The sequence below is a fragment of the Chlorocebus sabaeus genome, chromosome 6 (assembly GCF_047675955.1).
Source record: "Chlorocebus sabaeus isolate Y175 chromosome 6, mChlSab1.0.hap1, whole genome shotgun sequence".
Taxonomy (NCBI): domain Eukaryota; kingdom Metazoa; phylum Chordata; class Mammalia; order Primates; family Cercopithecidae; genus Chlorocebus; species Chlorocebus sabaeus.
The window spans coordinates 745935-872195 of NC_132909.1; the positions used below are offsets into that span (position 1 = coordinate 745935).

A 126261-nucleotide genomic window follows, 5' to 3' on the forward strand; every position below is an offset into this window, starting at 1 on the left:
TTAAGTAATTTTTGTCATTTCCATCTTAGGTTGTTGCTTTTTTGTTTTTTGAGACAAAGTCTCGCTCTGTCACCCAGGCTGGAGTGCAGTGGCATGATCTTGGCTCACTGCAAGCTCTGCCTCCTGGGTTCATGCCATTCTCCTGCCTCAGCCTCCCGACTAGCTGAGACTACAGGCTAATTTTTTTGTATTTTTAGTAGAGATGGGGTTTCACAGTGTTAGCCGGGATGGTCTCGATCTCCTGACCTCGTGATCTGGCCACCTCGGCCTCCCAAAGTGCTGGGATTACGGGTGTGAGCCACCGTGCCCGGCCGGGTTGTCGCTTTTAATGTGCTTTGGTTTTAATTTTATGTAGAAAAGTAAAATGGTTTTTTCTCTTTAAATTTAATCCTTGCTTTTAATGACTTGTGCACCCCAATTTATTAAGAAAATAAACCATTTAAAAAATAATCTTGAGTTGGGCATAGTAGTTTATTTCTGTAATCCCAGCACATTGGGAGGCAGAGGCAGGCTGTTGACTTGAGCCCAGGAGATTGAGACCACTATGGGCAACATGGGAAAATCCTGTGTCCACAAAAAATGTAAAAATTAGCCGGGCAGGGTGCCTGCCTGTAGTCCCAGCTACCCAGGAGGCTGAGGTGGCAGGATTACTTGAACCCTGGGGGTGTCTGAGGCTGCAGTGAGCCATGATCATGCCACTGCATTCCAGCCTGGGCAGAAGAGCAAGATTCTGTCTCCAAAAATAAAATAAAAAGTATATGTGTGTGTATAGACATATATATACACACACACGTATATATAATGCCTTTGTATGTGCAGACTTGATTTAATTTTCAATTTTCATGTGCAGCATAAATTGAGCAGTTTTTCTATCTCAATTTTTAATCTATTTTAACATTATATTATCTATTTTCTCTGGAAATTGATAAGCAACATACACCCCTCAGACATGGAATTTCAAATAGGAAAAGATGTATGAATCTTTTGTACAAAAAAATTCCGACATATATTTAAGTCACATTCAAGCAGGAAGATTAACTTCATAAGAGAATTAGCAAAAGTTGTATTAATTCAAGACAAGAGCCTGCAGAGCCTAAAATTGCTTAGTACTGTTTTTGCCTATATAAACTGTAGTTTATGGATAAAATAAAGGATTTTTTTTTTTTTTTTTTTTTTTTTTTTGAGGCATCACTCTGTTGCCCAGGCTACAGTGCGATGGCACCATCTCGGCAGACTGCAACCTCCATTTTCCAGGAAGGCTCTTTTTTTTTTTTTTTTTTTTTTTTTTTTGAGACAGAGTTTTGCTCTGTCGCCCAGGCTGGAGTGCAGTGGCCGGATCTCAGCTCACTGCAAGCTCCGCCTCCCGGGTTCATGCCATCCTCCTGCCTCTCCCGAGTAGCTGGGACTACAGGTGCCCACCACCTCGCCCGGCTAGTTTTTTGTATTTTTTAGTAGAGACTGGGTTTCACTGCGTTAGCCAGGATGGTCTCGATCTCCTGACCTCGTGATCCGCCCGTCTCGGCCTCCCAAAGTGCTGGGATGACAGGCTTGAGCCACTGCGCCCGGCCGGAAGGCTCTTTAATTCCCCCTGATTATAAAGGTTTTGTGCAAACATGATTTGGTGTAATAAAAAAATACACAAGAGACAGACACATACTCGTCAGTGTGTACGGTCATAATTTGAACAAGCCCTTTTAAACTTCTAGATATCATTGAAACTCCTATGTTGATTAAAAATGATCAAAGATCTTTCCAGTGAGAAGGATGAAAAATACTAGTGAGAATGAAGTATCACTATTTCATATACGTGCCTATATGTGCTTACATATGCTTACATACAGCACATGCTGTAATACAAGGTGACATTTAGGGGTTGAGACTGTTAACATCTGATTATACCTTGCTATTTATAACTTACAATCTTTTACTCACATTTCTCAAGTGCTATGCCTTTAGGTGCCTATACATCATGCTATCATAGAATTTCTAGGGATAAGCCGGGGGTGGTGGCAGACGCTTGTAATCGCAGCACTTTAGAAGGCCGAGGAGGGTGGATCATGAGGTCAGGAGTTTGATACCAGCCTGGCTAACATACTGAAAGCTCATCTCTACTAAAAATACAAAAATTAGCTGGGCGTGGTGGCGGGAACCAATAGGCCCAGCTACTCAGGAGGCTGAGGGAAGAGAATCACTTGAACCTGGGAGGCAGAGGTTGCAGTGAGCGGAGACCACGCCATTGCACTTCAGCCTGGGTGACAGACTGTAGCTCAAAAAAAAGAAAAAAGTGTAAAGGTAAACTGAGGCTGGAGCCGAACCGGGAACGAAGACACAAGGCAAAGGGCAGTGAGAATAGCCTTTTATTAGGGCTTGCGGGCGAGGTTCCTCAGTCCAAAGGCGTGGGCCGAGGAAGTTGCGCTGAGGGAGGAGGGTAGGGGCTTTTTATAGCCTGAGAGGTAGGGAAGCTGGTTGTGCAAACAGGGCCTGGGGGGTCTTGAAACTACTAGGGCAGGAGTTGAGTAAGGGTCATGAGGAAGGGGTCTTTGGAAACTGTTAACCAAAACTGCTGTTTACGAACTTGTGGAATGCAGGTGAGCTGCGGGTCACGGGGGAGTGTGGTTGCCCAGCCGGAACTCTGACGCGTGTAAGTCTGCGGGTGTGTACAAGGGTGAAGGGAGTCTTTAACAAAAGGCCTGCTATGCCGGGTAACACCGCCATGTTGGGTCTAGATTCCTGCCTAACATTCCGACCTCTTTCTAATAAGAAAGTGGGGCTACAGGCCGGGCGCGGTGGCTCACGCCTGTAATCCCAGCACTTTGGGAGGCCGAGGTGGGCGGATCAGGAGGTCAGGAGATCGAGACCATCCTGGCTAACACGGTGAAACCCCGTCTCTACTAAAAATACAAAAAATTAGCCAGGCGTGGTGGCGGGCGCCTGTAGTCCCAGCTACTCGATAGGTTGAGCCAGGAGAATGGCGTGAACCCGGGAGGCGGAGCTTGCAGTGAGCAGAGATCGCGCCACTGCACTCCAACCTGGGCGACTGAGTGAGACTCTGTCCCAAAAAAAAAAAAAGAAAGTGGGGCTACGTGTTCATCTGGCTGCTTCCTGCTGGTATGGGTCGTCATGGGGTTCTTCGGAGGTCGGAACTCGGGTATGGGGTGGAGCAGCATCTGATTTAAAGTGACCTGGGAGACTAATTTCATGCGGTCCTGGATGAAGCGGAGGACACAGGGAGCTATGAGTAGCAAGAAGCCAATGATTAGTAAGGGGCTTAGAAAGGGTAGGACTTAACCGGCCACAGACGACTGCCGCTAAGTGAGGGCCTTGATCCGAGGTTTTTCTGGTGGAGTCTTTCCTGAATCTTTTCTAGAGTGAGGAGATTGGTTTCTACTAGTCCTGACTCATTGATGTAGTGTTCGGCCAGGAAGGGGAAAGGAGGGGGTTAGGTTAGAGGAGTTAAAAGGGCTGGGTAAGGGTACCGCAACCAGTGGGGGCTTATTCTATCTGCTGCGAGGCGTTTTGTAGTGGGCGTGAGGAGTATGCCTAGGTAGGTGACAGAAGGGCTGCAAAGTTGAGCCTTAGCCGGGGTAACCTGATAACGTTGGTGGCCTAGAAAATTTAAAAGTGTAGCAATATCTGCAAGGGAGCACTGCTAGGAAGGACTACATAGTAATAAGTCATCGACATACAGCAATAGTGTGCTGTGGGTCAGGGGACAGGGAAAAACATCCTGTGCCAGTGCCTGTCCGAAAAAATGGGGGCTATCATGGAACCTTTGAGGCAAAACAGTCCAAGTCAGCTGGGAAGAAATATGAGTGTCTGGATCTTCCTATGTAAAAGCAAACAAAGTGACAGTCGGATGTAAGGGAATGGTGAAGAAGGCATCTTTTAGGTCAAGGACAATAAAGTGAGTGGTATCGGGGGGAATGTGTGAGAGAAGTGTATATGGGTTAGGAACAACTGGAAAGGTGGGGACTGCTGCCTCACTGACGACGCGTAGGTCCTGCACGAGGCAATAGGCCCTAGAGCTTTTCTGTATAGGTGGGATAGGAGTATTACGTGGTGAGTTGGTGGGAACTAGAATGTGCTGCCAGAGCAGGCGTGTAATGATAGGTTTTAATCCCTGTCGATGTTCAAGGGAGATAGGGAACTGGGGTCTAGAGGGAAACTTGGAAGGGTCTTTTAGCCGGATGCAGACGGAGTATGGTGCTGGGCGAGGATTGGGGTGGAGGTGTCCCACACCTTAGGGTTAATGGGGACTGGAAACAGGAGTGGGGGGTCAGCCTGGTGGGGCTGGTGGTGAGAGGAGGGGCAAGAGGAACGTGAGGTGTGGGAAGGGGTTGGGTCGGAAGTGAACTGAGGCCCCTAGCTTGGAGAGGAGATCTCATCCTAACAAGGGGACTGGGCACGAAGTAATGATAAGAAATGAGTGCGGGAAGAGGGAGCCATCCAGTCGGCAAGACAGAGGAGGAGTCTGGCGGTAGGTGGAGGGAGTGCCATCAATTCCCATGACCATGACAGTGGAGGGGTGGCTGGGGCCACTGAAGGAAGGCAAAACAGAGTAGGTAGCCTCCATGTCCATAAGGAAACATATGGACTTACCCGTTACCTGGAGCATAACCCTGGGCTCGGGGACAGTGAGAGGGGTCCCCGAGTCTGGGCTTCTTCAATCTTCATCAGTGTCGAGGAGCTGGAAGGCGCCTCCAGTACCTGGAGGAGGGTCGTCACATGGGGACGTAGCTACCGTCCTCAGGTTGGGGCAGTCCAACTTCCAGTGGCCCATCTGCCGACAGTTCGGATAGGGGCGAGTTGGCTCCTTTGGGTTAGGGTATTGCCTGGCCCAGTGGCCGTCGTTGCCGCACTTGAAGCAGGCACCAGGTGGCGCTCGGGTAGTACCTGTTTTCTGGGAGCTCCTGGAGCCGGCCGACCTCAGGGCTGCTACCAAGGCCTGGGTTTGGAGTTGTACCTTCTGTTTTAGCCTGGCCTGTTGTTGGGCCTCAGCTGCTTCCTCTCTGGAGTTGTAGACCTTGAAGGCCAGTTTGACTAAATCCTGGATGGGAGTTTGAGGGCCTTCCTCCGCCGTCTTAAATTTTTTTTGGATATCAGGGGCTGACTGAGAAATGAAATATGAGGCCAAGATGGTTCTTCCTGCGGGGGAGGCAGTCTAACAAAAGTCGTTATTTCATTATTTTTAAATATCTTAATGAAATGGGAAAGATAAAATTCATTTTAAAAAACAAGCCTAGAGGTGTGAGGCTAGGCAGGGTGCCTCACACCTGTAGACCAAGCACTTTTGGAGGCCGAGGCAAGTGGATTGCCTGAGCCTGGGAGTTTGAGATCAGACTGGGCAACAAGGTAAAAAAAAAAAAATTTACAGAAAATACAAAAATTAGCCAGGGGTGGTGCACGCCTGTATTTCCAGCTACTCTGGAGGCTGAGGAAGAGTGCTTGAACCCAGAAAGCAGAGGCTGCAATGAGCTGAGATTGTGCCACTGCACTCCAGCCTGGGAGACAGAGTGAGACCTTGTCTCAAAACAAAACAAAAAAGCATGTAAAACATAAATAGTTGACTCAAAATGCTATAACCACTTATTAAAATGAACAATTTCAAATACTAACTATACTCTCCCTCTTCGTAAGATAGAAGAACAGAAATTCTCGGACACTGATGGTAGATATACAAACGAGCAATAATTTTATTCTTAGATAATAGTTTGGGGTTGCTTAAAAAATTGTACATTAGGCCAAGCGTGGTAGCTCACACCCAAGAAGCCGAGGCAGGCATATCACTTGAGGTCAGGAGTTTGTAACCAGCCTGGCCAGCATGGTGAAACCAGTCTCTAATAAAAATACAAAAAATTATCCAGGCATGGTGGTGCACACCTGTAATTCCAGCTACTCAGGAGGCTGAGGCAGGAAAATCACTTGAACTTGGGAGGCAGAGGTTGCAGTGAGCCAAAATCATGCCACTGCACTCCAGCCTGGGTGACACAGCGAGTCTGTCTCACAAAAGAGTTGTACTTTAATCTATCATGTGACTCAGGCACTACACACCACTGTATTAACATAGTGAAGGATACCTATATAAACAAGTGCATTCAAATGTAGCAGCTGCATTTATAACAGACAAAAACAAGAAGCAACTGAAATACACTTCAACAGATAAATGATATACAGTAAGTTTTCATAGCATGTGATTCTTTTTTCTTTCTGTAGAGAAGGTCTGGCTATGTTGCCCGGGCTGATCTCTTAACTCCTGGCCTCGAGTGAACCACCTCATTCTCCCAAAGCATCAGGTTTACAAGCATGAGCCACCATGCCTGGTTCAGCATGTCATATTCCAAGCGATACAAAAAGAATGAAGGTCGGGTGCAGAGGCTCATGCCTGTAATCTTAGCACTTTGGGAGGCCAAGGTGGGTGGATCACTTGAGGTCAGGAGTTCAAGACCAGCCTCGCCAACATGGTAAAACCCCGTCTCCACTAAAAATACAAAAATTAGCCAGGCGTGGTGGTGTGTACCCGTAATCCCAGCTCCTCGGGAGGCTAAAGTAGGAGAATCTCATGAACCCAGGAGGCCCAAGTTGCAGCGAGCCAAAATTGTGCCACCACACTCCAGCCTGGGTGACAGAACGAGAGGGTCTCAACGCGAAGTCTCTTAAGACCAAGGAGAGCATTGAAGTTTTCCACATTGACAGCATTCATAAGGCCTTTCTCCAGTATGAACTCTCCTGTGTTTAATGAGACTGGACGTTTCAGTGAAGGATTTCCCACATTCACTGCACTCACAAGGCCTTTCTCCTGTGTGAACTCTGATGATGAAGGAGGGTAGAGCTTCGCTGAAATTTTTTTCCACATTTGGTGCATTCATAAGGCCTTTCTCCAGTGTGAATTCTCCTGTGTTTAATGAGACTGGAACATTCAGCAAAGGATTTTCCACATTCACTGCACTTATAAGGCTTTTGTCCAGAATGAACTCTTTTATGAACATGAAGCGCAGAGCTGGAAAGAAATGATTTCCCACATTCACTGCATTCATATGGCCTTTCTCCAGTGTGAATCCTCTGATGTATAGTCACACTGTGCTTATTGCCAAATAATTTCCCACATACCTCACACTCATATGGCCTTTCTCCAGTGTGAACTCTCTCATGAACAAGAAGATGATACTTCCTGTTAAATAATTTCCCACATTCCCTACAATTGTAAGGTCTTTCCCCAGTGTGAAGTCTCTGGTGTTCAGTGAGGTGGGATCTGTACCTAAATAATTTTCCACACTCCTTGCACTCATAAGGTCTTTCTCCAGTATGACCTCGCTGATGTTGAACGAGGTTGCCCTTTTGACCAAAAGATTTCCCACATTCTCCACATTTGTAAGGTCTTTCTCCAGTGTGAACACGCTGATGGTTAATAAAGCAGAACTTCTGACGAAAAGATTTCCCACATTCCCCACAGTGATAAGCTGTCTCTCCAGTGTGACCTCGCTGATGTTGAATGAATTTACCCTTTTGACCAAAAGACTTCCCACATTCTCCACACTCATAAGGTCCTTTTCCAGTGTGAACATGCTGATGGTTAAGGCTGCCCTTCTGACTAAAAGATTTCTCACACTCCCCACAGGGAAAAGCTGTCTTTCCAGTGTGAACTCGCTGATGCTCAATGAGGCTGCTCTTTTGAGTGTAAGATTTCCCACACTCTCCACACTCATAAGGTCCTTTTCCAGTGTGATCTCGCTGATGATTACTGAAGCTGACATATCTGCTAAAGGATTTTCCACAATCACTGCACACATAACATCCATCTCTAGTGAAAACTTTCTGGTGTGGAATAACTGAGTGTTTGGTGCTGAAGGCTTTTGTGCATTTTCCACACCCGGAATTAGTTTTTCCCTTCTGAAAGGGTGGGCCATGCTTAGTTTCACTGTCTGTGTTCTCTACAGGGTAAGCGGCTTCTTGTTGGCATAATCCTGAACTGGGCAGAACGTTCTCCCCAAACTCACGGAAGACAAATGGCTCCTGTGACACCCTGAGCTTACGTTTCTTTACAAACGATGCTGCTCTGATACTCTTTCTGCAGAATTTCTCTCCAATATGCTGCTTCTGGTGCTGATTCAGGTTTGCAGTGTCATCCAAGTTTTTTCCACATGCCCCACTCCTGTTCAGCTTCTGCTTCTGATGAGTTGCCTGGTGTTCAACAAAGTGCAAATCATCCCCCGAGATGATGCCACACATTTCACAGGGGTGAGCCTTTTTAGGAGAAACAACTGCCCTAGGAGTCGTGTTCTGAGACTCTCTTTGTACAGAAATGCTCTGCTTGGACGGTGCCTCCTTATCTTTTGATCCACACCAACAATCTGAAAGCAAGAAAATGCTGGTCAAGTGCAAAGTACCTCTGACGGGAAGGCACAGCCCACCCACAAGTAAGTCTCACAAATTGAGGAATTATTCTATAGAAATATTTGCAGGAACACAATGTTGGCTTCAAGCTGAAGATGGGGCTGCTGGTCGGGTGCGGTGGCTCACGCCTGTAATCCCAGCACTTTGGGAGGCTGAGGCGGGTGGATCACCTGAGGTCAGGAGTTCGAGACCAGCCTGGCTAATATAGTGAAACCCTGTCTCTACTAAAAATACAAAAAATGAGTCAGGCGTGGTGGCTCCTGCCTGTAATCCCAGCTACTCGGGAGGGTGAGGCAGAAGAATTGCTGAAACCCAGGAGGCAGAGGTTGCAGTGAGCGGAGATCGCGCCATTGCACTCCAGCTTGGGCAACAACAGTGAAACTGTCTCAAAAAAAAAAAAAAAATATATATATATATATATATATGTATGTACACACATATATACACACATATAGATTGTATACACATGTATACATACACACATACACATGTATAGGGATACACATATATACATATATATACACACACATATATACATTGTATACACGTATACATACACACATACACATGTATAGGTATATACATATATACACACACATATACATTGTATACATATGTATACATACACACATATATACACATGTATATGTATACATATATACATATATACACACAGATTGTATACACATGTATACATACATACACATGTATAGGTATACACATACATATATACACACATATACATTGTATACACATACACATGTATAGGTATACACATATATACACACATATACATTGTATACACATGTATACATGCACACATACACATGTATAGGTATACACATATATACATATATACACACACATATACATTGTATACATATGTATACATACACACATATATACACATGTATACATACATACACATGTATAGGTATACACATACATATATACACACATACATTGTATACACATGTATACATACACATATATACACATGTATATGTATACATATATACATATATACACACACATATAGATTGTATACACATGTATACATACACACACATGTATAGGTATGCACATATATACATATATACACACATATACATTGTATACACATATATACATATATACACACACATAGATTGTATGCACATGTATACATACACACATACACATGTATAGGTATACACATATATACATATATACACATATATACATTGTATACACATGTATACATACACATGTATAGGTATACACATATATACATATATACACACACATACATTGTATACACATGTATACATACATACACATGTATAGGTATACACATATATACATATATACACACACATACATTGTATACACATATACACACACACATTGTATACATATGTATACATACACATATATACACATGTATCGGTATACACATATATACACACATATAGATTGTATACACATGTATACATACACACATACACATGTATAGGTATACACATACATATATACACACATATAGATTGTATACACATATATACATATATACACACATATACATTGTATACATATGTATACATACACATATACACGTATACATACACACATACACATGTATAGGTATACACATTACATATATACACATACACATGTATACATACACAGACATGTATAGGTATACACATATATACATATATACACACATATAGATTGTATACACATGTATACATACACACATACACATGTATAGGTATACACATATATACATATATACACACATATAGATTGTATACACATGTATACATACACACATACACATGTATAGGTATACACATATATACATATATACACACACGTATACATTGTATATACATATATACACACACATATACATTGTATACACATGTATACATACACACATATATACACATGTATACATACACACATACACATGTATAGGTATACACATATATACATATATACACACACGTATACATATACACACACATAGATTGTATACACATGTATACATACACACATACACATGTATAGGTATACACATATATACATATATATACACACACATATACATTGTATATACATATATACACACACATATACATTGTATACACATGTATACATACACATGTATAGGTATACACATATATACACACACATACATTGTATACACATGTATACATACATACACATGTATAGGTATACACATATATACATATATACACACACATATACATTGTATACACATATACACACACACATTGTATACATATGTATACATACACATATATACACGTATCGGTATACACATATATACACACATATAGATTGTATACACATGTATACATACACACATACACATGTATAGGTATACACATACATATATACACACATATAGATTGTATACACATATATACATATATACACACACATATACATTGTATACATATGTATACATACACATATACACGTATACATACACACATACACATGTATAGGTATACACATTACATATATACACATACACATGTATACATACACAGACATGTATAGGTATACACATATATACATATATACACACATATAGATTGTATACACATGTATACATACACACATACACATGTATAGGTATACACATATATACATATATACACACATATAGATTGTATACACATGTATACATACACACATACACATGTATAGGTATACACATATACATATATACACACACGTATACATATACACACACATAGATTGTATACACATGTATACATACACACATACACATGTATAGGTATACACATATATACATATATATACACACACATATACATTGTATATACATATATACACACACATATACATTGTATACACATGTATACATACACACATATATACACATGTATACATACACACATACACATGTATAGGTATACACATATACACATATATACACACATATACATTGTATACATATATACACACACATACATTGTATACACATATATACATATATACACACATATACATTGTATACATATACACACATATATACACATGTATACATACACACATACACATGTATAGGTATACACATATATACATATATACACACACATTGTATACACATATATACATATATACACACACAGATACATTGTATACATATGTATACATACACACACATATACACATGTATACATACACACACATGTATAGGTATACACATATATACATATATACACACACATACATTGTATACACATGTATACATATACACACACATAGATTGTATACACATGTATACATACACACATACACATGTATAGGTATACACATATATACATATATACACACACATATACATTGTATACACATATATACACACATATACATTGTATACACATGTATACACACATACACATGTATACACATATATACATATATACACACATATACATTGTATACACATGTATACACACACATACACATGTATAGGTATACACACATACATATATACACACATATATATACATTGTATACACATGTATACATACACACATACACATGTATAGGTATACACATATATACATATATATACACACATATACATTGTATACACATATATACATATATACACACATAGATTGTATACACGTATACACACACAGATACACATGTATAGGTATACACATATATACATATACACACACACATACACATTGTATACACATATATACACACACATATACATTGTATACACATATATACATACACACATACACATGTATAGGTATACACATATATACATATATACACACACATATATATGTAGAAGCATATGTCAAGTCCAAGAAAACATGAGTATAACACCGCAGGGGGTGGACATAGATGGTTTAACAATGGGCATATACTTCCTAATATGTAATCGATACACCAATATCAGAGGCAACCACAGATGAAAGCACAAGAAAAATAGATGCAAAGTGGAGTCCAGAGATGTGAATATTAGTGCTGGGGTGGATATCACAGTAGAAGTGGAAAAGTACAGAACTAACAAGTGTGAAACTCTCAACAATAGGGAGAAAAAGACAAATAGTGTGTGCCTACTCATACTGCCACAAAAATACTTGGCAAATATAAATGGTTTCTGGTACGATTTGGATAAATCCCTGAAGTCATGCCCTCCCCCAGCATGGCACTCCTGAGGGATAGGCTCCGTTTGAGCCTATCATGATGAGCCTGAATTGAACCACATTTTATCAAACACCAAGGACTCTCCATCTCACCCCCAGTTCATGGGACCAGATGATATAAGCATGAAGGGAGAGACAGCAGAGATGAACAGCCAACACTAGCTCAGCACAATTAAGCACCTGACAGCCCACAGAAGAGTAAACTAAGTATTACAAGAGAATTCCTAAGCAGGGTCTTGCAAGAACAGTCTATGGTCTATGTAGGTAGTGATAATGTCAATGAAGGCAATTCTCGGCACAGGGAGGTAGGAAGAATTGTCAGATAGAGGAAAGAAATGTTAATAGAACCTGGGCACACAAGAGCTACCGATTTGGACAGTCACCTGACAGCCAGAGAGCAAGCAAAGTGGATACATGAGGGTGGCTATAAGACTCCTGACTCAGACTCCTTCCCTGGGAGCCTGGAGCACAGGATGTGTTGGAGCTGCTTAAGGAGAGGAAAAGGCAATACACATACCTTACTCCTTACCAACCACACAACTCACACAGAGAAGTGTAGAAGGAACCCATGTCCAGGCTCCTTAAGTGAGAAAGACAGTCTTGTCAATGAAAAGGGGAACGGCAACACTAGCTCAGCTCACAGGGTGAGCGTGAGCAACTTACCCAGGGAGGATATAAGTGCCAGGTTCTCTAGCATCACATCACGGTACAAGCACCTCTGAACCTCACTAAGAAGACTCCATTCCTCCTGGGAAAAGTTCACAGCCACATCTTCAAAGGTCACAGTGTCCTGCTATGATAGTGACAGATGAAACCACAAACAGCCCCTCTGCTGCGGTAACACAACCCACCTCTCCCACACAGCCACCCTTGCCCATCCTCCTCCCCAAGGTCCCCAACATAGAGCTGAAACTATGTCCACTGGTGCCTTTCTCTTCATGGGCCCACTGGTCAATTATCAACAAGAAGTAGGTGGACAAATAGGTATCCATGCTGAGGTCCGGACATAAAAAGGTCCACCCCCTTCTATGCCGGGTGCAGTGGCTCACACCTGTAATCCCAGCACTGTGGGAGGCAGAGGCCAGCAGATCATGAGGTCAGGAGATTGAGACCATCCTGGCTAACACGGTGAAACCCCGTCTCTACTAAAAATACAAAAAATTAGCCGGGCGTGGTGGCGGGCGCCTGTAGTCCCAGCTACTCGGGATACTGAGGCAGGAGAATGGCGTGAAAAGCAGAGATTGCGTTACTGTACTCCAGCCTGGATGACAGAGCGAGACTCCGTTTCAAAGAAAAAGAAAAAAAGGTCCACCTCCTTCTGAATAGCGATATCCAAGCTGACGTAAAGCCCAGGACGGCTGCCTGATTCCATTAGACAAACTTGCTCTCTAAATATACATCATTCTTTATACTGCACAGACACATGCCCATGGCCACCCCCACCTGAATTTCCCACACCTTCAGCCCCTCTCTGGCATCCCCACAAGTAAAAGTTTGTTTTTGGAGGTTGTTTTTGAGACACAGTCTAGCTCTGTCACCTAGGCTAGAGTGCAGGGGCACAATCGTGGCTCACTGCAGCCTCTGCCTCCCAGGTTCAAGTGATTCTTGTACCTCACCCTCCCAGGTAGCTGGGATTACAGCCGTGGAACACTATACCTGGCTTTATTTTTAATTTTTTTGAGACGGAGTCTTACTCTGTCACCCACCTGGAGTGCAGTGGTGTGATCTCAGCTCACTGCAAGCTCTGCCTCACGGGTTCATGCCATTCTCCTGCCTCAGCCTCCCAAGTAGCTGGGACTACAGGTGCCTGCTACCACGTCCGGCTAATTTTTTGTATTTTTAGTAGAGATGGGGTTTCACCGTGTTAGCCAGGATGGTCTTAATCTCCTGACCTCGTGATCTACCCGCCTTGGCCTCCCAAAGTGCTGGGATTACAGGTGTAAGCCACCGCGCCCGGCTTGTATTTTTTTTTTTAGTAGAGACAGGGTTTCACCATGTTGGTCAGGCTGGTCTTGAACTCCTGGTCTCAAGTGATCCACCCACCTTGGCCTCCAACAGGGGTGAGCCACCGCACCCAGTCCCCACAAATAAAATTATTTCACAAAATGAAGAGGGTGTAATGGCCCATGATTCCCTTCGGAATATGCAATGGTTTGTTTCTGTAACTCTGCTTATCAGGATTGAGTTGAAACCCACTACAAAGTGTAACAACCTGGAACCCTGCTTCATCGCCTTGATAAAAAGCATTGTTAGGCTAGGAAACATTATCCAAGAGAGCAGAGTGGGAATGAGATTTGTACTCACACCTTTTAAGGTTGTCCCACTATCACAAGGTGTCAAAGTGACACATCATATTGGGCCTTCAATTCTGGCCTTATACCAAAATGTGGATAAGCATCCAGATTATGCTTGACAAATACAAACAGGATCCAATATCAACACAATTTCCATGGTTTCCAAGAGTAGTGGTAATCCCAAATCATCCTGTGAATGTCTCCCTGAGTGACTCCATAGCCACACAGAACCACATGTGGCTTCAGATATGAAGGCCCTATATCCAAGGCCCTATCCCACTTCTGTGCTGCACCAGCTGAGACCTCAGCTGTAGCAACCCTCCTCTGTCCACCTAATGCCATTTAAAGCCCAGCCCCTGGATTTGTGAACCAAACCAAATCTACTATCACAGATGAGCATATTTTTCACTGCACACATGCACCAGGCTGAATGAAACTCCCCAGGCACTTCCAAAGTCCTCTCAAAACGTTTGTGAGTCCAGACAGTGATAAATAGTTGCAACTTTGGCACCGACTCAGTCTTAAGTGTCATGTTCCCTGAATTACTCCTATGCTTCTGCATACATCTATCTCTTGTCTGTTCTCTCCTTGGATGTCTATGTCCCCTTCCAAATTCTACCGTCTGATACGTCCTGCCATGATGGTCACTCACACCCTCTCAGGTGTTTAGGAAGCCCAACATCCCTCGGGGACGTAAGTAAGAGATCCACTCCTCAGCCTGTAATCACACCTTCCTGGCCCCTGAAAAGATTTACCACCATAATCGGAAGCATGTCCTCATAAGTGGGACCCATAACTAACTTACCGTATAGTTCACCCATTAGCTTTCATATATCGGATGTCTCCAGTATCAACACCCTCCCAGACACCCCATCCTGTATGTCTAGTTATCCATTTGATGCCACCACTTATTGGCCTCAAATTCTTCATATGGTCAAACAACTCTCTTGATATCCACGGTCAATATTATGTCAATACCAACATCATCTGAGCTGAAGCAGCGTCCATGGTTACAGCTGCTAAGATCAAAAACCCTGGGCTCATGCCCAATTCCTCTTTCATGCCCTTATCATCCACATTAGAAAACCTATCTGTCTGCCAGGTACGGTGGCTCAGGCCTGTAATCCCAGCACTTTGGGAGGCCAAGGAGGGTGAATCACCTGAGGTCAGGAGTTTGAGACTAGACTGGCCAACATGGTGAAACCCGACTCTACTAAAAATACAAAAATTAGCCATGTAATTACATGCCTGTAATCCCCGCTACTCGGGAGGGTGAGGGAGGAGAACCACTTGAACCGGGGGGGCGGAGGTTGCAGTGGGCCACGATTGTGCCGCTAGACTCCAGGCTGGACAACATAGTGAACCTCCATCTCAAGGAAAAAAAAAAAGAAAACCTAGCTGCCTCAGCTGAGCGCATTGGTTCGTGTCTATAATCCCAGCACTTTGGGAGGCCGAGGCGGGAGGATCACCTGAGGTCAGGAGTTCGAAACCAGCCTGGCCAACAATGGTACAACCTCGTCTCTACTAAAAATATAAAAATTAGCTGAGTGTGGTGGCGGGTGCCTGTAATGCTAGCTACCTTACGGACTGAGGCAGGAGAACTGCTTGAACCTGGGAGGCGGAGGCTCCACTGAGCCGAGATGGTGCCATTGCACTCCAGCCTGGGCAACAAAACCAAAATTCCGCATTAAAAAAAAATAACAAAAGAAAAGAAAACCTAGCTGTCTCTACAAAAAGTGAATCCTGAATCCAGACCCATGTGATTTGCCACATATCTGATCCATTAACCCTCACCTGGATTATGGCAGGAGCCTTATCTCTGACCTTTCTTCCTCTTCCCTCAACTCACAGTCTGTGCAACAAGGTCCTATCAGATGAAGCCTATAGCCAGATAGAACTGGGGTAATATCACCTCCTGACTTTGATCCATTTTATCTCTAAGCATTTCACAACCTGGAAGCAACTCCTGGCTTAACCTTCCAAGAGTGCATACACTGGTTGACAGAAATGAGAATACCTCCATATAACCTGCCATGGCCTTAGTATCCTGGGTTTAGAGATTCTCCAGGGTCCTTGGATCAAAGGACTGAAAAAATGGCACTTCAGAGTCCCAGGACACCACAAGCTACAGTACCTATGGATGGGGTCAGGACCAATGAGGGAATGGAACACCCTCCACTTCCCTGTGTGGGTTCCCTAAGTGCTTCTGCAGCCAGGAGTGCCTGAGGGGAGAGGCAGACATTACAAACATGTCACAGGATTTGATAAGCTCAGGCCTCCCTGAACCCTTTCTTCTCCCTAGAGCCAGGTAACCCTAAGGTTGGTTGTCTGACCTGCTTGTTGCAATGCAAACTGTCATCTCTACCACCTATGAGATCTACAAAATGGATTCAACCTCCCAAGGCCCCAAAGTCCTCACCCTCTCGCTCTACAATGTTCTTCCCTTGATTGGCCTTTGGGAAACTTCTTAAAAGCCTGGATTTGGATCATGTCCCTCCTTTCTTCAAAACTTTCCATGGCTTCTAGCGTCCTCATGATGAATGCACAGCCCTTGGCCTCCTTGCTCTACCAGGAAGAGCTCCACCTCACACTTTGTTCCTGACAGACGCCTGTAGACCCCAGGTTCCATCCTCCCCGCTCCATCCATCTCCGGGCCATTGCCTGCACCCCTCCCTGTGCCTGTCACTCTCCCCACTGCATCCCACTGGTGTCAGAAAGAGGTGAAACAGACTTTGCAAAATTGTAACTGAGGAAATTATGACAGTGAAAGAAATCAGACCAAATCGACTCCATCTTGCTTGCAACCTTTCAGCTGTCCTTGTTCATTCCTGGGCACAGGCTGAATTAACTTAGGAAAAGAATTCAGTTCATTGTTTCACTCTGAAACGAAACTGATAATAGCCCTTTCCTGAAAAGACCCCCTTCTTGCCTGGAGACCAGCCTGCCTTACAGGACTAACAAATTAGCTACAAGCTTAGAAATTACGGTTTAGGGGTCATGCAGCTTCTGGCTCCAAGAGTCTGAACTTCCCCAAGTTGCTCCTGAAGATAACATCACTATTGTAGAACCTAATGTGGGAAAGAGAGTTTCTGGGGTGCCAGTTGAGTTGGTCTCCCCTGTGTGAGACACCCATGGGAAGCCATGGGTGGCCTCTGAGGAGAAAAGTCTCATTTTTTTTAAGGAGATGTGTCTTTATGCCCCGAAAGCATAACTGCTCGGCGGCATTCCACAGGTTGCTCAGGGAGATAACACTCCCTTGAAGCAGTGGAGTATAATCAAACATCTTGGCTCCTCTGAAACCTGCTGCCACCTGTTTCAGTCCCGATAAGTTAAAGATCTTAAGTAGTTTAGACACACGCCTTTGCTCAAGGAAATTCACAGAAACAGCCACTGGTATACATCTTATCAAATGACTCACGAGTTCTCCTTCACTGATTAATCCTTTTCCTCATTCCCTCCTCCGCCTCCAATCTGCCATAAGAACAAAGAGCCTGTAAACCAATAAATTGGGCGGAGCCCAAGAGCTCGGGGACGCCAGGAAGCCTCCAGGAAGCCTCCGATGCTCCGGTCCCCTGGACCCACCTTTTAAACACTTATTCTGTCTCTTTCTAACTCCTTTGTCTCCGCCGGACTCGGGGTACCCGCTGGGTGGTGTGGGGCTGGTTTCCCCAACATCTAAGATCAGTGCTTGGGGAATTTTGCAGATCTTGCACTGGATGGATCAGCTGACAACACACAGACCGGTAATCTGGGTCAATCAGTTCTCCCATCCCACCCAGAACAGAAAACAACATGAAAAAGTCACTTCAACCCCCTATGAATCCATCTCCAATCTGACCCATCAGCACTCCCCACTTCCTAAGCCACTACCGCCAAATTAATTTTGAAAACTCTGATCCCGGAATGCTCGGAAGACTGACTTGAATAATAAAACTCCTGTCACTCGAACAGCCAGAGGCTCTGCGTGAATTACTATTTCTCCATTGCAATTCTCCTGTCTTCATAAACCGGCTCTGTCTAGGCAGCTGGCAAGGTGAACCCACTAGACGGTAACAGAGACCCCTCCCGCGAGCGCCTCAGTGTCCCTATGCCGGGTACTGGCTACAGACCCGTGAGCAGGAGCCGCTCCCTCCCTGGTTTAGGACCTGGGTGACGATGAGGTGACCTGAGGGCACAGAAGGCGCCACAATTACCTGAGCCAGGCGCCTCGGCGCAGTCGCTGCCATCGGACTACTTGGGGAAGGACGGCCCGGGAGCAGTGGGTGACGACACGGGGCTGTAGAGCCGACTCTGTGCACCGAGGACGATTCCTCTCCACCTTCCAAGTTCAGTCACCGCGGTCCCTCCCAGCATTCAGGAGCCATAAACTGGGCAATCCCCCCCAATACCGATCAACATGGCCGCTATTAGAGGACCCCGGAAGTCTTGGCCTTTCCTTACGTGCACACGTGGAAATGCCTCCTTTCCGAGTCCTCATTGGCTCTGACACGCTGTCGTTTAACGCAGAGCTTTCTGGGTAATGTAGTTCCTCAAGTTCCAAGGCGCTAAAGAGGGTGCTACGCCGAGGCGGGTCTGCAGGAAAAGCCTCTGTCAGGTCAGGGGCTCTCCTTAAAAAGCGCGCCCTTCTGACTGGGCGCGGTGGCTCACGCCTGTAATCCCAGCACTTTGGGAGGCAGAGGCGGGCGGATCACGAGGTCAGGAGATCGAGACTATCCTCTCTAACACGGTGAAACACCTTCTCTACTAAAAATACAAAAAAAAGTTAGCCGGGCGTGCTGGCGGCCGCCTATAGTCCCAGCTACTCGGAAGGCTGAGGCAGGCAGGAGGAGAATTGGCGTGAAGCCGGGAGGTGGAGCTTACAGTGAGCTGAGATCGCGCCACTGCACTCCAGCCTGGGCGACAGAGGGAGACTCTGTCTCAAAAAGAAAAAAAAAAGAAAAAGAAAAAAAAGACCGCCTTTCTAGGGCAGAGGGCAGGTCTCACCTAGCCTTAGAAACTGTGTTGAGATTCGTGGAGACTAGTGTTTGTAACTAATCACTCAAGAATTTGGAAAAATACTATTTCAGATTTTGGGGAGCTCAAAGCTAAATAATAGGGAGCTCTAGTTAAAAATACTATTTAGGATTCTCCCAAAGGCTAAAAATCCAAATTACCACACTGTTTGATACAGTCGTTCAGTCGCAAAATACCTGCACTGGAAGCAGAGGCTGATAAAAGTTATTGTCTTATAACGTTTCTGAAGGCCCTCAGAAGCATTAGAGTCCCTAACGCAAATCACGGAAGTAAGAGATGTGCTCCCCTAAAGCAGGAGTGCAAAGTTGACTCTGTGATTCCTACAAAAAACAACTCTCCTGCTCATAGAATCTGTGAAAGGAAAATCTTGTGGCCTCAAAATTACTAAACTAAAGGGAAAAGTCAATCTGGGAACTGCTCAGGGCAAACTTGCCTCCCATTCTATTCAAAGTCATCCCTCTCCTCACTGAGACAGATGCATATTCTCATTGCTTCCTTTGGAAAGGCTTATCTGAAACTAAAAAGAATGCAACAATTGGCCGGAGGCAGTGGCTCACGCCTGTAATCCCAGCACTTTGGGAGGCCGAGGCAGGCGGATCACTAGCTCAGGAGATCAAGACCATCCTGGCTAACATGGTGAAACCCCGTCTCTACCAAAAACACAAAAAATCAGCCGGGCGTTATGGCAGACGCCTGTAGTCCCAGCTACTCGGCAGGAGAATGGAGTGAACCCGGGAGGGGGAGGTTGCAGGGAGTCCAGATCCCACCACTGCACTCCAACCTGGGCGACAGATCGAGACTCCGTCTCAAAAAAAAAAAAAAGAATGCAACTATTTGTCTCTCACCTACCTGTGACCTGTAAGTCCGCTCCCTGTTTGGAGTTGAGTCCGCCTTTCTAGTCAGAACCAATGTACTTCTTACATATATTCACTGATGTCTCATGTCTCCCTAAATTGTATAAAACCGGCCAGGCGCAGTGGCTCAGGCGGGTAATCTCAGCACTTTGGGAGGCGGAGGTGGGCGGATCACGAGGTCAGGAGATCAAGACCATCCTGGCTAACACGGTGAAACCCCGTCTCTAGTAAAAATACAAAAAAAAAAAAAAAAAAAAAAAAAAAGTAGCCATCGTGGTGGCGGGCGCCTGTAGTCCCAGCTACTTGGGAGGCTGAGGCAGGAGAATGGCGTGAGCCTTGGAGGTGGAGCTTTCAGTGAGCAGAAATGGCGCCACTGCACTCCATTGCAGGCGACAAAGGGAGAATGGATTCATTTACGACTGTAATTAAGTGACTATTTGAAATGTTAATTGCTCATGTGGGCATTTATTTTCTACTGGGCATACAGCTTGGGGAGGTTTGAATTCCAACTACCTAAATTTGATTGTCTATGTACTTATTACCATAAACGTTATTACCTTTTTTTTGTGTGATGTAGTCTTGCTTTGTCGCCCAGGCTAGAGAGCAATAGTGTGATCTCGGCTTACTGCAACTTTTGCCTTCCAGGTTCAAGCTATTCTCCTGCCTCAGATTCCTGAGTAACTGGGGCTACAGGTGCCCACCACCACGTTGAGATAATTTTATTGTATCTTTAGAAGAGAGGTGGTTTCACCATGTTGGCCCAGCTGGTCTTAAACCCCTGACTTTGTGATCTGCCTGCCTCAGCCTTATAGATGTTTTTTCATCCTGAAAGTTTATTTCCTTGTGAATCAGGATTGCCCCAAATTGCAGTATAATTTAAATAAAGTATTGTCTGCTCACAAGTAAGATGTAGAATAGATATCCTCATTTGTCGGGTCCAGGATGCAGAAGGGAGCTTTGTGGTGACAGCTGATTGTGGCTATCCTAACAGAAACACACAGCTATATAAGGCCCAAAGTTGCCACGGACTTTGCTGAACTTAACAAAGGGGGATGAATGCAGGAATAAAAAAAAAAGACAAAAGTGTGTATTTGGAAAAAGGGGTCGGGGGCTCCTTGCTTCTAGTGAACAAGGGCCCTGAGCTTTTAGCACCCTTCATATTTATTGAGTAAAAGAGATAGAGAGAAGGGGGGTGGGTGTTGGTCAGCAGCTACTCTCACTTTATGATGCCTTATTTTTCCTCCCTCTGGTTGATGAAATGCCGGGGTGGAAGGGATAGCCAATTGGACCAAGTACAAGTGCTACTCCAGTTATTCAGCAGAGTGTCCAGTAAAGATCCACCACAATACCACCACACATCTGCTCGGGGATGAACAAGGGCTGACTGATTGATGAGCTCTTGAAAATTCTTTTTTTTTTTTTCTTTTTTGAGACCGAGTCTGGCTCTGTCGCCCAGGCTGGAGTGCAGTGGCCGGATCTCAGCTCACTGCAAGCTCCGCCTCCTGGGTTTACGTCATTCTCCTGCCTCAGCCTCCCGAGTAGCTGGGACTACAGGCGCCGCCACCTCGCCGGGCTAGCTTTTTTGTATTTTTTAGTAGAGACAGGGTTTCACCTTGTTAGCCAGGATGGTCTTGATCTCCTGACCTTGTGATCTGCCCGTCTCGGCCTCCCAAAGTGCTGGGATTACAGGCTTGAGCTACCGCGCCCGGCCTTGAAAATTCTTAAGTTCACTGCATCCCTTCAGGTCTCCAAGGAACGCTAAGTTTCCTCCCTGTGGTGAGAGACACGAAGTGAACTTAGCATTGGGTGATGGAAGCTGGATGGCCCTCCGGGGCTGACCCGTAGGGTGCCAGACTTTGGGGTATAACAGAGAGAACTTGGCATGACTTATTACTCCAGGCTGTAGAATCCTGGAAAAAAGCTACCGTGCAGCCAACACCTGGTGGACTGGAGGACCACCTTAGTGGAAAGGGGACAATCTGGGCCTCTGGCCTACCATATGCACAAGCATAACAATTGCTTTTGTTTAACATGTGGATGGAATATTTGATCCATTCCAAACAGGCATTTGCATCTTGGTATCCTGTCTTAATTGCCAAAGTTTGCTTCAAGTTTTTAACTTTTATGATCCTCTAGTAAAATGAATGTATGATTTTAGGAAATTACAAAAACCAGTTGGGGCAGTCCATCCTTGCTCTTTAGTGGTCCACTACAGCATAAAAGCTCTATACTGGGGGGCAAGACTCCGGGTTGGCACTAGGGTCTTTACTGAAATCTACCTGGATTAAATGGTCCTAGTTTACTAATGCCCAGTCTGAGGAGAGTCAGGAGGGAGAGAAGTACTTTTCTGAAGTAGAGAGCTGTCTTTGACTTGGCAAGTCCCCAAAGGTAAAAGAAGACAAGCATTAAATGCAATAGTTTGAGGTGAAATTGACTTGGTTATGTTAATAACTAGATGGTCCGCAATAGAGCAAGGAAAGAAGAAAGAGTAATAGAATAGATGAAAGCATTAAATTTTTCTTAGCTTTAGTTTGGTAAAGTTTTCCCCCCTGGGACTGTGGCCCACAAGTCCGGAGGGGGTGGCGCTTTGACTTGGGTATGATGAGCCCATTCCTTTTCCACTCTACAAACAGCAATCTTGGTGGTTAACAGCACAAGGTAGGGTCCTTCCTAGTCTGGCTCGAGTTTTTCTTCTTTCCACCTATTGATGTGAAACCTTTCCACATTTTCCACCTTCTTCCCACCTTTGATCTTCAGGCTGGCGCTGGTTTACTGGAAATTCTAGGGGATGGTACCTGCGCTAAAAGACTTTTAGTTTTGAGGGAAAGTAAAGTGGGAGATAAACCAAGTATATAACTTCTAAGAAATTGACCTTTTGTTTTAAATGTGGGGATGGACATCAGCAGTGGACTTTATAGTTTTTGGTGCCTTTCTACTGAAGAATTTCCTTAAGACCTGTTTTTATTAGTTTTTAGACTAAAGAAGTCAAACACTATTTTATATCTGACAATGCTTCCTGTATTATTTATTTATTTATTGAGACGGAGTTTAACTCTTGTTGCCCAGGCTGGAGTGCAATGGCGCGATCTTGGCTCACTGCAACCTCCGCCTCCCGGGTTCAAGCGATTATCCTGCCTCAGCCTCCCGAGTAGCTGGGATTACAGGCACCTGCCACCTCGCTCAGCTCATTTTTTGTATTTTTAGTAGAGATGGGGTTTCACCGTGTTAGCCAGGATGGTTTCGATCTTCTGACCTCGTGATCCGCCCTCCTTGGCCTCCCAGAGTGCTGGGATTACAGGGGTGAGCCACCATGTCTGGCCATTTATATATATTTTAATCTTTTCATGTAGGTAAAAATTTACGTTCTTATGCGTCCTTATTATCCTTTTACCAAAGGTATATTTTACTTTCCTTATACACTTTGCACATAAACTTTTTTTTTTTTTTTTTTTTTTTTTTTTTGAGACAGAGTCTTGCTCTGTCGCCCAGGCTGGGGTGCAGTGGCCGGATCTCAGCTCACTGCAACCTCCGCCTCCCGGGTTTACGCCATTCTCCTGCCTCAGCCTCCCGAGTAGCTGGGACTACAGGCGCCCGCCACCTCGCCCGGCTAGTTTTTTGTATTTTTTAGTAGAGATGGGGTTTCACCGTGTTAGCCAGGATGGTCTCGATCTCCTGACCTCGTGATCCACCCATCTCGGCCTCCCAAAGTGCTGGGATTACAGGCTTGAGCCACCGCGCCCGGCCTCAACTTTTTTTTTTAAATAGCTTTACATTCAGGAGGCCTAGTTACTTTTAAATTATACAACATTTCTTGCATAATTTTTTAAATAACTTTTTTCTTTCACAACGTTCGCTGACAATTCTTCGACATGCCTCAACTTTTTGACTTATTAGAAACATTTCTTTCCGTAAACAACCAGTTAATTTATTTCAGGACAAGAATTTACCATATAACATTCTTTTTACATAAATTCTGCCCTTCCTTCCCCCCCCGTTTTTTTTTTTTTTTTGAAGATGAGAACCATTGTTTTGTAAAGTGAACTTCCTTTATGTCTGTGGACTAGACTGTCTAAGGCCAGAAAATTAGAAGTTACTATAATACATGTTACACTCTTAACTTTTAGCAAACTTTACTTTCATTGAAAACCTTGTAAGTTTGGGATTTCAATTATCCTTTGCTATTAATAAGACCTTGTTTAGTCCAAATTAACTTAGAATTGGTATAGATGACTTTTTTTTTCCCCCTTCAATTACCCGGGAAGAACCATAGACCATCCTGTCCTGAAGGGAATTCCTCCTAAGTCTGGTCAGACCTTTGTATGGTAATTAAGATTTATATCCATTGTTAGGAAACCTGCTGGGTTAAGGGAATTTTCAGGGTTAATGTTAAATCATCCTTTTTTGTTTTGTTTTGTTTTGTTTTTTTGGTTTTTTTTTTTTGAGGCAGAGTCTCTCTCTGTCGCCCAGGCTGGAGTGCAGTGACCGGATCTCAGCTCACTGTAAGCTCCGCCTCCCGGGTTCACGCCATTCTCCTGCCTCAGCCTCCCGAGTAGCTGGGACTACAGGCGCCCGCCACCTCGCCCGGCTAATTTTTTGTATTTTTTAGTAGAGACGGGGTTTCACCGTGTTAGCCAGGATGGTCTCGATCTCCTGCCCTCGTGATCCGCCCGTCTCGGCCTCCCAAAGTGCTGGGATTACAGGCTTGAGTTTTTTTTTTTTTTTTTTTTAGGATACTTCTGAACTAGTGAGGTGTGCTCACAATGAGGTTTCCTCTAAAAGTTAATTTTTTACTTTCTTTTGTTAGCAAAGCAGTTGCCACTACAGATTGAATGCATCTGGGCCATCAGAGGGCTACTGGGTTAGGGATTTTTGATAGGAAGGCCTCAGTGCTTTCGGGATATGCCCTTGTTTACACTGACAACAAAGTGGTATTGGAGCATTATAAGGTTATGGAGAATACTTTTAATTATCAATTATAGGTTTTTAATTTACCTTGGCTTTTAAAGGAATAGGGTACACTTTTTTTTTCTTAACTACTTGTATATCTCTCTTTTCTCTCTTTCTCTCTTTGACTTTCTGTCTCTCTCTTTGACTTTCCTTTTGCCTCTGTTTCTTCCTCTCTCTCTCTGCCTCTCTCTTTCTCTCTCTCTCTCCTTGACTCCCTCTTTGTCTCTCTGTCTCTTCCTCTCTCTCTTTTCCTCTCTGTCTCTTTCCTTTCTCTCTCTCTGCTGATCTTTCCTTGCCTCTGCCAGCTGCTTATGCTGCTGTTCTCTCAACCACTGTGGGCAGGGCGGGGTGTTCTAAAACCAGCTGTAACCAAGTGTCTATGTACATGAAGTGGTCTGGGTGCCGACTTACAGGTTACCTTGTGCCATGCTGAGAGGTGAAGCCAGCTGGGCTTCTGGGTCAGGTGAGGACTTGGAGAACTTTTCTGTCTAGCTACAGGTTTGTAAACACACCAATCAGCACTCTGTAAAAACGGACTGATCAACACTCTGTAAAATGGACCAATCAGAGCTCTGTAAAATGGACCAATCAGCAGGATGTGGGTGGGGCCAAATAAGGGAATAAAAGCTGGCCACCCTAGCCAGCAGTGGCAACCCATTTGGGTCCTCTTCCACGCTGTGGAAACTGTTATTTTGCTCTTCACAATAAATCTTGCTGCTGCTCACTCTTTGGGTCCGCACTGCCTTTATGAGCTGTAACACTCACTGCAAAGGTCTACAGCTTCACTCCTGAAGCCAGCAAGACCACAAACCCAACAGAAGGAAGAAACTCCAGACACATCTGAACATACGAAGGAACAAACTCCGGGCACACTATCTTTAAGAACTTTAACACTCACCATGAGGGTCCATGGCTTCATTCTTGAAGTCAGCGAGACCAAGAACCCACCGGAAGGAACCAATTCTGGACACATTACCTTTGAAACAAGGGACCTGTCCAGGCTTCCTTCTGCTGGCCAACCCACCTCTAATGCTGGTCAGTCTATTTCACACAAAGTTCTAAGTTTTCCCTGGTCTTATAGTAACACTGTAATCTCCCTTAAATCCTTTCTTGACATTTTTCAACATAGTACCTACTGCGGTGGGTTTACTTTGTGCCTGACCCATGCTTCTTTGAGACAAAACACCACGCTCACACCACAGGCATACCATGAAACAAAGAACAAGTAAAAAGGGCATATACACTCTTTTTTGGTTTACACCAAACCAGAATCAAAACCAAAATCAGATTATCCAGAAATCCAAGCCAGGTCAAAACCAAAACCCAAGTATCAAGCAATCCAAGTCAAGTCAAAAACAAAAACCAAAGTGCCAGTACAGGCATGCCGTGGGTGATCAGGCCATCCTTCCACTCAAATGGAGTGGGCAAGTTCCAAAGACTAGTCTTACCAAGTTTCAGATGTTCAGACTCCAAGTGCCAGTTCCTTCCCAGTGTTCAGCCACTGCATTGATCCTCCATGGGGGCCTGCCACGTGCTGCTCTGGCAAGGTGTTCCACCGGGACAACTGCCTACCTGGGAGTGCCCTCAGGCTCCACGTCCCTCAAGCTTGGCAGAGTCCCCTGTAGGGATGCTCCACAGGGCAGGACTCAGCTTCCTAAGGGGCTGCCTCAACCACCCGTTAATCACCTTGCTTCCTGGTCAAGGAACCAAGAAATGTAGCAGGACAAGCCACAGACAAAACCCCTCAGACACTGAGTTAAAGAGGGAAGGGTTTTATTCAGCCGGGAGCTATGGCAAGACTCACGTCTCCAACAACCAAGCTCCCCAAGTGAGCAATCCCTGTCCCTTTTAAGGGCTTACAACTCTAAAGGGGTCCGCGTAAGAGGGTTGCGATCGATTGAGCAAGCAGGGGGTATGTGACTGGGGACTGCACACACTGGTAATCAGAACTGAACAGAACAGGACAGGGATTTTCACAACACTTTTCCATACAGTGTCTGGAATCTATAGATAACATAACCGGTTCATTCAGGGGTTGATCTTTAACCAGGCCCAGGGTGTGGCGCCAGGCTGTCTGCCTGTGGATTTCATTTCTGCCTTTGAGTTTTTACTTCTTTCTTTGGAGGGAAAAATTGGGCATAAAACAGTATGGGGGTGGTCTTCTCCCTTAACAGCACAAATGCTTAATTAACTTTTCTTTTGAGACAGGGTCTGTCGCCCAGGCTGGAGTGCAGAGGTGCACGTATAGCTCAGTGCAGCCTGGACCACCTCGGCTCAACCATTCCTGCCACCTCAGCCTCCCAAAATTTGGGATTATAAGCGCGCGCCACTGTCCGGGGTCAGGACTCCTCCCTGAGAGCCCAAGAGGTGGAGCTGGGCTTTCCCTTAGGAAGAGCCACAGGGGATCGCTCTCTTTACCATGTTGGAACCTGGGAAACTACAGTACCCAGAAAGCTCTGCGTCAAATGACAGCACCGCAGAGCCAGTGAGAGCTCAGATTGAAGGCGCTTCTGTATGCGCACGGTAAGGTAGAGGCGGGACTCCCGGCACCCTTTAGTAGCGGCCATTTGGATTGGCTTTAGGTGTGTTTGTGGAATGAGAGGCCTGGGATCGCTGTGGAGGGACAGTTGTGGTGAATGGATCCAGAAGGTCGAAAGTCGTTCTTCTCTCTGCACAGACGTAACTCTGCAGCTCTTTAACGGCGCCCGCGGCTCTTAACCCAGCTTACCCCACGTGGTCCCATGGCGGCCTCCGCTCTGAGGTTCCCGGTTCAGGTAATTGTGACGCCTTCCGTGCTCTCCGGTCACCTCGTAGTCACATAAATCCTAAAGCAGCGAGGGAGCGGCACCTGCTCACGGCTCTGCAACCCGGACCTGGCGTCGGGACACTGAGACGCTCTCGGAAGGGATCCCTTTTTCAGATACCGGTGGGATGCGGTGGGGAGAACGACAGGTACAAGGGGGGGCGAGGGCAATGGCCTGGAGATGGACGGATCCAGGAGGATGGAACTTGGGGTCCACAGGCGCCTGTAGGGAACAACCTGTGAGGCGGAACTCCTCCTGGAAAACAAAGAGGCTGGGGGCTGTGTAATCATTGCGAGGACACTAGAAATATGGAGAATTTCCAAGAAAGAAGGGACTGGATCAAAGTCCGGGCTTTTAAAGTTCCCCAAGGCCAAATAAAGAACAGAGAGAGGATGACGTTGGGGCCCTTTGAGATTGAATCCTTGTAGATACATTTTGTGCTGAGACACGCAGGTCAGACAACAGTCCAAGGTCACCTGGCTCCATGCACACAAAAGCGTTCAGGGAGGCCTGAGCTTACCAGATCCTATCAGGGACACAGTCCTGTAAAGTCAGCCTCTCCCCTCAGGCCCTTATGGCTCTAGAAGCATTTAAGGAACGCATACAAGAAAGTGGAGGGTGTGGCCGGGTGCGGTGGCCCACTCCTGTAATCCCAGCACTTTGGGTAGCCTAGGCGGGCGGATCACCTGAGGTCGGGAGTTAGAGAATAGCCTGACCAACCATGGAGAAACTCCGTCTCTACTAAAAATACAAAATTAGCTAGGCGTGGTGGCGCATGCCTGTAATCCCAGCTACTTGGGAAGCTGAGGCAGGAGACTTGCTTGAACCCGGGAGGCGTAGGTTTCCAAGATCGCGCCATTGCACTCCAACCTGGGCAACCAGAGCGAAACTCCGGCTCAAAAAAAACAAAAGAAAGAAAGAAAGTGGAGGGTGTTCTACTCCCTCACTGGTCCTGACTTCTATCCACATGTTCTCTAGCTTGTGGTGGCCTGGGTCTCTTTTAAATTTACTTTAATATTGACCGGGCGCGGTGGCTCACGCCCGTAATCCCAGCACTTTGGGAGGCCAAGGAGGGCGGATCACGAGGTCAGGAGATCGAGACTATCCTGGCTAACACGGTAAAACCCCGTCTCTACTAAAAATACAAAAAATTAGCCAGGAGTGGTGGCGGGCGCCTGTAGTCCCAGCTACTGGGGAGGCTGAGGCAGGAGAATGGCGTGAACCCGGGAGGCGGAGCTTGCAGTGAGCCGAGATCATGCCACTGCACTCCAGCCTGGGCGGCAGTGGGAGACTCTGTCTCAAAAAATAAATAAGTAAATAAATTAATTTTTAAAACTTTTTTTGAGACAGGTTCTCACCCTGTCGCCCAGGCTCGGGTGCAGTGGCGCGATCTCTGCCCACTGCAGCTTCAACTTCCCTGGTTCAGCCTCCTGAGTAGCTGGGGCTGCAGACATGCAGTACCATGCCCGGCTAAATTTTTATTTTTATATTTTATTTATTTTTATTTTTAAGTAGAGGTGGTGTTTCTCTGTGTTGTCCAGGCTGGCCTCAAACTTATGGGATCAAGCGATCCACCCACCTTGGCCACCCAAAGTGCTGAGCTTACAGGCATGAGCCAGCACACCTGGCCCTGGGACTCTTTTTTTTTTTTTTTTTTTTTTTGAGACGGAGTCTCGGGGTCTGTCGCCCAGGCTGGAGTGCAGTGGCCGGATCTCAGCTCACTGCAAGCTCCGCCTCCCGGGTTTACGCCATTCTCCTGCCTCAGCCTCCGGAGTAGCTGGGACTACAGGCGCCCACCACATCGCCCGGCTAGTTTTTTTGTATTTTTAGTAGAGACGGGGTTTCACCGTGTTAGCCAGGATGGTCTCGATCTCCTGACCTCGTGATCCGCCCGTCTCGGCCTCCCAAAGTGCTGGGATTACAGGCTTGAGCCACTGCGCCCGGCCGGCCCTGGGACTCTTAAATGGTGTTTTTTCAGACATTTGATCTGGGAACCTTGGAGAAACCCGAAGGCCAAGGTCCTAACTCCATGACACGTTGTACGGAGGTATTCCCATTCCAGTGAACCTGTGTAAATACACTTAGAAGGTTAACCCTGTATTTTGTGCCAGGAAGCAAAATCCTTAGAGGTAAGACTGATAAGAGCGGGGAGCTGATGTTACTGAAGTTCTGTTTGGCTCCACACTGGAGAACAGAATGTGGAGTTGAGGGAGGAGGAAGATCAATGTTGAGGCTGATTCCATAATCCAGGTGAGGGTTAATGAACAATTCATGGCTAAGAAGATGTGGCTGGATTCACTATTCACATTTTGCAAAGGGGAAGCTAGATTTTAATATGATGGTAATGTGTGAAAGAGAGGTTTCAGGTATGATCCCATAGTTTTTGGTCTTAGCAGCTGTACTGATAGAGGCTGTATCAGCTAAGATGAGCAAATTGACAGTAGGCATAACATTCACTGGGGTTATAAGGAGGGTTGTTAAGAATCTGAGATGATTCAGAGACCAGTAAGTAGAGGCAACAAGTCAGTAATGTCCACATAGGGTGGGATATCTGGAAACGAACTGATATTGGGGCCATGCAATATATAGAAATGAACGTGTAGACTAAGGTGAGTTAGCCAAGGGTCACGTTTAGGAGGGCACACTTCAGATTAACATGGTAAATCTTTTAGCGGGCCAGGAAGCAGTGATTAGAGACTGAGGACTGGATTCCTTGCTTGGATCTCTAGCTGCCATTATTGTCATTCATAAACACAGAACAGGGAGATAAGTGACAATGAAGGTAAGATGTATCTGACAGCATACTTTGTCAGGGGACATGGACTTCCATGGAGATAATAGACATGACATGCATTCAGAAGTATAGGAGTAATTGAGGGAAGGTGACACTTAGACTGCAGTTGGTGCTTATTTCCCATTATATGCACTTGCCAAGATTGTGACACAACTATGTTGGTGCCTGGGGAGTTTCATTCACCATGGAGTATATGGTGAGGAGGAAATATGCTCATCTGTGACAGTCACTAGGCCTGGTATGGACGACCAATGGGGCTTGGCTTTAAATGGTGTTAGGTGAAAACAGGAAGGTCATAATTGCTGAGGGGTCAGCAAGTGTGGCACAGAAGTGCAAGCGCCACCGATATCTGAAGTCATGCATAGTTCTGTGTCGCTATGGAGCCGTGCAAGGAGGCCTTCATAGAATCATTTGAGACTACCACTTCTTTTAGGATCCAATAGAAATGGAATTCTGTGGTGATACTGGATCCTGTTTGAGTTGGCCAAGCATAGTCTGGATGGTGTCAGCCATGATGTCATGTGAGCCCAAAAATGAAGGCCCAGTGTGATTTGCCACTTGGATATCTGGCAATATTGGTATGTCCTCAAATGACCTGAGTGCAAATTTCCTTCCCACTCTACTCTACTGTCTTTTTTTTTGTTTTTGTTTTTTTTGAGACGGAGTCTTGCTGTGCCACCCAGGCTGGAGTGCCGTGGCACAATCTCGGTTCACTGCAACCTCCGCCTCCCAGGTTCAAGCAGTTCTCCTGGTTCAGCTTCCCAAGTAGCTGGAATTACAGGCACCCGCCACCAAGCCTAGCTAATTTTTTTGTATTTTTAGTAGAGATGGGATTTTGCCATGTTGGTCAGGCTGGTCTCGAACTCCTGACCTCATGATCGGCCTGCCTCGGCCTCCCAAAGTGGTGGGATTACAGATGTAAGCCACCACGCCCAGTCCTCTATTATTTTAAGTAATGTATCATAGCCTAAGAAATCTTTCCATCAGCGGGACCAGGTAGAGTTCCTGATTATTATACTTTGTAGTGTTTTTCAATTCCATTTCTATAACCAGAGTTATATTAAGAAGCCAGTGGCATCCTCCTGAGAGAATTAGGCTATTACACCCTTTTCATCTTAGAAAGCTTGCATTATACAATTCCTGGTTACTCTCTCTTATCCACAGTGAAACCCCTCTGTGGTGAGTGGTGTCCCTCTTACCAGTTTGTGAATATATTTTATTTTTAAACTGCTGTTAATGGCATCTGTCAAGTATCAGTTGTCATTTATTTTGCCCCTTTACAATATAACTCTAGCGGGAGATTTCCACCCACACTAGTAGAAGAAAAAGGAGGGCATTAATACTTCAAGTTGTTTAAGGGCTAGAGAGAGGCCAGTGGTGTGTGGCAGTCAGCTGGGGATGGACATGGATATGTACTTGGGAAGTCTAAAGAATGTGCTTTCAGAGAGGGTATCTCTGCTGTGCTGAAAGTGCCACATTGGGCTGTCCATGACCTCGGCCCTACTAGGGGAAGTGCCTGTCAGGAGCCGGTGGACTCTTACGTCACAGCCACCGCACAGATACCTATCTGTTCAACTAATTATTGTTGGTGGCTGTACCCCATGACCAGTGGGCCTAGTTTCTCCTATGTTTGAGGACCTTGAGGAGGACGTGCGAGAGTAGATGTGTGGGAGAGAAGGATTGTGGTACCTCAGCATAGGGGCCGTTTGTAGTTTCATCTGTCAACGTCATAACAGGGCACAGTGACTTTTGAAGACGTGGCTGTGAACTTTACCCAGGAGGAATGGAATCTCCTTAGTGAGGCTCAGAGATGCCTGTACCGTGATGTGATGCTGGAGAACCTGGCACTTATATCCTCCCTGGGTAAGTTGCCCACACTCACCCCTGTGACCTGAGCTAGTCTCTGTCTTTCCCCCTCTTTTTCTATTGGCAAAACTTTCTCATGTCAGGAGCATGGACACAGCTCCCTGCTTCAGTTCTGTGGGTAGGTTCTTGGTTGGTAGGACTGAGGTGTCCATACTCCCCTGCTCCTTTCTTGGAGCAGCCCCAACACCTGCTAGTGAGCTCCCAGGGAGCTGTAGGCTCCCAGGGAAGAATTCAGAGTCAGAAGTCTTACAGGCATCTTAATGCAGGCTACCTTGTTTGTCCTGTGGAGGTTTATGATTTCATCCAGATTTCAGGTTCGGGAACTAATTCATTTCTCTACCTGCTATTTCTTCATGCCTCCCTGTGCCAGGAATTGTCTTCATTGACATTGTCACTGCCTACATAGACTATAGAGTGTTCTTGAAATACCCTCCTTAGAAATTCTCTTCGTAGGTCTGGTGCGGTGGCTCATGCCTATAATTTCCGCACTCAGGGAAGCCAAGACAGGTGGATTACTTGAGGCCAGGAGTTTGAGAACAGCCTGGCCAATATGGTGAAACCCTGTCTCTATTGAAAATATAAAAATTAGCCAGGCATGGTGGCGCACGCTTGTAATCCTGGCTATTTGGGAGGCTAAGGTGGGAGGATTGCTTGAACCCGGGAGGCAGAGGTTGCAGTGAGCCGAGATTGTGCCACTGTGCTCCAGCCTGAGCAACAGAGCAAGACTCTGTCTCAAAAAACAGAAATTTTGTAATATTTAGCTTCCTGTCTGCTGTCATGTGCTGAGTTGTTCTAAGCCAGTGTTGGCTGTTTCTGTGTTCTGTCTTTCCCTTTGTTCTTACATCATGTATTTCTCTTGTACTTGGTTATCTTGGTGGTGGGATCATTTTCTGTGGTCAGAAGATGCAAATGAATCCCACCTCAGCATTATGGGTTGTGAGTCCCTGCAGAATAGCATCCTAGAACAGTGGGGCATGATGTCAGAGTTTTATTCAAATCATGCCAGAAACCTGTTCTATTTCAGTAGTATTTTTGGGTCCAGACAAGTAGGCACACATGATTTCTGTATCGTCTTTTCTCCTTCATTCTTGTTTTTGGTTTTGTTAGCTTTTTGAGACAGGATCTTGTTCTGTTGCCCAGGCTGGAGTGAAGTAGCTTGATCTCGGCTCACTGCAACCTCTGCCCCCCGGGCTGAAGCAATTCTCCTGCCTCAGCCTCCTGAGAAGCTGGGAATACAGGTGCATGCCACTATGCCCAGCTAATTATTATTTTTTTTGAGACAGAGTCTCACTTTGTTGCCCAGGGTGGAGTGCAGTGGTGTGATCTTGGCTCACTGCAACCTCCGCCTCCTGGGTTCAAGCAATTCTTCTGCCTCAGCCTCCCGGGTAGCTGGGATTGCAGGCACGTGCCACCATGCCTGGCTAATTTTTGTATTTTTAATAGATACGGAGTTTCACCATATTGGCCAGGCTGGTCTCAAACTCCTGACCTCAGGATCCGCCCGCCTCGGCCTCCCACAGTGCTGGGATTACAGGCATGATCCATTGCGCCTGGCCTTCTCCATTTCTTTTTTTTTTTTTTTTTGAGACAGAGTTTCACTCTTGTGGTCCAGACTGGAGTGCAATGGTGCCATCTCGGCTCACTGCAACCTCTGTCTCCCAGGCTCAAGCGATTCTCCTGACCTCAGCCTCCTGAGTACCTGGGATTACAGTCATGTGCCACCATGCCCGGGTAATATTTTGTATTTTTAGTAGAGACAGGGTTTCTACATGTTGGTCAGGCTGGTCTTGAACTCCTGACCTCAGGTGATCTGCCCACCTTGGCCTCCCAAAGTGCTGGGATTACAGGTGTGACCCACGGTGCCTGGCCCTTTTCTTCCCTCTTCCCTCTCCTCTCCTCTCTTTTCTTTTTTGAGACAGGTTCTCACACTGTCACTTGCTGTTACCTGGAGTGCAGTGGTGTGAATATAGCTCACTGCAGCCTCAACCTCCTGGGCTCAAGTGATCCTCCAGCCTCAGTCTCCTGAGTAGGTGGGACTACAGGTGCACGCCATCACGCCTGGCTATGTTTGCAGAGAGGAGGTTTTGCTGTGTTGCCCGGGGTGGTCTCAATCTCCTGAACTTGAGCAATCCCTTTGCCTTAGCCTCCCAAAGTGCTGGGATTACAGGCATGAGTCACCACGCTTGACCATTTTAAAAATAATTTCTGTAGCGATGGGGTCTCACCATATTTCCCAGGCTGGTCTTGGATTTCTAGGCTCAGGTGATCTTCCTACGTTGGGATTACAGCTGTGAGCCACTGCTCCTGGTCTCTTCCCCATTGTTAAGAGCATCAGAATTGTCAGTTGTACTCCTTGTCAGTTGTACCCTTTTTTTTTTTTTAATGCTTTGTACATGAGCTTGTAGTCTGATATTTAGTCCCCCAAATAATCTTCACGTCTCTGGACCCCACATCTTAATTTTACTCACATCTTCATCTGCAGTGGTTTCCAGTATTAGCATACAGGTTTTGTGTTAGCAAATGGTACACTTTGTTAAACTGTCCTCGAGCAGTAGCTGCTGTGTTGTGTTCCTGTTTTCCTTGGCCTGGACAAATCCCTCTCTATAGCACTCACATGTCATGAGGACATAAAGTTCTGCAGATGAGTGGTTTGCAGATGCAGGAATTGTAGACCCTGCCTTTACTCCCTGTGTTACATACATGGTTGTGTCCTTTACGTCATGAGGCCTCCTACATTCTGTGACCTTTAGAGTCCAGTAATAATAAATAGCACCATCTTCCACCTGAAGCCAACGTTCTGTTCCTCCAAGTATTTCCTTGGAGTAATTCCTCAGTTTGTCAGATACACTTGTGGGTGGTCTGTGCCTTCCCACCAGAGTTAACATGCACTTCACCAGCATTTTCTTGCTTTCAGGTTGTTGGTGTGGAGTGGAAGATGAGGAGGCACCTTCTAAGCAGAGTATATATATACAAAGAGAGACTCAGGTCAGGATTCCTATGGCAGGTGTGTCTCCCAAGAAGGTCCACCCCTGTGAGATGTGCGACCCTATCTTAGGAGACATTCTGCACGTGGGAGATCATCAGGGAACACATCACAAGCAGAAACTGCACAGCTGTGAGGCCTGGGGGAATAAATTGTGTGACAGTGGAAACTTTCATCAACACCACAATGAGTACATTGGAGAGAAACCCTACAGAGGCAGTGTTAAGGAAACGTTTGTGAAGAGGTGTAAGTTCCATGTGTCAGGGGAGTCATCTGTCTTCAGTCAGAGTGGGAAAGACTTTTTGCCCAGGTCAGGATTACTCCAGAAAGAGGCCATTCACATTGGGGAGAAGTCAAACAGAAAAACCGAGTGTGTGTCTCCCTTTCATGGGGGAAAAACTCATTACAGCCGTGGAGGATGCATGAAACATTTTAGCACCAAACATATACTCAGTCAGCACCAGAGACTGCTCTCTAGAGAAGAATGTTATGTGTGGTGTGAATATGGGAAATCCTTTAGTAAATACAATAGCTTCAGTAATCATCAAGGAGTTCATGCTAGAGAAAAACCTTATACATGTGAGATATGTGGGAAATTATTTAACAGTAAGTCCCACCTCCTTGTTCACCAGAGAATTCACACTGGAGAGAAGCCATATGAATGTGACGTTTGTCGGAAATTTTTTAGGCACAAGTACCACCTCATTGCACACCAGAGAGTTCACACTGGAGAAAGGCCATATGAATGCAGTGATTGTGGGAAGGCATTTACCCACAGCTCTACATTCCGTGTTCATAAGAGAGTTCACACTGGTCAGAAGCCTTATGAGTGCAGTGAATGTGGGAAATCTTTTGCTGAAAGCTCCAGTCTCACTAAACACAGGAGAGTTCACACTGGAGAAAAGCCTTACGGGTGTAGTGAATGTGAAAAAAAATTTAGACAAATCTCTTCACTTCGTCATCATCAGAGAGTTCACAAAAGAAAGGCCTTATGAGTGCAGTGAGTCCAGTCTCAGTAAATACAGGAGAGTACACACCTGAGTAAGATCTTGTGATTGCAGCAAATGTGGAAAATGTTTACCCGAAGGTCTGCTCTCCTTGGACATTGGAGAGTTCACACTAGAGAAGAGTCCTTGTAAGTAAAATAAATTCGGGCAGTTTTGTAGCCACATCTCTGTATTCCTTCAGGATTATATTTAACACTGAATGAAGGCCTTACTAGTGTGACAAATATAGGATATTTATCCAGAAGTCTGGCTTCATAACTCACAGGAGAGCTGTCGTGGGAAGATTGCTTGAACCTGGTAGGCAGAGGTTGCAGTGAGCCGAGATCGCAACACTGTAGTTCAGCCTGGGTGACAGAGACCCTGTCTCTGTCAAAATAAAGATATAAATGATGTCCAATAAAGTATGCATATTTGAGCTGTAGGATAAGTCTTGAATGTCTTGAATTTTCTTTTCTTTTTTTTTTGGAGAGTCTCCCTCTGTCGCCCAGGCTGGAGTACAGTGGTGTGATTGCAGCTCATTGGAAGCTCCGCCTCCTGGGTTCACGCCATTCTGCGTCAGCCTCCCAAGTAGGTGGGACTACAGGCACCTGCCACCATGCCCGGCTAATTTTTCTGTATTTTTAGTAGAGACGGGGTTTCACCCTGTTAGCCAGGATGTTTTCGATCTCCTGACCTTGCGATCTGCCCGCCTCGGTCTCCCAAAGTTCTGCAATTACAGGCGTGAGCCACTGCTCCTGGCTTGAATTTTCTTATAATCCCATGAAATCATCATCAGAGTCACAATAATGAATTTAATCTGTCACCTTTGTATTTACATGAAAGCTTTATAAAGTTTTTCTCTCTGCTCTCCAGACAACCATTGATTTACTCTGCTTTATAATAGAGTACTTTCCATTTCCTGGAATTTTCTGACTGATGTAATAAAGTGTTTCCTCTTATAATTCCTGGGTGCTGTCCTGCATCATGCTTATTTTGATATCAATGTACACATACGAGTTCATTTGTTTTATATTGCTGAGAAGTATAGTCTGCCATGAAATGTCATTGTATATTCATTCATTCATCCATCCATTTATGGATATTTGAGTTGCTGCTTGCTTTTTTTTTTTTTTTTTTTTTTTTAAGACTCTGTCAAACAGGTTGGAGTGCAGTGGCATGATTTTGGCTGATTGCAACCTCCACCTCCCAGGTTCAAGCGATTTTTCCACCTCAACCTCCCACGTAGCTAGGATGACATGCGTGAGCCACCATGCCTGGCTGTTGTTTTTGTATTTTTGGAAGGGATGGGGTTTCGCTGTGTTAGCAGGTTCGTCTCAAACTCCTGGCCTCAAGTGATCTGCCTGCCTTGGCCTCCCAAAGTGTTGGGATTACAGGCCTGAGCTGTGAGCCACCACACCTGTAATTGATTCTGAGGCTGGGGGCGGTGGCTCACACCTGTAATCCCAGCATTTTGGGAGGCCAAGGTGGGCGGATCACTTGAGGTCAGGAGTTTGAGACCAGGCGGGCCAACATGGTGAAACCCCATCTCTACTAAAAATACAAAAATTAGCCAGGCGTGATGGCACATGCCTGTAATCCCAGCTACTCACTCATGAAGCTGAAGCAGGAGAATTACTTGAACCCAGGCAGCAGAGGTTGCAGTGAGCTGAGATCACACTATTGCACTCCAGTCTGGGCGACAGACTCTGTCTCAAAAAAAAAAAATAAATAAAAACATTTATTCTGAGATAATCCTAGTTCCCAGTGTGAAACTATTCCTGCAGTCACTGGAAAATAATAACTACTTGCTAGTAAGTAGATGACATTTTGGAGCTCAGATGCCATGTTTATGCTATCATTCAGATGGCCTTTTTTACCTGTGCAGTAATTGTGAAAGTTGTAGCCGCTGATGTGTACCCCAGTGGCATTGGTTAAGTTGCCCTTCCTTTGAGACAGATGTCAGTGTGATAAAAGAAATTGAGGGCAGGGTGCGGTGGCTCAGGCCTGTAATCCCAGCACTTTGGGAGGCTGAGGCAGGTGGATCACGAGGTCAGGAGATGGAGACCATCCTGGCTAACAAGGTGAAACCCCGTCTCTACGAAAAATACAAAAAATTAACCAGGGTAGTGGGGGGAGCCTGAGGCAGGAGAATGGCATGAATCCGGGAGGCGGAGCTTGCAGTGAGCCCAGATCCTGCCACTGCACTCAAACCTGGAGGACTCAGTGAAACTCAGTCAAAAAAAGAGAAAAGTTCTAAGTTGCTAGCCAATCGGGACAAATACAGAATGTGAGGTCCCGTTCCAGCCAATGGAAACCGACACAGCGGTAGGGTGGACGCCTCAGGTTATAAATGACCCTGTCTCCTTAGTTCCGCGTACTCTAGTGGCAAAACCCCGGCGAGCGTACCCTTTCTGCAGGAAGTAAAAATGGCCTTACTGAATAAATTTATGTTCAAGTGCTATTTCTTTACCGCACCGGAGAACAAGCATTTCAAGCAATTTGGTGGCAATCCGTACAGGGACACATTCTCCTCCGGGGCGGTCTCCAGTCCTCTCTCATGGGGTAGCGCGCTCCCCTGCCTCATTGCAAGGTCGTCAAGGGTAAGAAATTGAGACCCACCCGGTGTGACGAATAAATCCGTACTCTCAGCAATGGGGAAAAAAACAAAACAAACAAAAAAAACTGGCCAGCAACCTAGCTTAAAGATCCTCACATAATGCAGCGACAACTGTGCACAGACCACGGAAGGAGAAGCTGCAGGAGCTGGTAAAGTATTTCCTTGGTGGGTGGTCGGGGACTAAGGAAAAAGCCGGGATGGTAAAGCATTCCTTGGTTAGGACATACCAAGGAGAGAAAAACCGCAGGGGTGGTAAAATATTCCTTAGGATGTCTTAGGAGGTCAGAAAGAGGTGAGAAATCCCCAGTCGGGGGTTGAACCTCACACAAACCTCCGGTAGTAAGAAAAATACTCAGAACTCCCCTTTCCTTTTCAGGGGAAGAAACAATAGCTCCGCTCCTGCCGGTCCCTCCCCTAGGGGAGGGGAAAGCAGAGGAGAAAACAGCAGCATAGGTGGCTGGCAGAGACACAGGAAAGACCAGCAGAAAAGAAAAAGAAACTAGGAGAGGAAGTCAGAAAGAAAACAAAAACAGCAAGCGCAGAGCCAAACAGCTAGGCAGGCACGCCAAAGATTAAGTCCCTCTCCCCGAAAAGAGGTTGGGGACCGGCTCCGGGTGGAGGGCATAGGAGGTGAAAAGACATAATTCTTGGAATTTGCGGCCGGCATATCTGTCAAGCCGCTAGGCCAATGACTGTCCGGCGCCCAGACTGCAGTCGCGCAAATCCCATTCAATCCAAGAAACTTAAGTGTAAAAAGAAAAGGGGGTGGGGGAGTAAAAAGGGGAATCTGGGGAAAAAAAAAAAAAAAAACAGGAAAAATAGCGCGGGGGCGGGGCCTGTGCGGTGGCCTAGCCCTACTTGCCGCAGGAGCTGGAGAACTCAGGAGAAAGGGAAACGGGATGAGAGAGAGCGGAAAATAGAGTGCAAATGAGAGAAAGAAATAGAAGGAAAGAGTGAGAGAAACTGAAGAGACAGAAATCAAAAAAAGACAAAGAAGGTGAAACTAGGAAAAAAAATAGTGTAAAAGGAAAGCAGAAAGTTAAGACATGTTGAAGATTGTGAAAGTTGTAAGAAAAGCTATAAAACGGAATTTATGCAATAAATATTGTATAATTTAAAAGTAGTTAGGCCTCCTGGATGTAAAATTATTATTAAACAGTTTATGTACAAGGTATGTTAAGAAAAATAAAATCGAGGCCGGGCGCGGTGGCTCAAGCCTGTAATCCCAGCACTTTGGGAGGCCGAGACGGGCGGATCACGAGGTCAGAAGATCGAGACCATCCTGGCTAACACGGTGAAACCCCGTCTCTACTAAAACTACAAAAAAAAAAAAACTAGCCGGGCGAGGTGGCGGGCGCCTGTAGTCCCAGCTACTTGGGAGGCTGAGGCAGGAGAATGGCGGGAACCCGGGAGGCGGAGCTTGCAGTGAGCTGAGATCCGGCCACTGCACTCCAGCCTGGGCGACAGAGTGAGACTCCGTCTCAAAAAAAAAAAAAAAAAAAAAAAAAAAAAAAAAAAAAAAAAAGAAAAATAAAATCTACTTTTAATAAGATTACAAGGAGGCATAAGAATATGGATGTTTACCTACATTAAAGGTTAAAAAATTTTTTTTGTTTTAAAGGTGTAAGCAAGTTTTAAAATGTTAATTGTAAAGGAAATTCTGTGTGTAAACATACTGGCTAAAGGTAAAAGGGTATCATCCAGTTTTTCTGCGAACTGGACGTTAAAATTAAAGCATGATAGATTTTTCTTAAAGCACTAACCTGCTCTTTAACAAAAATTATAAAAAGAGTCTGTAAAAGTCTTATCTTATAGTCAGACATTAAAATTAGACAGTGTCTATAAGATTTTATTAAAATTAAGTTTAACATTAATAGCACATTAATATAAAGATAAAATTTAACTTACCTGATATAAAATCATACAAAAAAACATTGTCAAATATACAATGGTATTTAGCTTTCTTAAGGCCCTAAGGTGGCCAGATAAGTCACAAGGCCCCTCATCCCCAAGGCCACAGTGAGCAAGGGCGGTGAAGGCCACAAGAAGGCCAAGACATTAAGGGGCAGGGCCGCAGCATCCCCTGGCCGGCGCTGAACAACAGTGGAGCAGAAGGCGTCACCATGTGGCCTAAAGCCCCAGAATATGCAGCAAAAATTATATACTTAATTTATCTTCCACTTTCCTTTCCCTCGGAACTAAAAGTCTTTTAGCACAGGTACCACCCCTAGAATTTCCAGTACACCAGCACCAGCCTGAAAACCACATCCTCATCAAAAGACAGAAAAAGCTCAAGCCAGCCTGGGAAGAACCCTATTTTACACCGTTAACCGCTGAGACTGCTGTCCGCACAGCTGAGAGAAAAAAAATGGACCCACCATACTCAAGTCAAGAAAACATCTTCCTCTGAGAATTATGGGTTACTGTACTAGGATCAAGCCCTACTAAGTTAAAGAAAGGTTAATTTTCATACACCTTTTGTATTGCTTCCTTTACTTATTCTGTTACTAGCTCCTTTTTTATTAATGTAACTAAGTCTGACTCACCTCAGACTATTGCTTTTAATGCTTGGTCTGTCATACCTTGTAGAAATGTAAAAGATCAACAACAGCTAGCCTTTTCACACAAATATTTATGCCGCAGCACTCTAATTGACACAGTTATCCCTAGCACTCACTGTTGTAACGACCTGCAGCCAGGACCGATGTTCTGCTCCTACCACCTGGAAACCTTGTAGTAAATAGGACTACATCCCATAAACTACCCAAGAGCAAAGTTAGACTTCCACGAAAAGGTTTTTGCAGATCTAAAACCCCTCATCTATTTCACTAAAAGGACTACCCCTTCTGTCAGCCTTGTCAATATAACCCTGTCCTTCTCTTTTATCACCACCTCAACTAACTCTAGACCTGCCCTTAGTCGCTTCTATGGTATAAAAATTAACATAAATAGGCTGGGCGCGGTGGCTCACACCTGTAATCCCAGCACTTTGGGAGGCTGAGGCAGGTGGATCACCTAAGGTCAGGAGTTCGAGACCAGCCTGGCCAAGATGGTGAAACCCCATCTCTACTAAAAATACAAAAATTAGCCAGGCGTGGTGGTGGGCGCCTGTAATCCCAACTACTCTGGAGGCTGAGACAGGAGAATCACTTGAACCTGGGAGGTGGAGGTTGCAGTGAGCAAAGATCACACCATCGCACTCCAGCCTGGGTAACAAGAGTGAAACTCTATCTCAAAAAGAAAAATAAAAAAACAGAAAAAAGAAAAGAAAATTTCACTCACAGAAGTTACAGGAAGATATGTATCAGCGAGTGTGAGTGGTCATAACATGGTTAATTTGAATAAGTCATTTTATGACTTCTAGATGACACCCCATACACCTGTATTGATTCAGAATCACTGGACATCTTTCCAGCGAGAAGGGAATAAAATACTAGTAACTGTGAAAATAAAATATACCTACAAAACATGTTGTCATTAAGTAACATTTAGGGATTGAGATGTTTTACGTCCCTGATTATCTTGCTGTTGGTAATTACGATCTTTTTATTCATGTAACTTTTTTTCCATTCACTAAATGGAAGTTTTAACTCTTGCATTCAACACGTTAATGAAATAGTCCTGCAGCTCACATTTGTAAATCATGTTCCCAAAAGGATAAAAATGCATATCCAAAAATGTTAGGAGGACACTAAACATCTCAAAAACTGGGTAAAAGTCTTCTTGTTCTTCACTTTATGTGAGTAAAGGTCCCTTTTTTTTTTTTTTTTTTTTTTGAGATAGTCTCACTCTGTCGCCCAGGCTAGAGTGCAGTGGTGCGATCTTGGCTCACAGCAAGCTCCGCCTCCTGGGTTCAGGCCATTCTCCTGCCTCAGCCTCCTGAGTAGCTGGCACTACAGGTGCCCGCCACCACGCCCAGCTAATTTTTTTTTTGGATTTTTAGTAGAGATGGGGTTTCACTATGTTAGCCAGGATGGTCTCGATCTCCTGATCTTGTGATCCACCCGTCTTGGCCTCCCAAAGTGCTTGGATTACAGGCGTGAGCCACCGCACCTGGCCGAGTAAAGCTTATAATGAATGTTGTGAGAATGTTTTGGTAATCAACGAGAATACTTTAAAGAGAGTATGAGAGACAATATGAAGAAGAAATCCTAGGCAGCCCTAAGGGAATGACACAAGGTGGTACCACGCCTCTGAGTCCCTCCGACTGTGTTCTATCTCTTCATCTGTGTGGTGTTCCAATCCCACAAAGCAGCATCATTTTTCTATTTAACACTTCTTTTTTTTTTTTAAATAATTTAATGTGGTATAAGTGTGATTTGGTTACATGCACAGATTGTGTAGAAGCTAAATCAGGACTTTAGGGTATCCATCACTCAAATAGTATCCATTGTACCCATTAAATAATTTTTCATCATCCACCCTCTATCACGTCTAAATTGTCTAAGATATTACAATTTCTTCTAAGATTCTGACACTTATCTGGGAATAGTAATTGCTTATTAAATCAATATTTGCCATGGTGGTTGCAATGTTGACATTCCTGCAGGTGTGGAACAAGACTATCTGATTCTTGATAAATTATCTTGTATTCCATGATCCAACTTCCTTGCTAGGAAGTGATTATCATTTCACCTGTAGGTGCAGCGATAGCATCTGCATGAAGACTGGAGATTATCTCTGAAACACAGCTGAGGACTGAGATAATTACAAAGTAATTAATGTGGATTCAGAGAGTTATCCATTGACAATGACAAAAGTAGCTAGTAAAGTTTCTGTGATGGCCAAGAACACATTAAGTCTCAATGGATAGTAAGTAGAGAACAGTAAGCTCTAAGTTCTGAGATAATAAGTGAAACTCACGGCTATCATGAAAACTTGGTTAACATGAAATTCTTATTTCAACAAAGGGCATATCCTTTCCATTTATGAGAACTCTGAGGAATAACAAACTTGGAGAGAAAGAAATAGTATGGCAGGAGTAGAAAGATGTGGAATAGAAGGGAAGCCATAGCATATTTGTCGAAAAAAATAAACTTTTCCTCTGTTGTCTGTCACACAACAATAATCAATATGGAATAATTCTGTGACCAGATATGCGGGGTGTTTTCCACACACACCAAGCAATCCTCCAGTGGACACAAGCTGGGGGTCCTCCAGTTCAACTCAGTCATTATCTACCTGCAGATAGCATCACATTCCCCAGTTTGAGGACTCAGTCACCAAGACTGATGCTCCCATTTCTGATGCCAATCAAAGCCCCAGAGCCTCTGCTTTTGACTGATGAACTATAAACCAGGAATCCCATGGAGCCCCCCACGACCAGATTTGATTAATTTGATAGAGCGGCACATAAAACTCAGGGAAAATAATTTACTGGTTAATTATAAATAGTACAAAAGATGCAGATAGAGATGCATAGGGTAAAGTATGAGAAAAGCGCTTGGAGCTTCCATGCCCTCTTGCAAAGACTGAAGGTGTCTTAAGCAACAGGGCCTTTTTTATAACACAAATCAGGGCAATAAGCGGCAAGCTGTCTGAGATTCATGACTGGCAGGCTGGAAAATTCCATCTTAAGAATTCTGTGAGATCCAAAAGATACCTGAAAAAGGCAGTCCATCTTTTCAGGTTATCAGAAGAGTCCTCTGTGCCAAAAATGAGTCAGTTTCATGGCCTAACTCATCGGAGAGAAAGAAATGAGAATAGAATGAGTACTGAGGATACTAAAAAATCTCTCTGTTGAATGAAACAAAATCAAAGTTACTTCTGGATCATGATGAGTTAGGCGAATGATGTACTGTGGGCACCTGCCAAGTGGTAAAGGTGAAATGCTTTTTAGAAGAGAACTGTCAGTCACAGAAGTCTAGCAAGAGACCTGGGCAGGTTGAAAAATACTATGTGGTTCCCACACACCTGGAATGTATGCAGCTATTTGATGTATGGCACATTCAATTTAGGCAGATGGCATCCTCATAAGGGGTCTCCTCCAGTGTTAAACTGAAGAAGAAATAATATTGCCTCCACATCTGTGGTATTTTCCTCATGAAAATATTCTGGTAACCAATGAGAGAGGGTGAAGGCTTTCTCACATTCATTGCACTCAAAAGGCACTTCTTCAGTGGTAGCACTCTTTTATGTAAAGAAGCTAGCATTCCAGCTAAAGAATATTCCCCATTTGCCACACTCATAACACCTTGATCCAGTGTGAACTCTCTCGCCTTGAAGGAGCAAAAAGCCTGGGCAAGAGAATTTCCAAAATTTGCTTCACTTATAAGGCCTCATTCCAGTATGAACTCTCTGATGGCGACGGAACGAAGAACTGTGGCGAAATGATTTTCCACAATCAATGCATTCATATGGCCTTTCTCCAGTGTGAACTCTCAAGTGTTTAATAAGGCTGGAGTTTTCAGCAAAGGATTTCTTACATTCACTGCACTCATAAGGCCTTTCTCCAGTGTGAACTCTCAGATGTATAATAAGGCTAGATCTTCGGCTAAAGGATTTCCCACACTGCCCACACTCATGCCTTTCTCCAGTATGAACTCGCTGATGGTGAATGAGGTTGGACCTTAAGCTAAAGGATTTTCCACATTCACTACATTCATAAGGCCTTTCTCTAGTGTGAACTCTCTGATGCTGCAAGAGTGAAGAGCTTCGGTGAAATGATTTTCCACACTCACCACATTCATAAGGCCTTTCTCCTGTGTGAACTCTCAAGTGTTTAATAAGACTGGAGTTTTCAGCAAAGGATCTCCCACATTCACTGCACTCATAAGGCCTCTCTCCAGTGTGAATCCTCCTGTGTTTAATGAGACTAGATGTATAAGCAAAGGACTTCCCACATTCATTGCATTCATAACGCTTTGCTCCAGAGTGAACTTTCCTGTGGTTAATGGGACTGGACTTTTCAGCAAAGGCTTTCCCACATTCAATACATTCATAAGGTCTTTCTCTAGTGTGAAGTGTCTGATGCTGCAAGAGTGAAGAGCTTTGGTGAAATGATTTTCCACACTCACTGCATTCATAGGTCTTTTGCCCAGTATGAAATCTCTCACGAATATGGAGTGTAGGGTTTTGGTGAAATAAATTCCCATATTTGCTGCACTCATAAGGTCTTTCTCCAGTGCGAACATTCCTGTGTTTGTGATCTCTTCTGGGTTCAGTGAGGCAGGACTTGTTCTTTAATAATTTCCTATATTCCCCACACTCATAAGGCCTTTCTCCATTATGACCTCCCTGGTCTTTGTATATATGTATACAAGTGCTCTGCTTAGAAGATGCTGCCTCATCTTCCCCTCCATGCCAACAACCTAAAAGCAAAGAAACGCTGGTGAGGTACATGCTGACTTTGTTGAGTATGCAGCCTACCTACAAGAGTATCTGACAAACAAAAAAACTAGTCTATGGAGTTATCTGCACGCATAGGGAGTTGGGTTCAGGTTGAGGTTGGAGCTGCTTAGCATTATCACAGATATAGGAGGCCTCATGTTGTCAAGGGCATGACTAAATGAGGCAACAGACAGAATAACAGCAGGGTCTATAACTCCTTCATTTGCAAACAACTTGCCTGTGGGACCTTATTTGCTGATGACATGTGAGTACTATATAAAGAATATGTCCAGGCCCCCACAATATGACTAGAGCACGACATCCTTTGGTCAGGGACTGTTAAGAATGGGTATATACATGGCCAAAACCTGTGGCTCATGCCTCTAATCCCAGCACTTTGGGAGGCCGAGGCAGGTGGATCACAAGGTCAGGAGTTTGAGACCAGCCTGGTCAACATGGCAAAACCCCTTCTCTACTAAAAACAAAAAAGTCAGCCAGGCATGGTGGCATGTGCCTGTAATCCCAGCTACTCAGGAGGCTGAGGCAGGAGAATCACTTGAACCTGGGAGGCAGAGGTTGCAGTGAGCCTAGTCCAGCGTGGGCAACAGAGCAAGAATCTGTCTCAGGAAAAAAAAAAAAAAAAAAAAAAAAAAGGGTATATACTTCATACAGGCAGGGCGTGGTGGCTCACACCTGTAATCCCAGCACTTTGGGAGGCCGAGGGGGGTGGATTACCTGAGGTCAGGAGTTCAAGACCAGTCTTGCCAACATGGTAAAACCCTATCTTTACTAAAAATACCCAAAAAATTAGCCGGATGTGGTGGTGGGCCCCTGTAATCCTAGCTACTCGGGAGGTTGAGGAAGGAGAATTGTTTGAACCTGGGAGGTGGAGGTTGTAGTGAGCTGAGATCGCATTATTGCACTCCAGCCTGGGAAACAAGAGTGAAACTCCATCTCAAAAGAAAAAAGAGAATGGGTATATACTTCATAATACAAAATACATGAGTCAATATTGAAGACCACTGCAGACAGAGCAGTGAGAAAAACAGGTGAGATGTGGAGTCCAGATATATGAAAATTAGTCCTGGGTTGAATGTAACAGCAGAAGCGACAAGGTGTAGGACTAATAAATTGGCACTCTCAATAATGGGGAAGGAAAGACATAAAGCGGGGCTACTTCTATTGGCACGGAAATACTGTCAAATAGAAGAGGTATATGGCATAATTTGAATACAGCCCTGATGTCATGACCTCACTCACATGCTATTCTTCAGAAGAAAGCTGCCCCAAGTCCTTGCTAAGGCTGGACTCATTTACATCTTAGGGACAACCACGGGCTCTTCATTTCACCACCAAGATGAGCAACTACATGGAAACTCGATAATGTTAAGTACTAAGAGAAACATAGGACAGATGAACAGCCAATACTGGCTCAGAACAACTCTGCATTTGATATTCCACAGGAAAGGAAACTAAATATTATAAAAAGAATTCCTTCCTATAAATTTTTAGAGATAAGGACCTGCTGTGTTGGCCAGGCTGGCCTCAAACTCCTGGGATCTGAGTAGCCTCTGAAGAGCTGGGATGACAGGCATTATTGTGCCTGATGAAATACTACAAAAAGAATTTTGAAGTAGGGTATTGCAAGAACAGGCTGTGATTCATGTACATAATGACCATGTCAGTGCCGGCAATTTGTGGCATGAACAAATGTGAGCTAGAGGAAGGAAATGGAGCTTGAGACAAACAAAAGCCTTGGATCCGCACAGTCACCCAGACAGGCAGAGGACAACCAAGGTGGGATACATTAGGGTGACTTTAAGACTCCTGACCCTGACTCCTTCCCTGGAAGCCTGCAACAAAGCAGGTTGGAGCTGCTCAAGGAAAGGAGAGTAAGTACACCTCAGTCCAACCAACAACAGAACCTCTCCAGAGAACTGGAGAATGAAGCTGTGTCCATGGTCCTGATGTGAGAAAGAGATAAGGCATAAAGGAGAGTGGCAGAGACTAACTCAGGTCACAGATGAATATGAGTACCTTACCCAGGGAGGATATAAGTGTCAAGGTCTCCAGCATCACGTCATGGTACAGGCATCTCTGAGCCTCATTAAGAAGACTCCATTCCTCCAGGGAAAAGTTTACAGCCACATCTTCAAAGGTCACACTGCTCTGTCATGATGGGGATAGATGAAACCACAAATGGCCCCTATGCTGAAGACCCACAATCCACTTCCCCAACATATCTACCCTTGCCCATCCTCCTTCTCCCAGGATCCCCAACTCAGAAGAGAAACTTTGCCCACTAGTGCCACTATGTCCTCATGGGACCATTAATCATGACACAGCCATCAGCAACAAGACGCAGATAAGCAAACAGGTATCTCTGCTGTGGTCCTGAAATAAAGGGTTTCATCCTCTCCTTTCTAGCAATTCCCCTGGTATAGCAAAGGTCACGTGAATCCCAATTCAGTGCCTGAGGCCTTTCAAACATAATCTTTATGTACATACACATCCTTCACATCTTTGGACACCACAGACACATGCCAATTGCCACCACTACCTAACTGCCCACACCATAGGCCTCTCTCTGGTCTTGCTAGAAGTTAAAGTATTTTAATCGCCCTTTCTTCTACTGGTAAGAGTAGGAGTCTCATCCTAGGGTTATGGTGATGGCCAAACACACAACACCTGACGCTGAACACAAGTCATCAAGAAAGTTCATTAATCAAATATGCTCACAGCTTGAAAGAAGAGGACACCACTCACCACAGACAGCCACATGGGGGTTGAACTATGCATAAGAGAGAGCGGCCAGGTGCGGTGGCGCACACCTGTAATCCCAGCACTTTGGGAGGCCAAGGCGGGTGGATCACCTGAGGTCAGGAGTTCGAGAGCAGCCTGAATAACAAGGTGAAACCCCGTCTCTACTAAAATACAAAAATTAGCCGGATGTGGTGGCATGCACCTGTAGTCCCAGCTACTCAGGAGGCTGAGACACGAGAATCTCTCAAACCCGGGAGATGGAGGTTGCAGTAAGCCCAGATGGCGCCACTGCACTCCAGCCTGGGCAATGGAGTGAGACTCTGTCTCAAAAAAAAAAAAAAAAGAGAGAGCGCAACCAGGGACTGTGGTATGTAAGCTTTGCTCAATCAAGAGGGTGTGATAGTCCCTGATTCCCTTAAAAGAATGCAACTGGCTTGTTTTTATTTTTAATTTTTGAGACAGGGTCTTGCTCTGTCACTCCTGCTGGAGCATAGTGGCACAATCACAGCTCACTGCAGCCTGAACTCACTGGGTTCCAGCAATCCTCCCACCTCAGCCTCCTAAGTAGCTGGGACCACAGGTGTGTGACACCACACCCAGCTGCAACTGGCTTGTTTGAATCTCTGCAGGTAGAAATGAAACTGAAACCTGCTACAAATAAATAATAACCAGGAACTCTGCCTAGTCCTCTTGATTAAAAGGGTAGTTAGGCTAGGACACACTATCCAAAAGAGCAGAGTGGGGAAGGGGATTTGCACTCAGACCATTTGAGGTATTACCAGACATGAAGGTAGCACATGATACTGGCCTCAACTTTAGGGCTTATACCACAATGTGGCTGACATCATCCACAGTAGTCTTGGTGAATTAAAAAGGAATCCAAAATCACCACAGAATTCTAATGTTTCTCAATAGCAGTGGTAGCCCCAAATCATTCTTTGAACCCCTCCATGCATAAATCCACAGACAAAAAGAACCACTAGCATTTTCAGATATTTATGGTGCTATTCCACTTCTGTGCTGCATTTGCTATCCTCAGAAACTATGACTTTTTATTTATTATTTTTTTGAGACGGAGTTTCACTCTTGTTGCCCAGGCTGGAGAGCTATGGCGTGATCTCGGCTCACCGCAACCTCCACCTCCCAGGTTTAAGTGATTCTCCTGCCTCAGCCTCCCGAGTAGCTGGGATTAGAGGCATGTGCCACCACGCCTGGCTAATTTTATACTTTTTAGTAGAGACGGGGTTTCTCCATGTTGGTCAGGCTGGTCTCGAACTCCCGGCCTCAAGTGATCCACCTGCCTCAGCCTCCCAAAGTGCTGGGATTACAGGTGTGAGCCACCATGCCCGGCTGACTTTTTTTTGAGACAGCATTTCACTTTTGTCACCCAGGCTGGCATGCAATGACACAATCTCGGTTCACTGCAACCTCTGCCTCCCAGGTTCAAGTGATTCTCCTGTCTCAACCCCCGAATAGCTGGGATTACAGGTGCCTGCCACCATGTCAGCTACTTTTTGTCTATTTTTAGTAGAGATGGGGTTTCACCACGTTGGCGATGCTGATCTCGAACCCCCAACCTCACATTATCTGCCCACCTTGGCCTCCCAAAGTGCTGGGATTACAGGTGTGCGCCACTATGCCCGGCACCTATGACTTTCTTCTGTCCACATAACCCCATTCAAAGCCCAGAACCATTGGTCATCAATCTCGGGCATAGTGACTCTCACAAGGTGACCATATTTGCCCCCATATCTGGTACCAGGCTGAATGAAACACCCCAGGCCATACCAAAGTCATCTCAAAATCTTGGTGAGGCCACAAGGTAGCCAATAAACACAAGCTCCGGCCTGAGTGTCATCTTCCCTCAGCTACTCCTATGCGTCAGCAAGCATCTCAAGTCTATTCATTCCTTGGAAGCATTATGTCATTTGCCAAACTAGGCTCAGATATATCCTCCCTTTCCGGTCTGGCCAAGATAGTGAAACCCCGTCTCTACTAAAAATACAAAAATTAGCCGGATGTGGTGGCAGGCGCCTATAATCCCAGCTACTTGGGAGGCTGAGGCAGGAGAATCATTTGAACCCGGGAGGCAGAGGTTGCAGTGAGCCGAGATCGCACCACTGCACTCTAGTCTGGGCGACAAAGCAAAACTCTGTCTCAAAAAAAAAAAAAAGAAGAAGAAACAGATATACCCTCCCTTCATGGCCATTTACCTCCCTCACCTGTGTTTCTGAAATCCAATACCATCACCAGGTACACAAGCAGGAAACCCAATCCCCACTTCCTGTCCAACAGTGTCATCAACATAATCTGAAGGTTGTGCCTTCCAAGTGTGAGCCATGACTCAATCATCTCGGTCCACACAGTAGTCACCATATATTAGATACCTCCAATATCAACCCTTCCCCAGATATTTGCATCTATGTGTCCAGCTGCCCATTTGATAGCTCCATTAAGTAGTATCTAATACATTTTAGAATCTTAACATGGCTGTGATATTGTGAAATATATATTTGGTCATCTCCTTTTCTGGCATGCAACTCCTAAAATTCACGAAATTCTCAAATTTAAGTGAGTTTCAATTGTAATGAGTTGAATGATGGTTGGTAACCCCTAGATAACTTCAGGATGGAGACTGGTCAGGGAAAAGACTATGTTGGGATTCGAGGTCTGGAAAGTTCAGCCCCCACCGCAATCTCCAGAAAAGGGAGAGGGGGCCAAGGGTTAAGCTGATCAGCATTGGCCAATGATTTAATTAATCGTGCCTATGTAACAAAGCCTCGATAAAACCCCATAAAGACAGGGTTTGGGGAGCTTCCAAATAGCTAAATACCTGGAAGTTCCTGGATGGTGGTGTGCCTGAAGATCATAAAAGCTCTGGGTCCCTTCCCCTTATGCATCTCTTCATCTGTAAACTTTTTTATAAATATTCTTTAAAATAAATTGGCAAATTAAAGTGTCTCCTGAGGTTTTGTGACTGGCTCTAGCAATTTAATGGAAGTCGAGGAAGGGGTCATGGGAACCTGATTTATAGCAAGTCAGTCAGAAGACAGGTAAAAAAAAAAAAAAAAAGCAAAACATCCTGGGGCTTGTGATTGGCATCGAAAGGGGTTGGCGGACAGTCCCATGGGACTGAGACTTCACCTGTGGGATCTGATGTCCACTGGAGAACTACTTGGTGTATGAGGAAAACCATCCACACATATTTAGTCACAGAAGTACTCTGTGTTGATTGTTGTGGGGGAGAGCAAAGCAAAAGCAATTTGTGTTTTTTTCCACTCAGAATGGCCACAACAAACCTCCTGATAGCCTCAGTGAGTATTACACCTGTTATCAACTTGCTCATCTCAGTTGATGGAGCTCCCATTGCCACAGCTGCTAAGACCAAAAACCCAGGGGTATTTCCTGAAGCCTCTCAAGCTCTCACTGTTCCCATTTAAAAATTGAGTTGCCGGGCTGGGCATGATGGCTCAAGCCTGTAATCCCAGCACTTTGGGAGGCCGCGGCGGGTGGATCACCAGGTCAGGAGTTCGAGGCCAGCCTGGCCAAAACGGCGAAACCCCATCTCTACTAAAAATACAAAAATTAGCTGGGCGTGGAGGCGCGCACCTGTAATCCCAGCTATGGGAGGCTGAGGCAGGAGAATTGCTTGAACCTGGGAGGCAGAGGTTGCAGTGAACCAAGATTCCACCATTGCACTCCAGCCTGGGCGACAGGTCGAGACTCTGTCTCGGAAAAAAAAAAAAATTGACTTGCCCCTCTAAAAAACACAAATCCAGATTTAGCCACATTGCCTAAGCCACAACTCTAGTCCATTAATCCTCACCTCGACTAGGGCAGTAGCTTCCAGTTTGATCTTCCTCCTCCCTCAACCCCACAGTCTGTTGTCCACTCTGTAACCAGACAGAGCATATCAAGAAATTGGTAACATCACCTCACCCTTCCAGTTTCCCTTCTAAGTAAGTATTTGCACATCCCAGTATCAGCTCCTGGGTGAACCCTCCACATGTGTTACATTAGTTGACAGACATGGCAACCACTCCCCATAACCTATGTCACTGATGTGGATTTGGGGTTTGAGGTTTTTCCAAGATCCCCAGATTGAAGGACTGGAGAAATGGCACTTAAGTGTCCTAGAATGTGCGGTGGTTCCTGCCTGTCATCCCAGCACTTTGGGAAGTCGAAGCAGGATGACTGCTTGAGCCCAAGGGTTTGAGACTAGCCTGGGCAACATGGCGAAACTCCATCTCTACTAAAAATACAAAAAGCCAGTTACTTGCGAGACTGAGATGAGAGGCTCTCCTGAGCCCGGGGAGGTCGAGGCTATGCTGCGCCCTGATCGCGTCACCGCAATCCAGCCTGGGTGTCAGAATGAGAACCTGTCGCCCCCAAAAAAAATTTTAAAAAGATGCCAAGATCTAGACATGTGGGTGAGGATGAGGACCACTGAGGGACTAGAGCAGCCCCTACTTCCTTCTGTGGGTTCCCTAAGTGCTTCCTTAGCCATGAGGTGTGCCAAAAGGCAGGGCTTTCACAAATGTGTCCGTGCTCAGATTTGATAAACTCAGGCTTCTCTGTAAGCTTTTTCTGGCCCTGCCGCCAGATGATCTTGTGGCCCAGGGCTCAATGTCACCTCTTAATGATTCAACCTCTCAGAGCCTCATCACCGCCTGCAACTCGGTACTTCCTTTGAACATCTTTTGGGAATCCTAACTCTAACACAGATTTCCTCCTTTGTTCAAAACTGTCCATGGCTTCTAGCGACCTCAAAGTCAAAGGTCAACCCTCAGCCTGGTACTGAAGAAACAACTCCGCCTCGGCCAGGCGCGGTGGCTCACGCCTGTACTCCCAGCACTTTGGAAGGCCAAGGCGAGCGGATCACCTGAGGTCAGGAGTTCGAGACCAGCCCAGCCAACATGGTGAAACCCCGTGGTGGCGGCACACGCCTGTAATCCCAGCTACTCGGGAGGCTGAGGCAGGAGAATCGCTTGAACCTGGGAGACGGAAGCTGCAGTGAGCCAGATCGCGCCACTGCACTCCAGCCTGGGCGACAGGGTGAGACTCCGTCTCAAAAAAGAAAAAAAAATAATAATAACTGCGGCTCACTCTTCGTTCCCGGTAGACACAAGATGTCCCCGTGTTCCGCATCCTCCTGCCTCTGTAGCGCCTGCAGGCCTTTGCCGGTGCCGGACCCTCAGCCAGTCTCGCTCTGCCGACCTTGGGTGTCGGAAACAGGGATCCCACCCGCCGGCGCCTCTCTGTCCCTGACAGAGGCCTGGGCTGCAGGGACGCGAGGAGGCGCCCCTAACGATCAGGGGCCTCAGGGTCCGGGTGGGTGAGGCCCGGAGGTCGCAGCGCTCACCTGAGCGGGGTCCCTCAGAGCGGCCGCTGCAGCCATGACTTTGTTGGCGGGCGGGGGGACGCGGGCTCTGCGGTGTTCCTGTGGTTGTCCTGTCCCGGGTTGCGACCAGTGGCGTCGCCCAGCCTCAGATCCGCCTGTGTGCTATGGCCACTCCTCCCGAGCTCGTCCGGATCCAGAATCTCCGTATGGGCCTCACAGGCCAAAATGGCTGCCACGACTAGGACGCCGGAAGTCTAGGCTTGACTTTACGTGCCCCCGCAATGGCGCGGCTTCTCTGAAGCTTCATTGGCTCAGTCACGCTTCCATTCCACAGGGCGGATTCTGGGTAATGTAGTTCCCAGAGATGGGCAGCGCTGAAGGTGACTTTCTTCCGACTTTCGGAAGAAAGGGCCAAGCTCCACTGCGAGGGGCGCTAGAAAATGGCGACTCCACGTCCAGATGCCGAGGAGGGTCTCCCATCTTAGAAGAGGCCATACACACATTTCTGGGGGTATTGTGTGCAACTGATTGCCCGCGTGTTTGGAGACTTCTTATTTCAGAATTTGTGATGATCGGCTTCTTCCTTGTTTTTTTTTTCTTTTTTTTTTTTTTAAAGACACAGTTCTGTCACTCAGGCTGGAGTGCAGTGGTGTGATATTGGCTCACTGCAGCCTGTGCCTCCCGGGTTCAAGCGATTCTCGTGCCTCAACCACCCGAGTACCTGGGATTACAGGCCTGTGCCACCACATCCGGCTACTTTTTGTATTTTTAGTAGAGACAGGGTTTCCTCATGTTGGCCAGGCTGGTCTCGAACTTCTGGCCTCAAATGATCCTCCTGCTACGGTCTACTGAAATGCTAGGATTATAGGCGTGAACCACCGTGCTCAGCCCATTAACATCACTTTTATTTATGCTATATCTTTAACCTATAGATTCCTCTAGAAATCTGATATCAACGTCAAAGAGAGAATAAGACAAATGCTATTATGTTACAGGACAATGGCTGCGGTGTTCAAACATGGAGTTTGTATGCACAGGGTGCTTTTACACTGAGATATTTCAAGTGCCTTAAATCCATGAGTTCACCTCTTTGCTGGCAAGTGCTTCTCATTGTCAATGGCATTGGAATCAGAGCGACTCCATCTTGAAAATGGCTGGATAAAATAAGGCTGAGAACTATTCGGCTGCATTCCCAGGTTAGGCATTCTTAGTCACAGGATGAGATACGAGGTTGGCACAAGATGCAGGTCACAAAGACCCTACTGATAAAACAGGATGCAGTAAAGAAGCTGGCTAAAACGCACCAAAACCAAAATGGTGATGAAAGTGACCTCTGGTCATCCTCACTGCTCATTATATGCTAATTATAATGTATTAGCATGCTAACTCCCACCAGCGCCATGACAGTATACCAATGCCCTGGCAATGTTTGGAAGTTACCCTATATAGTCTAAAAAGGGGGAGGGAACCTCTGTTCTGGGAAATCTCCACCTCTTTTTTCTTTTTTTTTTTTTTTTTTTGAGATGGAGTCTTCCTTTGTCACCCACGCTGGAGTGCATTGGTGCGATCTCGGCTCACTGTAACCTCCGCCTCTTGGGTTCAAGCGATTTTCCTGTCTCAGCCCCCTGAGTAGCTGGGATTACAGGCGCCTGCCACAGCACCCGACCTGTAAAATTTTCTATACTTAAAAATTTGGCTGGGTGAGGTGGCTCTTACCTGTAATCCCAGCACTTTGGGAGGCCTGAGGGGGGCGGATCACGAGGTCAGGAGTTCTAGACCAGCCTCACCAACATGGTGAAACCCCGTCTCTAGTAAAAACAGAAAAATTAGCTGGGCGTGGTGGCGCGTGCCTGTAATCCCAGGTACTCGGGAGGCTGAGGCAGGAGAATCACTTGAACCCATGAGGCGGAGGTTGCAGTGAGCCAAGATTGTGCCACTGCACTCCAGCTGGGGCGACAGAGGAGAGAGTGAGGCTCCGTTTCAAAACAGAAACAAAAACAAAAACAAACAAAAAAAAACCTTTCTTGGATTATGTTTAGTGTAAGTTGGATATTTAGTGGAAACCTTATTCGGTATCGGAGGTGAGGGTTTCCAGTAATATTTCTTTCCCCAAGCAATCATTTTCTCAGATTTTCAGTCAGTTGGCTCACAAACATGTTGGACCATAAGAAATTGAAATCTCAAAGGCAAGATGGGTCTCCTGTTGGGTCCACACCAAAATTTGTAAGTGGGGGGAAAGCGTTACCCCTTTGTTAGCCATATCTACTTTTTCTTATCTGAAGCCTCTTTTTGAAGCCCTTGGAGTTCCTGTTCAATGGCACTTATTTGGAATGTAGTGACCTTTATAGTTTCATGTGATATTGGTGTCAAGACAATCTTTTGCTGCTGCATCTGCGAAATAATTTTTTTTTTCCTTTGGAGAAGTGAGTTTGAATGCTCAGGAATGTTAATAAAACACATTCTTTTTTGATAATCGACGGCTTCTAAAATATCAGAAACTTGAGAGCTATGTTTAATTAGATATCTGGGGGAGGTTAAGTAACCTCACTGGCCAGGCGCGGTGGCTCACGCTTGTAATCCCAGCACTTTGGGAGGTAGAGGGGGGTTGATCATGAGGTCAGGAGTTTGAGACCAGCCTGACCAACATGGTGAAACCCATCTCTACTAAAAATACAAAATTTGGCCGGGCACAGTGGCTCACGCCTGTAATCCCAGCACTTTGGGAGGCCAAGGTGGGCGGATCACGAGGTCAGGAGATCGAGACCACGGTGAAACCCCATCTCTACTAAAAATACAAAAAATCAGCGAGGCATAGTGGCGGGCGCCTGTAGTCCCAGCTACTCCGGGGGCTGAGGCAGGAGAATGGCGTGGGCCTTGGAGGCGGAGCTTGCAGTGAGCCGAGAGCTGGCCACTGCACTCCAGCCTGGGCAACAGAACAAGCCACTGTATCAAAAAAAAAAAAAAAAAAAAAAGGCCTCACTGATTCCATAACATCCCAACATCATGAGCCACACCAACTGATAGTATCTTTAAGTATAAATATTATCCATTTGATTTTTGGCCAGTTGACAAACTGGTGAGTGCTGTTAATTCAGCTAGCTGTGCTGATTTTAGTTGAGGCAAGGGATTGCTCTTTTTTTCCTTTTATCTTTTTTTTGGAGACAGTCTTGCTCTGTCGCCCAGGCTGGAGTGCACTGGTGCAATCTAGGCTCACTGCAACCTCCATCTCCCAGGTTCAAGCGATTCTCCTGCCTCAACCTCCCGAGTAGCTGGGACTACAGAAACCCACCACCATGCCCGGCTAATTTTCATATTTTTAGTAAAGACAAGGTTTCACCATATTGGCCAGGCTGGTCTTGAACTCCTGAACTTGTGATCCGCCCGCCTCAACCTCCCACAGTGCTGGGATTACAGGCGTGAGCCACTACACCTGGTGGGATTGCTCTTTCTGATGTCCACAAGAGACACAAGGCTGTAGCCTGCTCAGTATTTTCAAAATTTATCCTTCAGATCTGATCCATCTGTGAACCAGAGAATATCAACATTTTTACATGATGTCTCCTATAAATCCTGTCTGGACACCAACAGCTCTTCTGTGAGTAGAATACAGTGATGAAATATTTCATCTGTTGTTTCAGGAAGTTGCACTGCAGGATTAAGAGGATTACAGATAGAGAGGGCAGCATATGAAGCAGACAGTATGTCATAAGAAACCAATCTATTAACGGAAAATTGCTGTGTATTATGTGAATTCAAAAGCGCTTCCACAGAATGAGGAGCCTCCATTACAATTTTCTGAGTAATTGTAAGGAGCATGGCAGTGGCAAAAATGGCCCTCAGACAAAGAGGTCACCCATGTGCTACAAAGTCTAATTGCTGACTGTAATAACCAATAGCCCTACATTGTCCTTCAGTTTTTTGGGTTAGAATACCAAGGGAACTGCCATAGCTTGCACGAACAAAAAACTGCAAAAAACAAACGAAGGAAAAACAGCAGCTAATAATTTGCATGGGCCAAAATGGGGGCTTGTAAGATTTTTCTTTATTTATTATTTGTCCTTCTGATGTCCAGTGTATGAGGTTAGGTTGATCTTTCTACAATGCATATAAAGTCTGTGGCATTAGAGAAAAATTGGACATCCAGCTATGGCAGTAGCCACCCAAGCCTAAAATCCCGTTGAATTGTCTTTTTTTTTATATATATATATTAGATGGAGTTTTGCTCTTGTTGCACAGGCTGGAGTGCAATGCTGAGACCTCGGCTCACTGCAACCTCTGCCTCCCAGGTTCAAACAATTCTCCTGCCTCAGCCTCCTGAGTAGATGGGATTACAGGCATGCACCACCACGCCTGGCTAATTTTGCATTTTTAGTAGAGACGGAGTTTCTCCATGTTGGTCAGGCTGGTCTCGAACTCCTGACCTCAGGTGATCCATCCGCCTTGGCCTCCCAAGGTACTAGGATTACAGGTGTGGGCCACTGCGCCCAGCTGGAGATGTCTTTTACTTTTTGGAGTAGGGTATCAAAGAAGTACAGTTACTCAATCCAGATGTATATGTGGTTTCTCCTTAGGAATTAAATGTTCCAAATCTTTTAGTTCTGTAAGGCAAAACTGGAGTTTTTCTGTAGATAGTTTGTAAAGCAAAACTGGAGTTTTTCTGTAGATAGATTATGATCTCTTTTTGCTTTTTGTTCCAGGAAGTACAAGGAGTCCTTTTTACAATTATGCAGATTGGAGAAGCATAACAAGAGAAATTTAGCTAAGCTAGGTCAGTCTTTAATATGTGTGAAAAATAAGTTGGGCCTTTGGTATAACCTTGAGGCACAACAGTACAGATATATTGATATCCAATCTAGGTAAAGGCAAACAAATACTGTTAGGGTGTATTGGTATGCCTAAAAAGCACTGCATAAATCATTAACAGTTAAGATATTCACAGTTTACATGTACGCTGGATAAAAGAGTGTGGGAGTTTAGAACTACTGGTTGATAAGGAATCACAGTAGTATTAATAATAGCTCTCAAATCTTGTACAAATCTTCATCCTTCCCTGTGAGGTTTTGTGTCAGGAAGATGGGAGTATTAGGACTGGTGGAAGGGATAATCAATCCCTTTTCAAGGAAATCTTTGATTATTTGTTTTATTCCTATTATAGCTTCTTGTTTTGAGATGATGTCTCCCTATGTTGCCCAGGGTGGCTTCAAATTCCTGGGCTCAAGGGATCCTCCTGCCTCAGCATCCTGAGTAGTATTACCTGAAAAATACCAGGTTCATTCACCTGGTACGTAACAAATGACTTTCCATGAGAACACAGGTTTTTTGTTTGTTTTTTTCAGATGGAGTTTCACTCTTGTTGCCCAGGCTGGAGTGCAATGGTGGGATCTCCATTTGCTGCAACCTCCACCTCCCCAGTTCAAGTGAATCTCCTGCCTCAGCTTTTCGAGGCTGGGATTACAGGCACCCACCACCATGCCCAGGTAATTTTTGTATTTTTAGTAGAGGCGAGGTTTGTTGTTGTTGGCGAGGCTGGTATTGAACTCCTTACCTCAGGTGATCCGTCCACCTCAGCCTCCCAAAGTGCTGGGATTACAGGCATGAGCCACCTCACCCAGCTAGAGAACACAGCTTTTGATCAATACTCTTGTTACTTGGCTCAAGTAAAGAGGACACTGGGAGTATTCTCCAAAGCAGTGTCTCCCTGAGGACAAGTAACAGGAGAGTTTTATGGTATAATGGTGATGGGAGAAGGTGCATCATTGCATGTAGAATTGGGGTCCCAGTTGCACAGATGCAGTGAGTCATCATACCAGCACATAGAAAGCATGTTATGATAATGAAGCTATAGCTCCTTCCAGAGTAAAGACATCAGCATGTCAATAAGGAAAGTTTTTTTGGGTTTATCTATACATTACTTGGGGTCTGTCAGGAGCTGTTTTAACCCAACAAGGTGATTGGATTCAAACCAGGGTTTGGAGAGGTAAAGGCAGCAGGGGAGGAGGCTATAAAGCAGGTTAATTGCTCAAGTTGATTGTATTCCTATAATCCATGGATATCGTCCCTGTCTGCTTACAGAGGCTGAAACTACAGGTGTGCAAGACCACGCCCAGCTTATAGCTTCCTGCTTCAATGAATACTGTTTAATATTGGGAAGTGGTTTTTCTGGAGCCACCTTTATCTGTACTGGTGTGGCCATTAAAATTTTACCTAAGTCTGTAGACAATTGAGACTGTTACTAGAAAAGGGGTCTTGATCCAGACCTCATGACTAAGACTTTGTCCCCCCTCAAAAAAAAGAATTAACAGAATTGACCAAGTTGAGGAAAGAATCTGAGAGCATGAAGGCTGGCTCTCTGAAATAACTCAGGGAAAATAAAAAACAGGCCAGGCATGGTGGCTGACACCTGTAATTCCAGCACTTTGGGAGGCCGAGGTGGACAGATCAAGAGGTCAGGAGTTTGAGACCAGCCTGGCCAACATGACGAAATCCTGCCTCTGCTAAAAATACAAAAATTAGCTGGGCATGGTGGCAGGCGCCTGTAATCCTAACTACTTGGGAGGCTGAGGCAGGAGAATTGCTTGTAGCTGGGAGGCAGAGGTTGTAGTGAGCCGAGATCACGCCATTACACTCCAGCCTGGGCGACAAGAGCAAGACTCTGTCTTAAAAAAAAAAAAGAAAAAGAAAAAGAGAAAACAATACAGAAGAATGAACAAAATCTTCAAGAAATATGGGATTATATAAAGTGGCCTATGACTCTTTGGCATGCCTGAGAGACACAGAGAGAAACCAAGCAACTTAGAAAACATATTTCAGGATATCATTCATGAAAATTTCCCCAACCTCGCTAGGGAGGCCAACATTAATATTCAGGAAATGCAGAGAACCCCTGCAAAATACTACAAAGAAGACCATCCCCAAGACACATAGTCATCAGATCCTTCTAGGTCGAAATGAAACAGAAAATATTAAAGGCAGCTAGATATAAGGGACAGGTCACCTATGAAGGGAGCCCCGTCAGGTTAACAGCAGACCTGTCAGCAGAAATCCTACAAGACAAAAGAGACTGGGATCCCATATTCAGCGTTCTCTTTTGATTTTTATTTTTGAGACGGAATCTCACTCTGTCACCCAGGCTGGAGTTCAGTGGTACAATCTCGGTTCACTGCAACCTCTGCCTCCTGGGTTCAAGCGATTCTCATGTCTCAGCCTCCCAAACAGCTGGGACTACAGGCACATACCACCACACCTGGCTGATTGTTTTCTATTATTTTCTTTTAGTAGAAACAGAGTTTTGCCATGTTAGTCAGGCTGGTCTCAACCTCCTGGCCTCAAGCAATTTGTTCACCTTGGCCTCCCAAAGTGCGGTTACTTCTTGTGATTGCATTATGAAATTCTTGTAGAGCATTTTTCAGCTCTATTAAGTCAGTCTGGTTCTTTCTGATAAAGGCCATTTTGTCTATCAGCTCCTGTATTATTTTATTGCAATCAATAGATTCCTTGGATTAGTTTTTGATTTTCTCCTGTATGTCAGTGATCTTGATTCCTATCCATATTTTCAATTTTATTTATGTTATTTCAGCCATCTCAGTCTGGTTAGGAACTACTGCTGGGGAACTAGTGTGGTTGTTTTGAAATAGGAAGACACTCTGGCTTTTTCAGTTGCCAGAGTTCTTGCCCTGGTTCTTTCTCATCTTTGTTGGCTGATGTTTCTTCAATCTTTGAAGTTGCTGATCTTTGGATGGACTTTTTTTTCTTTTATCCTATTTGGTGCCCTCAAGAGTTTGCGGTATAGTATGGCTCTAGTCAACTGCCTTAATTTCTGGAGCATTTTAGGGGTCCAACGCTCAGCTCAGGACTGCTAGACTGTATGCTCTAATACACAGGGCCTGGTATCAGGCATCCAACTTTGTTCTATGGCCCCTGGAGATCAGAAACCTGCCATGCTGGAGGGTCTAAGTTGTTCCCAGACTACTGGTAACAACACTCTGAAGGGCAGTGCCAGCCCCAGTGCTTAGGGTGGTGGCAGCAGGAGCCATCCTTGTTCCCACATGCCAGCAGCAATGGCAGTGGTGGGGTGTACGTTTATTGGCTGCGATGGAGTGCTGGTGGGTGTAGGGGTGCCAGCACAACATGGAGGGGTAGGGAAGGGGGTTCCACTGATGCCCCAGTACACATTCACACCAGCAGTGGTGTTAATATGGAGCCAGGGTGCTGGCAGGTACAGAACCGTCTGTACCCTCTGTGCATGCATTCACATGGGTAGCAGCTGCTGCTGCTGTGTGGGGTGTGTCTGCTGGTCTCCCTGCGTAGTTTTGTGCTGGTCCAGGGTGGGGTGCTGGCAGGTGCGGGCTGGCAGTCTCTGGGATCGCAAATGCTCTGACAGCAATGGTGGTGCACGAGAAGTCGGGGGGATGAGGTATGCTCACACTGGCAGCTGTAGCGTGACAGGGTGCACATGCACACACATGCTAGTGGGAAAGAGAAGACAAGGTCTACTCGCGTGCACATATGCTGGCAAAGCAATATTGGGGGTGGCCATAGGTGAATGCGTGCAGGCCAAGTGTCTCAGGGAGGTCGCAGCTTTGGGAAGGTGCAGGTGAGCTGCTGCATGGCTATGGGATTTCTCTGCTGCAGTTCACCAGCACAGGAGCTATGATGTACACCCCCACAAGGGACCCCACCTGGGCATCCGAGGTCACACTGCAAGCAGGTGTAGGTAAGCTAGAGCCCTGGGAAAGGCCAGCTGACCAAGGGGTGCTCAGGGGCAACCATCCCCAACTCATCGGCAAGAATGCCCTGCACTGATCAGGTCTGACTTCCCTAGGGCTAAAGTCTATTAGGGAATCAAAGTGAGCCTCGAAATATGGGCGTGTCTGGCTGTGCTCCACTAGAGATACTCCTACCCCAAACCCTCTGGGCTCTGCACTGGCTGGAGTTCTGTCCCTACCACTTCTCTAAGCAGCTCTCCCTGCCAGCTCAAGTGTTCATGGGGTCATGGAGTCTCCTGCTGGCAGGTTTCCAAAGTTTCTTTGTGCTGAGCTGCCTTTAGCTGGGGGAGGAGTAACACAAGTACCCCTGTGCCACCACCACTGGGACTATATGGGGTCAGACCTGTAGCCAGCAGAAAACTGGATGCTGCCCAAGACTCATACTGACCACTTCCTGGCTACTACCTGTGTTTGTTCAAGGCCCTAGGACTCTACAATCAGCAGGGGGCAAAATCAGCTAGGTTTATCTCCTTCCCTTCAGAGTGGCAAGCCCCTCCCAATCCTAGGCACATTCAGAAGCCATCTGTGAGCCAGAGCCTATAGTGGGAAACCTTACGAATCTATCTGGTGTTCTACTGCAGATGAACTGGCACCCAAGCCATAAGACAAAGTCCTTCTCACTCTTCCCTCCTGTTTTCACAAGCAGAGGTGTCTCTCCCCATGGTCCTCACCAGTCCAGGACTGTGGGACTCATGAGGATCATGAAGAGAGACACTGCCTGGCTACCACTGATGTTCATTCAAGGCCCAAGGGCTTGTCAGTAAGCTTGTGGTGAGTGCTGCCAGGACTGGGACACTGTTCAGGGCAGTGGGCTTTCCTCCGGCCATCCAAGAGCCAAGACCTGAAATAGGGACCCTAAGAGCCTACTCGGTGCTCTACCCTACTGTGGTCAAACTGGTATCTAAGCTGTAAGACAAAGTCTTCTTTACCCTTCCCCTTTCTCAAGCAGGAGTCATTCCTGAAAGCCATCACAGCTGGGAATGTGCTGCGTCACACCCGAAGCCAGCATGTCTGAATCTCACCAGTGGCACATGGTGAGTACTGCCTGTGTACTACTGCTGATTATTCAGGGCCCAATGACTCTTTAGTCAGCAGGTGATGGATCCTGCCAGGACTGGATCCTCCTTTTCAAAGAAGTGGGTTCTCTTCTAGCCCAGGGTATATCTAGAAATGTCATTCAGAGCTAGGGCTTAGAATAGGGGCCTCAGCCTGGTGCCCTATCTACTATAGCTGACTTGGTATCCAAGTTCCAAGACAAAGTCTTCTTTATTCTTCCCTCTCCTCTCCTCAAGTGGAGGGAAGGAGTCTCTCTTGGAGCTGTGAGCTGTGCTGCCTGGGGTTGGGAGAGGGGTATACATTCACCTACCATGTGAGTTGGGCACAGCACACCAAGGCATTCACACAAGAGAAGTGAAGCATTATCTATATGAAGAATTGCATTCAAATGTGTGTAACAAGCAGTTTTATTCCTAACAGACAAAAACGAGAAGCAATAACATATCCATAAGCAGATGAATTCTTATAGTGATTTCCACAGCATGTCAAATTCTAAGATAAAAAGAATGAACTACTCATATATCATGATTGATGAATGTCAAAATATGCATCCCTGCTATGTGAAATAAAAATAATAATAAAGAAAAAATAAGAACATCAAAATAAACAGGACTCAGGAGAGTACTCAGGTATGAAAAGAGGAAACATGTTATATCAGTCATATAACATTCCAGAAAATTGACACTAATCTACTGTTAAGCAAATATTGTAATTCAGTGATTGTCTGGAGGATGGAGAGGCCAGAGAGAAAGACAGTTATTTATTTTTTAAGAGACAGGATCTTATTATGGGACCCAGGATAGTCTCAAACTCCTTACCTCAAGCAATACTCCCACCTTGGACTCCCAAGGTGTTGGGGTAAAAGGCATAAGTCACCATGCCCAGTCTTATAACAGCTTTAAAAATATAATTTGAAAGAACTATCTGCTTTTAACATTATTTTTGATAAACAGGTTATGTGATTCTACATTGACTCTACTAACTCTCATCATGCCCTAAGGGGGGCAACTAGCCTGTGTGATACCAAATACTTATGAGCCAGGAAGATCATTTCCACCTAATTGGAATGCTGGCTGGTTGCAAAGGCAACATCACTGGACTCCCTATCCTCTTCCTCCTACTAATTCAGGGATGGCTTTTTGATAAGCAGCCCAGATAGGCTACAGAAATCCAGAAAACCTTTAGATTTACTCTGACAATGACCTAAGCTACACTAGATTCATAATTATGGAGGTCCTGAAAATTTCTATACCTGCTTATCCATCACAGACATAGTGACTGAATCATTGTGGATACCTTTTTAAAAAAAGTGTATCCCAACTATTCTGTTGCAGTCTGCTTTACTACCTAGAAATGCTAATTCTATAAAAATTATTTGTGGACTGGGCATGGTGGCTTACACCTGTAATCCTAGTGCTTTCAAGGGCATATGCTAGAGGATTAGTTGAGGCCAGGAGTTGAACATCAGTCAGGGTAAAATAGCAAAACCCTATCTCTACAAAAAAAATTCTTAAATTACCTGGGCTAATCTCAGGTACTCGGGAGGCTGAGGCAGGAGGATCACTTGAGCCCAGCAGTTTGAGGCCGCAGTGAGGTATGACCATGCCAGTGTATTCCAGCCTGAGTTTCAGAGTGACATCATGTCCCTAAAAAAGTAAAAATTAAAGAATTATGATTTCTTCCTCCAGGCTTATAATGTAGGACACTATCCTACAGAATTCTGGACTTCAGGACACACGAATGCACTATAGGACTTGAGAAGAGATTTCCCTCACCAGTACTGAGCAGAATGCAATATCCCTTATAAACAAGAGAATAATTTTGTGCTGTTCTCAGAAGCACCAAAGTGTGTCACAAAAACTGTCCCTTACTCAGGTTAATTTAGGAAAACACATATTGCAATATTTGGTCTAAAAATAAAGATCACAAAGCCCTGAAGTCTTTCTTTGGAGGCCTCAGGCAGCCATCCAAACTAGGCCACAAATGTAGAGCTATATTCTGCCTTCATACTGTCCCCTAAGAGTCACAGAGTTTAGTAATCCCAACAAACTTTCATGGTACCAGAACCATGTTGTATCTAAGCCACACAATGCTGTAAATATACAATTCACACAATACAGTCAACACAATTCCCAAGATTTAAGGAAGCTTAAATAAGGACTTCATCATAGCAGAAACTAGAACAATGAGAGGCAGCTTGTACTTGGGTTGGTGAGTTAGAGGCTAGAAAATTCCATCTTAAGAATCGTGAGAATCATGAGATTCCTAGGAAAGACAGCCCATCTTGTCAGGTAATCAGAAAAATTCTCTAGGCCAAGCTTGTCCAAGCCACAGCTTGTGGGCCACATGTATCTCAGGGAAGCTTTGAATGCAGCCCAACACAAATTTGTAAACTTTCTTAAAACATTATGAGGGTTTTTGTGTGATTTTTTTTTTCTTAATTCATCAGCTATTATTAGTGTCAATGTATTTTATATGTGGCACAAGATAATTCTTCCAATGTGGACCAAAAAAGCCAAAAGATTGGACACTTCTGCTCTAGGCCAAAACTGAGTCAGGTCCATGACCCAACTCCTCATAGAGAAATGAGAAAGGAATGAGTACAGAGGCTACTCAAAAATCCCACTGCTGAATGGGAGACAACTTGAACTTTTTTTCTGGAATATGATAGAGTGCATGAGTGATGCACTCTAGGTACCTGCCAAGTGGTAGAGGTGAAATGGCTTTTGCCAGAGACCTAAGAATGCAATAAATCTGGCAAGGACATACGCAAGATGAGAAATGCAATACAGCTTCAGTATACCTGGAATTTATGCAGCTATTGGACATATGACATTCAATACAGGTTGATGGCGTCCTCATAAGGGCTCTCTCCCACAGTTACACTGGACAAGAAGTAATATTCCCACACACCTATGTTATTTTTCTCCTGTCAACATTCTGGTATCCAATGAAAGAAGAGTGACACCTTCATCAAATTCTCTGCACTCAAAAGGCACTTCCACAGCAGGAGCTTGTCTGTGCATAATAAAGTTAGACATTTAGACAAAGAATGTGGCACATTTGTCACACCATAGAGCCTTGATCCAGTGTGAACTCTGATCTTGAAGGAGCATAGAGGTTTGACTAATCAATTTTCCAAATTTACTTCACTGAGAAGGGCTTTCTCTAGTGTGAACTTGCAGGACAGAGCTTCTGGTAAATGTCTTTCCACATTTGCTACACTGTTGAGGCCTTTCTCTAGTATGAACTCTCCTGTGTTTAATGAGACCAGAGTTTTCCCACAAAGGATTTTCTACTCGTTGCTCTCATAAGGCTTTGTCCAGTGTGAATTCTTATGAACATGAAGCACAGAGCTGTAGGGAAATGATTTCTCACATTTATTATACATTTATATGGCCTTTCTCCATTGTAAATTCTCTGATGAATAGTAATGCAGCTTTTCTGGCTAAATAATTTCACAAATTCCTTACAGTCATATGGCCTTTCTCAACTGTGAACTCAGTAGTGTTCAGTGAGGTGGAACTTCTTGTTAAGTAATTTCCCAAATTCCCCATAACTATAGGGTCTTTCTCCAGTGTGACCCCTCTGGTATTTAGTGAGGCAAAACTTCTATGTACAGGATTTCATACATTCTCTACACTCACAAAGCCTTTCCCGAGTGTGATCTTGCTATTGTTGAATGAGGCCAACCTTTTGGTTAGATGATTTTGCACATTCTCTACACTCATAAGCACCTTCCAGTGTGATCTCACGAATGTTGAATGAGGGTGCCCTTTTAACCAACAGATTTGACAAATTTTCAACATTCATGATGTCTTTCTCCTGTGTGAACTCGTTGATGTTTAATGAGGTTTCCCTTCTGACGAAAACACTTTCCACATTCTCCACACTCATGTGGCCTTTCTCCAGAGTGAATTTGCTGATGTCGAATGAGACTGCCTTTTTGATGAAAACATTTCCCACATTCTCCACACTCATGTGGCCTTTCTCCAGAGTGGATCTGCTGATGTTGAATGAGACTGCCCTTTTGATGAAAACATTTCCCACATTCTCTACACTCGTATGGCCTTTCTCCGGTGTGAACTCTCTGGTGTTCGGTGAGGTGTGACTTGTACCTAAATGACTTCCTACATTCTTTACACTCATAGGGTCTTTCTCCGGTGTGAACTCTCTGGTGTTCCTTTAGGTGGGAGTTGCTCCTAAATAACTTCCCACATGCCGTACACTCAAAAGGCCTTTCTCCAGTGTGAACTCGCTGATGCTGAATGAGGTTGCACTTGTGATTAAATGATTTCCCACATTCTCCACACTGATAAGGTCTTTCTCCAGTGTGAACTCGCTGGTGGTGAACAAGGCTGCGCTTATGGCTAAAAGATTTCCCACATTCATTACATTCATAAGGTCTTTCTCCAGTGTGAACTCGCTGATGGTCAACAAGACTGTGCTTATGACTAAAAGATTTATCACATTCTCCACACTCATAAGGTCTTTCTCCAGTGTGAACTCTCTGGTGTTCAGTGAGGTGGGCCTTATACCAAAATGATTCATCACATTGTCCACACTGATAAGGTCTTTTTCCAGTGTGAACTCCCTGGTGATTATTGAAACTATTACTTTTGCTAGTGAATTTCCCAGAATCACTGCATACATACAGTCCTTCTCTAGGGAGAAGTCTCTGGTGAAGGACAAGTGAGTGTTTGTTGCTGAAGGGTACTGTGGACTCTCCACAGATGTAATGAGTTTTTCCACCCTGAAGGGGTATCCTATGCTTAGTTTCAAAGTTTGACTTCCCTGAAGCGTGAATCTCCTCTTGTTGGAGTAATCTCAAGCTGGACAAAAAGTCTTTCCTAACCTCATGAAAGATAAATGGCTCATGTGACACATGGAATTTATAGTTCTTTACAAACGATGTTCCCTTGGCATTGCTTCTGTACGATTTCTCTCCTATGTGCCGCTTCTGTTCTTGATGATGGTTTGCATCATCATCCAATGTTTTTTCACGTGCCCCAAACCCATTCAATTTCTGATTGTGTTGTGTTCCCCGGTGTAAGATATCTCCCAGGAGAGGGCCACACATTCCCCAGAGGTGGACCTTCTTGGTACATACACCTGTCCAATGTGTCCTGAGTGGGGACTCTTGTTGTATAGAAAAGGTCTGCTTAGAAGGTATCTCGTCTTTTGCTCCATACCAACAACCTAAAAGAAACAAAATGCTGGTAAAATGCAAGGTACTTCTGAAGGGAAGTATTACTAAGCCATACCTGATCAATGGCTGCTTTGTTGTACTTATATTTACTTGGGCCTATACACATCCTTTTATATAGCATCCACATGCTTTATGAAGGTCCTTTAGATGTTTTCACAGGAAGGAATTGTAGACCCTGCCTCTACTTCCTGTAGTGCATGTATTGTTGGCTCCTTCACATCATGTAGCTCCCTCCATTCTATAACCATTCTAACCCAGTAATTGGAAGAAGACTTGTCTTCAACTTAAAGGCAACATTCTGTTTCTGCAATTATTTCCATGGAGTAATACCTTTGTTAGATATACCTGTTTGTGTGTCACATGAAAATATGGGTACAACAAAGCAGCTGTTGGTCAGGTATGGCTTAGCAACGTGTACACACTTCCTAATACAAAACTGATATGCCAGTATTGGAGTCCGCTGCAGATGGAAATGTGAGAAAAATGGGTGACAGGTGGGATCCAGAGATGTGAAGATTAGTCCTGGGCTGGCATCAGAGTAGAAGTGACAGGGTATAGAACGGTGAAGTCTGAAACTCTCAAGAATGGGGAAGACAGAAACAGCATATGGCTAGTCATGTTGCTAGGTAAATACTTGTGAAATCGGAGAGCTTCTAGTATGACTTTCCTAAATCCCTAATGTTATATCTTACTCCAGGGTGTTACTCCTCAGAGGTGGCCTCCCTCTGGGACCATCATGAGCCTGGGTTTAGCTGCAACTGCTGCATCACTGAGAACTCTCAGTCCCACTGCAAAGATACACATGGAATTTACATGGGAAATGGATGACATAAAGAATAAGAGAAAGACAAGAGAAAAGAACAGCCAATAGTTCAGAAAAAATCAGCACATCATAGCCCATAGGAAAGAAAACGAAATATTACAAAGAGAATTTTTGGCCAGGTGCAGTGACTCACACCTATAATCCCAGCACTCGGGGAGGCCAAACTGGGAGGACTGCTTGACCCTAGGAGTTCAAGACCAACCTGGGTAACATGAGACACCATCTCTACAAAACAAACAAACGAGGCCGGGTGCGGTGGCTCACGCCTGTAATCCCAGCACTTTGGGAGGCCGAGGCAGGCGGATCACGAGGTCAGGAGATCGAGACCATCCTGGCTAACATGGTGAAACTCCATCTCTACTAAAAATACAAAAAACTTAGCTAGACATGGCAGCGTGCGCCTGTAGTCCCAGCTGCTGGGGAGGCTGAGGCAGGAGAATGGCATGAACCCAGGAAGCAGAGGTTGCAGTGAGCCGAGATCACACCACTGCACTCCAGCCTGGGTGACAGAGCAAGACTCCATCTCAAAAACAAAACAAAACAAAACAAAACAAAACAAAAAATGAACAAAAATTAGTTGGGCAGGGTGGCATGCTCCTGTAGTCCCAGCTACTTAGGAGTCAGGTGGAAGGATTACTTGAGCCCAGAAGGTTGAGAATGAAGTGAGCCATGATTGCATCAGTAGATTGCAGCCTGGATGACAATGAAACCCTGTCTGGAAAAAAAAAAAGAAAAAAAAAAAAAAAACGGTCAGGGCACACTGGCTCATGCTTGTAATCCCAGCACTTTGGGAGGATGAGGTGGGAGGATCACGTGAAGTTAGCAGTCAGAGAGCAGTCTAGGCAATACAGCCAGACCTCATCTCTATTAAAAATAAAAATAAAAATTAGTGGATGTGGTGGCAGAAGCCTCTAGCCCCAGTTACTCCAGAGGCTGAGGAAGGAGGATTGCTTGAGCCTGGGAGATTGAGGCTACAGTGAGCTATGATCGCACTACTGCACTCCAGCCTGGGTGACAGAGTAAGACTGTCTCTGAAAACAAAACAGAACAAAACAAAACAAACAAGATAATTTATAAGGAGGGTCTTGCAAGAACAGCCTATGGTGCAAGTAAGTACTGAGAACATCAATGATGGGAGGAATTCCTAGCACAGGTAGTCATGAATAAATGTCACCTAGAGCAAGGAAGCAGAACCTGAGCATACCAGTCTTGGATCCAGAAAAATTACTCAACAGCCAGAGGGCAAGCAAGGTGGGATGCATTATGGTGCATGTAAAGCTCCTTCTCTGGGAGCTTGCAGCAAAGCAGGTGTTGGGGCTGCTCAAGAAGAGAGGGCAGTGCACACACCTCAGTCCTACCTACCACAGAACCTACCCAGGGAACTAAGAGAGGAACCTGTGCCCAGGCTCCTGAAGTGAGGAAAACAGTCTTGCCATGGGGAGAAAGATGGGGACGGGCAGACACTAGCTGAGGTCACAGAGAAGAGTGTGAGTGCCTTACCTAGAGAAGATATAAGTGCCAGGTTCTCCAGCATCACGTCATGATAAAGGCATCTCTGAGCCTCACTAAGGAGACTCCATTCCTCCTGGGAAAAGTTCACAGCCACATCTTCAAAGGTCACAGTGCCCTGCCATGATGACGATAGATGAAACCACAAACACTCCATATGCTCATCCACTTATCCACCTTTGCCCTTCCTCCTCCCAAGGTCCTAAACTACAAGGAGAAACTAGGCCCACTGGTGTCACTATCTTCTCATGGGCTCACATGGCCATGGTGTACAGCCATCAGCAACAAGAAGTGGGGGAACCAATAGGTTTCTATGTTTTGGTGCTGACATAAAGCAGTCCATACCTTCTAAGAGCCAATGCCCCTGCTAGAGATGAAGTCATGTAAATCCCAATGAAGCATGCTCGGTCTATCAGACATACTCCTTCTCTAAATACACATCATTCCTTTTTTTGTTTTTTTTTTTTTTTTTTGAGATTGCGTTTCACTCCCGTTGCTGGAGTGCAATGATGTGATCTCAGCTCAATGCAACCTCTGTCTCCTGGGCTCGAGTAATTCTCTGGCCTTAGCCTCCCGAGTAGACGAGACTACAGGTACACGTCACCGTGCCCGGATAATTTTTTTTTTTTTGGTAGAGAGAAGGTTTCACCATGTTGCCCAGGTTGGTCTCAAAATCCTAAGCTCAAGTGATTCATCCACCTCAGCCTCCCAATGTGCCGGGATTACAGGCATGAGCCACTGTGCTAGGCCAAAATACATATCATTCTTTAGATTGCACAGACACATGCCCATGGCCACCCCCACCAAACTGCCTCCCACATTGGCCTCTGCCTCCCAACAAGTTAAAATATGTTTCTATCCTCTTCTTCCTTCTACCAGTAAGGGTGGGATTTTCACCTTACAGTTATATTAATGATCAAACACATGACATCAAACACTAGACAGGTGCTATAAATATGTTTACAAATCAAATACACTCAAAGTCTAGAAGAGGACAACCCTCACCATGGAGGACCACATAGGGGTTGCACTATGGATAAGAGTGCATAACCGGAAACTATGGTATGCAAGCTTTTAAAATGAAGAGGGTGTGATGACCCCTGAATCCCTTGGGAGGATGCAACTGGCTTGTTTGAATAACACTGTGGGTAAGGATAACATTGAAACTCACTACAAAGTATAAGAACCAGGAATTCTGCCTGGTCTCCCTAATAAAAGGATTATTAGGCCATGTTGATTATTATCTAAAAGAGCCTAGTGGGAAGTGAATTGGCTCTCAGGTCATTCCAGATCATACCAATATCACTAGATGTCAAGGTGGCACATCACACTGGGCCTCCATTTTTGGCTTTATACCACAATATGGCTGACAGCATCAAGTATGCTTCACATCTTCAAACAGGATCCAATAACAACACAAAATGACCATTGTTCCCATTAGCAGCGGTAGTCCCTAATAATTCTATGAATGCCTCCTTGCATTACTCCATAGCACGCGAAACCACATGTAACTTCGGATATCCATGGTCTTATTCCACTTCTGTGCTGCAATGGCTTACCCTTCAGCAACACAGACCAACCTCCATTCACCTAATACCATTGCCATTTAAAGACCAGTCCTGGCCGGGCGCGCTGGCTCATGCCTGTAATCCTAGCACTTTGGGAGGCTGAGGTGGGTGGATCACCTGAGGTCAGGAATTCGAGACCAGCCTGGCCAACACGGTGAAACCCCGTCCCCACTTAAAACACAAAAAATTAGCTGGGTGTGGTGGTACGCACCTGTAATCCCAGCTACTCGGGAGGCAAGAGAATCGCTTGAGCCCAGGAGGTGGATGTTCAGTGAGCTGAGATCGTGCCACTGCACTCCAGCCTGGGGAACAAGAGTGAGACTTCATCTCAAAAAAAAACAAAGAACAAAAAACAACAACAACAACAATAAAAAACAGTCCTAGACAGGCACGGTGGCTCACTCCTGTAATCCTAGCACTTTGGGAGGCCGAGGCGGGTGGATCATGAGGTCAGGAGTTTGAGACCAGCCTGGCCAATATGGTGAAATCCCGTCTCTACTAAAAATACAAAAAAAAATTAGCAGGACGTGGTGGCACGCACCTGTATTCTCAGCTACCGGGAGGCTGAGGCAGGAGAATCACTTGAAACTGGGAGGTAGAAGTCGTAGTGAGCCAAGATTGCGCCACTATACACCAGCCCGGGTGACAGAGCAAGACTTCCTCTCAAAAAAAAAAAAAAAAAAAGTCCTGTTTTTAATCCATTTAAGGCCCAGGACCTACTGTCACAGATGACCACATTTCTCCCTGAGCATATTCAGCACACGTAATGAAACCCCCTACACACTACCAAAGTCATCTCAAATCTTGATTGCAGAGTGGTGAATAAGCACCACTGTGGCCTAAGTGTCATCTTCCCTCAATTTGACTATACTTCTGCATGTATCTATTTCATGTCTATTCTCTCCTTGAAAGTCTATGTCCCCTGTCAAATCATGCTGACAGGTATACCCTACCATCACGGTCACTTACCTACCTCTCCAGTGTTTAGGAAGCCCAATAACATTACCCAGGGACCCAAGCAACAGATGCAGTCCTCATCTTTCAACCACTGCTTTCTGGTCCCCTAAAAGATTTACCACCAGAATCTGAAGTGTGCTCTCCTTATTGTGACCCATGGCTCACTCACCATAGCATACACATTAGCTACCATATATTAGATGTCTCCAGTGTCAATCCCTTCCCAGATACCCCAACCTGCATGTCCATGCCCAATTGATGCCTACACTTATTCGTCTCTGACTTTTCACATGGCCAAAACAGTCATCTTGATATCTGCATAATATTCTAATTATGTTTACTACCAACAAGCTCATCTCAGCTGATGCAGCTTCCACAGCTACAGCTGCTAAGACCAAAAACCTTGGGCTCCTGATTGCTCTCTTCATGCCCTTTCTTTGCGTATTAGGAAACCTAGATGCTTGTTACAAAATATCAACTTTGAATCCAGCCACATCTCCTTAGCCATGAATCTTAGTCTGTTAATCCTCACTTGGATTATGGCAAAAGCCTCAACTCTCATCTTATTTCCTCTTCTCTCAACCCCACAGTCTGTTCACTGTAGAGCCAGAGGAGACTACAGCCAGATGAAATTGTGGCAACATCACCTCTTCCCTCTGGTCAGTTTCACCTCTAAGCATTTCACATCCTGGTACTAACTCCTGGGTTAACCTTCCAAGTATGTTTATACTGGTTGACAGAAATGGGAATACCACCATATATCCTGTGTCACAGACTTAGGATCCTGGGTTTAAGGTTCCTCCAGGGTTCCCAGATCAAAAAACTAAAAAAAAAAAAAAAAAAAAAAAAAAAGTACCTAAGAGTCCCAGGACATCCCAATCTAAAGAGCATGTGGATAGGAGTTAGGGCCAGTGAGGGAATAACACCCTTCGCTTTCCAGTGGAGGTTCTGCAAGCGCTTCTACAGCCAGGAGTTCCTGTGAGGAGAGGTACAAGCTACAAGAATGTGTCCCCGATGAGATTTGATAAGCTCTGGCCTCCCTGAACCCTTTCTCGGCCCTGTAACCAGGTAAATGCGGGTTGATTGGCTGAACTGGGCGCCTCACTACAAAATGTCATCTCTTAGCACCTACGTGATCTACAGAGGTTGAACAAGAATTCAGCCTCCCAGGGCGCGAAAGTCATGCCCTGTGGTTTTTTTTTTTTTTTTTGAGACGGAGTCTCCCTCTGTCGCCCAGGCTGGAGTGCAGTGGCGCGATCTCGGCTCACTGCAAGCTCCGCCTCCCGAGTTCACGCCATTCTCCTGCCTCAGCCTCCCGAGTAGCTGGGACTACAGGCGCCTGCCACCACGCCAGGCTAATTTTTTGTATTTTCAGTAGAGACGGGGTTTCACCGTGTTAGCCAGGATGGTCTCGATCTCCTGACCTTGTGATCCACCCCCCTCGGCCTCCCAAAGTGCTCGGATTACAGCCACCGCGCCCGGCCTCTGTGTTCTTTTTTTGGCCGGACTTTGGGAAACCTTTAAAGCCTGGACTTTTATCTTGCCCTTCCTTTGTTGGAAGCTGTCCATGGCTTCTAGCGTTCCCAGGGTGAATACACAGTCCCCAGCCTGCTCTTCCAGGAGGAGCTCTGCCTCACACTTTGCTCCCGACAGGTGCCTGTGGACCCTAGGTTCCGATCCTCTCGGCTCAGTTCATCTTCAGGCCTTTGCCTGCACCAGTCCCTGTGCCTGTCGCTCTCCTCAGCGCATCCTGCGGGTGTTAAAAACGGGGGCCCATCACGCGAGCGCCTGTGTCCCGACGCCGGGTTCAGGCTGTAGAGCCTTGGGCAGGCGCCGCTTCCTTTCTGCTTTTGGACTTAGGTAAAGATGAGGTGACCTGAAGGCATTGAAGATGCCACAATTACCTGAGTTGTGGGCCTCAGCGCGGCCGCCGCCATCCGACTGGGTGGGGAAAGCAGGTCGAAAGCAGAGGGCGAGCAGGGCAGGTACCCAGGCACAATGATCCCGATCCCGGCCTTGGCGCGGGTCACGCCTAGCGCCTTTAAGGAACTGCAGAGCAGCCTCTGTGCAGTCGGGACAACGTCTCCTCTCCACCTTCTACACGCCCCAGCGCTCCGCGATCTCTCACGGGAAAACACATCCAGCACCAATCAAAATGGCCGCTAGTAGAGGACGCCGGAAGTCCCACCTTTATGTTGTTTCCGCGGAAACGCATTTTGAGCATCCATTGGCTCTGACGCGCTGTCATTCGACGCAGAGATTTCTGGGTTATGTAGTTTCCTCAGGTTCCAAGACGGTTCCCAGGCGGTAAAGAAGGCGCTTCTCAGAGGCGCTTGATTGCACAGAGAGGTGAATAAGCACCACTCTGGCTTAAATGTCATCTTCCCTCAATTTGACTATACTTTCGCATGTGTCTATTTCATGTCTATTCTCTCCTTGAAAGTCTATGTCCCCTGTCAAACTATGCTGTCAGGTATAACCTACCATCATGTTCACTTACTTGCAGGAAAGGCCCAGCTCCACCTCAGCGGTCTGTCCTTAAAGTGCGCGTCCTTCTGGGGTAGAGGATAGTCTCACCTAGCCTTGGAACCTGTATTGAGATTTTTGGAGATTAGTGTCTGTAACTCATCACTCAAGTTTTTGAAAAAATATTATTTTAGATTTTGGGGAACTCGAGCTCTCCGATGCTAAACTTATTATTTAGGATGCCCCCAAAGACTAAAAATCCAAATTATCATAATGTTTTGAACAGTCTTTCAGTCGCAAAATCCCTGCACTGGGAGCAGAGGCTGATAAACATTATTGTGTTATAAATTCATATGAATGCACTCTGAGGCATTAGAGTCAGTTTCTCAGTCTGTCAGGGACAAGAGAGAACTACTCCAGACAGGACAAGACAAGGAAGATAGAAGAGAAATGTTGTGTTGCCTAAAGTAGGAATACATGCTGAATCTCTGTCTGTGATTCCCACAGAAAACAACTCTCCTGCCTATAAAATTAATCATAGTATCCAGTACATTGAGCAACACTTTTATCTACTTAGTATCCCTTGCTTGAGATTCTAACTTACATTCAGTTAATTCTGGATTAATTTATCTAAGATTTATCAATCTTACAAGAAGACCAATGAAAGAAATGCTCACTTTGGGAGAGACGGGCGGATTACAAGGTCAGGAGATCGAGACCATCTTGGCTAACACGGTGAAACCCCGTCTCTACTGAAAAAATACAACAAACTAGCCGGGCGCGGTGGCGGGCACCTGTAGTCCCAGCTACTCGGGAGGTTGAGGCAGGAGAATGGCGGGAACCCGGGAGGCGGAGCTTGCAGTGAGCTGAAATCGCACCACTGCACTCCAGTCTGGGCGATAAAGGGAGACTCCGTCTCAAAAAAATAAAAAGAAAGAAAGAAATGCTATTTGTAGGTGATAAATGGCTGCAGTTTTCAAAGGCGGAGCACGTATGCAGAAGATGCTCTCCACCTGTTGATATTGGTTGTGTCTTAAATCCAGGAGTTCATGTTATTGCTGGGAAGTGGCTATTCTTTATTTCTGTTTCCATTGCAAGGAGTGTTTTGCATAATGAATTAACGTTACGTTAGGAATACAGTTGTAAAATATAAATTCCAAAACTCTTTTAAGAATGATTATGTTGGTCAGGTGCAGTGGCTCAGGACTGTAATCCTAGCACTTTGGTAGGCTGAGGTGGGAAGATCTCTTGAGGTCAGGAGTTTGAGACCAGCCTGGCCAACATGGTGAAACCCCACCTCTACTAAAATCCAAAAATTAGCTAGGTGTGGTAACAGCACCTGTAATCCCAGCTGAGGCAACAGAATCACTTGAACCTGGGAGGTGAAGGTTGCAGTGAGCCAAGATACTGCCACTGTATTACAGCCTGGAAGACAGAGACTCTGTCTCAAAAACAACAACAACAACAAAAAAAAAAACAGTAAAAAAAAAAATTAATAATTTTAAAAAATGGCCAGGTGCGGTGGCTCACACCTGTAATCCCAGCACTTTGGGAGGCCAAAGTGAGTGGATCACCTGAGGTAGGGAGTTCGAGACCAGCCTGACCAACATGGAGAAACCCTGTCTCGATTAAAATACAAAATTAGCCAGGCATGGTGGTGCATGCCTGTAATCCCAGATACTCGGGAGGCTGAGGCAGGAGAATCACTTGAACCGGGAAGGCAGAGGTTGCAGTGAGCTGAGATCATGCCATAGCACTCAGCCTGGGCAACAAGAGCAAAACTCCATCTCAAAAAAAAAAGAAAAAAACAAAAAGACCCGGCATGGTGGCTCACGTCTATAATCCCAGTACTTTGAAAGGCTAACGTGGGTGGATCATTTGAGGTCAAGAGTTTGAGACCAGCCTGGCCAACATGGAGAAACCCTGTGTCGACTAAAAATACAAAAATTCCTGTAAACCTATCACTGGCCGGGCGCAGTGGCTCAAGCCTGTAATCCCAGCACTTTGGGAGGCCGAGACGGGCGGGTCAGGAGATCGAGACCATCCTGGCTAACACGGTGAAACCCCGTCTCTACTAAAAAATACAAAAAAATAGCCAGGCAAGGTGGTGGGCGCCTGTAGTCCCAGCTACTCCGGAGGCTGAGGCAGGAGAATGGCGTAAACCCGCGAGGCGGAGCTTGCAGTGAGCTGAGATCCGGCCACTGAACTCCAGCCTGGGCGACAGAGCTAGACTCCGTCTCAAAAAAAAAAAAAAAAAAAAAAAACCTATCACTTTGGGAGGTTGAGGTGGGTGGATCACAAGGTCAGGAGTTCAAGATCAGCCTGGCCAACATAGTGAAACCTGTCTTTACTAAAAATACAAAAATTAGCTAGGCATGGTGGTGCATGCCTATAGTCTCAGCTACTTGGGAGGTTGAGGCAGGAGAATCACTTGAACCTGGGAAGCAGAGGTTGCAGTGAGCCGAGATTGCACTACTGTACTCCAGCCTGGGTGACAGAATGAGACTGCATCTCAAAAACAAAACAAAACAAAACCAAAAATTAGCCAGGCATGATAGCGTGCACCTGTCATCCCAGCTAGAGGCTGAGGCAGGAGAATCTCTTGAACCCGGCAGGTGGAGGTTGCAGTGAGCTGAGATTGCTCCACTGCACTCCAGCCTGGGCAACAGAGTGAGACTCCACCTTAACAAAAAACAACAACAAGAGAAGATACCTGTGTAACAAACCTGCCCATTCTGCACATGTATTCCTTTTTTTTTTTTTAGAAGAAATAAAAGATAAAAATAAAAATAAAAAATTTTTAGAATTATAGAATAATTACGTAGTGATTTGATTTAATGGTGGTGACAGAAATAGATCTGTTGAGGCCAGGGGCAGTGGCTCATGCCTGTAATTCCAATGCTTAGGAGCCCAGGGAGAGAGGGTCACAGTGCTCCAACCTGGGTACCAGAACCAGACCCTGTCTCTAAAAAAGAAAGAAGGCCAGGCATTGTGGCTCATGCTTGTAATCCCAGCACTTTGAGAGGCCGAGACGGGTGGATCACGAGGTCAGGAGTTCGAGGCCAGCTTGGCCAACATGGTGAAACCCTGTCTCTACTAAAAATACAAAAATTAGCCAGGCATGGTGGCACATACCTGTAATCTCAGTTACTCAGGAGGCTGAGGTAGGAGAATTGCTTGAATCCAGGAGGCAGAGGTTGCAGTGAGCCGAGATCGTGTCATTGCACTCCAACCTAGGCGGCAAGGGCAAAACTCTGTTTCAAAAAAAAAAAAAGAAAAGAAAAAGAAAAAAGAAATAGAGCTGTTGCAACATTAGTGGATGGTAAAAATAAACAAATAAATTAAATAAATAAATAAAATTTTAAAAATTAAATCTTTATAAAACTTTTAGTAGTGATATCTAAGGAGAGATAGAATTAAGATCAGTATATGATTAGGATGATCACTCTGATAGTTTTGTCTCTAAAATAGAGATTCGTCTTCATTCTTGAGAGTATTGAGCAATACCAGTGTGGATGGAAACAATAAAGCAGATATTTAAGGTAGGCAGAAATGTAAACATAAACAGAGAAGCCAAGGTTTGCACTATAATACTTGTGTCTGCACATATATTTGTTATTCTGTGTTGTGTGTTCCACTATAGTCCTATATAAGTTGTTAATCTTAGTGAAAATGATAGCAGCAGCAGGTAGACAAATCCTAGGCAGACAGGGGCAGATTCCTGGTGAAACCAGACCTTCAAGCCAAGGACAGTTTAAAGCCTAGCTACAATCCAGGATAAATCCATGGACCAGATTGAGAACCTTTCTTCCTGTCTGGCACACTTTCCTCTGTTACCCACCCTTCACCTATTTTACATATGCCTACCCTTCCCTAATTGGTTATTTACACTGTTGTGCCCACCTCTGAGTGCTGACTTTGTTTTAACCTTTTTTGCATACTCACAAACCAATCAGCATATACTCCCCCATTCTGAACACATACAAGTCTAGGACACTGCCACACTGGGGAACTGCCTGCCTTCGAGTGGGGAAGTCTACTTCAGGTAGGGGCCACCCACTTGGGGTTCACTTTCTGCTGACAGCTGTTTCATCATTCAATAAAAACTCTTCTCCACCCTTCTCATCCTTCAGTTGTCCAGGTAACCTCACTCTTCTTTGACATGGGACAAGAACCTGGGACTTGCCGAACAGTGGGTGAAAAAGAAGCTGTAACGCAGGAGCACTCCTGTCCTCTGCTGGTGCCAGGCGACCACCCCATGCAACAGGAAGTGGTAGTAGGGACAGACCAGCCCAGTAGCCATGGGTCAAAGTGAGTCAACAGGAACAAATGAGCAGAAGCCCCCTCAGCCACAGAAGTTTCTGGCTGGCAAAGAGGCACCGAAAAAAAACCCTGCATCAAAAATAAACTAGGCCAGGTGCAGTGGCTCATGCCTATAATCCCAGCACTTTGGGAGGCCATGGCAAGTAGATTACTTGAGGTCAGGAGTTTGAGACCAGCCTGGCCAACATGGTACAACCCCATCTCTACTAAAAATACAAAAATTAGCTGGGTGTGGTGGCAGGTGCCTATAATCCCAGCTACTCAGGAGGCTGAGGAAGGAGAATTGCTTGAATCCAGGAGGCAGAGGTTGCAGTGAGCCGAGATTGTGCCACTGAACGCCAGCCTGGACGACAGAGCAAGACCTCATCTTAAAAATAATAATAATAATAAAATAATAGCTGGGCGCGGTGGCTCACGCCTGTAATCCCAGTACTTTGGGAGCCTGAGGCAGGTGGATCACAAGGTCAGGAGATCGAGACCATCCTGGCTAACATGGTGAAACCCCATCTCTACTAAAAATACAAAAAAATTGCCAGGCATAGTGGCATGCGCCTGTAGTCCCAGCTACTCAGGAGGCTGAGACAAGAGAATTGATTAAACTCGGGAGGTGGAGGTTGCAGTGAGCTGAGATCGCACCACTGCACTCCAGCCTGGGTGACAGAGTGAGACTCCATCTCAAAAAAATACAATACAATACAATACAATACAATACAATACAGTTAGACTTTGCCTACAGATATGCAATTTTGTTTTCTCAGTTGACTATTTCTTAGACATGCTGGCCATGGTGGCATGTGCCTGTCATAACAGCTGCTTGGAAGACTGAGGTATGGGGATCACCTGAGCCTAAGGGTTCAAGTGTAGCCTGGGTAACATAACAAGACTCAATCTCTCTAAAGAAAAAGAAAATAACTCCCACCCCCACACATAAACTTGGCAGGCATGATGGCTCACAGGTGTAATCCCATAACATTGGGAGGCCAAGAGATCAAGACCGCCCTTGTCACGATATTGAGACCCTGTCTCTTCCAAAAAAATAAAAGTAAAAATAAATTATCAGGCTGTAGTGGTGCACATTTGTAGTCCCAGCTACATGGGAGGCTGAGGCAGGAGGACAGCTTGATCCCGTAAGGTCAAGACTACAGTGAGTTACGATCGTGTCACTCCATTTTGGCCTGTGAGACAGAGTGAGACTTTGTCTCTAAAACAAACAAACAAACCAAAAAACCCATCATGCCAGACAATCTAATATCTCCTTATGTCCACATGTAGTAGAACTAAACACACCTGGTTTTAGACTGCTTTGCATTTTATTTTATTCAAGATCCATGGTTGGCTAGCTGATGTGGGGATCTGGCCAGCCTACTGTTCTGTTGGTCCCTGCAAGTTTTCACCTCCAAAGTCGTGGAAAATTTCTTGGAGGCACTTGTGGATGTGTCTTGTCCACCTGCCTTCTCTCAGGTGTCCCATGGATTGAAAACCAGGAACAGGTAGTGCTGGCATAGTATTCTGAGGCTGCCGATGCCACTCCAATCCAGGAATCCCAGAATCATCATCTTTTGTGGTCTGCAGTGGGTTAGGCTTCAGTGTCTGGTGTTGAGTTGAGGAGGGAGCAGTTAGGATTCTTCACTGTGGCTATCTTGTATTCTGTGGTTAGGACAGAGATTGTCCTGACTGGTACCAGAAAAAAATAAGACTCCCAAACTGGTGCAACTGGAATAGATGACCCCTAGTTGCCTTTACGTCATTAACATATCATTATAACTCTAAAATTTCCTCCCCCCAAATGTAATCACTGCCATTTTGCATGCATGGGCTTTATGAAGAAGCATGTTTATGAACAGAGCTTGTGCATCTGGAGACCCACCTTGTACATGCTAACATTCCGCTCACGCAGTTGCTCAGTTCTTTTTTTTTTTTTTTTTTTTTTTTTGACAGAGTTTCACTCTTGTTGTCCAGGCTGGAGTGCAATGGCGTGATCTCGGCTCACCGCAACCCCCACCTCCCAGGTTCAAGCAATTCTCCTGCCTCAGCCTCCTGAGTAGCTGGGATTACAGGCATGCACCACCACGCCCAGCTAATTTTGTATTTTTAGTAGAGATAGGGTTTCTCCATGTTGGTCAGGCTGGTCTCAAACTCTCAACCTCAGGTGATCCACCCGTGTCAGCCTCCCAAAGTGCTGGGATTAAAGGCATGAGCTACCATGCCCGGCCGCTCAGTTCTTAAAAACCCCACGCCTTTTTCTTTTTTTCTTTTTGAGACGGAGTCTTGCCCTGTTGCCCAGGCTGGAGTGTAATGGCACGATCTCGGCTCACTGCAACCTCTGCCTCCTGGGTTCAAGTGATTCTCTTGGGTCAGCCTCCTATCTGGGATTACAGGCGCATGCCTCCACCCCCAGCTAATTTTTGTATTTTTAGTAGAGACGGAGTTTCACTATGTTGGCCAGGTTGGTCTCGAAATCGAACTTTAAAAAAAAAAAAAAAGCATGTTTAACATTCCAACTTTCATAATCCCGTCAACTTTTACTTTATGTTCTAGTCCCAGGACTCTTCTCTCCAGACCATTTTGCCCTGTCTTGTGCAGACATCTTCAGGTTCCCACCCAGGGTTCAGGTCAGGAGACTTTGGCCTTTTTCCCAAGTGCTACCTTGATTAACCAATCTAACCATCACCCTAGGCAATTCCAGGTGGGGTTTCTCATAGTATCTTTACCTTCTGGCTTTTAAAATTTATCCAAACTTCAGGAACTACAGCAACTTAGCTTAAGGCCCTTTAATGTTGGGGGATCGACAGGAACTTTCTTTGGTCTACCCAACCTTGAATAGTGTTATATTCAGACCTTTGTTTTAATCCCATCAGTTTTGATTTTATTCATCTAATAGCCATCCAAAGATTTCCACCATGCTGGGATGAGTATCATGAATTCCACCTTTTCTTTTACCTCTTAGTTTCATTCCTATCCATGTTTTCTTTATTTGTCTTACTTCTTTATAACCATTTAAAAATTTCTACCTTCCTGGAAGGAGCTATTTGATTCTCCCCTATACCTTTCATCATTTTCTTATTAATTATCCTAATGGTTTTATCAGCATCTGAAAGGCCCATAATAGGAAGCAAATTTGGTAAGATTGACTATAGCTCAATTTTGCAGCAATAAGTTTACATGAGGTGCCCAAGAAAATGGGGTTCCCCAAACCAAGACATTTACCATGACCTGGGTAATAAACATATTCAGTAGGTAAATATTCCTATCATCATAATGCCAGTGCCACATGGCTTGCATGGGAAGCATATTAAGCTGGTTCATCTAGGAAGTCCCACTTGGCATTTTTAGGGGGAGTCAGACAGTCCTGCTTTGCCAAGTAGACAGACTTTAGAGTAGCTTTTATCCACCCTCCCAGGCTGGCTGTTCCTTCAGGAATAAACTCCTGTGTGTGTGGATGATACATACCTATCTGCAATTGTTCAAGAGTGAGCTGTAGGTCCTATGTCAACCCAAACATGTTTTTCCACTCTGCATTATTTAAAACCAAAAATATTTACCCTAAATTAGTTACTCTCAGTATCCATGTTAGTAAAAGTTCCTCAGGAAGCTGACGATACCAGTCTATAAAATGAAACAATTCCTTCACACTATTGATATACAACTAGGCCTGTTCTGTCCATCTCACAGTATGCCAATCACTGAGATGACAGTCTTGCAGCAGAGAAAGCATGTATTCACAAGGCTGCCAAGTGCCGAGGTGGGAGAACAGTTCCCAAATCTGCTTCCTTGATGATGGGATTTAGAGATATTTATGGAATAAAGAAGCCTGTTGGCCATGCATGGTGGCCCACGCCTGCAATCCCAGCACTTTGGGAGGCCAAGCCAGGCAGATCACAAGGGCAGGAGTTCAAGACTAGCCTGGCCAACATGGTGAAACCCCGTCTCTGCTAAAAATACAAAAATTACCCAGGCGTGATGGGGGGGCACCTGTAATCCCAGCTACTCAGGACGCTGAGACAGAACTGCTTGAACTTGGGAGGCAGAGGTTGCAGTGAGCCAAGATGGCACCACTGCACTCCAGCCTGGGCGACATAGTGAGAATGTCTCAAAAAAAAAAAAAAAAAAAAAAAAAAAAATTGACTTGCTTTATCTCCAAAGTATGCCTGTATAAAGTTATTGATGCAAGTCCATATTGTACCTTTTGTAATGGATTTTTCCAAATACATACACAAATACAAAGGAGTATGTAAGTCCCATGAATTCTTCCTCAATGATCCATTTTTATTTATCATTGCATTGTGGTTTTTGACTTTTTTTTTCTTTTGATATGGAGTCTTGCTCTGTCACCCAGGCTGGAGTGCAGTGGTGCCATCTCGGCTCACTGTTAGCTCAGCCTCCCAAATAGCTGGGACTACAGGCGCCCGCCACCATGCCCAGCTAATTTTTTGTACTTTTAGTAGAGACAGGATTTCACTGTATTAGCCAGGATGGTCTCATCTGACCTGGTGATCTGCCTACCTCAGCCTCCCAAAGTGCTGGCGTGAGCCACTGCCCCGGGTCTTTTTTTTTATACTTTAAGTTCTAGGGTCATGTGCACAATGTGCAGGTTTGTTACATATGTATACATGTGCCATGTTGGTGTGCTGCACCCATTAACTCGTCATTTATATTAGGTATATCTCCTAATGCTATCCCTCCCCCCACTCTTTTTTTTTTAAGACAGAGTCTTGCTGTATCACCCAAGCTGGAGTGCAGTGATGTAATCTCAGCTTACTGCAACTTCCACCTCCTGGGTTCAAGCAATTCTCAGGGCTCAGCCTCCCAAGCAGCTGGGATTACAGTGCCCTTACGCTCAGCTTCTTTTTTTTTTTTTTTTTTTTTTTGAGATGGAGTTTCGCTGTTGCTGCTCAGTGTGAAGTGCTATGGCGCGACCTTGGCTCACCACAACCTCCGCCTCTTGGGTTCAAGCAATTCTCCTGCTTCAGCCTCCCGAAAAGGTGGGATTACAGGTATGCGCCACCCCGGCCGGCCTATTTTGTATTTTTTTTTTTTTTTAGTAGAGGTAGGATTTCTCCTGTCTACTAAAAACAAACAGGGTCAGGCTGGTCTCCAACTCCAGCCTGACTAACTGGCAAAACCCCATCTGTATCAAAAATACAAAAATTAGCCGGGCGTGGTCAGGGGCACCTGTAATCCCAGCTACTTGGGAGGCTGAGGCAGGAGAATCGCTTGAACCCAGGAGGCAGAGGTTGCAGGGACCAGAGATCCTGCCACTGCACTCCAGCCTGGATGACAAGAGCAAGACCCCATCTCAAAAAAAAAACAAAAAACAAAAAACAAAAACCACAATTTCTCATTTTGTTGAACACATTTGTATTGTTTTCTTTGTTTCAGTTTCACTTATTTCTGCTGTAATCTTTATTATTTTATTTTTCTTTTTTCTTTTTTTTTTTTTTTTTTGAGACAGAGTCTCACTCTGTTACCCAGGCTACAGTGCAGTGAGGCGATCTTGGCTCACTGCAACTTCCACCTCCTGGGTTCAAGCAATTATCCTGTCTCAGCCTCCTGAGTAGCTGGGACTACAGGCGCCTGCCCTATGCCTAATTTTCGTATTTTTAGTAGAGATGGGGTTTCACCTTGTTGGTCAGGCTGGTCTCGAACTCCTGACCTCAGGTGATCCACCTGCCTCAGCCTTCCAAAGTGTTGGGATTGCAGGCGTGAGCTACTGTGCGCAGCTATTTATTTTCTTCTACTCACTTTAAGTTTGGTTTGCTCTCACTTCTCTAATTCTTTAAGATGCATTATAAGGTTATTTAAAGTTTTTTGTTTTTTTTTTTACTTTTATAATGTAGGCACTTATAGCTATAAACATTCTCCTTAGTACTTCTTTTTCTGTATCCCACAGATTTTGGCATGCTGTGTTTCTATTATCATTTGTTTCAAAAAACTTTCCTTTTCTTTTTTTTTTTGAGATGGAGTCTCCCTCCATCATCCAGGCTGGAGTGCAGTGGTACAATCTCGGTTCACTGCCACCTCCACCTTCTGGGTTCAAGCAATTCTCCTGTCTCAGCCTCATGAGTAGCTGGGACTACAGGTGCCCGCCACCATGCCCGACTAATTTTTGTATTTTTAGTAGAGACAGGGTTTCACCTTGTTGATTAGGCTGGTCTCGAACTCCTGACCTCAGGTGATCCACCTGCCTTGGCCTCCCAAAGTGCTGGGATTACAGGCATGAGCCAATGCGCCTGGCCTCTAAAACTTTTCGATTTCTTTTCTTTTTTTTTTTTTTTTTTTTTTTTTTTTTTTTGAGACGGAGTCTTGCTCTGTCGCCCGGGCTGGAGTGCAGTGGCCGGATCTCAGCTCACTGCAAGCTCCGCCTCCCGGGTTTACGCCATTCTCCTGCCTCAGCCTCCCGAGTAGCGGGGACTACAGGCGCCCGCCACCTCGCCCAGCTAGTTTTTTTGTATTTTTTAGTAGAGACGGGGTTTCACTGTGTTAGCCAGGATGGTCTCGATCTCCTGACCTCGTGATCCGCCCGTCTCGACCTCCCAAAGTGCTGGGATTACAGGCTTGAGCCACCGCGCCCGGCCTCTTTTTTTTTTTTTTTGAGATGGAGTCTCACTCTGTCACCCAAGCTGGAGTGCAATGGCGCAATCTCCACTCACTGCAACCTCCGCCTCCTGGGTTCAAGCAATTCTCCTGCCTCAGCCTCCTGAATAGCTGGGATCACAAGTGCGTGCCACCACGCCCGACTAATTTTTGTATTTTTAGTAGAGACAGGGTTTCACCATGTTGGTTAGGGTGGCCTTTTTTTTTTTTTTAATACTTTAAGTTCTAGGGTACATGTACACAACGTGCAGGTTTATTACATATGTATACATGTGCCATGTTGGTGTGCTGCACCCATTAACTAGTCATTTACATTAGGTATATCTCCTAATGCTCTCCTGTCCCCCTCTCCCCAGTCAGGCTGGTCTTGAACTCCTGACCTCGTGATCCTCCTGGCTCGGCCTCCCGAAGTGCTGGGATTACAGGCATGAGCCACCATGCACAGCCCAACTTTTCAGTGTCTTAATTGACCCATTGGTCATTCAGAAGCTGACTATTTAATTTCCATGTGTTTGTAGCATTTTGAAAAGTCCACTTGTGCTTTTATTGCATTGTGGTCAGAGAAGATACTTGATACTATTTCAATCAAAAAATTTTCAAGTCATATTTTATGGCCTAACATATAGCATTTGAGAATGATCCACGTGCTGAGAAGAATATGTATTCTGAAGCTGTTGAATGAAATGTTCTATAAATATCTATTAGGTCCATTTGTTCTATAGTGCAGATTAAGTCCATTTCTGTCTGGAAGACCTGTTCAATGCTGAAAGTGGGGTGTTATCATCGTCAGCTATCATTGTGTTGGAGTGTATCTGTCTCTTTAGCTCTAATAATATTTGCTTTTATATCTGGGTGCTCCAGTGTTGGGTGTATATATATTTACAAAGGTTATGTCCTCTTGCTGAATTGATCCCTTTAGCATTATATATAATGACCTTATTTGTCTGTTTACAGTTTTTCTCTTGAAATCTATTTTTCTGATATGTGTGTAGTCATTCCTGCTATTTTTTGGTTTCCAGTGGCATGAAATATCTTTTTCCATTCCTTTTATTTTAATTTATGTGTGTCTTTATAGGTGAAGTGTGTTTCCTGTACACAACAGAGCATTGGGTCTTTGTTTTTATTCATTCAGCAACTCTGTGTATTTTGATTGGAGACTAGTCCATTTACATTCATCGTTATTATTATTAAGTAAGGATTTACTCCTGCCATGTTGTTTTGTGGTCTTCTCTTCCTTCCTGTCTTGCTTATTGTGAAGGTGATTTTCTCTGGTAGTATATTTTAATTTCTTTTTTAAAAAATTTTTGGTATCTGTTGTAGGTTTTTTGAATGGAGTTTACCATGAAGCTTCCATATAATATCTTATAACTCATTATTTTAAACTGATGACAACACTGATCACATAAACAAATAACAAGCAAAGAGAAAAACTAATAAAAACATTACACTTTAACTTTGTCCCTCAGCGTTTACATTTTTTATTTCTATGTATATCTTACTGTACTATGTCTTAAAAAGTTACTGTAATTGTTTTCCATAGGTTCATATTTTAGTCTTTCTACTCAAGATATGAGTTTACACATCACAATTACAGTGTTACCATATTTTTTTCTGTGTAGTTACTATTACCAGTGAGTTTCGTGCCTTCAGATGGTTTCTTATTGGTCATAAACATCCTTTTAGATTGCAGAACTCCCTGTAACTTTTCTTTTTTTTTTTTTTTTTTTTGAGACGGAGTCTCGCTCTGTTACCCAGGCTGGAGTGCGGTGGCCGGATCTCTGCTCACTGCAAGCTCTGCCTCCTGGGTTTACGCCATTCTCCTGCCTCAGCCTCCCGAGTAGCTGGGACTACAGGCGCTCGCCACCTCGCCCGGCTAGTTGTTTTTATATTGTTTTAGTAGAGACGGGGTTTCACCGTGTTAGCCAGGATGGTCTCGATCTCCTGACCTCGTGATCCGCCCGTCTCGGCCTCCCAAAGTGCTGGGATTATAGGCTTGAGCCACCGCGCCCGGCCAACTTTTCTTTTAAGACAAGTCTGGTGTTGACAAAAATCTTTCAGTTTTTGTTCATCCAGAATAGTTTTTATTTCTCTTTTATGTTTGAAGGATACTTTCAGCAGATACACTATTCTAGGATATAAGTTTTTTCCTTCAGCACTTTAAATCCATCATGCCACTCTCTCCTGGCCTATAAAATGTACACTGTGAAGTCTTCTACCAGGCATATTGGATCTCCTTTGTGTGTTGTTTCTGTTCTCTTGCTGCTTTTAGGATCATTTCTTTGTCCTTGACCTTTGGTAATTTGATTACTAAATGTCTTGAGGTAGTCTTCTTTGGGTTAAATCTGCTTGGTATCCTATAACCTTCTTGTACTTCAATATTGGTATCTTTCTCTTGGAAAGATATTCCTTCCTAATATCTTTGGGAAATTCTCTGATATTATCCCTTTGAATAAACTTAAAAAAAACTTTTATTTTAGGTTCAGGGGTTCATGGTCTGGTTTGCTATATAGGTAAATTGCATGTTGCAGGGGTTTGACGTACAATTTCATCATCTAGGTAACATGCATACTATTCAAAAGTTAGTTTTTCAATCCTTCTCCTCCCATCCTGTTGCAGGAAGTCAAGTAGACCCCTGTTGTGGGAAGTCAGGGACTCCGAACGGAGGGACAGGCTGGAGTTGTAGCAGAGGAACATAAATTGTGAAGATTTCATTTTAATATGGACATACAGCAGTTCCCAAAATTAATACTTTTATAATTTCTTATGCCTGTCTTTACTGCAATCTCTAAACATAAAACTGTGAAGATCTCATGGACATTTATCAGTTCCCAAATACTACTCTTATAATTTTTTTTTTTGTTTGTTTGTTTGTTTGTTTGTTTGTTTTGAGACGGAGTCTCGCTCTGTCGCCCAGGCTGGAGTGCAGTGGCCGGATCTCAGCTCACTGCAAGCTCCGCCTCCCGGGTTCTCGCCATTCTCCTGCCTCAGCCTCCCGAGTAGCTGGGACTATAGGCGCCCGCCACCTCGCCCGGCTAGTTTTTGTATTTTTTAGTAGAGACGGGGTTTCACTGTGTTAGCCAGGATGGTCTCAATCTCCTGACCTCGTGATCCGCCCGTCTCGGCCTCCCAAAGTGCTGGGATTACAGGCTTGAGCCACCGCGCCATGCCCGTCTTTACTTTAATTTCTTAATCCTGTTATCTTCGTAAGCTGAGAATGTACGTTGCCTCAGGGCCACTATTGTATAAATTGATTGTAAAACATGTGTTTGAACAATATGAAATCAGTGCACCTTGAAAAAGAACAAAATAACAGCGATTTTCAGGGAACAAGGGAAGATAACCATAAGGTCTGACTGCCTGTGGGGTCAGGCAGAATAGAGCCATATTTTTCTTCTTGCAGAGAGCCTTTAAAGGGACGTGCAAGTAGGAGAGATATTGCTGAATTATTTTCCTAGCAAGGAATATTAAGAATTAATACCCTGGGGAAGGAATGCATTCCTGGGGGGAGGTCTATAAATGGACTCTCTGGCAGTGTTTATCTTACGCAGTTGAGATAAGGACTGAAATACACCCTGGCCTCCTGCAGTACCCTCAGGCTTACTAGGATTGGGAAATTCCAGCCTGGTAAATTTTGGTCAGACCGGTTCTCTGCTCTCGAACCCTGTTTTCTCTTAAGATGTTTATCAAGACAATAAGTGCAAAGTGGAACATAGACCCTCATCAATAATTCTAATTTAGCCCTTGCCTTATGATCTTTGCTTTGCCCTTTGCCTTGTGATCTTTATTGCCCTTTTTTTTTTTTTTTTTTTTTTTTTTTGAGACGGAGTCTTTGCTCTGTTGCCCAGGCTGGAGTGCAGTGGCACGAACTCGGCTCACTACAAGCTCCGCCTCCCAGGTTTACGCCATTCTCCTGCCTCAGCCTCCCGAGTAGCTGGGACTACAGGCGCCCGCCACCTCACCCGGCTAGTTTTTTGTATTTTTTAGTAGAGACGGCGTTTCACCGTGTTCGCCAGGATGATCTCGATCTCCTGACCTTGTGATCCGCCCGTCTCAGCCTCCCAAAGTGCTGGGATTACAGGCGTGAGCCACCGCGCCCGGCCATTTATTGTCCTTTGAAGCATGTGATCTTTGTGACCTACTCCTTGTTCGTACATACCCTCTCCTTTTGAAATCCCTAATAAAAACTTGCTGGTTTTGCGATTCAGGGGACATCACGGACCTACCAATATGTGATGTCACCCCCAGAGGCCCAGCTGTAAAATTCCTCTCTTTGTACTCTTTCTCTTTATTTCTCAAGACCAGTTGACACTTAGGGAAAATAGAAAGAACCTACATGGAAATATTGGGGGCTGGTTCCCCCGACAGGGCCCGGTGTCTGTCTGTTGTTCCCTTCTTTGTGTCCATATGTACTCAATGTTTAGCGTCTACTTATAAGTGAGAACGTGTAGTATTTAGTTTTCTGTTCCTACATTAGTTAGTTTGTAATAATGGCCTTCAGCTTCATTCACGTTGCTGCAAAGGACACGATCTCATTGTTTTTTATGGCTGTATAGTATTTCATGGTGTATATGTACCACATTTTCATTATCCAGTCTCGTGTTGATGGACATTTATGTTGATTCCATGTCTTTGATATTGTGAACAGTGCTGCAATGAACATAGGTGTGCATGTCTTTATGGTAGAACAATCTATATTCCTTTGCACATATACCCAATAATGGGATTGTTGGATCAAATAGTAGTTGAGAAATCACTAAGCTACTTTCCACAATACTTGAACTAGTTTACATTCCCACCAGCAGTGCATAAGCATTCCCTTTTCTCCATAACCTCATGAGCATCTGTTATTTTTTTGATTTTTTAGTGATAGTCATTCTGACTGGTGCAAGATGGTGTCTCATTAGGGTTTTTTTGATTAGCATTTCTCCAATAATTAGTGATGTTGAACATTTTTTTTTAAATATGCTTGTTGGCTACATGAATGTCATCCTCTGAAAACTGTCTGTTCGTGTACTTTGCCTACTTTTTAATGGGGTTGTTTTTTGTTTGTAAATTTGTTTAGGTTCCTTATAGATGCTGGATAATAGATCTATGTCAGATTCATAGTTTATAAATATTTTTTCCCATTTGGTTGGTTGTCTATTTACTGTGTGGATAGTTTCTTTTGCTGTGCAGAAGGTCTTTAGTTTAAATAGGTCCCAACTGTCCATTTTTGTTTTTGTTGCAATTGCTTCTGGAGTCTTTGTCATGAATCACTGCCAGACCTTATGTCCAGAATAGTATTTCTTAGTTTTCTTTCTAGGGGGTTTATATGTTTAGGTTTTACATTTAATTCTTTAAACCATCCTGAGTTGATTTTTGTATACAGTGTAATGAAAGGGTCCAATTTCAATCTTCTGCATATGGCTAGCCATTTATTCCAGCACCATTTATTGAATAGGGAGTCCTTTCCCCATTGCTTGTTTTTGTAGAGTCTGTCAAAGATCAGATGGTTGTAGGTATGCAGCATTATTTCTGGGCTCTCTATTCTGTTCCATTGGTCTATGTGTCTGTTTTTATACCAATACAATTTTGTTTTCGTTACTGTAGCCTTGCAGTATTGTTTGAAATTGGGTACTGTGACACCTCCTGCTTTGTTCTTTTTGCCAAGGATCGCTTTGGCTATTTAAGCCTTTTATTGTTCCATATAAAATTTATTTATCTATTTATTTATTTAATCTAGAGACAGGGTCTCACTCTGCTGCCCACACTGGAGTGCAGTGGTGTGAAGTTGGCTCACTGCAACCTTGGCCTCCCAGGTTCAAGTGATTCTCCCACCTCAGCCTCCAGACTAGCTGGGACTACAGGTGTGCAGTACCATGCCAGGCTACTTCTTGTATTTTTTGGTAGAGACAGGGTTTCAACATGTTGGCCAGGCTGGTCTTGAACTCTGTTGCAGCAAGTCAGAGACCCCGAACGGAGGGACTGGCTGAGGCCGTGGCAGAAGAACATAAATTGTGAAGATTTCATGGACATTTATTAGTTCCCCAAATTAATACTTTTATAATTTCTTACACCTGTCTTTACTGCAATCGCTGAACATAAATTATGAAGATTTCATGGACACTTATCACTTCCCCAATCAATACCCTTGTGATTTCCCACGTCTGTCTTTAATCTCTTAATCCCATCATTTTTGTTAGCTGAGGAGGATGTATGTTGCCTCAGAATCCTGTGATGATTGCGTTAACTGCACAAATTGTTTGTAGAGCATGTGTGCTTGAACAATATGAAATCTGGACACCTTGAAAAAAGAACAGGATAACAGTAATGTTCAGGGAACAAGGGAGATAACCTTAAACTCTGACTGCTGGTGAGCCAGATAGAACAGAGCCATATTTCTCCTTTCAAAAGCAAATAGGAGAAATATCGCTGAATTCTTTTTCTCAGCAAGGAACATCCCTGAGAAAGAGAATGGCCCCTGAGGGCAGGCCTCTGAAATGGCCGCTTTAGGGGTGGCTGCCTTTTGCAGTCGAAGCTGAAAGAATGAAATAAGCCCCGGTCTCCTGCAGCACTCCCAGGCTTATTAGGATGAGGAAATTCTCACCTAATAAATTTTGGTCAGACAGGTTATCTGCTCTCAAACTCTGTCTCCTGATGTTATCAATGACAATGCGTGCCCAAAACTTCATTAGCAATTTTAATTTCACCCCCTCCTGTGATCTCACCCTGCCTCTATTTGCTTTGTGATATTTTATTACCTTGTGAAGCATGTGATCTCTGTGACTCACACCCTATTCATACACTCCCTTCCCTTTCGAAAATCACTAATAAAAACTTGCTGGTTTTATGGCTCAGGGAGCATCATGGTACCTGCTGAGATGTGATGTCTCCCCCAGACACCCAGTTTTAAAATTTCTCTCTTTTGTACTCTTTCCCTTTATTTCTCAGACTAGCCGACACTTAGGGAAATAGAAAAAAACCCATGTTGAATATTGGGGGTGGGGTTTCCCCCAATAGAACTCCTGACCTCAAGAGATCTACCCACCTTGGCCTCCCAAAGGGGTGGGATTACAGACATGAGCCACCACGTCTTGCCACCATATGAACTTTAAATTGTTTTTTAGGCAGTATGGCCATTTTGACAATATGGATTCTTCCCATCCATGAGCATGGAATGTTTTTCCATTTGTTTGTGTCATCTCTGATTTCTTTGAGCAGTATTTTGTTATTCTCATCGTAGAGATCATTCACCTCTTTGGTTAGCTGTATTCCTAGGTGTTTTATTCTTTTTGTGGTTATTGTGAATGAAATTGCATTCTGGATTTCAGTCTCAGCTTCAATGTTGTTAGTGTATGGGAATGCTCATTGTATGGGGAGCAAGGTGAGCCTTGGGGAATGGGCTTGTCTGGCTGTGCTCCACTGCGGTCATGGAGTCTCCTGCTGGCAGGTTTCCAGAGGCCAATGGCAAGAGTGGGTTACTCTGTGCCTGCTCAATTCACCCCCTCCCTAGGAGTCACTGAGAGCTAGGAACAAGTCTTGGGGAGTGGTGAGTTGTAGCCATGTTCAGGGTCCTAGCTTCCTCCCACTACAACTCAGCATCTGTGTCTTCCCTCCATGCACTTCTGTCATCCCTCTGAAAATCTGCTATGAGTGTGCCAGTATTCCCAATGTTCTGGTCCCTTGGTGGCAGATGTTCCTCCTGGCTGCATCTGGCCAACCATCTTGAAAATCTCCGAATAAACTTTCAACTTTTATATCTCTATCCACCTCTTGTTTAAGGCCAATTACTCTTAAATTTGCACTTTTGAGGCTATTTTCTAGATCGCATAGGCATGGTTCATTCTTTTTTATTCTTTTTTGTCTGCTCTGTGTTTTCAAGTAGCCTGACTTCAAGCTCACTAATTCTTTCTTCTGCTGGATCAGATATGCTTTTAAGAGACCCTGATGCATTATTCAGTATGTCAGTTGTATTTTTCTTTTCTTTTCTTTGAGACGGATTCTCGCTCTGTTGCTGGAGTGCAATAGCGTGATCTTGGCTCACTGCAACCTCCACCTTCAGGGTTCAAGCGATTCTCCTGCCTCAGCCTCTGGAGTAGCTGGGATTACAGGTGCCCGCCATCACACCCAGCTAATTTTTGTAATTTTAGTAAAGACAGGGTTTTGCCTTGTTGGCCAGGCTGGTCTCGAACTCCTGACCTCAGGTAATCTGCCAGCCTTGGCCTCCCAAAGTGCTGGGATTATAGGCATGAGCCACCGCGCCCAGCCTGTCACAGCCTGTCAATTGTATTTTTCAACTCTGGAATTGAAAATCTTTTTTTTTTTTTTTTTTTTTTTGAGACGGAGTCTTGCTCAGTCGCCCAGGCTGGAGTTCGGTGGCACGATCTTGGCTCACTGCAAGCTCTGCCTCCTGGGTTCATGCCATTCTCCTGCCTCAGCCTCCCAAGTAGCTGGGACTACAGGTGCCCGCTGCCACGCCTGGCTAATTTTTTGCATTTTTAGTAGAGACGGGGTTTCACCGTGTTAGCCAGGATGGTCTCGATCTCCTGACCTCGTGATCCACCCGCCTTGGCCTCCCAAAGTGCTGGGATTACAGGTGTGAGCCACCACTCCAGCCTTGAAAATCCTTTTAATTATTTCAATCTCTTTGTTAAATTTATCTGATAGGACAGATGGAATTTCTTCTAAATTCCTTCTCTGTGTTATCTTGAATTTCACTGAGTTTCCTCAAAACAGTTATTTTGAATTATATCTGCAGGATCACATATCATTGTCTCTCTGGGATTGGTCACTGGTTCCTTATTTAGTTCATTTGGTGAAGTCTTTTTTTCCTGGATGGTCTTGATGCTTATGGACATTCATCAGTGTCTGGACATTGAAGAGTTAGGTATCTGTTGTAGTCTTCACAAACAAGCCTGGGCTTGTTTGCATGCATCCTTCTTGGGAAGGTTTTCCAGGTATTTACAGGGGCTTGAGTGTTGTGATCTAAGTTTTTGGTCACCGTAGCTCTATTTGCATTAGGGAGCAACCCCAAGCCCAGTAATGCCGTGGCTGCTGCAGACTTCTAGAGGTAACACTGTGGTGGTCATGGATAAGATCTTGAAGAACTCCCTGTATTACCAGGAAGACTGACCAGCATGGTGAAACCCAATCTCTACTAAAAATACAAAAATTAGCTGGGCATGGTGGCAGGCGCCTGTAATCCCAGCTATTCAGGAAGCTGAGGCAGGAGAATCACTTGAATCCGGGAGTCAGAGGTTGCAGTGAGCCGAGATAATGCCATTCATTGCACTCTAGTCTGGGCAACAGAGTGAGGCTCTGTCTCAAAAAATAATAAAATTTTAAAAAATGCTTGCAGAACATTTTCTCATTTTTTCCCTAAATTCTTTGTGTTATGCACAAAGTCATAACATACATTATACACATTTAACTTAATCTATATTATTATTATTATTATTATTTTTTTTTTTTTTTTTTTTTTTTGAGACGGAGTCTCGCTTTGTCGCCCAGGCTGGAGTGCAGTGGCCGGATCTCAGCTCACTGCAAGCTCCGCCTCCCGGGTTCACGCCATTCTCCTGCCTCAGCCTCCCGAGTAGCTGGGACTACAGGCGCCCGCCACCTCGCCCGGCTAGTTTTTTGTATTTTTTGGTAGAGACGGGGTTTCACCAAGTTAGCCAGGATGGTCTCGATCTCCTGACCTCGTGATCCGCCCGTCTCGGCCTCCCAAAGTGCTAGGATTAACACAGGGTCTTGCTATATCACCTAGGTTGGTCAGAAACTCCTGGGCTCAAGTGGTCCTCTTGCCTCAGCCTCCCAAAGTAGCCGAGATTTCAGGTAGAAGCCATCACATCTGATTTAGTCTGTATTATTAACATATTCTCCATGACTTTCTTAAATCCAGGCTATTAAAAATATGACAAATCTAGTCCTTGTTTGTAGTGTTTACTGAGTTTCCTCCTGTAAATTCTTCCAGCAAGAGACTGGTATGTGTTCCAAAAAACAGCTGCAAAAATCTACTCCAGATCGCCTAGGTCTATTGTGAAAAATGAAAGTTAGCTTGTGTAGAATGAGACTTTACAAGGCTCAGTAGAGAACAGCTGTGGAGCCTGTGAGCTGGATGGAAGCTGCAGAGGCCATATAGTGTCAGAGACACTGGCTGGCCAGAAGGCATGGGCCACTCCAAGCATCCAGTGGTCAGTGGAGGCCTTCCACATTAGGAACAACCCTACATCTTAGCAGATACTTTTCCTCTCCCAAGGAACTGGATTTGGGTAGGGGTACAGGACAGAGTGGAACTGGGGCTGGGAGAGATCCCCCTGCAGCCAGCATAGCAACACTCCCTGTGGGTTGGTTTCTCTGACCCTACCTCTTACCTTGTAAGGGATGTGCACTCTCTGAACTCTCTCCTTAAAGTAATGTTCATCTTTCCGTTCCCATACTTGACTGTTGGTCTCCAACAGGTATTCACCTTAGATGGATTTCACCACCACTTTGGGCTGCTTTTCCAAACACCTTGACTCCAGGAAGTCATGCTAGAAGCTGGGGCCACAGCAGGTCACCCCCATCCACTTAAGAGCCTTGATTTGAAGGACTCAGTCCCACGAGCTGGTGGGTCCTGGGTCCTCAATGCACCCCATGTGGGGATGGGGGTTCCATGCTGGGCTCTTTCTTGAAAGATGTGAATGACTTCCTTGCTGTATGTAATAATCGCTTTGAATATTGGAAGAATATTTCGTAATTCTTTTCAATGTTTTTGTGCTGTGCACAATGTAATGGACATTTATACCATATCATTTTCTTTTGAGATAGGGTCTTACTGTCACTTAGGCTGGAGTGCATTGACATGATCTTAGCTCACTGCAGCCTCTACCTCCTAAGCTCAAGCAATCCTCCCACCTCAGCCTTCTGAATAGCTGGGACTACAGGCACATGACACCATATTTGGCTAATTTTTCATTTTTTTTTTTTTTTTTTTTTTTATGTAGAGACAAAGTCTCACTATATTGCCCAGGTTTACCATACACTTTTAAGTTTAATCCACAGCTGGGTGCGGTGGCTCATGCCTGTAATCAAGGCACTTTGGGAAGCCAAGGTGGGTGGATCATCTGAAGTCAGGAATTCGAGACCAGCCTGGCCAACATGGTGAAACCTTGTCTCTACTAAAAACACAAAAATAAGCCAGGCGTGGTGGCACATACCTGTAATCCCAGCTACTCGGGAGGGTGAGGCAGGAAAATCGATTGAACCCGGGAGGCAGAGGTTGCTGTGAGCCAAGATCACGACACTGCACTCCAGTCTGAGTGATAGAGTAAGACTCTGTCACAAAAAAAAAAAAAAAAAGAGAGAGAAGTGAGTGCTCAGGCTTCTCACAAATCCCTCCAACAAATGGGAGAACACAGACATTTCCTTACAGCAAATTAAGGTAGGTCAATGATGCTCACTGTGTGTTCCACCCAGCTAGTAGAAGTCAAATGGCTTGGGCTACAATCCTAACAGTGATAAAAATCTGGCAAGAGCCCCACGCAGATTCGAAAGCATAACACAATTCCTCAAATTTTCCCACATACCTGGAATGTATGTGGATGTCTGAAAGAATGAGGTTCAATCCAGGCAGATGACACTCTTACTGGATGTCCTCCAATGCTGTGATGTTGAATAAGGAAACAGCACATTCCCAGTACATCGAAGGTGTTTTTCTCATGTGAACTTTGTGGTACCTGATGAGGTAAGGCCTTTGGTGGATGGCTTTCTCATATTCAACACACCCATAGGGCCCTATTCCAGTGTGAACTCGCTGGTGTCGAGAGAGACCAGAGTTTCTGCTAAAAGATTTTCCACACTGGCCACATTCATAACGCCTTTCTCCAGTGTGAACTCTCCAATGATCACTGATGTTGGACCTTTGCCTAAATGTTTTCCCACATTCACTGCACTCATAGGGCCTTTATTGAGTGTGAACTCTCTGGTGTTTAAGGAGCGCAGATCTTTGGCTAAAGGATTTCCCACATTCATTGCAGTCATAAGGCCTTTCTCCAGTATGAACTCTCAGACGTAGAGTGAGGCTGCAATTATGACTAAATGATTTCCTATATTCAGTGCACTCATAAGGCTTCAATCCAGTGTGAACTTTCTGGTTGGAATCGTAGGTGAAAAATTTTCCACATTCACCACACTCATAAGGTCTTTCTCCAGTGTGAACAGTATGGTGTTGCCGTAGTGCAGAGCTTTAGCTAAAGGATTTCCCACATTTGCTGCACTCATAAGGCCTTTCTCCAGTGTGAATTCTCTGATGTTGAATGAGGTTAGACCTTTGGCTAAAGGATTTCCCACATTCATTGCATTCATAAGGTCTTTCTCCAGTGTGAATTTTTCAATAGTTATTGAAGCTACAGCTTTGGTTAAAGGATTTCCCACATTCCCTGCACTCATAAGGCCTTTCTCCAGTGTGAACTCTCTGATGTTGAAAGAGGGTTGAGCTTTGGCTAAAGAATTTACCGCATTCTCCACATTTATAAGGCCTTTCTCTAGTGTGAACTCTCTGGTGTTTAATGAGGCTAGAGTTATGGCTAAAGGACTTCCCACATTCATTGCACAGGTAACATCTTTCTTTAGTGAGGGCTCTCTGAGGCTGAACAAGTATGTGTTTGTAGCTGAAGGCTTTGTTGAACTTTCCGCAGTTGTAATGTATTTTTCTCCTGTGAAAGGCAGTCCAACACAAGGTTCTGCTATTTGATTTTTCCCTGGTATGAGTGGCCAGTTGCTGGAGAAATCTTGAGCTGGCCAGGAAGTCCTTCCCAACATCCCTGCAGGTAGAGGGCTTCTGAGACTCACTGCATGTGCAGCTCTTCACTAATGACACTTTGTTCACCTCACTTCTGAAGGGTTTCACTCCAATGTGCTGCTTCTGACACTGATGATTTATATTGGAAAAGAATTGTTTCTCACATGTCCAATACATGTACATTTTCTCCCTTCGATGTGTTCCCTTGTGCTCAGCCAGGGGAGCAATGTTTTTTAAGACTGGGCCGCACATCTCACAGGAGTGGGCCTGCTGGGAAGATGAACTTGGTGTGGGAACCCTAACTTGTGACAGTCTTTCTACAGAAACACTCTGCTCAGAAGGTACCTCCTCATCCTCTGTTTCACACCAACAATCTAAAGACAATGAAATGACAGTGAAGTGCATGCTGACAGTGTAGGAGGAGACAGCCCCAGTACAAATATGTATTTAACACACCCAGAAGGAAGTCCAGGGGATTGCCTGCAGGACAGGAGGCTTGTTTCAAATTGAGCATGAGGCCTCCAAAAGTAGTCCTCCCCGCCTGACTCTGCTCCTTTTTTTTTTTTTTGAGACAGAGTTTTGCTCTTGTTGTCCAGGCTGGAGTGCGGTGGCACGATCTTGGCTCACTGCAACCTCTGCCTCCTGGGTTCAAGCAATTTGGGATTACGCGCGTGCCACCACCCCCAGCTAATTTTTTGTATTTTTAGTAGAGACAGGGTTTCATCATGTTGGCCAGGCTGGTCTTGAACTCCTGACCTCAGGTGACCCACCTGCCTTGGCATCCCAAAGTGTAGGGATTACAAATGTGAGTGACCGTGCCTGGTCGTGTTTGATTTTTTTTTTTTTTTTTTTTTTTTGAGGTCCAGTCTCGCTCTGTTGCCCAGGCTGGAGTGCAGCGGTGTGAACACAGCTCACTGCAACCTCTGCCTCCCGGGTTCAAACAATTCTCCTGCCTCAGCCTCCACAAGCAGTTGGGACTACAGGCGCGCACCACCAAGCCTGGCTAACTTTTGTATTTTTAGTAGAGACAGGGTTTCAGTACGTTAGTCAGGCTGGTCTCGAACTCCTGACCTCATGATCCACCTGCAATGGCCTCTCAAAGTACTGTGATTACAGCTGTAAACCACTGCTCCCAGGCTGGCCCTACTCCTTATCTGAGACTTTGCCACACAGAACCACATGTTCCTTCAGATACCAATGGCCCTATTCCATTTCTGTGTTGCACTTACCAACCTCTCACCAGTCACAACCTTCCTCTATCCACCTAACACTTACTAAAAGTCCAACTGCACTGGTCACCCACCGGAAGACTACTGACTCTCATAGATGACCACATAGTGTGTGACCTCAGGCCCTACTGAAGTCATTACAAAATCCAAGTGCGTCTATAAAGCGGTGAATAAGCACCAGCTTTGGCCTGAATGTCATCTTCTCTCAATACCTCTCTCTCTTGCCTCTGATCCATCCCATGCCCATTCTTCCTCTATGCCACCTGTCAAACTATGCTGCCAATCCATTTTCCCTGCATGGTCACTTGTGTGCCTCATCTGTATCTGTGAAGCCTAATCCCATCACCCAGGTACCGAAGTAAGAGATCCAGCCCACATCCCCCGCTCTTCTGTTCCTGTTCCTCTGTAGCTTCACCATTATCTTGAAGATTGCTCCTCCTAAATGACCACAGTTCACGCACCATAGTCCACAGAGTAGTCACATTATGGATGTCTCTATTGTGAACCCCCGAGATTTTCAGACCTGTGTGTACGGTTGCCCTCTTCATACCTCTACTCAGTGGATGAAACACCTCAGACTCTTACTATGGCCACACAAAGCTCCTGAAGTCCCCCGTGAATATAGGCATACCACAATATTCTCCATCACAGATGATGGAACTTCCTTCTCTATAGCTGCTAAGACTGAAAACTCTGGGGTCATCCCTGAATCCTGTTTTACCACTTCACTGTACAAATTAGAAAACCTAGTAGCACCCTTTTCAAACATGTATTCAGAATCTAACTACTTTTCCTAAACCAACACTCTGGTCCATTAACCCTCACCTGGATTATGGCAGTAGCCTCTACCCTGATCTTCCTAGGACCTCCTTCCATCCCCCTCTGTTCTCCATTCTGCCGCCAGAGGGAGTCTGTTAAGATCTCCCTCTCCTCTGCCTGTCCTGACCCAAACCTCCAGAGTAGCAATTTTAATTTTCAGGCAAGCATGCTATACTGATCCCAATGCAGTTTCACTTCTAAGCATTTGCATGTCTTGGTACTAGTTCCTCATGTAATCCTCCACACCTGTTTACACTGGTTGGGAAAAAATGTGAACACCTCTATATGAAAATCTGACATGAGCTTAGGACCCCGGTTTGGGGTTTCCCCAGTGTTCTCAGACCCAAAGACCTGGGGAATAGTACTTAAGAGTTCTTCAGAACATGTGGGTGGGGGTTGAGACCAGTGAGGGACTGGGACACCTTCCACTCACCTGTATTGGTTCCATAAGAGCTTCTGCAGCCACAGGAACCTGTGGGAAGAGGCAGGCCTTATAAAAATGTGTCCAAGTGGGGTTCAATGAGCTCATGCCTACCTGTCTTTGCCTAGCCCTGGAACCAGATGAATTCTAGTTGAATGCCTACCCACTGTGCCTCAGTGCTCAGTGTCTCTTCTTACCAGCTGTGTGACCTTGAACAAAGGTTCAAACACCCAGTGCTTCAATGCCCTCCCTCATCACTCCCACTAGTCCTGAACAGCCCTTGGAAAACTTAAAATCCTAACGTAGACTGTGCCTTCCTTTTGTTCGAAAGCTCCACGGCTTCTAGAATCCTTACACCAAAGGTACAACTGTTACTCTGCTATTCCAGGCTTAACTCTGCCTCATACAGGTCCTCACAGGACAAAGAGGAGCCCAGGTTCCCCAATCTTCCCAGCTCAATCGTGCCTCCAAGCCTTTGCACGTGCGGTTCCCTGTATTTCTCAAGCTCTGCCCCCTGCCCACCACACCAGGTGTACAAAACAGGGGCCCCAACACCATCGCCTTCCTGTTCCCAACTCTGGGGCCTGGACGGCAGGGATGCGAGCAGGCCCCTCTCACTCTGGGCTTTAGGATATGGGTGGGGAGGGCGGGGGAGACCAGGAGGCCGCAGCGCTCACCTGAGCCTGGGCCCTCAGCGCGGCCGCCTCCATTGGACTTTGGGAATAACGGAGACCCGGGCTTGGCGGTCCCTATCCCAGGGTTGGCCGGGTCACTCGGAGCGGCGCCAAGCCTTAGCCCCGCCACTGTGCAGCGAGGACAACGATCCTTCTCGGTCCCGTCTCTAGGATTCCGCCGCAGCGCTCGGGAATCGCGGATAGAGTGAACGAGCCGGAGGGAGGCCAAACTGTCGGCCTCTTTGTCGGCCGAAAATCCCGCCTCAGCTGTTACGCTGCGTACACAGAAACGCCGCCAACGCAGGTCATTCTGGGAAATACAGCTCTCCCGGATCCACAAACCGCGGGGCGGGGCCTCTCACCGGATTCTAGAGGAAAGGCTAGGCGCCACCGCGAGGGACGCTGGGAAATGACTCCCCACGTCCAAAGGCCAAGCAGCGGATTTGCACCTTCTCAAGTGGGCAAGACTCAGATTTCTGCACTCATTACCCAATTATTAGGAGACATAGTATTTCGGGGTCTGGAACTGAGCATGCTCCCAGAGGCGACAAATTCAAATGAACAGATCGTTCAGACACAAAATGCGTCTACAGTTAGCAGAAGCTAATAATCATTCTATTTAATTCAAATGCATGCATTCTAAAGTATGAGAGTCAGTGTATTAAGCATTCTTGCGTTGCTAAAGTATGCGAGTCAGTGTATTAAGCATTCTTGCGTTGCTAAAAGAAATACCTGAACCTGGGTAATTTAAAAGAAAATAGGTTTAATTGACTCATAGTTCTGGAGGCTGTAAAGGAAGGATAGACCTCCCATCTGCTTCTGTTGAGGCCTCAGGAGGCTTACAATCCTGGCTTTAGGAGAAGGGGGAGGCCGGGCGCGGTGGCTCACGCCTGTAATCCCAGCAGTTTGGGAGGCTGAGGCGGGTGGATCACTAGGTCAGGAGTTCAGGACCAGCCTGACCAAGGCAGTGAAACCCCGTCTCTACTAAAAATACAAAAATTAGCTGGGTGTGGTGGCCTACGCCTGTCATCCCAGCTACTCGGGAGGCTGAGGCAGAGAACTGCTTGAACCTGGGAGCTGGAAGTTGCAGTGAGCCAAGATCGCGCCACTGCACTCCAGCCTGGGTGACAGAGTGAGAATCCATCTCAAAAAAAAAAAAAAGGAGAAGGGGGAGCAGGCATCTCACATGGCTGAAGAGGGAGCAAGAGAAAGAGTGAGTGGGAGAGGTGCCACTTTGGGAGGCCAAGGCGGGCGGATCACGGGGTCAGGAGATTTCGACCATCCTGGCTAACACGGTGAAACCCCATCTCTCCTAAAAATACAAAAAATTAACCGGGTGTGGTGGCCGGCGCCTGTAGTCCCAGCTACTCTGGAGGCTGAGGCAGGAGAATGGCGTGAACCTGGGAGGCGGAGCTTGCAGTGAGCAGAGATCGCGCCACTGCACTCCAGCCTGGGCAATGGAGACCCCATCACACACACACACACACACACACACACACACACCCCGACACACACACACAGGTCATTGGCACTACTAATGTCTTGTGGAGCTGGCAAGTTTTTATTGGTAAGTGACAGCAAGGAGTAAAAAGTATTCTTAGAGTTGCAGGGGTTTTGTCAGCAGCTGTTACGTAAACCTGGTTTACATTACAGCTGGCAGTTTCAGCAGCCAGACTTGCGGAGGATTTCATTCTTCTTTTTTAAAAAAATGTAATTTAAAATTTTTGTGGATACATATTAGGTGTATGTATTTATGGCACACATGAGCTGTTTTGATACGGGCATACAATGAATAATTACGTCATGAAAAATTGGGTCTTCATCCCCGGAAGCATTTATCCTTGGTTTTACAAACAATCCAATTATACTCTTTTAATTATTTTTAAATGTGCAATTAAATTATTGACCATAATCACTCTGGTGTGGTATCAGATAGTAGATCTCATTCATTCTTTCTAACGATTTAATTTTTTAATACTTATTAACCATCCTTACCCTCTACTCTACCCTTTCTAGCCCCTGGTAAACTATCTTCTACTCTCTATCTCCATGATGTCAATTGTTTTGATTTTTTTTTTTTTTTTTTTTTTTGAGCTGGGGTCTCCCTCTATTGCCCAGGCTGGTGTAATGTGGTACAGTCTAGGTTCACCCCACCTCTGCCTCCCAGGTTCAAGTGATTCTCTTACCTCAGTCTTCTGAGTAGCTGGGATTACAGGCGAGCACCACCACACCCAGCTAATTTTTTGTATTTTTAGTAGAAAGTGGTTTCACCATGTTGGCCAGGCTGGTCTGGAACTCCTGACCTCGTGATCCACCCACCTCAGCTTCCTAAAGCGCTGTGATTACAGGCGTGAGTTACTGTGCCCAGCTGTTTCGATTTTTATATCCCACAAATAAGTGAGAGCATGCAATGTTTGTTTTTGTTTTGTTTTGTTTCTGTGCCTGGCTTATTTCACTTAACATAATGACCTCCAGTTCCATCCTTGTTGTTGCAAATAACTGGAGGATCTCATTGTTTTTCATAGCTGAATAGTATTCTATTGTGTGTATGTACCACATTTTCTTTATCCATTCATCAGTTGATGGACACTTAGGTTGCTACCAAATCTTGGCTACTGTGAATGATGCTGCAACAAACATGGGAGTGCAGATAACTCCCTGATATTCAAATTTCCTTTCTTTTGTGTATATATCAAGTAGTGAAATTGCTGGATCATATGGTAGCTCTATTTTTAGTTTTTTGAGGAACCTCCAAACTGTTACCCATAATGTTGTATTAATTTACATTCCCAACAACAGGGTATGAGGGTTTCCTTTTCTCCACATCTTCACCAGCATTTGTTATAGCCTGTCTTTTGGATATGAAACATTTTAACTGAGGTGAGATGATATCTCATTGTAGGGTTTTTTTTTTTGTTTTTGAGACTGAGTCTCACTCTGTTGCCCAGGCTAGAGTGCAGTGTTGGTTGTCTTTCTGGACTGGGTTGTGTCATTGGTTGATTTTCAGAAGCTTGATAGTGTGATTTGTCTGCTACCTTTCAAAAGTGTGATACCTGAGTGAGGCTGTCACAGATAGGCTGATTTTTCAGACCATGTGTATTGATCCATAGTTATCTCAAATTAATTGGAGTTAGTTGTTTAGGACTTTGTCAAAAGAACAGTCTTTTCCATTCTTGAATTTGAAAAAATAAGAACCTTAAATTCTAAGTGCCACCTATTGGTCTTCCTTTAGCCAAACCTGCAGAGACACCATAGACCAGTGGTCCCCAACCTTTTTGGCACCAGGGGCCAGTTTCATGGAAGACAATTTTTTCACAGACGGGGATGCAGGGTGAAGGGGTGGAGGTGGGAATTAATTAGATTCTCACAAGGGATATGCAACCTAGATCCCTCACATGCACAGTTCACAATAGGGCTTGTGCTCCTAAGATAATCTAATGCCACCCTGATCTGATAGGAGACAGAGCGTAGGTGGTAATGCTTGCTTGCCAGCACTCACCTCCTGCCGTGCTGCCCGGTTCCTAACAGGCCATGGACCAGTACCATTCTGCAGCTTGGGATTTTGGGACCCCTGTCATAGATACTGTTTAGGTCTCTATTCGTGGAGGTATGATTTTTCAGTTAATATTGCCATTTAAATGAGTTAAGAGCCAGTTCCTGTCATGGAAAAATAGCCCTAACTGCTAAATTGTATTAGTTTATTGAAAAAAAAAAAAAAAAAAGGTGAGCACGGATCATTTAGGGTATTGTGACAAAGTCAAAAGGTGATGCAGGACAAAAATCATTATATGCAGGACATGTCCTGTGTGTATAGAATCTTGGAAATTTTATTGGTGATGTCTCTCACACTACTAATACATCTGAAAAGCACCTACTCAGAGCTCGTAGGTGTTTCTTGGATGTATATTTTAACAATGAATTATCAAGACAGCACAACTTCACAACTGCTCAGCATTTTCAGGAAAAAAGAGTCGCATTCTGTGGACAAAGTGTGGTCAAGATCCCAACACAACCACGTGCTTAACATCATTCTTTCACTTTTCATACTTCAGTATTCAGGCTCAAACTTTACTGAGATCTTAACTTTGTCCATCTATCACAGATAATTCCTCAGAGTAATGTCTTTCATTATCTTCAAATAACTACAGAATCATTATTAATAGCTTTCAGATTTTTTTCCCCCCAGGGATAATCTCACCTCCCAATACAGACACCGTAACTACAATGACAGGTTAAATGGTAATTGCACTGTGTTTTGCAGTGGTGGATACACTCACCGATTACCTAGGCAGGAAGAGTTTTCTGAGGAAATCTGTCCACTGGTTTCAGGGAGACTCCACATCATCTCTCTTCCTTCTTCCACTGCAAGGCCTTGTTTGGAGTATTTTCTCTTCCGTCTCTGACCAAATTGAAGCTCACAAAAGTTCCCGTAAAGCTTGAGTGCACACGTACTTGCAAAGCAACAAGATAATAGTTATTAGCTCCTAGCTATGAGTGTAGGCAAAGAGACATTGTGTTGTGGTTTGTCTATTTAGTTTTGCAGCTTTGGGGAACATCTGAAATGTCTCCACATTTCTGCGATCAGTGCAGACTACCCTCCGGGGAGTCTAGGTCCAGGCCTTTTAAGAGGACGGAAGTCAGGCCGGACGCCGTGGCTCACTCCCGTAATCCCAGCACTTTAGGAGACCGAAGCAGGCGGATCACAAGGTCGGGAGTACAGCCTGGCCAATGTGGTGAAATTCCGTCTCTACTAAAAGTACTAAAATTACCCGGGCGTGGTGGCGGGCCCCTGTAGTCCCAGCTACTCAGGAGGGTAAGGCAGGAAAATCCCTTGAACCCGGGAGGCGGAGGTTGCAGTGAGCCGAGAACGCGCCACTGCACTGCAGCCTGCGAGACAGAGCGAGACTGCGCCTCAAAAAAAAAAAAAAAGGACGGAAGTCCCGCCAGTCCTTTGAAACTCGGGTTACCTTCCCCAAACACCTTGGCCCCAGTCCCAGGCCAGAATCCTCCGCCTTGAAGGATGGCTCCGTGGGAACTACACTACCCACAAACCTATACGTTGCATATCCAATGAGGGCCCAAGAGAGGGGTGTTTCAGTGCGTGCGGAGGGTGCGTGGGCGGGACTTCCGGCTCCTCCTCCTAACGGCCATTTTGTTTGTTTCTGTCAGGCTGCGTCTGGCTGGGTCTCTGTAACGCCTGGGTGGACTGCAGGTGGAGGTATCGGGAAAGCACGGAGATGTTGTCCCCAGCGTCCCGAGACGCGTCCGAAGCTCTACAGGGATGGAAGTACCTGCGTCCCCGATCGAGACGCCTGCCGCTCCCGGCAGCTGTCCGCGCCCACGGTCCTGTGGCGGAGCTAACGGACTCTGCGCGGGTGGGTGCTGCATCCTCCCGGCTCTCAGCCACTCTTTCTCCGACTCCGAATCGTAAACTTCCTGCAGCCCCTGTGTCCCAGGACAGCGACGCACTCTTGGGCGGGGTCCTATCTCGGTGTGGGGGGGTGTGGGAGAGTTACGGGCGGAGGGGACGTCGCAGGTAAAGGCTCGGGGGTGCTGCTGATCCCCAGACATTTGGGAGACAGTGTTCTCATCAACACGGAGCAGAGTTTGAGGAACTGTGCCTGGAATGGCAGGCTGAGAAGTCCCTTCATTCTGAGGGCGTTGAGATTACCTGAGGGTTTTGAATAGAAGGACGTGATCTTAGCTGGGATTTTAAGTGTCTCGAAATTTGCTCAGGGGAGAACATTAGTTCGGGGTGGGGACTGTGAGGATGGATACTAGGAGACCGGTAAGGAGACGGCTGCAGTGGATTCCAGGAATGCTTTGGTGGTGGATGTACTGAGAGTAATGGCAGGTGAGTAGGTAGACGTGATCATATTCTGGGTAGGTTTTAAATATGAAACCAGCAGGATTTTCTGCTCCAGCATATGCAGCTATGATTGAAAGTAAGGCATGAAAGAGCCAGGTGTTTTTGTTGTGTTTTTCCATGAACGTTTGAATTTTGGAATGGTGACTCTGATATGTCTCAGAGTGGAGGCGTCCTCACTTAGGCAACTAGAGAGGAAGGTGTGAAATTGTGGGGAAGGGACTGGGCTTAAAATGTCTTTGGGGTAAAGGGAGTGGTCTGGACTAGGTCAAGGCCAGGAGGTCAGATTTAAGTGGGGCAGTCTTAAGTATGTTATTTCAGATGATCTCTGGGGTAAGAGATGAGAAGGCTGGGACTGGAGGACAGGGAAAAGGGACTGGGCATTCTTGAGACTCCCCCCAGAAGAGAAGGGTCCTGGCATTTGAAAAGGTTCTTTTCAGTGTTTGTAGAAGGAGAGAGCTGTAGGGTATCAGGAGTTTGGCCTGGGATGGCAACGATGTGTGGTGTGCCATAAATTTGCTACTATCTGATTATCTCACCCTCATTTTGTGTGTTTTCTTTTAGTTTATTATTTTTATTTTTTTTGAGACCAAGTCTCACTCTTGTCACCCAGGGTGGGATGCATTGGTTGCAACCTGTACCTCCCGGGTTCAAGAGATTCTCCTGCCGCAGCTTCCTGAGTAGCTGAGATTACAGGAGCCCGCAACCACCCCTGGCTAATTTTAGTATTTCTAGTAAAGATGCGGGGAGGGGGACATTTGCCATGTTGGCCCAGGTGGTCTCGAACTCCTGACCTCAACTGATCCACCGGCCCCAGCCTTCCAAAGGGTTGGGATTACAGGTGTGAGCCACTGCACTTGGCTTTAGTTTTATTTTATTTATTTATTTATTTATTTATTCGTTTTTTTGAGATGGAGTCTCCCTCTGTCACCCAGGCTGGAGTGCAGTTGTGCGATCTCAGCTCACTGCAGCCTCCGCCTCCTGGATTCAAGTGATTCTCCTGCCTCAGTTTTCCCGGTAGGTGGGATTACAGGCATGCACCACCATGCCCAGCTAATTTTTGTATTTTAGTAGAGATGGAGTTTCACCATGCTGGCCAGGCTGGTCTCAAACTCCTGACCTCAGGTGATCCACTCCCCTTGGCCTCCCAAAGTGCTGGGATTACAGGAGTGAGCCACCATGCCTTGGCCAAGGTTTTTTTTTTTTTTTTTTTTTGACATGGAGTCTCACCCTTGTCACCCAGGCTGGAGTGCAGTGGCGCGATCTTGGCTCACTGCAACCTCCGTCTCCTGGTTCAAGCAATTCTCCTACCTTAGCCTCCTGAGTAGCTGGGATTACAGGTGCCTGCCACCACACCCAGCTAATTTTTGCATTTTTAGTAGAGATGGGGTTTCACCATGTTGCCCAGGCTAGAGTGCAGTGGCACGATCTTGGCTCGCTGCAACCTCTGCCGCCCGGGTTCAAGCAGTTCTCCTGTCTCTGCCTCGTAAGTAGCTAGAATTACAGGCATCCGCCACCACGCTTGGCTAATTTGTTTTTATTTTTAGTAGAGACGGGGTTTCACGATGTTGGCCAGGGTGGTCTTGAACTCCTGACCTCAGGAGATCCACCCGCCTCAGCCTCCCAAAGTGCTGGGATCACAGGCGTGAGCCACACGCTCAGCTGAGACCCCATTTAAAAAAAAAAAAAAAAAGTTCACTACCTCTCCCAGTCTTGCCAAGTGTAGTAGAAGGATCTCATCAATCCATCTGGCCAAAGATTTAAGGTGCTTCTCTAATCTTTGTATTTGTCCAGAATGCTGTCTCTGTTTTTGGTAACTCTCTAGAACTTAGGATGTACTACATTCTGTCATTATCCTGAGGCCAGAAAGGTAGGAACCAGACTCTCTTGATGTCGCTGGGATGTGTTGAAGGTGTTGAATGTGTTCTGGTTTCTTCTGTTTTCATGATGCAGCTGAGCATGGGTATTTATCTCCTGCTGCCTGCATTAAGTTAGTTAGAGGACTAAATGCCTAAAGTCGTGTTTGGGCAGCATCCTCTGATTCTCGGGAGATAGCCTCTGGAAGTAGACTCATTGTGTATCCACCTTTTTATTTTCTGTAGTTTAGGGCCACTCAGAAACGCAAAGCCCCATTGACTTCCAGAGTAGTTTTTAAGGAGACAGTCTCGGGTGGGAATTACAGAACTTGTGATACTCAGTGCATGGCCAAAGGAAGAATGAGTAGGCCTGGATTTTATCATTGAGCCATATGGAAGCCTCATGAAGTGCCATGCTTTGGCTCTGGCTGTTTTTTGTTTGTTTGTTTGTTTTTGTTTGAGACAGAGTCTCGCTCTGTCGCCCAGGCTAGAGTGCAGTGGTGCGATCTCGGCTCACTGCAACCTCCACCTCCCGGGCTCACGCCATTCTCCTGCCTCAGCCTCCCGAGTAGCTGGGACTACAGGCGCCCACCACCATGCCCAGCTAAATTTTTTTGTATTTTTAGTAGAGACGGGGTTTCACCGTGTTCGCCAGGATGGTCTCGATCTCCTGACCTCGTGATCCGCCCGTCTCGGCCTCCCAAAGTGCTGGAATTACAGGCTTGAGCCACCGCACCCGGCCGGCTCTGGCTGTTTTATTTGCCCTATCAGCTCCCTGATATAAATTTGGTAGAAGCCAGACTGTTAAGTAGCCACTAGAAGTGTGTGCTATAAGCCCCTTCTGGAGAGTAAATTGGAGGTGCACATTCCTGCCCCTTTTTTGCAGTGCTCCAAGGAGGTGTAGCTCCTAGAAGTATTTTCATGCCCATTTAATTCTGCCTATTTGTTCTGTGATCCAGGAAGACTTGCCTAGTTCCTTCTGCTCTCAGAGGTAAGAGGTTTAGGATGGAGCCCTTCGGGAGGTAGCTATAAAAGATGCAGCACTCTATGCATGGCATAAACCTCTTCTGGGGAGAAACAAGGGCTGTTTTTTTAAAGCCCCTTCTCTGCACTACTTACAGGGCATGAAGACCCTGGAAGTGCTTGAGTGCCCAAATCAAACTGCCACTTTTTTTGTTTGTTTTTTGAGATGGAGTTTCGTTCTTGTTGCCCAGGCTGGAGTGCAATGGCACCGTCTCGGCTCACTGCAACCTCTGTCTCCCAGGTTCAAGCGATTCTCTTGCCTCAGCCTCCCGAGTAGCTGGGATTACAAGCACGTGCCATCATGCCCAGTTAATTTTTTGTATTTTTAATAGAGACGGGGTTTCACCATGTTAACCAGGATGGTCTTGATCTCCCGACCACAGGTGATCTGCCTGCCTCGGCCTCCCAAAGTGCTGGGATTACAGGTGTGAGCCACCGCGCCCGGCAAATGGCCAAACTTTTTTCTGTGATCTAGAAAGATGTGTATTCCAGTCTCCTCTGTTCACAGAGCCAGGAGGTTTAGAGTGCAGTTCTTCGGAGAGAAGAATTACAAGTTGGGACACTTGTGTGGACTGTGGTCTGTAGAGACCACAGGAAAAAAGCAGTAGTTCGATATAGGCACATTAGCACTTCCAGGGCCTTTATTCCCTGTGAGTAGTACAGAGGTGCTGATGTCTCCTCCCCTTAGCTCTCTAGAGTTGGTGAATTAAGAGCCGAATCATGGATAACCTTAGAGTTAGGAACTATATGTGAGGTCCACACCATCCTCTTCACAGGAGAAGGTGTGTGTTGGGGATTCCTTTCTCCGTTGTATGAACAGTGCCCACAGTAGGGTCCATGGTTGAGTGTTCCTCAGCTTTTCTTACCTGTTTAAGACAGATGTTTTCTCCGTTGCCTGGTGATCAGCAGTCTCTCAACTAGTTTCTCACTTTCAGAGGGAATGGTCTGTAAATAGGCGTGTACTTCATGTGTCCGTGGGTGGAAAGAGTCAGGAGCTTCATATTCCGCCATGTTGCTGACATCCCCTCTCTCACCCTCACTTTTGAACCACCTGAACTAAGAGAAACGCACACTGATAAGTTCCTTCAGTGCAGGGAATGAGCCTGCTTCACTCAGTGTTGCCAAAGTCACAAAATACCTTAAATGCCATGCAATAGATTGTCTCAACCTCCTTTAGAACCGTTTTTTGTTTTTCAGGCAGAGTCTCATTCTGTCACCCAGGCTGAAGTGTAACTGTGTGATTTCAGCTTACTGCAACCTCTGCCTCCTGTTCAAGCTATTCTTAGCCTCTGGAGTCGCTGGAATTACAGGTGCGTGCCACCATGCCCAGCTAATTTTTATATTTTTAGTAGAGACGAGGTTTCACCATATTGGCCAGGCTGGTCTCGAACTCCTGACCTCAAGTGATCTGCCCACCTCGGCCTCCCAAAGTGCTGGGATTACTGGTGTGAGCCACCGTGCCTGACCATCCATTAGCTCTTTTGACTAAATACATTTCCCAAGAAAGACAGGCTCACTGGGGGCAGCTGCCTCACAGCAAGGTCTGGTATTTTTTTTTTTTTTTGCTTTTGTTGCCCAGGCTGGAGTGCAATGGCATGATCTCAACTCACTCCAACCTTCACCTCCTAGGTTCAAATGATTTTCCTACCTCAGCCTCCCGAGTAGCTGGAATGACAGGCACCTGCTACCATGCCCTGGCGGGTGTACAATAATTTTTGTATTTTGAGTAGAGACGGGGTTTCGCTATGTTGGCCTGGCTGGTCTCCCAGAGTGCTGGGATTACAAGTGTTAGCCACCATGCCCTGCCAGCAAGTTCTTACTAAAGGTTTACTCTAAGGTAAATTGTTCTAACACAGGAAATGTTTCTGCTCACATTCCCTATACTGGCGTACCTTGTCTTACTGTGCTTCACTCTATCACACTTTGCAGGTACTGTGTTTTTACAAGTTGAAGGTTTGTGGCATCCCTGAAGTCATACATTGGCAATTCTTGCAATATTTCAAACATTTTCATCCTTATTATACCTGTTGTTGTGATCTGTGATCAGTGATGTTTGGTGTTACTATTGTAATTGTTTTGGGCCATCATGTGGCACCACGAGCCACACCTATACGAGATGGGCAGGCTTAATTGTTAAATATTGTGTGTCTTCTGACTGCCTCACTGACCAGCTGATCCCCATCCTTCTCCCTCTCTTCAAGTGTTCCTATTCCCTGATGTACAGCAATATTGAAATCAGATCAGTTAATAACCCTACAGTGGGCTCTAAGAGTTCAAGTTAAAGGAGTAGTTACACATCTCTCACTTTAAATCAAGGGTGTCCAGTCTTTTGGCTTCTCTGGGCCTCCAGCACTAGGGATTGCATTTCAACATGAGATTTGTAGGGGATACACATCCAATCCATATCAAGTAGTGGTACAATGTGCAACAAAGAAATGGAAGAGGGTTGAGGATACCTGAGATCTTCATGTGGTTTGAGGTGCCTCTGACTGAAAAAAGGAACAAGGCCAGATTGGGAGGCTTTCAAAGCAACAATAGGGCTTTCCTTGGCAATGGGGCCATTGGTGGTTTGGGGCAAGATGGGATACTGATTGTTGGCAAACACTTTTTTTTTTTTTTGAGATAGAGTCTCGCTCTGTCACCAGACTGAAGTATAGTAGCATGATCTCGGCTCACTGCAGCCTCTGCCTCCCAGGTTCAAACAGTTCTCCTGCCTCAGTCTCTCAAGTAGCTGGGACTACAGGCACACACCACCATGCCCAGCTAATTTTTTTTTTTTTTTAAGTAGAGATGGGGTTTGATCTTGTGATCCGCCCTTGGCAAGCATTCTTAATGCTATGTGTAGAGTGACACTGGGGAGTCCAGGGAGATATGGTGGGCCAGTAGGGTGGTGGGAAAGCTGGAGATGTGAGGGAGATGTAGTCCAGAGAGTGATGTGTATGAGTGGAGGAAGTGTGAGCTGATGGTCCTGTGACTTGGGGCTTAACTGAGAAAAATGAGCCTAGGTTCATACCTGGGATTTGTGCTCTTGGGTACCTCAGGGGAGTTGGCTGGCTCAGAGTGTAAATGGCATTTATCTGCTAGCCTGCCTGTTGTTGCGGTGGGCTAACACAGTGATTTCTGGGGTAATCAGGAGAGAGTGAAAACCAGTGGTACCAGCACCTGGTATCTCTGACTTGGGAACCTGGGAGGTCAGTTAGCAGGATATTGTGGGTAGGCAGACTGGGGATCATGGGTCAAGAGACTTTTTATGACCCTTCCTGTCCCTTTTGTTGCAGGGCTGTGTGGTCTTTGAGGATGTGTTTGTATACTTCTCTCGGGAAGAATGGGAGCTTCTTGATGATGCTCAGAGACTTTTGTACCATGATGTGATGCTGGAGAACTTTGCACTTTTAGCCTCACTGGGTAAGGTCCTCATGCTTTTCTCCATTTACCACTCTGTTCTTCCCATGGTCGGATCATGAGCACTGCTTCCTTCACCAGTTTTCTGGAGCAGGTGCTCAGGGTGCCAGGGCTAAGCTGTATGGAGTGTCCTCCCTACTTGCTGAGCAGTCCTGAAGCCATGCAGCCAAGGGTTTGGGGTCATGAGACTTGTGGTTTGCCCAGTGGATCTCACTAGGTCTGTTCACTTTCTGTACTGGTGACTCTGTCCAAAATTATGATGCCTCTGTGCCCAAGGTTCTGCCCCCTTTCTCCAGGTGACATTTTCTTTTTCTTTTTTTTTTTTTTTTTTTGAGTCAGGGTTTGGCTCTGTTGCCCAAGCTGGAGTGCAGTGGCACGATCTCAGCTCATTGCAACCTCTACCTCCCAGGCTCAAGCCATCCTCTCACCTCAGCCTCCTGAATAGTTGGGACTACAGGCACGCACCACCACGCCCAGCTAATTTTTTTGTAGAGATGGGGATTTGCCATGTTGCCCAGGCTCGTCTTGAACTCCTGAGCTCAAGTAATCCCCTGACTTGACCTCTGAAAGTGTTGGATTACAGGCGTGAGCCACTGCGCCCAGCCCAGGTGACATTTTCTAAGGCCTGACCTTGTCAGGAGTTATAGGCACTTACATAGTCACTTACAGGGACCTTTGGTCTATTCCTGCACAACTCCCAGGTTATTTTTCTTACCTGTAGTCCATCATAGGGTGGGTTGCCACGGACCTGTGCTGGCTGCTCACCTGTTCTGACTTTCTCTTAGGAATTGCATTTTCTAGATCACGTGCAGTCATTAAACTAGAGCAAGCAGAAGAGCCTTGGGTGTATGACCAGGTGGATATGACTTCAGCCACAGAAAGAGAGGCCCAGAGGGGACTTAGACATGGTGAGTGGATATCGGGGAAGGGCATGATGTCAAAGCTGGGTTCAGAACTGTCAACGTTAACTGTTCACATCAGTGTTTGTTTCCAGGGCCAGTGGCCACACAGCGTTTATATCTGTCCTTCCCTGTGGTTGACACGAAGACATATCATTTCTAGTTTGTTAGCCCCTTGCCATCCTCACCACTGGCCTTCACCTTACACCCATGTTTTCCCACTACTCTGTCTGCGTTTTTTGGCAATATTGACCTGCTATTAGTGTTCACAAGATGTGCATATATTCTTAAATAGTCTTTGAACACCAACTGCTCACTTGTAGTTGGATTTTCCTGGAACTGGATACATTTTTCATAGCACTCACGAGTCACTAACAGTCAAGGCCCTACTGGAAGCCATTTGTTTGCTTCCTTTTTTTTTTTTTTTTTTTGAGACAGAGTCTCGCTCTGTCGCCCAGGCTGGAGTGCAGTGGCCGGATCTCAGCTCACTGCAAGCTCCTCCTCCTGGGTTCATGCCATTCTCCTGGCCTCAGCCTCCTGAGTAGCTGGGACTACAGGCGCCCACCACCATGCCCGGCTAATTTTTTTTTTTTTTTATTTTTAGTAGAGATGCAGCTTCACCATGTTAGCCAGGATGGTCTCGATCTCCTGACCTCGTGATCCGCCCACCTCGGCCTCTCAAAGTGCTGGGATTACAGGCGTGAGCCACCATGGCCAGCCTGTTTGGTTCTATTCTTATATCCTGGCCCTTTATTGGCCCTCCCCCATAGTATGACCTCCAGAGGCTCACTACCTCAAAGCTGTTCCTTCCTCACTCTGACCATGCTTTTCATCCTGAAAACAGTTTCATGAACTTACTCCTGCGTGTGTCAAACGCACATATATGATGGGGTCGCCCCTTCCCACCCGTAAACATGCATTTAATCAGCATTTCTGTGTCTTCAGGTTGTTGGTATGGAGTGGAGGATGAGGAGGTATCTTCTGAGCAGAGCATTTCTGTAGCAGGAGTGTCACAGGTCAGGACTCTCATGGCAGAGCTGCAGACTCACCCATGTGATATATGTGGCCCAATATTGAAAGATACCTTACACCCGGCTAAGTACCATGGGGGAAAAGCCAGGCAGAAACCATACTTGTGCGGGGCATGTGGAAAGCAATTCTGGTTCAGTACAAACTTTGACCAGAACCAGCCCAATGAAGGGAAACTCTTCCCAAGGAAGGAGAGCAGAGACTCCATGAAAAGCTGCAGAGTCCATGTGCCAGAGAAGACCCTCACATGTGGGAAAAGTGGGAGAGACTTTTCAGCCACATCTGGCTGCCTTCAGCATCAGGCCTCTCACAGCAGGATGAAGCCCCACAAGAGCACCAAGCTTGTGAATGGCTTTCGCATGGGACAGAGGTATCACAAGTGTGGTGAATGTGGGAAAGCCTTCACCCGCAAAGACACACTTGCTCGGCATCAGAGAATCCACACTGGAGAAAGGCCTTATGAGTGTAGCGAATGTGGGAAATTCTTCAGCCAAAGCTATGACCTCTTTAAACACCAGACAGTTCACACTGGAGAAAGGCCATATGAGTGCAGCGAATGTGGGAAATTCTTTAGACAAATCTCTGGCCTGATTGAGCACAGGCGAGTTCACACAGGTGAAAGACTCTATCAGTGTGGCAAATGTGGGAAATTCTTTAGCAGTAAGTCTAATCTCATTCGACACCAGGAAGTTCACACAGGAGCCAGGCCTTATGTATGCAGCGAATGTGGGAAAGAATTCAGTCGGAAACACACACTTGTTCTGCACCAACGAACTCACACTGGAGAAAGGCCTTATGAGTGCAGTGAATGTGGGAAGGCCTTTAGCCAAAGCTCCCACCTTAATGTACACTGGAGAATTCACAGCAGTGATTACGAGTGTAGCAGATGTGGTAAAGCTTTCAGCTGCATCTCTAAACTCATTCAACACCAGAAAGTTCACTCTGGAGAAAAGCCTTACGAGTGCAGCAAGTGTGGGAAAGCCTTCACTCAAAGACCCAACCTCATCAGGCACTGGAAAGTCCACACTGGGGAAAGGCCTTATGTGTGTAGTGAGTGCGGGAGAGAGTTCATCCGGAAACAGACACTTGTTCTGCACCAGAGGGTTCACGCTGGAGAAAAGCTTTAAGAGTGTAGTAAATGTGGGGGAACTCTTTGGCCAATGCCCCCAACTTACTGCATGGGGGGAACTAGCAGTAGTTAATGAGTGCAGCAGATGCAGGAAAGCCTTTCCCTGGAGGCTGAACCTTACCCGCCACTGGAAATTTCACACCAGACACAGGCCTTAGCAGTCCAAGCAATGTGCTGTCTCTGTTCAGCCTAACAGCTCACCCTAGAGTAGAACTCTGGGAGCAGCCATTGTGAGGGAACCATCAGTCAGAAGTGAAACTTCATAGATACGGACATTCCCACTGGGGAGATTCCCTGTGAGCACCAAGTATGTGAGATGCTTTCAACAGCTGTGTTGCACTTTTTAAATGGCTGTTGGCCTTTGCTGGGGCAGGAGCCATCTGCCCCTACCATTTGGCAGAATCATACTGCGCTTACCATTTACCCCAGCATGCTTATGACAGGCAGACCTCTCTTCTCTCCCCAGTCCCTAAAAGGATTGTAAGTGGTCTCACAGCCCACTAGGGTCTTAATTTTCTCTCTTTTGATGTAAATGGCATGGAAATAATCAGCTTTGTTCAAGAGGACACAAAAGGATTCTGCAAATAGCCTGCAGAGGCTTACCTGCGTTGATTGTTTGGTTTCATATGATGCTCATTATGGATATATCCAATCTCCAAGTCACCCAGCTCTCGAACTGCCTGCTTCACATTGCTCATTATAATAAAGGCCTGTTCTTTAAGCCACAATTAATGTTGTGGGTTCTGTTCATTGTTTGGAGTCTATTGAGGAAACAGTTGTCTTCTCAGCATGAACAAGTTAACAGCTTTTGTGGGAGTCCTTGTTTTCTGTCCCTTAGAGCAAAGAACAGTATGGCAGAGAACAGCTCTGATTATAGCTTTGACCTAATTTGCGTTGCTGTTCAAGGCCTTCTAAGACAGACTGCAGGGCTTTATGAGACAAATCATGTGACCTGGATGCCAGTTTTACTATGGGTTTGGAGGTAACCATGAAGAGAGATCAGCTGTAACAACTTCTAGAGCACCTGGGAGCATGAGTTTGGTCACTGGTTCCCATCCAGTGTTCCATATTTCCAAGCACTTAGTGGGAAGCTGGCCCCTGCGTCTTGTCAAGGAGTCTGTGTTCAGAATTTAGTAGGCAGGTGTCCTTGTGTGGAGGACCTCTAGGAGCCAGGTGGTAATTACAATTGGTGTAGAAACACTGGGTGAGACTAATAGGGAGTTGAGGAGATTGCAACACACTACAAATGATGTGCCACTTCTTTTTTTTTCCCCTTTTCTTTTCTTTTTTTTTTTTTTGAGATGGAGTTTCGCTCTTGTTGCCCAGGCTGGAGTGCAGTGGCACGATCTTGGCTCACTGCAACCTCCACCCCCTGGGTTCAAATGATTGTCCTGCCTCAGCCTCCTGAGTAGCTGGGATTACAGGTATGCATCACCTATGCCTGGCTAATTTTGCATTTTTAGTAGAGATGGGGTTTCTCCATATTGTTCAGGCTGGTCTCAAAACTCCCAACCTCAGGTGATCTGCCCGCCTCAGCCTCCCAAAGTCCTGGGATTACAGGCATGAGCCACCACGCCTGGCCTAGGATGTGCCACTTCTAAAGGTACATGCTCAGATGTTCCCATACTATATAGGATGAGAGTGTACAGAAAGTTTCAGAACCTCCATAGCTGTGTCTCTTTGGTGGTCAGCATCACTCCCAGGGCAAATCTAAACATTCTGTGGATTCCCAAAGACTCGATGGCTCAACTGAAGACCACCGCTGGGTGCACAAGTGGGTAGGAAAACCAAGATTGAAAGAAGGAAGATCTAGCATTTCAGGGATGTGGCTTTGCAATTTAGCCAGTGTTCCTGGTGAATCATGGAAATAGCTTTCTTGGTTGCCACTTTTTGCTGTCACTGAGGCAGGGCTGCTCCTGAAGCAAGAGGCAAGAGACAATAGAGTCAATATAGGGTTACCTATAGGACTTGTCTGTGTTTTCCCAGTTTTCTTTTTTGTTTTGAGACCAGGTCTCTTTCTGTCACCCAGGATAGAATGCAGTGGCACTATCATAGCTCACTGTAACCTTGAACTCCTGCGCTTAAGCAATCCTCAGCCTCCTAAGTAGCTGGGATTACAGGCATGTGCCATCGCACCTGGCTAAGTTTTTTGTTTGTTTTTGTTTTTGGAGATGGAGTCTCACTGTATTGCCCAAGCTGGTCTTGAACTCCTGGCTTCAAGCGATACCAAAGCACTGGTTTACAGGCATAAGCCAGCATGCCTGGCTGGTTTTCCTAATTTCTTAAAATGAACTGTCATTTATTTGTGAACTCTCTTCTTATATAATAATACAGTCTATAAATTTCCCTATAAGTACTACTTTAGCAGCATCCCCCAAATTTTGATATAGTGTGCATTCGTTTTGTGTAAGATGGAATTAGTTGGCCGGGCACGGTGGCTCATGCCTGTAATCCCAGCATTTTGGGAGGCCAAGGTGGGCGGATCACGAGGTCAGGACATCGAGACCATCCTGGCTAACACGGTGAAACCCTGTCTCTACTAAAAGTACAAAAACTTAGCCAGGCATGGTGGCAGGCGCGTGTAGTCCCAGCTACTTGGGAGGCTGAGACAAGAGAATGGCGTGAACCCGAGAGGCAGAGCTTGCAGTGAGTTGAGATCGTGCCACTGCACTCTGACCTGGGCAACAGAGCAAGACTCTATATCCAAAAAAAAAAAAATTGGGCTAGAAAAGCTCTACTTTTGTCTCTAGGGACTTCAGGTATCTCATTTCATTTTGACATTTAAGTGCAATGAGCTTTATTATGTATTGTTTAACATCTGGAAAATCCCATGACAATATGGAGGGTGAGTTTGATTGCTGATGGTTTCTGGTTGGCATATGTGATTAGGTAGGCACTCTGGCTCAACTATGTTACCCCAGAAGGGCATAAAATCCCTGCTGGCCTGCTGCGATCCTCTGACTTGAGCTCTCCTGAAGCCAGGATTTATCTCTCAGATATTGGTGGCTTGATCTGGAAGTGAATCACATCAATGTGCCATCTGGACTGGGATGAAAATCTGGAAAACTGCCTGGATTTGTGTCTGACATAGCATATGGGCATGCATTCTCTTTCTCTTGCTGCACCATACCCTATACCTTAACAAAACCTCACGTGAGTATGCTCTGTAGAGTTTTGTGAGTATTTTCAATTACGTTTTTGAAATTTTTTTCAGTTGGTGAAGATGGGATATTTGCTGTGATCTCTGAGTCCATTTCAAATAATAATGGCTAAGGAGTTATTGGGCAGAATGAAATATGGTAGAGGCTGGTGAGGAAGATTTTTTGTGAATAGGTTGGCTTCTAGTCCTTGAGTTGAGATTGTGCAAGTTATGTGATTGACTCACAAACAGGAGGAAGAACATAAGTGGGACCTGGAGTCTGTGGGTCGGAGGGGATAACTAAATGTCCTGCAAAAGACCCAAACACCTCCCATTAGGCCCACCTCCAACACTGGAGGTCACATTTCAACATGAGATTTGGAAGGGACACTCATCTAAACTATATCAGCTGTAGATTCTAGCCTGTAATTAAGTACACTACCATACCTTTTCCTAACTCCATCCTGCGGACCCAGCTAATTGATGTCATGGTAAAAGGGGAGACAACATGATATGAGGCATGATGTTATGGACCTCCTTATTGAGCTCTCTTGAATTAGACTTAATACTGGAGGGGGAAGGAAAAGTAAGAATCATTCAGAAGAAAGGTAACTAAAAATAAAAGAGGTGGCCGGGCGCGGTGGCTCACACCTATAATCCCAGCACTTTGGGAGGCTGCGGCGAGAGGATCACCTGAGGTCAGGAGTTCGAGACCAGCCTGACCAACATGGTGAAACCCCATCTCTACTAAAAATACAAAAAAAAAAATTAGCTGGGCGTTGTGGCATGTGCCTGTAATCCCAGCTACTCAAGACACTGAGGCAGGAGAATCGCTTGAACCCAGGAGGCGGAGGTTGCGGTGAGCCAAGATTGCACCATTGCATTCCAGCCTGGGCAACAAGAGTGAAACTCCATCTCAAATAAATAAATAAATTAATTAATTAATTAAAAAAAGAGATGGAAGAAACCTCAGGAAAACAGAATTGGATAAAATTGTTTAGATGGTTGATTACAAATGACCTTAAACAGGAAAGGAAGATGGAGTAGTTACAAAAAGTATTGAATCACTAAAAATAATTGGTCTATTCAAAGATCTAGAACTAATTAATTCACCCTAGTCTTGATAATTTTTCAAAATGTCAAAATTATTAAAAAATGACAAGTATAATCTCTTCAGAGCCTACTCTGATTATAACCACGGAGGGAAATTCGGAGTATTATGACTGAATGATGATGCCAATAGAAGAAAGTGACAAGTCTCAATCACTTTGGAGATTTAGTTGCCAAAGGTAAGGACGCACCCGGGAGACAAGTCTATGCTTTTCCCCGAAGATGATTTTTAGGGCTCCAAATTTAAAGGAGAAAGGATGGGATATTCAGAAGCACACAGTTTTCACATAAACAAAAGGGGTAAAAGAAAGATGTGAGGAATCTGCATTTTACGTAAGATAACACAGAGGAAATGGGGTAGGGGAACAATCAGATAGGCGTTTTGTATCTGACAGGCCGGGGTGACTGCACCTGTAAAGATAAACTATCAATTTGCATTGCCATGGTGAAGTTTTTTTATTTTTTAGATGAAGTTTCACTTTTGTCCCCCAGGCTGGAGTGCAGTGGCATGATCTCGGCTCACTGTAACCTCCGTTCCCTGGGTTCAAGTGATTCTCCTGTCTCAGCCTCCCGAGTAGCTGGGATTACAGGCACCTGGCTAATTTTTGTTTGTTTGTTTGTTTAAGTAGAGATGGAGTTTCACCATCTTGACCAGACTGGTCTTGAACTCCTGACCTCGTGATTCACCCACCTTGGCCTCCCAAAGTGTTGAGATTACAGGCATGAGCCACCACACCCAGCCACCATGGTGAACTTTTAACAGCTCACCAGTAACTTCCTTGTGGGCAAAATATGGTGAAGGTGGGTAGCTTTTCATCTTGTAGCCATTTTATTTAGGAACCAAAAGGTGGAGGCAAGTTTGTGTGACCCAGTTCCCAGCTTGACTTTTCCCCTTGGCTAAAAAGGTTTGGGGTCCCAAAATTTAATTTCCTTTGACAATGGCCTGGTTAAGGTCTCATGACCTCCAGCTGGGACTTCAAGTTCACTTTCATTGGAATGAAGTAAATGGTCTGCAGGCAGTGAGAAAACTTTACTACAATTGATGACTGATGTTGCAATAACTTAATTAGCTAATGTAAACTTAAAAGGAAATATAATTACACGAATATAGTGATACAGCTAGAGAAGGCTTGCAGTGGGAGAAATATGGTCTATAGAGGAATTTATGGACAGAAATTAGGTACGATTTTTGCTTCACTGTTACCATAAGGCATTATTGGAATTGATAGAATGCCATGTAAATCTGCTTTTAGTCCTGTTGTAATTGAGCATGCTAGATAGGAACCTTTAGAACTGGCTAATCTCACTCAAGTGATTAATTTATAACACCGTAGAATTCCTGGGGGGAAATAAATGTTGGCTTGAATTGAGCATCTTTTAGATGCAAGTATATTACTAAAATTCCCTATTTAGTAGTCTAGGATGGGCTGGGTGCGGTGGCTCATGCCTATAATCCCGACACTTTGGGAGGCCAGGGCAGGAGGATCACTTGAGGCCAGCAGTTTGAGACCAGCTTGGGCAACATAGTGAGACCGCCTCTCTACAAAAAAATTGAAAACATATTAGCTGAGTGTGGTGGAACATGCTTATAGTCTTAGCTACTCAGGAGGCTGAGGGGAGGATGACTCAAGGCCAGGAGTTTGAGGATGCAGTGAGCCGTATTTGCACCACTGCACTCCAGCCTCGGTCTACAATGGCCTGGAAGAAAAGTTGATGGATCTGGTAAGTTAACTATAGATTATGGAAGACTTGATAAATTGGTGTCCCCCCATTTGATCAGCTATGTCTAATATGGCATCAACAACTAAAGCTGTGCTACAAGCTCAGAGAGATCAGTATTCTGTACTAGATTTGGCCCATGCCTTCTTTTCCATTAGGAAACCAAAGCCAATTTTCATTCATTTGGGATAGTCCCCAGTATGCATTTACTCTGCCCTCAGAAGAACATTTAAATTCTCTGGCTGGGCTGAACATGGTGGCTCATACCTGTAATCCCAGCACTTTGGGAGGCCGAGGCTGGTGGATCACTTGAAGTCAGGAGTTTGAGACTAGCTTGGCCATCATGGTGAAACCCCGTCTCTACTAAAAAAAAATACAAAAATTAGCTGGGCGTGGTGGTGGGTGCCTGTAATCCCAGCTACTCAAGATGGAGGCAAGAGAATCGCTTGAACCTGGGAGGCAGAGGTTGCAGTGAGCTGAGATCATGCCAGTGTACTCCAGCCTGGGTGACAGAGCGAGAGTCAAATAAAGAAATAAATAAAAATAAATAAATTCTCTGGATGATACTTGGCCCTGAATTTAAACCCTTTTGTAGGACAATATATGGTATATGAGCTGCTGCTTGGGAGGCTGAGGTGGGAGGATCACGAACCCAGGAGCTCAAGGCTGCAGTGAACCATGATTGTGCCACTACACTCCAGCCTGGGTGACAGAGTG

The 126261-nt window shown here is 45.3% G+C and overlaps 4 protein-coding genes across 19 annotated transcripts; 2 read left to right on the forward strand and 2 right to left on the reverse strand.

Annotated features, from left to right (window-relative positions):
• Nucleotides 1-5669: 5669 nt before the first annotated feature.
• ZNF586 (zinc finger protein 586) lies at nucleotides 5670-66629 on the reverse strand. 12 transcript variants are annotated; one of them, XM_073015837.1, is made up of 4 exons: nucleotides 55221-56667; nucleotides 53685-53751; nucleotides 49138-49264; nucleotides 44009-47076 (listed from the first exon to the last, which is right to left on the reverse strand). In XM_073015837.1, exons 3-4 carry the CDS (start codon nucleotides 49169-49171, stop codon nucleotides 46031-46033), a joined length of 1080 nt encoding a protein of 359 aa, XP_072871938.1. In that variant the 5' UTR covers nucleotides 49172-49264; nucleotides 53685-53751; nucleotides 55221-56667; the 3' UTR covers nucleotides 44009-46030. The 12 variants fall into 12 exon arrangements, with proteins under 12 accessions (XP_072871932.1, XP_072871933.1, XP_072871931.1 ...); XM_073015831.1 differs by lacking the exons at nucleotides 44009-47076; nucleotides 49138-49264; nucleotides 53685-53751 and adding exons at nucleotides 5670-8348; nucleotides 13272-13398 and having other exon boundaries at nucleotides 55221-56158; XM_073015832.1 differs by lacking the exons at nucleotides 44009-47076; nucleotides 49138-49264; nucleotides 53685-53751; nucleotides 55221-56667 and adding exons at nucleotides 5670-8348; nucleotides 13272-13398; nucleotides 19096-19652.
• Nucleotides 28120-37645, forward strand: ZNF552 (zinc finger protein 552). The gene is made up of 3 exons (XM_038006428.2): nucleotides 28120-28490; nucleotides 33051-33177; nucleotides 36095-37645. The coding sequence occupies exons 1-3, from the start codon at nucleotides 28458-28460 to the stop codon at nucleotides 37156-37158; spliced, it is 1224 nt and encodes a 407-aa protein (XP_037862356.2). The 5' UTR covers nucleotides 28120-28457; the 3' UTR covers nucleotides 37159-37645.
• ZNF776 (zinc finger protein 776) lies at nucleotides 65410-104592 on the reverse strand. 5 transcript variants are annotated; one of them, XM_073015839.1, is made up of 7 exons: nucleotides 104376-104592; nucleotides 103711-103749; nucleotides 80688-80806; nucleotides 77587-77676; nucleotides 76991-77418; nucleotides 72553-72679; nucleotides 65410-70219 (listed from the first exon to the last, which is right to left on the reverse strand). In XM_073015839.1, exons 5-7 carry the CDS (start codon nucleotides 77021-77023, stop codon nucleotides 68823-68825), a joined length of 1557 nt encoding a protein of 518 aa, XP_072871940.1. In that variant the 5' UTR covers nucleotides 77024-77418; nucleotides 77587-77676; nucleotides 80688-80806; nucleotides 103711-103749; nucleotides 104376-104592; the 3' UTR covers nucleotides 65410-68822. The 5 variants fall into 5 exon arrangements, 4 of the variants coding, with proteins under 4 accessions (XP_072871940.1, XP_037862355.2, XP_072871941.1 ...); XR_005243187.2 differs by lacking the exons at nucleotides 103711-103749; nucleotides 104376-104592 and having other exon boundaries at nucleotides 65410-66666; nucleotides 67824-70219; XM_038006427.2 differs by lacking the exons at nucleotides 103711-103749; nucleotides 104376-104592 and adding an exon at nucleotides 74341-74431 and having other exon boundaries at nucleotides 68811-70219.
• Nucleotides 104593-109512: 4920 nt separating this feature from the next.
• ZNF671 (zinc finger protein 671) lies at nucleotides 109513-120304 on the forward strand. The gene is made up of 4 exons (XM_007998385.3): nucleotides 109513-109747; nucleotides 116396-116522; nucleotides 117305-117427; nucleotides 118364-120304. The coding sequence occupies exons 1-4, from the start codon at nucleotides 109610-109612 to the stop codon at nucleotides 119572-119574; spliced, it is 1599 nt and encodes a 532-aa protein (XP_007996576.3). The 5' UTR covers nucleotides 109513-109609; the 3' UTR covers nucleotides 119575-120304.
• The last annotated feature ends 5957 nt before the right edge of the window (nucleotides 120305-126261 follow it).

Excerpts from the sequence above, each read along its gene's own strand:
- ZNF586 (XM_073015831.1), bottom strand. The coding sequence starts at position 55,256 with ATGGCTGCAGCGGCCGCTCTGAGGGACCCCGCTCAG. Across the intron at positions 13,399-55,220 it reads CTCTGAGGGACCCCGCTCAG|GACACTGTGACCTTTGAAGA; the intron begins GTGAGCGCTGCG and ends CTATCATAGCAG. Across the intron at positions 8,349-13,271 it reads GGCACTTATATCCTCCCTGG|ATTGTTGGTGTGGATCAAAA; the intron begins GTAAGTTGCTCA and ends TCTTGCTTTCAG.
- ZNF671 (XM_007998385.3), top strand. The coding sequence starts at position 109,610 with ATGTTGTCCCCAGCGTCCCGAGACGCGTCCGAAGCTCTACAGGGATGG. Across the intron at positions 116,523-117,304 it reads TGCACTTTTAGCCTCACTGG|GAATTGCATTTTCTAGATCA; the intron begins GTAAGGTCCTCA and ends ACTTTCTCTTAG. Across the intron at positions 117,428-118,363 it reads CCAGAGGGGACTTAGACATG|GTTGTTGGTATGGAGTGGAG; the intron begins GTGAGTGGATAT and ends CTGTGTCTTCAG.
- ZNF776 (XM_073015839.1), bottom strand. The coding sequence starts at position 77,023 with ATGGCGGCGGCCGCGCTGAGGCCCACAACTCAG. Across the intron at positions 72,680-76,990 it reads CGCTGAGGCCCACAACTCAG|GGCACTGTGACCTTTGAAGA; the intron begins GTAATTGTGGCA and ends TCATCATGGCAG. Across the intron at positions 70,220-72,552 it reads GGCACTTATATCTTCTCTAG|GTTGTTGGTATGGAGCAAAA; the intron begins GTAAGGCACTCA and ends TGTTTCTTTTAG.
- ZNF552 (XM_038006428.2), top strand. The coding sequence starts at position 28,458 with ATGGCGGCCTCCGCTCTGAGGTTCCCGGTTCAG. Across the intron at positions 28,491-33,050 it reads CTCTGAGGTTCCCGGTTCAG|GGCACAGTGACTTTTGAAGA; the intron begins GTAATTGTGACG and ends ACGTCATAACAG. Across the intron at positions 33,178-36,094 it reads GGCACTTATATCCTCCCTGG|GTTGTTGGTGTGGAGTGGAA; the intron begins GTAAGTTGCCCA and ends TCTTGCTTTCAG.